Below are 114939 nucleotides of genomic sequence, written 5' to 3'. Positions count from 1 at the left end.
ACAGTCCTGCAGCCATGAAGTAGTAGTTTTAAAGCTAAAGGGATTTGAGAGGCATCATTCAAAAACAGAGTGGTGTGATCAGCCAGCTGGATAATAATAATTTGTCTATTGTTAAAAACTACCTACTTACTGCTTTGAGACAATGACCATTGTTAAAAGCGCTATATAAATAAAATTGAATTGGATTACTCCATGTGACAAAGTGAATCTTGGGAAGGTTATGAATTTTAATTGAATAGCACTATTTTTTATTTTTATATAGTGTCTTAATGGCTCTACAAAATGGTTCACCGAACCCAAATTTGGCAAGAACTTAAAAGATGAAGTTATGTTCTAGTGAATCAAAGGCTTTGTAGAAATCTAAAAAGAGCATGTAACTGTCATTAGAAATGAGATCGTCATAATCTATCAAATCTAGGACTAATCTTATATTATTTGTAATGTGTCGTTTTTCCATAAAACCTGATTGTGTTTCATCAATATTAGAGTTAAGGACATCTTAAATTATATTTGCCAAAAATTCAATTCAATTCAGTTCAATTCAACTTTATTAATATAGCGCTTTTAACAATAGTCATTGTCTCAAAGCAGCTTCACAAAAATGAAAGAAATTCATTAAAAAAATATAATAATAATAATAATAATAAATGGTGTATGTGTGAGAAAAATGTGTCTATATAATAATGAGATGAATGAATGAAATGTCTCTGTATATATAGTAAAATATATATATATATAAATTATTTTTAGACTCTTAATAGCATGTAGAATTTCTAGTTGAGATATGTTGCTATCACAAGCTACTCTATTATCTACTGAGATAATTTTATTAGAAATAATAGAATAAAAAAAAAGAGTTGGCTGAAGTTTTGCAAAATCTAGAGGTAAATTTAGGACTAAATAATGCGAGAGTTAGAGTTCTATCATTTGTACGAAGACGTTCAATGGAAGAATCCATAGAATTGGATTTTTCCAACCTGAAGAAACAAGCAAAATTTTGCTCTCCTTCTTCCAGCCGTTTTTTTCATTTTCATTTCTCTCCAGATAAGTCAACTAAGTCAAATTTATCCATAAATGCAGTAAGATATGAGTTTGGGGAAATTGCCTTCCTTAGCGGGTACCTTTTAAGCATGTTATTCATTGTGATGTTAAAGTCCTCGCCTAAAACCAAAAAGGCAGTAGGATATTTACCTACTGCATATGTGAGAGGCACGAAGTCTTTGGTCTATCCTGCTAAAGAAACTGCAGTTTTCTGCAACAGAGTTGTATCCATAGATGGTAATGATAATTAGTATATACTGATTGTACCATCAGCAGAAAGGGTCCTGAAGGATCAATATTTGTTTCCAGGATATTACCATTAAAATTATACTTCATAATCCCTATTCCAGCAGGATGTTCTGACCCATGCGATAACCATCTTTCACTGCCTCACTGTGACCTCCAAAATTTGGTATCCTTAGATGAAGAGTTACTCTCCTGAAAAAAACACAGATCTACATATATATATATATATATATGTGGCAACGCCGTGGTAGGGCAAAATGAATGTAAAATTTGGTAGACCCGATTACGCCACCCCGAAGTTAACCGGGGAAATAACACCCATAAGAAAGAGGTTCGCTAGGCTAATAAATGAGAGACAAGGGTACAAATGTACAAACTTTATTATAATTTACTATTTAAAAACAGTTTAAAGAAAACCAGCACTCCATAGCATGCAATGCCAAATATCACTCCATAGCATGCAATACCGAATATCCGGAGAATCGTCACGTACCATAAAACACGAACACGGCACTCTGTGTACACACACACACACACACACACACACAATAGAAATGAAAGAAAACACAAACAAGAACAATAAATTCGGGCACAGGCTTCGGGGCGGCCAAAGCCGACTAAAGGAGGCATCAACCTTAGAGGTGCACTTCATACATATCCACACCTTCACGCAAAGGAAAAACCGTGAACACCAGCTGCGCTGCACTTCAAACAGTTACACTACCCACCAGTATTTAGAAGCTAGCCTCCCAACCCAACCGTACCCAAAATAAACAGACACAAAATAATATATATATATATATAAACAAAAACAAATGCAACAGATAGACTATTCTGGTTGCCTTAAACACAAAGACAAACAGACAAAAAAAAACAACAACAACTATTACAATTTAACCAATAAAGGAAATAAAGAAAAACAAAACAGATATAAATTAACACAGTTCGGACAGCTCACCAAAATACCACGCAAAGGTCAGAGTTCTCCCAACGCTATATTATGGCATCTTCCACCGTGACTTCAGACCACCAGAGGGCAGCCCTGAACCATTACTGCTGTCACGGCGAATAAAATAACAAAAAGACAGCTCACAAAAACCATCGAAGAAGAAACACCGAAGACAAAACAACAAAGAAGAGACGACGAAGAAGAACCAACGGAGAAGAGACAGCAGCGCCGTCCTCAGTCAAGGCGGAAAGTTAATACCTCCGCTCTCACAAGGCGCATCAACACTCAAGTGTTCGTAGCTTACTAAAAGAAAAGAGACATAACCATCCCACATTTCTTATTATGAGCTAGAAGAAGCGAAACTCACTTACCCAGATGACCCGTTGTGCTGCGCGAGTTGTAACGCCGCCCACAGTTCGCAGTAAGCCATGCAGTGTAACGCCAGCACAAAAGAAACTCTGTGGCTAAATGGTAAACAAATACCGATTAGCACCACCCAACGGCCGAACATACAGCGCGTAAGGAGCATGTACCTACCTAGCAACAAGTGAACAGTCTGACTCTGCCGAGTGGCAATAATCCAATGGACACGCTAATGGAGAAGCTCGACCAGATGACACTTATCCCACAGACGCACTAATGGAAGAATAAACCCTCACATTAAAAGGTACAGGCCCATCTGTTCATTAGCCACCTAGCTACAAATGACACTCACCCACACCTTCGGTCCATACACACACCATGAGAGCGGTATCGTTTGTGACGTACGCCAGGTGGGACAAAAACCAGCCTTAAATACCATTGGGGACCATTTTGATTGGCTACCATTAATAACTAATCACCTACCTATGAACCAAAGGGGAAGACCCTACTGTCCACATTGCCACATATATAAAGATAATAAATAAAAATAAAGCTTTCCTTTTAACATTATTTTTTAACCCCCTGGCATTTAGAGAAAAAAGAGACAAAGACATAGAATAGAACAAGAATGCATAAAAAACAAATACAAGGTATGAAACTGAATAACTGAATAAATGCCACTAAAATTACACGAAAAAATGCAAACATAGCATGCAACATAGAACAATAAATCATAAAGACATGAGTAATAGTCTCTCATTTTCATTCATTCATTTCATTTCATTTCATATCATTCAGTCTTACAAGGGCCTCTGAATCCTGCTCTCTTCTCTTCCTTTCGTGCCTGTTCGACAAGTGGCCAGAGTTTGTTCATGGCGTCTTTGTCACGTAACTCCCAGTTTCCTTTTTTTACCACCCTTTTCTCCAAAGTGTTTACTTTGCTTGATACCTTTTCCAGGCGATTACTGATGAACCCATGCACCCCTTTTCAACATCTCTCTAAATGACTCCTCCTTCTGAACATCATCTCTCTCTAAATGCACAATTTGACCAAAACAGAACTTTGTTGCCAAGTTAAATTAAACTGTTGTGATTGTTTTAAGTGCAGTTTTGCTCCACTTCACTGTTTGTGAAGATTAGACAAATCTTGCCACTGTTGCTACTGACTTGTAGATACTGTTTTCTTTATATTATATATAAAATATAAAAATATAAAAGCTTCCCACACCCATCAGACTGCTGCTGAATTAACTGTTTAAACTCCACAGGTGACTTAACTGAATTTCATCCTTCTAAGTACATACAGTACGTGAGTGCTACAACAACAACAACAAGAACAATAATAACAATATTAGTAATAATAGTGAGTTAATTTGCATTTAATTGTGTCATATTATCATTGCAAAAAGAAACAAAGAAGCAGATAAACTCGCCAAACAAGCACTCAAAAGCAAAAATGTCCAAATAAAAATCCCAATAAGCAGAGCAGAAGTTAGGAAAATAATTGAAGAACACGCAAACAAAATATGGAAAGAAAGAGGAGATGAAGAAGATACAGGTAGACACATGCATAAAATTCAAAAACAGATCAAAAGAGGGAAAGTATGGGGCAGAAACAGAAAAGAGGAAATCATCATAACTAGGCTAAGAATAGGACACACAGGACTAAACCAAAGTCTTCACCCAGCTGGAGAATGTGAATTCTGTGGACAAATAGAGACAGTAACACAAATTCAAATTCAAATTCAAATTTTATTTGTCACATACACAGTCATACACAGTACAAAATGTAGTGAAATGCTTATACGACTGCCAGTGACCCTAAAAGAGAATTAAAGTTTACAAATAAGAAATAAATATGAATAAAAGAAATACGATAGAAAATTAAATAGAAGAATTAAATTAAACTAGGAAAAATAGAACTAAAAATAAAAATAGGAATATGCTAGGAAAAATAGAACTAAAAATAGTATAATATAAATAGTATAATATAAATAAAAATAGAAATATGATGTGCATAAAAATAGATATATACTGTACAAATTGAAATATACTGTACTGAGAAATATACTGTACAAATTGAAATATACTGTACTGGGTGTGCAAATATGCGTAGAACAAAGTGTCTTTGTGCAAAGGTTATTAAAGTGTCTTTGTGCACTGGTCCAGGATGTAAACGTAAACATGTAGTGTAGTTGTGAAGGTTCTGTAGGTGTGCGTGTAATTGTCCATAGTGTCCATGGAGTATATTACACATAATATACACATACAGTATATTAACAAACTGTAAAAGATACGACAAAGAAAGACAGGAACTCAGAGAAACCATGCGAGAGGAAGGAGCAGAAATGAGAACACAAAAAATACTAGGAACCTAGTAAACAGAATCTAAGAGAAGGAAGTTTAATCTTTTTTGTTTGTTTTTGTGTGCTGTCAATCTGACACTCCACACTCCAGTCCAGCAGGTGGCGGTAATGCACCTATAGAAACACAACAAAGAAGAAGAGCGGAAGAAGATTAAGAACTTCGGGACAGGAGTTTCACTCTCTCACACAACAGGACTGAACTTTTTGGAAAGGAGTTGGGTAATGACCATTGCGATAACTTTCTTTATTAAATAACATCTAATACCTTATAGAATAGGAAGTGAAGCACTGATATTATTAACTCACAGGCTTATTTATTATAATTTTTTCTTCTTATTCTTCCTCCGTACACAGTTCGTCGTAGACCCACGAATGACGTGCAAAGTCCAACTTGTCGCTAGCATGATGCTAACTGTATTTATTTGTTTTATTTATATACTTTCACAAAGTCTGTTTTGTTCTACCTGACTGTTCATATATTTAGGAAAGCTTCTTCTTTCTCCAGTACAGAGCTTAAATCACGTGTGTGTGTGTGTGTGTGTACTGTCCTCCCCAACTGTGAGAGAGGTCGGTTTCATTTCTTCTCAGTCATTTCATTTTCTTCTACAGTCTATATATGTACTTACTTGTGTTTGATAACCACCACCATGTTGTTTGTTGTGCATTAATGTAAAGAGGATGATGTTTAAACATATGTGTTATATATATATAAAATAAAATATAAAAAAATATATAAAAAAATATATTTAAAAAGTTCTGATAGTTTACACTAATACCTGCCATGTTGATTTGTATTATTATTATTATTATTGTATAAGTCAGACTGAGCAGATGATCTTAAGTGGAGGTTTTTTTGTGTCACTGTTCGACTCTCCTCTTATCAGTTCAGGGCATCGTGGGCCTGTAGAGACATTGCATAAGTTTATTGAAATTATGGCATTGTGAATATATACAAAATGTATTCACTAAATCAAATCATATCAAATAAACTGACATGGTGGTGTTCATTTTCTGATCATGTGGGGGGGGGGACGTCTTGTAGATTTAGTTTTGTACCTCTTTCTGGACATGTTGAAGGTAATGTAGGCCTGATTAAACTGTACAACAGCTCTGTAGTAGAGGTCTGACTCAGAGGCTCTATTTTACTACTGTTAGTGCAGGGCAGGTCATCGTAAAGTCTGCTAGATGTGATTATAAAGGTTTTCACCCTGACCTTGTAGAGCTTTGTTACGTGTATCCTTCAAGTGCTGCTTGAGGTCTTGTTTCAGTTTAGTGAGGTCACTATGTATGTTGATCTGTTCTGTATGAAGCATCAGCCGTATACCCCACTTTCATGAGGGTTAGAAAAAAAATCTATTGTCTCAAATTATTAGAATATTTCATTTGGAGTTTGAGTAAATCACTATTCATGCAGTATAAATACAGTGTGTATCTCTGTCTAGTTCAGTACATGCATGTGGAAGGTTTTGATAATTTTTTGGACAGTTATTAAGTCAGTAGTCTTTCACATGCATGTACTGAACTAGACCGAGATACCCACTGTATGTCCACTGTGTTGAACAGTAATTCTTATGAAAAGAATATTACTGTATGCACTCATTGGGGCTTTTATAGCATGAATTACTGCTGCATGTCATATAGAAGATTAGGTTCTTTAGAGCTTCTTTTTAGAAGTTGGACGTTTATGTATTGTAAATCCTTTTTTTAGTGATTAATATTCTAAGATACAGTGGAACCTTGGATTGTGAGTAAAATGGTCTGTGTGTGTTTTGCAAGACGAGCACAAAGTTTCTTCCATGCTAGGTCTCAGTGCGTGTGCAGTCATTCTTCACAATAACCCCCTCCTCCCATTCTTCTCTTTTTTTAAATAAAATAAAAGTGTTGAAATATTTTACTGTACATGTAATAAATCTAGAATATATGTTTCACTTTTTGAATTAAATGATAATTTAATCAAATTGAAATGGGTTAGGATTAAATGATTTATATCTTATAATCCAAGACATATGGAACTGTAAAGTGTGACACAATAGCACCACAGTCAGTTTAAAGTTAGTGCTGTTACTCGACTGAGCAGTGGGGAGGATAGTGCACATTTACCACATGACATAAAACCTGACAGTAAAGAAGAAAAAAAAAAAACAGGAACCCCAACATTTTAAGACGATGTCATGTACAGTTGTGATGATGTTGCAACACTGTTTATCAAAACACAATATTGGGTCACATTATTTTTGGAATTTAAGAAGGACTATAATACAATAATGCTGAGATCATGTTTAATAAATGAATGAATGAAAAAAAAATAAGTTGCAAATACAACCTCAAAACCAAAGAATATTAATCCTTCCTTAAAGTCTGCATACAAAAGCTTCCTGCGCAAACCTTGGGTGTCTCATGTCTCTGTTACACAAAGGGCTCACACATTGAATGTTGTAGCCTTTTTGTGGAAAACCAGTGAGTGGATTGAGGCATCCTGAGGTCGTACGGTGCAGCTACACTGCAGTATGACATAGAGCGTCACCATGTGATTTCAGATTACAGCACTTCTGTACTGTAATGCTTGTGTTCACACAATGTTCAAAATTCTTTCTTTAATGGAAGGCTGCCAACAAATTTATTCATGTGTGTTTCTGTAATGGTGCTCAGCGAGAGAGAAGACAATAAAAAAGAATAAAGGTTACAACACAGAAATGTTGCTCAGCTGTGTAGGATCCTATTGAGATCACTTACAGTTAACCGGCTGTCCTTTTCTGTTGCTGCATGTATGTATTTCACACCATCCTAAAGTGCCACCACAGTATTGGGGTATTGTCTATACCACTGGTTATCAGTGTCGGTGATTTCAGTTTTCTAAATCTTCTCCAATCTTTAGAACAGTTGAGTTTATGCTTTGTAGGAAAATGATAAGAAACATGACAGTGTGTCTTTTCTCTTTTTTCCTTGTGAAACTGGAGTGTCACTTACTTTATAGCAGTACGTGGCACTTCACTTCAAGTGGATTATATGTAACTTATTGTTTAAAATTTTTCATTTCAGATTAAGTATGGGAGGAGTTTCAAGTACTGTTACAGTTGATAATACAACTCCATACACGTGGACTGTCTGCATCCTTGGTTACTATCACAATAATGATCAAAAAGTAATGGAAATATTCAAATGACCAAATTCTATACATTTATGTTATGTGGAAACACAATAACAGTTCTATTCGATTTTCTGTTTACAATCATTTGTTCATGTGTGAACATATAAAACTCAAATTCACATCTGCTTCTGTGTTTGTTTAGTTCATAGTTAGACCCCAACGAAAACTGACTGAGACTACACAGTTCTACTGGAAATATCCTTTAGTCAAGTTGAAGTATGGAGAGTGCTCAGAGTCAGACTGTCGCAACAATCCACATTTGTTTTACTCATTTTATTACAAAGACAGCCCATGTTTCACTATTCGAGTGAGCGGAGACCGCCGTCGTATACATCTGGACTGCAATGTCAGGACTTATGAACTGAAGCAGACAACATGCCCAAATTATGGTATGTCATTTCTTTTGACACTTATGTTACTTATTATAAGTGCTTACTCACCACTTGTATTGTGTATGGCAATAGGAATTAGATGAAAAGGCCCTGAAGAGTAGAAAAAATAGAAATAAAAAAATGTGGTTGTGTTAAAAAAAAAAGGCTATCTCTGAAGGCCATTTTTCCACCTGTAAAACTCCTTACCTATTAGTTAAAGCTAGCCAGAGAGTAGCCAGCTAGTTGCTTATTTTGAATCCTTTAGCACTACCTCAAAATAAGCCTTTGTCAGGAGAGGATGACAGGTCTGTGGACAACATTATTTGTGGTCCTCATTCCAAAAACAGCAGCTCCTGCCTCCCTGAACAACTATAAAACACTAACCTCACATGTAATGAAGGTTATGGAGAGGCTGGTCTTAGAGTCAAAAGCAGAGAGGCAAACTGCCCTGGAATGCACTGTTTTAGGGTGGTGGTGGAGAGAACAGTACTACATGAACTGTTAGCATTTGTGAGACAACAGTCCTTTTCACTGGGGAAAAAACATAAATATAAGACCATGAGTCCGGGACCTCTATTCCAAAACACATCTGAGACTTCTCTTCTAAGAACATGACAAATTTCGTGTATGTGCATTTGCAAGGGTCTCGTCCAACTGTGACTATATATCATTTGCCTGCCACTAGACTGGTATTTCACCACACTGTTTACCGTGCCTCGCAGAAGTATTTATACCACTTGATTTTGTCACGGTATATCCACAAATGTACATGTATTTTATTGGGATTTTATGTCATAGACAAACACATAATTGTGAAGTAGAAGGATAATAATCAAAGATAAAATCCAGTGGAAGCAATCGTCTTCAGAATCCTTTTAATTAGTAAGCAGAGTCCATCTGTGTATAATTTAATCTCAGTCAAAACACAGCTGTTCTGTGAAGCCCTCAGAGGTTTGGTAGAGAACATTATTGAATAAACAGCATCATGAAGCCCAAGGAACACACCAGACAGGTCAGGGATAAAGTTGTGGAGAAGTTTATGAAAACATATACTGCTTTAAGCATCTCACAGTGCGCTGTTCAGTAGAACATCTGAACATGGAAAGAGTACGGCACAACTGCAAACCTACCAAGGCATGGCTGTCCACCTAAACTTACAGACCGGGCAAGGAGTGTGTTAATCAGAGAAGCAGCCCAGAGGCTTATTGTAACTGTGGAGTAGCTAAAGAGATCCACAGCTCAGGTGGGAGAATCTGTCTACTGCTTTTCATCAACAGGGACAGGAAAGATGGGTGGAGCCAAATACTGGGCAAACCTGCTAGTGTCTCCAAAAGAAGGTGGAGGTTCACCTTCCAGCAGGACAATTTTACACACGCACACACACACTCATTATCTATACCACGGGGACCTGGAGCCTATTCCAGGAGACTTTGGGGTACACCTTAGACAAGGTGCCAATCTATTGCAAGGCACACTTATTTACTATATAGAACTATATAGTAAACTTTATTTAAAAAAAGCCACTTTGTTGCTCTAGTCTCAACTAGATAATGCATTTTTGAAGCATTGGCTGGTTTGATGAAACCGAATTCATCACTAAAAACTTTGGCATTACTAAACAGTTGCCTTGTGAAAATATTATGAAATAGCAATTATTTAGTCGGTCTGGTGTGTTGTTAGTATAAAACTTTTTTTTTTAATTAATTTATTTTATTTGTTTGCTTGAGGTGAGTTGCTAGGAAATGAAGAGCGAGGCTGGGGGGAGTGGATTTTTGAACAGTTACTCAGAATCTTTCGCTAGCCACAGTGTCACTGAAGCATGAACAGAGCCTGAGAGGCCATGAGCTTCACCACCAAACATCGAAATTGAAAGAGATGAGGTGAGTTGAAACTTTTTAAAATTATGTATGTGTGTATATGGCACATCTCAATAAATTAGAATATCATTGAAAAGTTGGTTTATTTCAATAAATTAAAATTAAAATGTGAACCTCATATATATTTATTACGCACAGACTGATATAATACGTGTTTATTTCTTTTTATTTAGATGATTTTGGCTTATAGCTAATAAAAACCACAAATTTATTATCTCAGAAAATGTGAATATTTTTAAAAAAGTTAAATATTGGCGACTCATGGTGTCACACTCTAATCAGGTAATTAACTTAAAACACATACAAAGGTGAGCCTTAAAATGGTCTCACAATCGTGGACCCAATGATGGGGAAGCACATTAATAAAATTGTAAATGTTAATCATAATTTTACAGCTAAACTTACAAAGCAAAAATGACCCAAAAAAAAAAATACATTCTAACGGGTTGTCTCCAAGAAGGACAGGGATACCACAGAGAACCACAGTATGTTGAATTTTAACTTTAAGGCCTTATTGTTTATCATTCGCTACTTCTTGAAGGGACCATATTTAATTTTTAAAGGGGTAGCTCAGTGGTTAAGGCATTGGACTACGGTTCGGAAGATCCCAGGATCAAACCCCACAACCACCAAGTTGCCACTGTTGGGCCCTTGAGCAAGGCCCTTAACCCTCAACTGCTCAGATGTGTAATGAGATAAAAAAATGTAAGTCGCTCTGGATAAGAGCGTCGGCCAAATGACTAAATGTAAATTTTAATTTTTTTTTTATCTGCAAGTTAAAATATGACATTAAATCATATTTCATTGGACTGGTTTTCCTTTAACATTTATAAAGACATGAAGAACAGAACTTTAATTATTTTAAAGGGCTAATTTTCAATTCATTGTTCACTCACGCCTAATTATGCACCTTCTTTCTTCAGATAAACACAAAGAGTTTTATGAAAATTAATCATGAGTTTATCTATAAAATGGGCTGCTCGTTCGTTGTTTAAATAACACAATGTTCATGACAATAATTTATATGACCCAGGTGGATGAATCATAGTCTTTTAAAGCCTGAGCCAATGGTTTTTCTCTCCCACTGTGGGATTTTGGGTAATCGTATCCCATGCTTGGTCTTCTGCGCGTGCGTCATTGTATATATTTAACATCAGTGCGCGCGTGTACTGTTTACTATAACGCTGTGACCACTTGTGTGCACGTAAAGCATCTTTTATTTTGTGTTTGTGTATGTAGGACGACTTTATCGTTAGAGTCTATCGGTAAACTGGTGTGTGGGTGTGTGTATGTGTGTAAAAGTCTTCCTACACATAGCCCTCTTCCCCCCTTTCTCCTCTCCTCTCTCTAGTCTTAATCACTACAGCGATTAGTGTGTAATCTTAAACTTAGACTTATTAAGTGCAGGTTAATACGTTTTATGTTTACTTTATATTTTGTATTCATTATTTTTTAAGGTCTGACTGAAGGTTCCACTTTTAGACTGGAAAATCTCCATTAGACAGGGTTCTAATGAAGTTTACCAAAAAATTCACTCTGGAGATTCTTGCTAGCAATTCTGGTAAATTCTGCAAAAACCTACAAAATACAAAATTCTTCTAAAACATTACCACAGTATTTCCCAAGGACAGGCAAAATAGTGCACTTAAGCAGTGGGGTAGATAACAAAAATATTTGGTTGATTTGTTCTGTCACTTTATTCAAGTCTATGAAATGTAGACTACTGTTTGCGTCTTTAGAAAAAGTGAAGCAATGCAATGTTCTAGCTGGCTCTTAAGATCTTGTTGTTTTATGGAAAGTTATTCCGCACAGTTCCTCCACAAATGTGGCTTTACCTAGTGATGTGATTCACTACTTTGGGCTTAAATTGAATACTGTTCAGTGCTTTTGGTAAGGGGGGGAATCAGACTTTGTACAAGGTTGTAAAAACTCGTACAGTATGACTGTCAGTGAAACACTTTCTTTTTCACTTGCTTTACCAAAATCTGATGCATATCAAGTGGATAAATGCACTTTTAAGCATTACTTTTGAGCATTAAAAGATGTAAACATTGAAGAATTTGGGGCGAGATTCACAAGGAGTGGACAACATATGGATTCAGTGCTTCAAGAGCCACCATGGCCAGATGTATCCGTAAACTCTCTTATCTAGAGCAATTTACAAAAGTCCTTTGTAGTTTCCATCATTGGAACTGAAGAAACAGATGTCTTAAGTAGTCGTTTAAAGTTGAAGCTGGTTGAAGTCCAGTGTAAAGATTGCACAGTCAGTGGTGGTTTGGGGAGCCAAGTCATCTGCTGGTGTTAGTCCACTGTGTTTTATCAGGTCAAAGGTCTGCGCAGCTGTCTACCAGGAAGTTTTAGAGCATTTCATGCTTTCCTCAATTGACCAGCTTTATAAAGATACTGATTTTATTTTCCAACAGGACTTGGCACCTGCCCACACTGCCAAAAGTACTAATACCTGGTTTAAGGACCATGGTATCCCTGTGACTGATTGGCCAGCGCACTTACCCGACCTAGACCCCGAGAAGAACCTATGGTTTTTGGAATTTGTCTGAGAAATGCACTCGTCATCCAATGCACTCATGTATAAAAGTGAATTTTCCCATAAGAAATAATGGAAACTCAGATGATTTGTTCTACAAGCCAAAAATATTCATATAAAAATTAATAATACAAAATACAGAGTAAAAATGAAACAAATTAACCTGACTTTACCCTGTGAAAAGAATTGTGGCTGGTGTGAGGGAGACGAGAAAGAGGAGAGGAGGCGGAGGAGGGGGGTTATTGTGTTGGACGACTTTCTCACACGCACACTAACAGAATCACTGCTGTTTGTTGGCTCACTGGAATATTTTCTTTTTTGCATGACTTTAACAGTGAACCTCTCTGTCACTTGCGTTTTCTTCCTTTTGAGGATTTTGCCGAAATCTGACATTACATTGTCATTAAACAGATTTACATTTACATTTGGGCATTTGGCAGACGCTCTTATCCAGAGCGACTTACATTTTTATCTCATTACACATCTAAGCAGTTGAGGGTTAAGGGCCTTGCTCAAGGGCCCAACAGTGGCAACTTGGTGGTTGTGGGGTTTGAACCTGGGATCTTCCGAACCGTAGTCCAACCGTAGTCCAATGCCTTAACCACTGAGCTACCCCTGTCCCAGATTAATCTCCCGCACTGCTACTGGGTTTTTAAACGTTTTCTTCATGAGGGCCGTTGTTGCCAACGGTTATTAAAGAACAATCACTACACTTGGACACAAAATAAAAAGAAATATGCTTTCCGCACACACACTTGATCACAATGGTATAGTAAACAGTATACGCCCATACAGATGCTAAATTTGCTTCGTTTCAAGAAATGGATATAGGAGCATACAAACTGAGACCAAGCATGGGTGACGATTACCCACAATCCCACAGTAAAAGAGAGAAGAACCATTGCTCAGATGTGATCACGTGACACTCGGCAGACAAAGCTTATACATACTACTTGTATTGCAAGGCCATATAAGTTAAAATGTATTAAAAGTTTTTGTTTGTCTTGCAAAACACTTGCAGACTAAGTTAATCACAACAAAAAGTTTTACTGTATATCAGATCGGTGTGTGTATATAATGTGTGTAATGTTCTCTTTTCATACAGGAAGCAGAAATAAAGAGGAAAGTAACAAAACTTGTTAGAATGTCAGAACACTGAGGATGAAGACTCAGAGCAGACATTAACAGACAGAAAGAAAAAATACCTGTCCAGTGGCTGTGCATTTTCCTTTGACACTGCAGTTGGTTATGAGACTCTGCCTCTACACGATAGACTAACTCTAGTTGAGGCAGTAATGTGTTTAGTTCTTGAAGAGAATGAGGATGACCACACACAGACACATGACTAGGACTTCCTCTTGGATCTGCTTGGTCTGTTGCAGGAAGATCATCCATCACATCTTCAAAGTGATATGCAACTATCTACACAGAGTAAAGAAACTCTGTGTCAGAGTGCATTTAACAACACATGGATACTGGCAGAAATAACAGATTTGATGACGGAGGCTTTTGGCAAAGACAAGAACAAGTGCAGTCAGTACTTCACATTGCACAGACCTACAAGCTGGAGTATGAGAATGTCTTCCCTGCCTTGGATTCAGCTGATTCACTCATATTAATAAAAAGCTATGTCAACATAGAAAAAAATAAAATTGCTGATATTATTATTAGTGAAATGCGCAAAGCAAACTACCCTGAGAATGTTCTGACCGTACTGGAGGATGTTCTGGTGTATCTGGAAAAAGAGCTTCCTAAACACAACACATCTAATCAACAAGCTAATCTCAGTCGAGAAAAAAATCCCGGAAGATTTTGTTGAAATAGTAAAAATAATTGACTTTAAAAACCCAGACAGACAAGTTCTCAAAAGTGAATTGGTGGAAATGTCAGTGGCAGTAAAAATATGCCCAGCTGTCATAGTTCAAGAGGGTAAAAAGGAAACAGCAATTAAAGCATATCCTCCCAGATCAACTCGCAACACTGATTGTTTTCCTGCTTTCAAAATCACAAAACTATATGGGTTGTCTCCTTGAAATTGGCACAGGTAAAGGAATATCCTGTATCATAGCCATGCTTGCTACAATCCATACCATTCGGGGTGTAAAGATGGATCCTGTGACGAGCTCCCTGGTCCTCGCCTATTGTGATTTAGAGGAATGGAGAGAACTGTATGAAATGTTTGACTTAACATCATCTGCTGTTCCTCCGATGCTGAATGATGTCTCATCTGAGGAACTGACTCAAGAAGCATACAGACAACAAATCATTTACAGTACTGTTGGGACTTTTGCAGCAGATACACTGAAACAAGAGTTTGAGAAGAAAACAACTCAAGGAGACAGGAGGTTTGAGCTGGTAATTGTAGATGAGGTGGACTACATGACCTTGAATAATGGAGTTCAAATAACATTCCTGTCCCATGAATCCAGTGGCCTCCAGCATTTGGAGCAGGTCCTTGCAGGCATCTGGGCCATGATATCCACATGTCGATCAATTGAGGTAGAACAGCTTGGAGAGACCCTGTGGACAACAAGAGTCCAGAATTTTCACACAGCTGCTCTGATAGCAATGATTGGTCCAGATAAAAGTGATAGATTTTCACCACTAGAGATTCTGTTGCCAGGAATTTAATTTTTTAAATTTGGAGGTCTCTATTAGCAATGATGGAGAAAATTGAGACATTAATAATGATGCATGGAAAACCACCATGAGGAAAACTGGCATAGAACAACGGTATGACCTGCTCAGTGTTCTTGAGATGGGAATGGTGAACAAGCTGGCATTTAACTGTTACACATATCAGCCAGAAACTAGAAAATCCATTCAGTTCTGAGAGCAAAAGACAAAAACTGGCCAAAATATAAACCTACTGTTATTGGAAAATGGAAACTTGTGAAATATTGTCTGAAGATTTACTTGTTAAAGCCACCATTCATGAGTTGAAGTTCAAGATTAAATATTCTAAACAATGAAATTCCAAACAAGAAAAAAAAAACTATTGTAATCCCTTTTTTCTTAGAAAACACCTGGAAAATCAGCTGCCAGTGTTTGTGGAGAATGCACTGAAGGCCATTCAGATGACCAAAGGCAAAGAGTACATGATCGAGAGATGTCTTAGTGCTCAGGGAATAGACGTTAGTAAAGATCAACGCATATATCATGCAATAATCCCAGTGGACTTTCAGGCTAGTGGAATGTTGGAGAAAAGTAAACGGTGGGGTGATGGACTACAATCATTTCTGGAAATGAAGCATCAGTTATCTTCATTGCCATTAACAAATGTGACAAACTACATTTCAAATTCACATTTCTTTAAAAGATAGCTTGGTGAGAAAGGGATAAGGGTGTTTCTGGAACAGTTCGGAACACTTCAGAAGTTCAACAAGGAACAGATCATCATTATGACCAACCAACACATTTAAGAGCATTTTCTCACTGGGGTCCAGGAAACGTTTCCGAGCACACTTGGCCCCGGGACACAGTTGATTTTTGTCTGTGAGCATGCAATCGTTCCAAGTTTGGGAACCAATTTCTGGACCAATTGCAGATGTGGTCTCGGGAACGATTCATGCGTTCCCAAACACGGAAGGCGGGACATAAGATGCGCTCATGCTCAAAAGTGGAAGTGATGTAATTACTGTTTGAGCCCGTACATAAACAAACGTGGCTGCTAAGAAATCGAAGTACAGTATTTTCTGGAAATTCATACAGAACGAAATACCCAAAGATATTTAGACACTACACATAAAAAATCAGATATTTACGGAAGTATCCGCAAGTATTTACATGTGCCCGTGTACAGCAGCACTGAACGATGCTGTGCAGAGTTAGTGGAGCCTGGTCCAGCAGAGAGCCTGCGAGTGAACAGTAAGTTAATATTAAAAATTAACGTTATTAAGACTGTTAAAGAGAGTCCCATATTATCACATCTCCTGGTAATTGTCTGTGGATCTTGTGGTGACATTTAAAATGCATATAATTAGATATACAGGATAATCCTTTCACGTTAACTCACAACAAAGTTAACTTCAAATGCTCGTCATGTCTGCTTACTTTAACTCCTTATATCATTGCCCTGTTTAAAATATAAAAGAGTAGAATGTGATGAACTCAAGTGTTGTGCTGATGTAGCTGTTACAGAGTTTCAAGTTTTAAGTTTTTTTGTCATATACAGATAACAATGATGCATCATAACCGTAATGAAATTCTTGGACCCGTGTTCCCCAATTTTACATAAACATATAAATATAAAAATATAGAAGAGGAAAAAAAAAACCCATTATTTTAAAGGTATGTGTATGTGTAAGCTAAGATAATTTAGTATTTACATATACCAGTGCAAGATGCAATGAAGTATTTTGAATATATATTTAAAGTGGCATTGTTTAAAGTGATGTGAACATGTACTTTACTATTTACTCTATGTATAACCTTTATGTATATTCTCCAACACATCTGAGAGACACTTATAAAAATAGAGATGCTGATGATCCACATAAGCTCCACACATAATTTCAGGTTATCTGTGATTGCTCTGTGATTGCTGTGACACAAATTAATTGTTGGAAAAATTTAATTTGTACAAGCTGTTATGGTTGCAACTTTCAGCTAATTTCTTGCTTCTTGCAGACAGACACTAGAGAAAACACAGACTGAGACCTCTGACAGTTGCACAAGACGGGCTAACAACAGAAGAAAGAGGAAAAACCTGATGTGCAAGAACAGAAGACTCATGGTGCCTGGATGAAATCTCAAATTTAGATGGAGGAGCGCTGACCACAGATACAGAGGAAGGAACATCATAGTTTCATTAACATACACTTGCTATGCAAGTACAAGTAAATATAAAAATACGCTACATTTAAATGTTTACTTTTTTCTCCTATTTGACAGCTACTTTTGTTATAAAATATACTTGAATTATATTTTGATTGAATAATTTTTAATAAAACATTTTGCACTCTGTCCAGTATTTTGTCACTGTTCCAAACCCCCCACACTCATCTTGTATTTCACATTATACATTTATTTTTACATTTACAAAAATAAAATATAAACACAGTGCACAAAAATGTTAGGTTTCAAATTCAGTAGTTTCAGCACTTCAGCTAAGTTTGCAAACCTACACATAGCAAGGTAAGGAAAAAAAGAGCATAAGCATCTCTATTGTAGGAATCTTGTCTTGATAGGAGAATTTGGCAGCCATTCCTGGTCTCTCCAGGTCACAAGGACATGCTGCACACCAGACCTCCCTTAAAACCAGATGATCCTGGGGAGAACAGAAAATACATGATTACATATTTATTTTATGTATCTGTGCTATTCATTGAACTTTATTATAGCAGGCATTATATTTATTTGTAGCATAAAAGCATTTGCTACATTTATTTATTTATTGTTAACATCTGTATGATTACTTCACGGTGTACATAAACACTTTAATTTTGCGATAAAGTTTTTTAATAGAATAGAAAAAGTTCTAATTATTATTATTATTATTATTAATTTCTTTAAAAAAAATTTCCTTGTCTAAGCTATTTTTTTCCTTTCTTCCCGGTATATTAATCAAAGCAACTGTAACCAAGACAAAGCAATTTCCTTCTGGGATTAATAAAGTTCTTTGAATCTTGAATGAATAGTCCAGTTAATCCTGAGCCATGATCATCTAGCCATGGCCTACAGAGGTCATTCTATTGAAGTCATAAGGGGAACTTTTGAGGAATTTTGAGGTTAATTAATTAAAGACATGGAAAAAGAGAAACTTATTGAAATAAAGGAAGAGCTACATATTTTGTCCGTTTCTTAGTGACTTTGACAAGCATTACAGTACAGAAGTGAAGACAGACCTCTTTAAAGTAAAAGTAAAAGATCTCTCTTTACTTTGAGTCCAAACACAGTAAGATGGACTATAACCCAGCACTGAATGCTTTGAAGGAGTCATGGGGTATGTGGATGATGCTTTACACAGAACAGATTAACATGCATAATGACCTCAATAAACTGAAACAATATCTCAAGCAACACTTGCATGATGAAAGTGACAATCTTCTACAAGATCAATGTGAAAAATATCCAGCAGGCTTAAGGACGCATTGCCTTGCACTTTTAAAACAAAAACAAGTGTGGGTCAAGATTTTGAACCACACCAGCTGTAACTTCCAAATGCAGGCAAGAATGAACATATTTCACTCATGGAACACTTAACATGCTAAAATCAGACAAAGGAGACTTCAAAACTGTGGACTTGACTCTTTACAACTTATCAACTGGGGAGGATTTTGTGTCTTCTAGTGAACTTGGTCTCTTTCGTAATTAAGGCCTTGCAGTTGTGTTTGAGGTGGAGAAAAAGCCCAAGTTCTCATTTGATGCCTTGGTTTGTTTGTTTCTTGGTATGGTTCAGGTTGAAGCAGTTCTGGTTTGTGGCCTGACAGCTGATTCCATGTCCTCATTTTTTATTGTTTTGATCTCTGATGGTGTGTCTGAGATGATCAGTGGAGTCATGGCTATGATAAACTGCAGATTTAATTGGGCATCATGGGTGATATTTAAAGCGATTAGTATGGGAACTTCTTTGGTCTGTGGAGGGTTTAGTGTTCTCAAAAGAGCATTCTCCTCTGTAAAAAATGCTCTATGTAATGTTTTCAATGGCACCAGATCCCTAAAGAGTGTTGTGTGTAGTGCCCTACAATAAATTTATTTGTGTCATGTGTGTCATCAATAAGTGTAAAAAATATTACCTAAAGTGCAGGGAAACACAATTTAAATTATGCCAGTAAATATGCTGCTCAGGAATTGGCTATTAAAAGAGTAAACACTGCCTTGAACACAAGCATTGCTCTCCATAATTTATATATATATATATATATATAAAAAAACAAAAACATTTCAAGACATTTTCAAGGGTTATATCTCTTTAGCTTTACACCAGAACAAATAGTTTGTTCAAATACTCATAGATTTCATTAACTCCGGAATTCCAAAGGCTGCCTTGGATAAAAAAACAGAATCTTACAAGATCAGCGAAACCTTAAAGCAGGAAATGGAGGATCATGTGGTTTTATACATAAACATAAATGTCATGAATGCATGAATGATTTGTTGGTTAACTGTTAAGAAATGCATCTGATAATTAACATGCTATCAACAGTGTGGAACAAATTTAGCAGAGTTTATTGCATGTCGCTCTCATGCCTGTATCAGGGCAGTTCTGACTACTGCAGAGATTTCTACCTCCATTTGTGAAATGTGTTCCTCCATTCTCACCAAACAGACCATTTACAATAATTTTGTTCCTGCATTTTTGACGTCCATGAGCAAGAATCCATTATTTGACACATATAATAAGGATGAAAGGGACAAGCTGGATGTTGTGAAATGTTTTAAAGATGAACTCATTGATGTAGTGTCAGAAGGTCTTTCCAATGCCATGGTCGAGTTTTTCTGGCTTTGCCACATCAATTTTTACAAAAACATTCACTCAAAAAAGTAAACTCTGTCACTGGAAATAGAGTTGGTAATGGGCTGGGGAGGTTTCTTTGTGAATCAGCATCATTATGATCTGAAATCAGCCTCTAAATGTAAAGAAAGGTACTGTACAACTGGGATGACATGAGGCTGAGTAAATTATGAATCTAGTTTTAAAGACGTACAGTAGCAGTAAGAAATTAAGCCTCATTCAACAATCATATGAACAACATATGATTGTTACATTCTTACTCCAACATGAACAATCATACCTGATCTGATGATTGATTGGTGTTTCTTCTTGACAAAACTTGCTTCAGTAATTTTAATAAAGTCTGACTCAAGGTTCCATTTTTAGACTGAAAAATCTCCATTAGACAGGGTTCTAATGAAGTTTACTAAAGAATTTACTATGAAGGTTCTTGCTAGCAATTCTGGTGAATTCTGCAAAAACACAAAATTCTTCTGAAACATCACCACAATATTTCCCAAGTATGCTTTTCCTAGTGCGCTTTAGCAATGGCGGAGATACCATTGCTTCTTTCAAGGAGTCACTTCCTTCAAGTCTCTGAAACGTGGAGTATTGTTTGCATCTTTAGAAAAAGAGAAGCAATGCAATGTTCTAGCTGGCGCTCAAGATGTTCTTGTTTTACGGAAAGGTATTCCGCACAGTTCCTCCACAAATATGGGTTTACCTAGCAATGTGATGCCCTATTGTGGGCTTAAATTTACAATTCATGTCATGCTGCTTTGATCTATGAGCATTAAATGTTTAATAAACATTGCTTTTTAAATCATACTGGTTAATTGGACACACAACACTTTGCTGCAGTTTTACATGCTTTTGGTAAGTAAAAAAAAAATCAGCCTTTGTACAAGGTATCGTATCATATGACTGACAGTGAAACACTTCTTTTTCAGCACTTGCTTTTCCAAAATCTGATGCATGCCAAGTGGATAAATGCACTTTAGGAGCATTAATAGATGTAAATGAGCACAAGCATGGCACTGGCGATATATGAGTGTAATTTTCATGATTCTGTAGTGCTTCAGTGAAAGCTTTCTTCTGTCTGTGAGATATGAGCAATACTTACAAAGCCAAATAGACAGCATTTAATTCCAAAATGCTACCTGAAGTCACAGTTCCACTGGTTATTTTCCTCCGTTTGATTTTCTTCATTTTCTTCTGATGAACTGCTGACAGAAATGTCTAGGCGCTTACAAGCCCTATCTCCTAATCTTACTCTCTGTTTTTTTTTTTAAATGGGGCATTTCGAATCAACTTAATATGTGCATTTAGTTGCCGGTCGTTCTCGGCTAGCTCATCAGGGACAATCTTATCATTTTGATTCATACACATTCACGTTTCATACAAGCCTAAATAATTATTTTGATTGTGTCATTTGTGTCAATGTCAATTGTTAAAAGCATTATACAAATAAAATTTTATTTAATTCAGCCACGTATTGTTCTGGTGTATGACAAAGTTTAAAAATTACATTGTTTCTCTATATTATATAATGCCATTACTCTTAATGATATTTAAAATGCTTTTAAAATTAATCATTGTTTTGGTTTTGAATTATCTTCTGTGAATTGTAAACATTCATAACATGCATGATGGATTTCCTTTAAAAAAATACTCATTATTAAACAATATTTCTTTTACAATTATTACATTCATTTAGAACCTGTTATTCATGTTTTGCATTTTAAACAGATAATGAGTGAATTACACCTCTCTCTCGCTCATATATATACACTCACCTAAAGGATTATTAGAAACACCATACTAATACGGTGTATGACCCCCTTTCGCCTTCAGAACTGCCTTAATTCTATGTGGCATTAATTCAATAAGGTGCTGAAAGCATTCTTTTGAAATGTTGGCCCATATTGATAGGATAGCATCTTGCAGTTGATGGAGATTTGTGGGATGCAAATCCAGGGCACGAAGCTCCCGTTCCACCACATCCCAAAGATGCTCTATTGGGTTGAGATCTGGTGACTGTGGGGGCCATTTTAGTACAGTGAACTCATTGTCATGTTCAAGAAACCAATTTAAAATGATTTGAGCTTTGTGACATGGTGCATTATCCTGCTGGAAGTAGCCATCAGAGGATGGGTACATGGTGGTCATAAAGTGATGGACATGGTCAGAAACAATGCTCAGGTAGCCCGTGGCATTTAAACGATGCCCAATTGGCACTAAGGGGCCTAAAGTGTGCCAAGAAAACATCCCCCACACCATTACACCACCACCACCAGCCTGCACAGTGGTAACAAGGCATGATGGATCCATGTTCTCATTCTGCTTACACTAAATTCTGACTATACCATTTGAATGTCTCAACAGAAATCATGACTCATCAGACCAGGCAACATTTTTCCAGTCTTCAACTGTTCAATTTTGGTAAGCTTGTGCAAATTGTAGCCTCTTTTTCCTATTTGTAGTGGAGATGAGTGGTACCCGGTGGGGTCTTCTGCTGTTGTAGCCCATCCGCCTCAAGGTTGTGCGTGTTGTGGATCCACAAATGCTTTGCTGCATACCTCGGTTGTAACAAGTGGCAATTTCAGTCAAAGTTGCTCTTCTATCAGCTTGAATGAGTCGGCCGATTTTCCTCTGACCTCTAGCATCAACAAGGCATTTTCGCCCACAGGCCTGTCGCTTACTGGGTGTTTTTCTCTTTTCACACCATTCTTTGTAAACCCTAGAAATGGTTGTGTGTGAAAATCCCAGTAACTGAGCAGATTGTGAAATACTCAGACCGGCCCGTCTGGCACCAACAACCATGCCACGCTCAAAATTGCTTAAATCACCTTTCTTTCCCATTCTGACATTCAGTTTGGAGTTCAGGAGATTGTCTTGACCAGGACCACACCCCTAAATGCGTTGAAGCAACTGCCATGTGATTGGTTGATTAGATAATTGCATTAATGGGAAATTGAACAGGTGTTCCTAATAATCCTTTGAGTATATATATATATATATATATATATATATATATATACTGTTGCTTAGTGGCCCAAAGTCCTCTTTTCAATCAAGGTCCCAGAGTCTGGAGGAAGAGAGGAGAGGCACCGAATGCCAAACTGGTTGAAGTCCAGTGTAAAGTTTGCACAGTCAGTGGTGGTTTGGGGAGTCATGTCATCTGCTGGTGTTGGTCCACTGTCTTTTATCAGGTCCAAGGTCAGCACAGCATTTACCAGGAAGTTTTAAAACAATTCATGTTTTCCTCTGTTGACCAGCTTTATGGAAATACTGATTTCATTTTTCAACAGGACTTGGCATCTTTCCAGACTGCCAAAAATACTAATACCTGGTTTATACCATGGTAGCCCTGTGCTTGATTTGCCAGCAACCTTGCCCAACCTAAACCCCATAGAGAGCCTATGGTTTTTGGAATTCTTTCGAGAAATACACTTGTCATCCAATGCACTCATATATGAAAGTAAATTTTCCCATAAAAAATAATGGAAACTCAGATGATTCGTTCCACAACTCAAAAATATTCATATAAAAATGATTAATACAAAATATAGAGTAGAAATAAAACAAATTAACTTGACTTTACCCTGTGAAAAGAATTGTGGCTGGTGTGAGGGCAGTTGCAGTATAGTTACTAAAGAACAATCACTACACTTGGCTCAAAATAAAAAAATGCATTACGCACACACACGTGATAACTGTATAGTAAATAGGATACGCGCATACAGATGCTAAATATACTTCGTTTTAAGAAATGGATATAGAAGCATACGAACTGAGACCAAGCATGGATGACGATTACCCACAATCCCGCAGCAAGAGAGAGAGAGAGAGAAAAACCATTGCTCAGATGTGATCACGTGATACTCGGCAGACAAAGCACATACATACTACTCATATTGTAAGACCTTATAAGTTAAAATTTATTTTAACATTTATTTTTGCAGAGTTACACGCAACAAAAGGTTTTACTGTATATCGGATCGGTGTGTATATAATGTGTGTAATGTTCTTTTTTTCATACAGGAAGCAGAAATAAAGAAGAAATTAACAAAACTGTTGTTAGAATATCAGATCACTGAGGATGAAGACTCAGAGCTGACATTAACAGACAGAATGAAAACTCTGCAAAATGAGTTAATGGTTAAGTTTTGTAAGATACACAAACTGTCCAGTGTCTGTGTGTTTTCTTTCGACACTGCAGTTGGTTATGAGACTCTGCCTCTAGATGATAGACTGACTCTACTTGAGGCAGTAATGTGTTTAGTTCTTGAAGAGAACAAGGATGAGTGCACACAGACACATGACCAGGACTTCCTCTTGGATCTGCTTGATCTGTTGCAGGAAGATCATCCATCACTTGCGTTTAATCTGTTACAGAGCGTTCTTCAAACTGATATGCACCTGTCTACACAGAGTAAAGAAACTCTGTGTCAGATTGCATTTAACAACACATGGATACTGGAAGAAATAACAGATTTTATGAGGGATGCTTTTGGCAAAGACAAAAAACAAGTGCAGTCAATACTTCACATTGCACAGACCTACAAGCTGGAGTATGAGAATGTCTTCCCTGCTTGGGATTCACCTGATCCCCTCGAATGGATAAAAAGTTACAAAGAGAAAGACAAAAATGCTGACACTATTATTAGTGAAATGCGCAAAGCAAACTACCCTGAGAATGTTCTGACCGTACTGGAGGATGTTCTGGTGTATCTGGAAATGGAGCTTCCTAAACACAACACATCTAATCAACAAACTAATCTCAGTCAAGAAAAAATACCAAAAAATTTTGTTGAAATGGTAAAAAGAATGGACTTTAACAACCCAGACAGAGAAGTTCTCAAAAGTGTATTGGTGGAAATGTCCGAGGCAGTAAAAATATGCTCAGCTGTCATAGTTCAAGAGGGTAAAAAGAAAACAGTAATTGAAGGATATCTTCCCAGATTAACTCAACTAGCAACACTTATTGTTTTCTTGCTCTCAAAATCACAAAACAATATGGGTTGTCTCCTTGAAATTGGCACAGGTGAAGGGAAATCCTGTATCTTAGCCATGCTTGCTACAATCCATGCCATTCGGGGTGTAAAGGTGGACCTTGTGACGAGCTCCCCAGTCCTCGCCTATCGTGATTTAGAGGAATGGAGAGGACTGTATAAAATGTTTAACTTAACATCATCTGCTGTTCCTCCGATGCAGAATGATGTCTCATCTGAAAAACTAGAGAAACTGACTCAAAAAGCATACAGACAACAAATCGTTTACAGTACTGTTGGGACTTTTGCAGCAGATACACTGAAACAAGAGTTTGAGAAGAAAACAACTCGAGGAGACAGGAGGTTTGAGCTGGTAATTGTAGATGAGGTGGACTACATGACCTTGGATAGTGGAGTTCAAATAACATTCCTGTCCCATGAGTCCAGTGGCCTCCAGCATTTGGAGCAGGTCCTTGCAGGCATCTGGGCCATGATATCCACATGTCGACCAATTGAGGTAGAACAGACTGGAGAGACCATGTGGACAACAAAAGTCCAGAATTTTCACACAGCTGCTCTGATAGCAATGATTGGTTCAGATAAAACTAATGGATTTGCACCACTAGAGATTCTGTTGCCAGGAATTGAATTAGGCTTTTACTCAGATGAAGATTTTAAAAATTTGGAGGTTTCTATTAATTATGAAGGAGGAAAGGAGCATGAAACTATGGTAAATGAGGCATGGAAGACTATCATGGACAAAACAGGGATTGAACAACAGTATGACCTGCTCAGTGTTCTTGAGATGGGAATGGAGCACAAGGTGGCATTTAACTGTTATACATATCAGTCAGAAACTAGGAATGCTGTTCAGTTTGGAAAGCAAAAGAGAAAAACTGACCAAAACATCAACATGCTGTTATTGGAAAATGGAAAAGCTTGTGAGATCTTGTCTGAAGATTTGTTTGTTGAAGCCACCATTAGCGAGTTGAAGTCCAAGATTAAATATTCTAAACAATGGAATTCCGAAAAAGAAGAAGAAAAAGAAAAAAAAAAAGAAAAAGAAAAAGAAACTTTTATCATTATCCCTTCTTTCTTAGAAACATATATGGAAAATCAGCTACCAGTGTTTGTTGAGAATGCACTGAAGGCCATTCAGATGACCAAAGGCAGAGAGTACATGATCGAGAGATCTCTTAGTGTTCAGGGAATAGGCGTTAGTGAAGAAGATCAACACATGTACCATGCAATAGTCCCAGTGGATTTTCAGGCCAGTGGAATGTTGGAGAAAAGGAAACGGTGGGGTGAGGGACTACAACAATTTCTGGAGATGAAGCATCAGCTATCTTTATCGCCATTGTCAAATGTGACAAACTACATGTCAAATTCACATTTCTTTAAAAGTTATCTCAGTGGGAAAGGGATATTTGGTGTTTCTGGAACACTGGGGGGAGATGCAGACAAGGATTTCCTAGCTAGGCATTACAAAACTGACAGTTACATCATACCAGCTCATCAGCGTCAAAAGGTTACTGAGCTGCTTGCAGTCCAGGTGAGGGGAGGTACTAAACAATGGATCCGAACTCTTTGTGCCGCGGTCTTAAAAGTCTGTAACAGAGGACAAGTGGTATTAGTTGTGTGTGAGGACGTCAACACAGCAAATGAGCTCAATGACGAAATGAAAACCAAACATTCAGTTACCATGTACACGATGAGCGAGAGCCACAACATTGAGAACCAGAAGTTTAACAAGGGAGAGATCATCATTACGACCAACCTTGGAGGACGTGGGACAGACAATAAGGTAACTGAGGAAGTTAATTTCTGTGGTGGTCTCTTTGTGTTACTTACCTACTTCCCCAATAACCGAAGAGTCGAGAAACAGGTATTTGGACGAACAGGTCGAAAAGGCACACCAGGAATGGTCCAGTTAATCCTAAACCATGATCGTCTACCCATGGCCTATAGAGGTCATTCTATTGAAGTCATGAGGGAACTCAGGGAAGATTTTGAGGTTAATCGAATTAAAGACATGGAAAAGGAGAAACTTACTGAAATTGAAATGAAGGAGGAGCTTTTTTCCACATTTTGTCAGTTTCTTAGTGACTTTGACAATAATTACAGTACAAAAGAGAAGACAGACCTCTTTGAAGTGAAAGTAAAAAATGTTTCTTCTTACTTTGAGTCCATACACAGTAAGATGGACTATTACCCAGCACTGAATGCTTTGAAGGAGTCATGGAGTATGTGGATGATGCTTCATACAAAACAGATCAACGTGCATAATGACCTCAATAAACTGAAACAAGACCTCAAGCAACATTTGCATGATGAAAGTAACAAACTTCTACAAGGCCAATGTGAAAACTTTTATGATCACATCCAGCAGGCTTTAGGACGCACTGCCTTGCACTTTCAAAACAAAAACAAGTGTGACTATGGCGCAAAATCTTATTGGGAAAGAGCCTCTCAGTCAGACAGCTACTACAGAGCTGTTGCACTGTATAACCAGGCCTACATTACCATTAACATGGCTAAAAAGGACTACAAAAGTGAGGCATGTTCCTTACTCAAGGACGCAGAGAAAGCCTTAAATGTTTATCTGTCTGAAACAATCAACATATTGAGCTTCAATTCCTTGTCCGTGACTCGAGATTTTGAACCACACCACAGCGGCTACTGTAACTTCCAATTACAAATGCAGGCAAGGATGAACATATTTAACTCATGGAAGCAAAATATAAATAAAATACTTAAAATGCTAAAATCAGACAATGGAGACTTCAAAACCGTGGACTTGACTCTTTACAGCTTATCAACTGAAGAGGATTTTGTGTCTTCTAGTGAACTTAATCTCTTTCATAATTATGGCCTTGCAGTTGTGTTTGAGGTGGAGAAAAAGCCCAAGTTCTCATTTGATGCCCTGATTTGTTTGTTTCTTGGTATGGTTCAGGTGGTAGCAGGAGTTTTGGTATGTTCTCTGACGGCTGGTTTCATGTCCTCATTTGGTATTGGTTTAATCTCTGAAGGTGTGTCTGACATGATCAGTGGAGCCATTGGTTTAATAAAAGGCACATTTGATTGGGCATCATGGGCGATATCTAAAGCAATTAGTATAGGAACTTCTTTGGTCTGTGGAGGATTTAGTGTTGTCAAACGAGCATTCTCCTCTGTGAAAAATGCACTATGTAATGTTTTTAATGGCACCAGATCCCTAAAGAGTGTTGTGTCTAGTGCCCTCCAGTCAGGAAAAAAAATGTTCATTTCTGCAGGTACATCATTCAAATCATGTGTATTGCCGGGTGTAAGAAACCTCATGGTGACTGCAGGCAAACAAAATTTAAAAAATGCCTGTAGGTACGCTGTTCAGGAAGTATCTATTCAAGGAGCAAACGCTGCTATAAACATGGGCATCGATGCTCTCATCCAGGATTTAGTCCAAAAAGGACTCCAAATCACTTTCAAGGATTCTGTCTGTTCATCATTACGCCAGAATGAAGACTTTATTAAAGCGCTTCTAGATTTCATCAGCTCGGGTATTTCAAAGGCTGCTTTGGAGAAAAGACCTGGAACTTACAACATCAGTGAAGCCTTAAAGAAGGAAATTACGAATCATGTGGTTTCAAACACAAACCTTGTCATGAATGATTTGATTATAAACTGTAAAGAAATACATCTGGTAATTGATACAGTCTCACAAATATGGGCTAAATCAGCCATTGCACGTCATTCTTGTATCGGCAAAATTCTTACTGACGTTGCAGACGTTTCCACATCTGTGTATGAAATGTGTTCTTTCATTCCTACTAAACAGACCATTGACAAAAATTTTGTTCCTGCATTTTTAAAGTCCATGAACAACAATCCCTTATTTGACACATATGATAAAGATGGAAGGGACAAACTGGATGATGTAAAACATTTCAAAGATGAACTCATTGGTGTAGTGTCAGATGTTCTTTTTAATGCCATGGTGGAAAGAGTTTCTGGCTTTGCTACATCAATTCTTACAAAAACAATCAAACAAAAAGTAAACTCTTTAACTGGAAAAGCGGTTGGTAATGTGCTGGGGAGGCATGAAACCCAAAGTTTCTTTGTGGATCAGAAGCATAATAATGATCTGAAATCAGCCACTAAAGGTAAAGAAAGGTCTTTGACTGAAAAAGAACTAAATCATCTCAAGCTCTACGCTAATAATATAACTGATGAACAAAAACCAGCAACAGCTTTAGAAGTCCTTGTCCTTACAAAGAGTGACTTGTTGAAAGGTAAAGGAGTTTGTATAACTGTAGTGGATGCAAAAGGAAAACCTCTCACAGTGCAGAGTTATCCAGGAACTGACCCAACAGCTGGTATTATCGAACTGAGGCTGACAAAAACACCACAGACTTCTCCAGGGTGAGCTCAAATTTTATCTACATGGAATCTGTATATAAAAATTTTTTTAATGTCTCTTTGATTATTTGCACCCTTGTGAACATTACTTTATATTGTGTTTTACAGAGAAAGAGGAACATGGGATAAGGTGAAAGATAGGATTATGGGTAAAGACACACCACATACTGGACACATTGATATCATGTGCCCTGATGGCTCTCTGAAAACTGTGAACTCCTCAAATCAGAACTGTCTTTTTCATGCCATCGTCCAAGCAACAACTAACGAGCCAAATATTGTCGTCCAACAAAAAGCTGTAGAACTTCGCAACAAAGTCAGTGAGGAGGTAAGTAATTATTATATTTTATCTTTAATTATTTATATAGCACTTCTCATACATAAAATTGTAGCTCATAGTGTTTGATAATAAAATTAAATGAACATTTATATTTACTCAACTATAATAACAGATGACTATGTAGTATATGACTATGACTAATAGTAAACCCATCTCCTCACATGTACATGTGCAAACTTTAATCTGCCTAATTTATCAGAGCTTCATTTCTCACCTTGTAATTTTGTGCAAGCTTGTTAGATAACAGCTAACTTAGCCAAATGCTTTTGGGCATTTAGTGAAAAACCTTGCCTATGTTGTTTTACATATAGCTTATATTAATCAATGCATGTTTCTACATTCAAAAATGTTTGTCAAGAATGAGCGTCGTTCTGACAAAGTCCTCCTTTCGCTATTACGGACATGGAGTCATGCAGGTCCTGGTAAGCTGCAGTCAGTCACTCTCTCAGTAGGAGAAATAATACACTGCAGTCTGCTCATATCCTTGGCAGTGGAGGCAGTGATATCAGATGGTGATGGAATACATCAGGATAGAGTAGGTGTTAGTGTAGAAATTACACTACAACATTATTGAATGTGTCAGTTGAACTTGTTGAGCTGTCACAGTAAGTGCACCCTCTAAAATGCCATCTTTTTAGAGAGTTGAATGTTGCTCAGGAAGTGTGAGAACTACTTAATACATAATGGGATGGGCAGTCTGACTTCTACTAGACTGTTTTTTGGCCACTAAGCTGCAAGATGTTTTGATTGCACCAGCCCACCAGAAGGTAACCTCTATAGGTAGACATATAACCTCTAGGGATAAGGGTGGTGTCATTCATGATCCCTAGAGCTTAACAGACTGGAGGTGCAGCTGTTTGTGTACAGGATATAGAGTATTAGAGAAGGAACACATAATCATGAAGACATTTCTCTCTGTCAGAAAGTCTGTGATCCACTGCAGATGGAGTCTGGCATTTTCAGTTTGAAGAGGTTTTCCTGCAGCAGGGCTAAGATGATGGAATTAATTGTGGAGCTAAAGTTCTGGCTTAATTTTTTAGAGAGTCCTGGTACTGAAGGATAAAGTTTAAAGCCTCCTTTACAGATCTTTTGAGTGCTGGGTCCAGGAATGTGCCTATATATTTCTTTGGATAGGACAACAATTCTGTAGTCAACAAGTCCTTTGGCCCTTGATCTTTTGTGGACTGGAATGATATTGGACGATTTAAAGCTGGCTGGAATGGCATGTGAGCAGTAAGTTCTTAAAGTTGTTAGTGAACACTGGAGAAAGTTGGTCAGCACAGTGGTTCAAGGTCAAGGGAGAGACAAAATGTGATTTATCTGATTTGTATGGGTTTTGTCTATTAAACAACCTGTTAACATCCTCTCCTGAATGCATGCTTTTTTAACCAAAGCTGACCACATTTTCCCTATGAACCTGGATTAGGACCACAAATTTAAAATCTTGAACAAAAAAATCTATTGTATGTGACAACTAAGAATTTATGACTCTCAAACTCCTACTAAAAACTTGTCTCCTTACTGGTCAAGAGAACTATATACATATGCCTATATGTTAAATAGAAGACCCTGTGTATCAGGCTTTCATATTTTGGATGCTTAAAGTTGCAGATAGTAACAGTCCACATTAGATAGAAGTGGCGTTAGTGGCATTTTCACACTCACAGGTCCTGATTTAGTCTTTTCCTCCCTCTGGACTCGCTCAGTCTTCTTTCAGACAAAGTCAGACTTATTCCTCATCAATATTGGATTTTCTTTTATGACCCTTTCAGTGTAGATGCTCAGTCAGGTTCCAGACTTCATGTTTTTCTAACTCATTAGGAAAAATTCCCAGATTAGCTTAATCTCTCTCCATCATTTGAAGAAGGTAATTCCAACCCCTAAACTGGATTGCGTTTTCATAAAATTTTTTGCTTAAATTTTTTTTTGCTACATTCTTATCTTTTCTGTATGTCCCAACAAATGTCACATTCTAGTCCCCAGAGCACTCCAGGAAAGCTTTAAAGAATGTATTTCCTTGGTTGTTTTTTTAAATTACCAAGAATTAAATTATTCATTTTTACTAAATTTCAACCTCAAATTTCAAGTGTGCAATGTACTTTTTAATCGAAATGTTTACCACCTCATTCAACGACTACTGGATTTTTGAAAGTCCTAAAACGATAACTCAGATTATGTGGTTTAACCCATAAGTTTCATTATTTGAGTGTGTATGTGTGAGTGTGAATGTGTTTCATTGTCTATAGTATAAATTCATGTTAAAGTCTTAGTGTAGTTTGTAAGAAAATATGGGCATTAAACTGTCTATTCTTGTTAAACCTGAGCATATGACCTAATCAGAGTCTGTACCAATTTGTATTGGTCTTTACCAGTTCTCCCCATATCAGCTTAATTTTCCTCCCATTTGCATATCTCCATTTAAGTATGAATGTAATCCTAGCAAAATAATATATAATAAAAAAAAAAATCCTTTTTGAATTGACGTTTTTGCAGATTTATTAAAAAAGAAAAACTGAAATATCACACGGTCGAAGTATTTAGACCCTTAGCTTAGTATTTAGTAGAAGCACCCTTTTGATCTAATACAGCCAGGAGTATTTTGGGGAAAGATGGAACATGTTTTTCACACCTGGATTTGGGGATCCTCTGCCATTCCTCCTTGCAGATCTTCTCCAGTTCTGTCAGGTTGCATGGTTAACGTTGGTGGACAGCCATTTTTAGGTCTTTCCAGAGATGCTCAATTGGGTTTAAGTCAGGGCTCTGACTGGGCCATTCAAGAACATTCACAGAGTTGTTGTGAAGCAACTCCTTTGTTATTTTAGCTATTTTAGTGATTAGGGTCATTGTCTTGTTGGAAGGTAAACCTTTGGCCCAGTCTGAGGTCCTGAGCACTCTGGAGAAAGTTTTCATCCACTATCCCTGTAATTGGCTGCATTCATTTTTTGCCTCGATTGCAACCAGTCGTCCTGTCCCTGCAGCTGAAAAACACCCCCACAGCATGATGCTGCCACCACCATGCTTCACTGTTGGACAACTGGATTGGACAGGTGATGAGCAGTCCCTGGTTTTCTCCAAACATTCCACTTCTGTCTTTGAGCTCTTCAGGCAGTTCCTTTGACCTCATGATTCTCATTTGCTCTGACATCCATTGTAAACTGTAAGGTCTTATATAGACAGATGTGTGGCTTTCCTAATTAAGTCCAATCTAACACAGCTGGACTCAAATGAAGGTGTAGAACCATCTCAGGGATGATCAGAAGAAATGGACAGAACATTGAGTTAAACATATGAGTGTCACAGCAAAGGGTCTGAATACATAGGACCATGTGATATTTAAGTTTTTTCTTTTTTAATAAATCTGCAAAAATGTCAACCATTCTGTGCTTTTCTTTCAATATGGCGTGCTGTGTGCATATTAATAAGGGAAAAATGAATTTAGATGATTTTAGCAAATGGCTGCAATATAACAAAGAGTGAAAATTTTAAGGGGGTCTGAATACTTTCCGTACCCACTGTAATTAAGTGTTTCCAACAAAAACTCAAAAAAGCATTGCTTTTTATTTTAGGGACAATTACTTTTTCACTTAAAGGCAGGTAGGTTTGGATAGCTTTTTTCCCTCTTATTAAATAAAATCATCATTTAAAACTGCATATTTTTATTTACTTGTTTTATCTCTGTGTAATATTAAAATTTGTTTTAGTAACATTTAATGAGGAGGATGATGAGAGATTTTTTTTTAAGAAAAATGTAATTTTTTTATGAGTGACCAAAAGCACTGTAATGGGTCTGGCACATGAACAGAACACACAGGAAGCAGATCTCAACTTCTCAACAACAGTTATTTAATGGAAAACTTTGGTTTAGCAGCAAAGTATGCAGTTCAGTAAGAGAAAAATCATACACATTTATGGGAAAGATGTACAGCTTTATAGCTGTCTTGGTGAAGGTCATGAATGTTTGGGTCAATCCTCAGCAGGTGCGGTGTCAGCAGAGGCACACAGGTGGTCAGAGTCTAAGGTAACAGGAGCTACATGTAAGTTAGAGCTTATAGACATACTACTCACCGGGAACAGGCGAGGGAGCCACTTAAAAGGCCATTTGGACGCTGAGTGGTAATGGTGTTGATCTGCTTCCAGTCCATGTGAGTCGTAAAGGGTTAACCATATCACTGAATGAATGGTTTACCTGTATCTGTACCCAGGAATTAGGGTAGGTTCAAGCACAAGACACCGATGTTGAGCATGTCCCTTAACCCTGTTTGCTCCTGGGGCACTTTTTTATGACTTGTATGGCTGTATGGCTCACTTCATTAAATTTGCCAAGGACAGAATCCGACTTCTAGTATCAAGGTGGTGAGCTTGTATTGTCACTTGTGCATATCTGGTGGCATAGTCTGCTATAACCAAGATGTACTTGTTGCATGTATCGGATTTCCGCAGTGGACCGACTTGTGCATTCTAATGCACTTAAATGGGACAATGATAATAGAAAGTAGGATAAAGGGGTGGGGGCTGGCTTTCTGGGATCTGTCTTTTGGCATTCGGGGCGTTGCTGGCAGAAGTTTCGAACCTTAGCTTCCAATCCAGGCCAGTTAGAGCAGTCTAGGATTTTGTTTTTTTTTGCCACTGAGGTGGCTGGCAAGTGGTTGGGTATGAGCTAGTTGCATTACCATGGCCATTTTAATTGGTAATATCACTGGTAGGTCTTATTGCTCTCCTCTCCATAGAGCCACTAATCATTTGGATTTATGGTACTGGTGGGTGTAGAGTGAGTGAAGAGTGGTTCTGGTGGTAGTGGAGTACAGTTAGAATTGGGCCCTGACAGTCTAAAAAACAATATTGTCATCTTCCAAAAAAAAGGCCAGATCTCAGGAAAAGAAACGCATGTTCACTCATGGGAAACACCGTCCTGGACCATGCATTACACTATGATTACCTGGGACTGAAAATCAGCACCTCAGGAAACTTGAATCTGGGAGTGAATGCACTGAAAGGAAATGCACGAAGAGCTCTATAAGATATCAAGAAAATATTCTACAGAATAAACATCCCAATTAGAATCTGGTGTAAAATCTTTGATAGCATTATTGCGCCTAATGCGCTGTACGGATGTGAGGTTTGGGGTCCACTTAGTAAACATGACTACTCTCGCTAGGACAAACATCCCACAGAGTCCCTGCAGGCAGAATTCTGTAGAAATCTCCTCAAAGTTCAGTGAAAAACACAGATTCCCACTGATGATAGCCATACAAAAAGGAGCAGTATAATTCTATAAAAATCTTAAATTGAGTAAAAAAAACACCCTGCAATATAAAGTACTGAACACCCAAGAACTCTGCATTAAGCCCAGTCCCCTCTGTCAGGTAGTCCTGAGACTTACTAACACACTAACCCCTAACATACTGCCGTCTCAGAGCAGCACTGCTCACCACAGTCTAATCAGAGTCACACACTGTTTGGCTGTAGAGACGGGCCGACACAGGAAAACCTAAAGCACAGAGAGCAGTGACTGTGTGTGTGTGTGTGTGTGTGTGTGTGTGTGTGTGCATGCATGTGCATGCGTGTGTTTGGTCAGTGTACAAGCAGTGAGTTCGAGACAGAGCTGCACTTCAAAAATATAAAAATATGAGGAAGACCTTCAATGAAAACAAACAAAATCCCATTGAATAATTTTAGAAAAAGGCAGCACTGCTGCCCTCACTGCAAAATGTGTCAGTGTGAGAGCCTGAGAGACAGTGAGACACAACCTAACTAACTACAACTTAATATCACCATTGTTCAGATGGTTACCAGAAAGTTGTTGTTATTGTTGTTAATGTTTTTTAGAGGTTGTTGTTTTAGTTTTTTATTGTTTACCTACTATGATATTTTTTTCCTGTCTAATATGTTTATGATGTTTATATATTATTATATATTATTATTAGGGCCGGGACTCGATTAAAAAAATAATCTAACTAATTAGAGGCTTTGTAATTAATTAATCGAAATTAATCGCATATAAATATTTGACTTGAGAACAGTGAGAAGTAAGTTTTTTCACATGGGTTTTTAGTATACCATTGAATAATGACTCTTCAACTCTATATGTTTAGCATTGAGGTGATACTTGAGGCTCGATGTGCTGCGGTGATAAGCGAATTCCTTGTTGCATAACTTGCACAACCATGCTCTTATCAACGCTTCCATCCATTCGTTTTTTATAACAAAATTTCCCATTCACAGGGCCAACCAAAGCGGTCTCATCAGCTACTTTGTCCATGTTCACTGTGGTTTGTTTTTGTCTGAACGCTAGTTGGTGCTCCAGTATAATCGGTCCGCCGAAACGCATCCAGTGAGGAACGTTCCGCGGTGCAAAAATAAGTGCGATTAAAATGCGTTAAAAAAATGTAACGCTTTTTTTTGTGTAATTAATTAATCTAAATTAACACGTTAAAGTCCCGGGCCTAATTATTATATATTCAGACTGATGTTATTTATAATGTATTCAATGATTTATAATTGCTTTGTCAACAAATTTTCTGTTAAAATTCTATTCAATATAGCCCTTCTGAGTGAAAAGCAGTACTGGATGGAGTAGAGAGAGTGGTATAGTGGGTGTAGAGTTTGTGGAAACCAGTACTAGTACAGTAGATGTAGAGAAAGTGAAGAGTATTGGTGGGAGTACAGCTTTCTGCTCATTGTACATTAAATTGTATTATGATATATATAATGACATCTTAACAAGTATTAACCCAGGAAAATAGGCCAATCCATGCTTCACAATAATTTTTCATAACAGTCAACAATTTTGTACCTCAGCAACTTCATGTGTGCCTAATGTTTATACACACTTTCTCTTCTGCGTACCGAAGGGTCTAAATAGCTTTAGATTTTTTTGTATTATATGTAAATCATAAACACTTAAATAAAGAAAATTGAATTCAGCCGATTGAATTCAGTTAGGAAATGTAAACATCCTAGAATGTTTTTCATTCTGCAAACATTAAAAGCTTTTAACATCTGAGAGTTTAGAGATCTGCCCATACAGTATGTGTCTTTAGTTGCATTAGTTGTGAGACTAATTTGTGTTTGCAGTGTTTTGAAACTGGTGCACGTGTGTTTACTGGGCTTTAAGATTGATTTACAATGTTTTTACACAAATGCTTGTGCTCACGCTTTTTCACATACAACTTGTTAGTAATGTAAAACCATACATATTGCAATATGTGCAGCAGTGCGTGTCGATCGTGTCTCTGGGTGTGAATGATCCATTTTTCACATACACACATACTAATCTGTTTTTTTCACTTTCAAGAGTTCTTTCTCTGGTCTGGTCTGTAAACAACACAACCAGCCAACTCAATAGCAGCATCCAGAAGGTTACTGGTCAGCCAGGTCTCTGTGATGATTGACACACAATGTATTTCTCATTCTGATCTCAGTGTAGGGTTTCTGGAGGGATTGAGGCAGTAAAATATGAAGTCTGTAAGATTATCTCTGGAGAAAAATGATTGAAAACAGTCCAATGTTAATAAACTAAGAGAACTAAGATGTAGAAAGTTAAATAAACGTAAGAGAAGGACTGAGCCGAGCCACTGTGACCACATGCACCACCTTCCTGTTGGTTGTCTGATTAAATTTAATCATTAATATGCTTTTGTTGTTACAGATTCTTGCCAAACCACATAAATACGCAGAGGCTGTGAAGATCCAGGACATGTTCAACCGTACCAACAGTAGCAATAAATTTAAAATCGAAGCTGGAGGAGAAAGACCGAGGAAAGTAGGAAAAATGAAAAGTAAAAGAGAAAAGCAAGCGGATATTTTTAGTGACTATGTCAAATACAAGAACCCAGACACTATTATTAAAGAAAACAAGTTGGGGGAAGCTGGGACCTACAGGAGGTAACTTTTTAATTTCATTTATATTTTTAATAAATAAAAACCTTTACATTGTTTATTAGCCAATGTTCTAGAGGTGACGTAACTAAACCCAATTGATGTAGCTGCAGCTAAATTCTGTCAAAAAGCGATGATAAATAAACAACTGTGTTTGAGTTTTTCAACCAGTAATATACTTTGACACTGCTACTTCAGAACTCATAAAATGATTTATTCAAGTGTTTTTGTAGTTTTTAAACTTTTATTAAAGACATGAACTTATGAGATTAACAGCATACTTCTGTCTAAACTGATATGATGTGAAAGTGCGTTGTGCTATTATGTATAAATCTCTTTAAAACCCAATGCAGCAGAAGGGTTTGCCATACTGTCCTGTGTTTATAGTAATATTACATCATAATAAACATTAACAGATAATATTTCCCTTTTCTTTTTAATATTATGAAGCCTTAAAACAATAAAAAAAGCCACCAGAGGTGTGGTCGAGGCAGACCACATTCCAGCGAAGAATTGTATATTTAAACTTCGTGAAAGATTCAAAAGTAATCCAGAACTGGATAAGTCAACCAGAGAGAGGAATGAGGCATTTCATAATTTAGTGATGAGCACAGAAAATGACAGGACGGGAAATGGTCTGATTTCCATGAATGCCCTGCACTGGGACCATCAATCTGCCCTGACCACCGGCAGCAGTCATGAATCTAGAGCATGCAGGTCTCACCTTCTTCCTGAACCATCCCAATCTATTATCTAGTTAAATTTATTAATGTACATTATCAATATTAACCACCTTAATTTACATTTATGTTCCCCAGACATTTGCAGACAGAGACATTAGCAAGTGGAAATATGGAGAAAGCGCTGAAGCAGGCGTTTATATTGGCTAATCCAGAAACCTCGGACAGAATCAGGAGAAGCATGGGTAACTCTTGTTTGTCGTAATTTATTTCTAATTTATGTTTTAAATAAAACCAAGGTTGTCCAAAATTAAAGATGAAGCTGGTTTATATTTGACAGTAAAAAAAATCACAGTAAATTTATATTATAATCATTTTAACGCTGCATGTTTAAACAATGCTTAAAGCATATATTTAGCCTGATTTAAACAATGGACTTTTGTGACATGAAAACCCGTCTCCATAAAGGTTTTAAAACAAAATTACTAGCATTAAAATGTACATAATAATAATCATATATATATATATATATATATATATATATATATATATATATATATATACGTAAATATACACACGTGTATATAGCAACCTAAAGGCTGCATCCTTTCTCTGTTACTGGCCAAATAAAAAGAGCTATCTCTAGTCTATCTCTATCTGCAGGAATGTAGTGGAGTAGACATAGAGACAACCCACTAATAGAATCACTTCTTTGGGTTTGTACTACAGTTACCCCCACACTGAACAAACCTAAATTATTCTCTATTTTTATTTTATTGCAGATCACACCAGGCGTCCTACAGCCACAACGCTCTACAAGCGTATATACTACAAGCAAGGATACAAGAATGTAATAGAAGAATATTATAAGAATAAAGTGATCAGCGAGAGTGAAAAAAATAATCTGATGACATGGGTGAACAACGAGAGATTTTTGGATAGTAACACAGAGGAGTATCAGGAAATCATAAGTGCCCTAAGAAACAAGAAGTAATCAAAGTACCTGATGGTTTTTAATATTAGTATGTTAATAGTCTTTGTTTCAATCACACACAGTTAAGAAAAGGCAATGCAGGTGACAGGATTTTATTAAAAAGACTTTCAGCTATAGTGTGTTGAAAATAAGTCCCAGAAGATTCTCAGTCATCCAGGAGGAATTGTCTGGAAGTTGAGTCTTGCCACCAGGATGACTTCTTGTTGGTTTGAAATGTTTCACTACTCTTTCATGTAGCTTCTTTATTCAAAGAGAGTTTGGTTAGAGACCCCAAATGTGTCTTCCATGGGCTGTTTCTCACAAGAAATAGGTTCATTGATCAGCAGTGGAGAAGGTGAGAATGGGATGTAATACTCCCTTCTGACACTAAACGAGGATCCTTAGGTTTGGCCTCCCTTGTGGATGTGTGAAGCGTTCTTAATCCTTCCGGGCAGCATGGAAACTCCACCTCTGTTGAAGGAAGGGTTTTCTGCTTTTGTATAGATGGCTTTTTTCACTTCATTCTTAATCTACCTATTATCTCTGTCCAAAATGTGCACATTCTTGTCCTCAAACGCATGTGTCCTGAAACACTGTGCTGTTTTCTCTTTTCTATGATGCCATTTTGGGAAAAATACTATATGTGGGGTCCCTAACCAATCTTTCTTAGACTGAAAAAGCTACTTGGATGAGTAGTGAAACATTTTCAATTCAAATAAATTTTATTTGTATAGTGCTTTTAACAATTGTCATTGTGAACAAATTTCAATCCAAGAAAAAGATGAGCTGAAAAAAAAAATCAAAGATAAGCCATAACATTAACATCACATTAATGCCTTCAAACTGTCCAGAACCCAGTCCAATCGAGCACCCATGGGACATGCATAGACACCACGGTACACACCCAGAGATCTTGTGGAGCCACACCCAGAGCAGCCCCAGGGACAAAGGAGAAGCTACACAATACTGGGCTTAATGTATTGCAGTATAATTAACCTAGTTAACCCAGTGTAAGTATCTATCCAGTGATGTAAACTTTAAAGCACTTTTTGTAAGCCGTTCTGGATAAGAGCGTCTGCCAAATGCCTAAATGTATGTGTGTATATATATACACAGTGGAACCATTTATATGAATAAATAAATAATAAATGCTATTATAAGTTCTGATTTATTTAGATGTTGTTTTTAGGTTTTGCTCTTTTATTTGGGCACACTGGTCATGGTACTCATTTAGTTTTCCTTTTTTTTGCCTAGTTATCCATGTTTATCTTAAATTGCTTTATTTTGCTTAAGTTGTAACAGCTTTGCATATTAAAACAATAAAAGGACTACCTTCCATTGCGAGGCTAGTGCCACAAGTGCTGTGTTCCAGTACTGTTTTCTTAAAGATTGGGAGAGATGACTACAGGAGCTACACTCTCAAGGTCGTATTCTAAAGTTAGTGCTGAATCTATAAAGGCCTGATATTTTGAGTATTTGGTCATGTCCATGGTTCCCAGAGCTCAAGCAGTCATTTTCCAAGTATTAGACAATCCTTATGTTTGTAATAATGTTGTGTTTTTTATTGTTATTAGTGGTGCTTGTGAAGCGAGGCACTACTATCGTTATCTCACAGGCTTATATATTTTTTTCTTTTTCTTCTTCCTACAAAAATGTGCTTTTGTTGACGTAACTACAATAAGACTATTTTTGCAAAGGTTTATTACAACGGCTATGTTACAGTATTCATTAAGGAAGGGCAGTGGTTCAGAGAGAGGGGCTGATCAGTGAGAGGGGGTATTTAGAGGGACACATTTTTAGAGAGAAGATTCATTTAGAAAAAAAACCTGCTTAGAGAGAGAAGTAAAAAAAAAAAGTCTTCTAATACATGGTTCTGAGAGAGGAGACAGTCTGAAAAAGTCGATCCGGAGTCCTTTAGATAGAGAGAGAGAGAGAGAGAGAGGAGTTCTTCAGAGAGTCATATAGAAGAATCAGTTATTCAGAGGGAGAAATCATTCACCAAGAGGAGTCATTTACAGAAAAAAGAAAACAGTTTATATCCTTAAATGACCTCTCTCTCTCTGATCAACTCCAGATTGTATAAAACTCCTTTCTGCTTAACTTTTCATAATTATTTATTGTTATTATTATTATTATTATTATTATATGATATGACTGATATGCCTTATATACCTTGTATCATATAGTTCTTGTTCTTAGCACTGCATGAATACACCAGGACTGATCTGAAGTTGGACCTTCACTTGTGTACTCGCTGGACTCCGCCTTCATTTAACAGGAGCGAAAATAGCAGGTGTAGTTCCGGTCATCACCTGGGGTCCGTTCTTCGTACGTCGCTTGACACATCCGAGATGAACTGACACATCTAAGATGAGATCATCGTGCTAATTACGATCCGGCTAAGTTAGTTCTTCGAGCTCACCTGTTGTTGATGATTAGTGTAGCTGGATTGAGTTGTCTAGGATTATTGCGCGCTCGTGCGTTGGTTTAAAAGGCGATATGCATCGACAGTAGAAACACTGATCACAAGCCCTCCGATTGGTTGACGAAATGGAAAAAGAGCAGCTCAACTTTTTTTTGTAACACGTGTTATGCGCTGAAATGCCCCCCTGCCATGGATTGCCCCCCTACATAATCGCTATCAAATATTATATTAGAACATAAATTTATAGGTTAATGGTTTACAAATTACAAATTACATGAGACAATAAAATAAAATAAGCAATATGAAAATAAATATGTCGTACATGAAAAAATAGAAATATTATGTATACTTTTATATTGTTTATTTTATAATAAAATTAGTTTCGTCCAATTTATCATTATAAAATATTTATTTTTAATATATATAAATATTTATTCGCATATTTTTATGACAAGCCCCTGAAAAATAAATGTTACAAAATTAACATTATACAAGAATTTGTATTAATGGTCTTGACGGCTGTCTCGTGCCTAGGGTTTATTATAATAGTAATATCATATTTGATAACAATAAACCTATGAATTCATGTTCATATATAATATTTGATAGCGATTATGTGCGTGTGTGATTGAGAGTCCATGGCAGGGGGCATATACTTTTCTTTTTCCACGTGAGTCAGTCGTGCTCTTTAACCAATCAGATGTGACCTCGCCATTTCAACCAATCATACCCCGCCAGGAGCGCAGGCTAAATCCTGTTTACATGAAATAAAGCTGCTCCCGAGCAGGTTCAAGCTTACGGATATGTTGCTATGACAACAAATGCGAGAAGCGCATCGAAGAACGAAACAATCCAAGATCAGGACAAATCCACAACAATCAAATCCAGCTAACTAAGCTAGCGACGTACGAAGAACGGACCCCAGCAGATAAGATAAAAATATATATACAAACATGCGCAGACTAAACTTGTCCATTTCTCTTATTTTCTTGTAATTAGTGTCCTTTTTATTTATATATTTTTAAATAATTTAATATTAATTGAGAACAATGATGAAACATCACCCAAAATAAAAGCAATATAGACTTAATGTCAGAGGTAAAACACAAATCAAACTGGCAGTAGTGCCTGGTGGAAAACTCTAAACATGAATAAATAAATAAATAAATAAATAAATAAATAAATCACACTGCTTGAGAAAATATTCTATATTCAATATTGCTGACGAAGCCTGTATGTCTTTAGAGCTTCTGGATTTTCATCAAGTAAAAGTCCATGTAGTTACAAAACAACATAAAGCAAGGTTTTGTTTTTATAAATTTGCATTTCTGATTTGCCTTAAAGAATACGTTAGTTAATAAAAAATTGCATTTCTCCATGTAACTTTCTCTTACAATGACCACAAATACTAAAAACCAAATCATTGAACTTAAAATGAAAGTCAGATTTTAAAGTATTACAAATAAATCTGCTGATGTTTTTCCAAAAGGTTTGACAACAATCGAGTACAAAAGGATCAGCAAGAGACTTCAGCATTTTTTAAAATTACTTAATTAAATGTTTAGTTGAGTAACCCATGAATGATCTTAAACATCACCTCCTTTTTATTTTATATGGCATTTAGCCATCATTTGTTTTCCTGTGTTTTATAAACACATATATGGCTTAGGATGATGCAGTATTGAGTATTGACATATTCATTTTTTAGCACAAAAGGGCAATATGATGAACTGAATTCTATTCTGGACCAAGCTACCAGCCAGTGCGTATAAATAAGAAGATAGTTCGACAGGAATTTTAATACACCTGAGTTCACAAATGCATGGTTGGAAATAAAATTCCAATTAAAAGTTTTTTTTTTTTTTTTTAATCTTTTCATAACCGGCCAATCTTTAATGTATTATTATGAGAACAAAAATCTTGAGTTGAGTCAAAAGTTGAGTCCTCCTTTGTCACAACTGTTTACACCAGTATTACAACAGACCTCTCTATGTAATGTGTTTTATTTTTCAATGACTATTAAACAGAATACTATGACATTGCTGGAAAGGGGACAGTAGCGTTCTACCTTCAACTAAAAGATCTTATTGTAGTCACATGTTTAATGTTTCCTGTGTTTGTTTTTTTATTAGAGGTGTAAAGTTGTCACTGGATCTATAAATCTGATACGTGCAGGATATACAGTAACACAAACATGAAATTTCATTTTAACAACAAATCAATCTTATACTGCAGCTTTTTAAGAGGCAAAAGTTTACATCATTAGTATCTATTAGTATCTTCTTAGTATCTTCTGCTACCTGACTTATCACAGCCCGACAGGACAAAAGCTGTCGGTAACGGGTGTGCTGCGTGGGTTTTAGGGAAGGTGTATAGGCAGAGGTGATTATGGGGAAAAGTCTTTTAATAAGGCAAACCAAACATACACAGACATCTACTACACACCAACTAACCTAAACAAGAGTGACACTAAGACAGGGAGTGACACTAAGACAGGCTAAACATGAACTAAACGTAACAGGCTATGAGATAACATGACAAACTAGGATGACTAAACAAAACTAAAACAAGAGCTACACAAACCAGGAGCTAGGGAAGTGGCATGACACCAAGAACATTGAAACATAACACCCATTTAACTCAACTGAAGTTAACACAACAGATGCCAGACCCAGAGCAACTGAACAAAGGGCTATTTAACACAAACGTAATTAGCTACCCTTGGTTCAGGTGTGCTCCCATCACCTGACCGAGGTGCACTCTGGGAATTGAAGTTCAAATGAAAACCAAAGAAAACACAGAAAACACAAAAGAAAACAAAATGGAGTCCGGGAGCATGGCGCCCTCTGGTGGCGAACCGTGACACTGTCCAGCTAATCAAAATAAGTATACAGAGATTGGACAGGTTTGTCTTAGGCCCCAATTTATTTCAAACCTAGCCAACAAACTATTAGCCAGTTTTAGAATAAAGAGTTTCAATAAAATTTTCTCAGTGTGCCGGAGTCATGATAGGACTGCCTGCTTCACATCTGAAACACCTGGCACCCCAGAACCTGCTTTAACCATGTGAAAATGGCTTGGAGCGAGGTCGGGACTGTACGGGGGATGTGGCAGTAACTCTTAGCTGAGTTTCTGTAATGTTCAATGGTGTTGGTGAAAGATTGTGTGTACAGTTTACACAAACACATGAATCTCTTCTGCAAATTGGTGACAATTTATCTGTCAATTTTTCCACTCGCTGAATGTTCACAGGAACGACTGAAGTGAGCTCCAAGCCACCTCACCCGGGATTGTCATTCACGGACGTACAGGATCCTTTAAAACATTTTCACTGCTCCAAAGTTTTACTGCGGCTCAGAGTCTTATCAATGTACTGTGCTCGAAGTCGACTGTACATGCCAATCACCTGGTTTTATGCCTCCATTCATGTAAAATTTCATCACAAGTCCTGGTTTTAATCCCCTTGTATGTTATTAGCATAGCATGTGAGCTGATTTAGTTCTTCTTTTAGTCAGACACCTTTCCTCACATTCAGCAGCTGATTTCAGATCATAACCATGCCACTGATTCATAAAGAAATTGTGGGTTTTATGCCTCCCCTGCACATTAACAACCACTTTCCCAGTAACATAATTTGTCCCTTCCAGCATAATCATACTGTATGTTCCAAGTAATGGATCCTTGTTCACTCTTTCAAAAAATAATGCAAGAATTCAATTCAATGTTATTTGTATAGCGTTTTTTAACAATTGTCATTGTCGCAAAGCAGCTTTACACAATAAAAATAATTATTTAAGTTTGTATAGAATAAATCAAAATGATCAGATTGTCCCTGGTGAGCAAGCCAAAGGGCGACAGTGGCAAGGAAATACTCCCTGAGATGGTAATAGGAAGAAACCTTGAGAGGAACCAGACTCAACAGGGAACCCATCCTCATCTGGGTGATAACGGAGAGCAGGAATTAATCTACACTCATACTGTGTGTTAGGTGGCAGGAAGTTCAGCAATAACAGTTGATGTTAATTAATGTTAATATGGAGTCCAGGTAGACTTGTAGGAAATTCCAGTCCTGAACTATCGAACTGTCAAGTCCTCAGAGAAACAGCTGTCAACACTAGTCAAGGCCAGCAAGAATGAAATTCATGCACCCTAAAAATGCTGGGTTAAAAACAACGCTGCTGGGTAACTATTGGACTAACTACATGCTGGGTTAATTTAACCCAGCAAAATGGGTTATTTTTTTAACCCAGCAAAATGGGTTAAATATTCAACCCAAATGCTGGGTCATATTTAACTATAATGTTCTACCCAGATGTTGGTTCATTTTAACTGGAATGTTGAGTTAATTCTACCTCACAAAATAGGTTATTATTATTTTCATGTTTTACAGTGAATCAGTTAAAAAAAAAAAAAAAAAAAAACTACCCACGTCTATTAAACAGTTAAATTACTTTGATATACTGGTTTATTACAACAAAAAAGTTTTGCAAACCATACATATATGCAATAAACAACATCCTATTAAATGTTCATAGAAAAAACGTTTATTTTTTAAAAGCACAAGAACAGATAATCAACAGCGACATCATTACTCTACTATTACTCATAAGGGCAGAATGGAGTAATAACACAAATAGGCTGAGGCAGCTTCTACAGAGCAGGATCTCTTTGTGACATTAGATATCTTTTCTGCAGAACAAAACTATCCAGCCCTGGTTCCGTTTTAACATACAAACACTGTCTATGACTTTTCAAGTAGGCCTCGCTATTTCATAGCAACATTACAAAAAGTCCAGGAGCACACTAATTTGGAGTATATATAAATATAAAATGCCTTAAAGCACACATCAACCGCCCAAGTAGTGTGCATTGCTCCAGAGCCTGTCCCACCAGAGTGACGAAAGCCTGAGAGCAGCGCTGGTCATCATCTCCCAACGTCAGGATGTACAGTAGGGGTACGGCCTTGACCCTTCAGCCTGCTGGAGGTATTCCACCATGTTGGTGCCAACCTTAGAAAGAAATGAAAGAAAGTTAAAAATTTGTTGAATAACAAAGATTAAACTGAATAAGATTATCAATTTAATGTGTAATAGGATTTATACAAAAAAAAATTACAAACCTGAAACAAAAACATGGAGACAGCTACTACCAAAAATAAAATAAGCAAAATAAGCATGGCTTTTGGGATAAAGCTCATATATATATTAGTCAGACTAGTTGATCTTGTGGTCTGCGCTGATTTTAAGCTAATTACCGAGGAGATGCATTGTCATAGCTGGGGTCATACTGGCACATTATAATCACCCAAATATTAATACTTCCATCTAGTAGTTATCTGTACAGCTGACTGATAGTTAATTTAGTCTGAGTCACAAGCAACTTTGGTTAAAGAGGGCTACCTGGTTAGCTTACATGCAGCAGTCATATTTGCATACTACTTGCCAAAGGGGGAAAGGTGTAAAATATTGTTATAACTCGGGAGAAACGCGGGTGACTTTTGACCGCGGAGTAAATTACTAACTGGTGAAAAACGGGAGGTTAGCAGGTGTGTATATTTGTGAGAGGGTCAGTGTTTTGTAACACCCCAGCATTTTATTGTCTCAAACAGTGAGATTAATAAAGTTCTAATGTTAATGTGGTTGCTAACGCTAGCAACCTAACTAAATGCTAGCGTCATGCTAATACTACAGTTACAGTTTCGTCACCCTGCAAACATTCTACAGAGAAAGATAAAAAGCTCAGACATCTTATCCGTTTTTTTCACACACAGGTGGGGTTCTTTGGCTAACTATAGCAGCTATTGTCAGCTAAATTATCTTACCTCAGACCAGCCTGAAAGTTTAAGTGTAACCTTAACACGGTAACAGTAATAAATCTCACATATAGTAATAATTTTTCAGTCATATGTGACTTAGGTGAGTGAACATGTGTATACAGACCTTGTATTTAACGTCATTTTCCCTTAAATGAACCGTCATCAGCGGTGTGGGAGCTCAAGAGAGACACGAAGCTCTGACTGACAGCCGCTGAATCCACTGGTGAACTTTGGGGGAGGAGCCAATCAAACTTCAACCCAGCAGCTGGGTTACACAAAAACTACCCAACTCTCTGTAAATAACCCAGAAAAATGACCCAACAGAGGCAACCCAGCGTTTGGGAAGAAAAAACAACCCAGCGTTTTTTAGAGTGTGTCAATGGTCTGTTTAGTACATTTATATTGAGGCATTTGGCAGATGCTCTTATCCAGAGCGACTTACATTTTTATCTCATTACACATCTGAGCAGTTGAGGGTTAAGGGCCTTGCTCAAGGGCCCAACAGTGGCAACTTGGTGGTTGTGGGATCTTCCGAACCGTAGTCCAATGCCTTAACCACTGAGCTACCCCTGGCCCAGTAGTAGTGGAGTACCCAAAAGTGTCCTGATGCTGTTATAAGGTTTGTAAGTAACAAGCTCTCCTGGCACTTCCCACACAGTTAACATTGAGTTTTAATGGTATTATAGATTTGGTTCAAGTACATTGTAAGGCTGATGATGATAAATTTCTTCTTATGCAGGGCAATGTGGTTGATAATTTTCTTCTGATTCCTGATAAAATCTAAGCGCACTTGAACAGATTGTTTATTCTGTTACAGTGCTGTAGGTATAGATTTCTTGAGAGTAAGTTGGAATCCCTGTTTGAAAGTTTTTTAATCATAGCATCAATTTTTTTTTAAACCCCATGAACAGCCAATTGTTGAGGATCATACAGACTTGTTTTATTTTAAAAGCTTAGTGGAACCATACTAAATGTAATGGTCTTCAGGCGAACTGCAGATGCTGATGTTTGACTGTTGTACATTGAAAATGTTTCTCTCTGAACAGGGGACACTCCATCCAAAATCTTAATGATTTAGTTCCAGTAAATTTACAATTTGCTGTGTTTTTGCTGTATTTACAAAAGAGAATGATCTTTTTGTGTAGATATTGCTCACAACACCCAATAGAAATCATCATCCATCAAACCTGATCAGGTCAGACACAAAAAATCCAGCAGAGACGAGCATGATTTATATGCGGGTCTATGCTGGTTAATACTGGTTAGTGCTGGTCTGATGCTGGTTTAGCTGGTGAACCAGCATAACTCATGGACGAACAGCGTATATACGCTGATGAAATCTTACCACCAGCGTTGATCTTGCTGGTTAGTGCTGGTCTGGTGCTGGTTTAGCTGGTAAACCAGCATAACCAATGGAAGACCAGTATGTCTACTGAAAAATCCAGCATAGGCCAGCATGATTTATATGCTGGCCCACCAGCAAGGTTTTGGTAGTTAAAATTTATACTATTTTAGCTCATGATCTTGTATTTTAATAGTTAGTACTGAAAATAGTGTGTGATGTAAATCCATGGACTGTGTAGTGTTATTTTTAAATGCATTTACATACAAGAGACAAAAATAATCCATTTACCAAAAACATGTAACAACATAATTTTACATTTATTAAATCACTTAAAAATGAAAAAAAAAAAAAAACATAGACCATTAATAGCCGTCCACCAGCTTGACCAGCAATTATACTAGCATATGTTGTGTTTTGGTGCTCGTATACTGGGCACCAGCATCAGTAAGGTGAGCTGCATACTGTACCAGCACCAACATTACAGAATTATGATGCTGGTCACCAGCACCAGCAGGGTTACCAGCATCAGCAGGGTTACCAGCATACTGGAACCAGCATCATGGGGTCAGCTGTTCCGGCAGTGGGACCACTTGCTTTTTTAAGGTAACCGTGAAGAAACTTAAAATGCTCTATCATTTTGAATCATACACATAAGTTTAATACATCTTTATATGTTAATGTACACTCACATATCAATAAAACATTGTGCTTTTGTAAAATAAAAAAAAATAAACAGGGTGCGCTTTCTGTCTCCCCGAAAATCTATTTGAAAGGCATCAATAAAATGAACTGAAACTCACATATCCATATATCTATATATCTATACATATATATCTAAAGAAAGCTTAAAGTGTCTACTTTTAAATGAAGCAAGCTTATAACTCAGTTCATGTAATCCATATGAATCTAAGGAGAGATACAGTCTTTCTGCCACACTTCAATGACTGATAATGACCTGAGACAGGACACGCCCACACACTATTTGCAGGAAAACAATCAGGCTAATCTACATACAAGGGCACGCCCCTAAACACACACACACACACAGTAGATCCGATAAGTTTCCTGCGTGTGTGGAAGAAGTCACGTGCTGTACAGGTTTCTGAAGCTCTACAGAATGTTCTGGAGTTTAGATTTACCTCAGAACAACACTGAGACTCCACCAGAGAATGAAGGAGGAGAATCCAGCAAGCTGTTAGGGTACTATGGGTAAGTTATTAAATCTTATATAATCCTTATTCTGATCATATGAAATTCATATTTAATTTTTCCTCATTTTCTCACAAACTTTTGCCAGTTGATGTAAAACATTGTCATTTAATGTCATTTACATGGTTTGATTAGCGTTTAGATAACACTAAATCATGCTAACATACTGCCTTATAGCTTAGCACAAACAGGTTAGCTCACAGTGGCTAAGCTAATGTCTTACAGTATGTACAGTAGATTACAGATGGTTGTCAGTATCAGCTGTGGTGTAAATATTTATATTTCATTTCACCCTGTTTTGGTTAGCTTTATGTTATGCTAGCTATTTGGTTAGCTTATGACACTGCTGTCTATATGTTATTTAGTACAAACACTTTAGCTCCCGGTGCCTAAAATACTGCCTTATATAGCTTACCAATGTTTGTGATGGTAAAGTTTAAATGTCAGTCGTAATGCAAAAACTATTAATTGTTGTATAACATTACAAAAGCTTGTGTTCTCTTTATACATGGTCAACAGTTATTGATAATAGTATACAGTGATTTTATTGTTATCATGCTTATTTTTCTTTTTCCTTTTTTTATAAACAGTTGTGACATGAAAATGATGAGCCACCTGTTTTATAGAGACCAAATGCAAACAAGCAGGTAAGATACAGACAAACCGTCACTATATCATGGAAAACACAGACTCTGTGATTCCTGCCTGCATGTGAACCTGGAGCACGACTGGGGTCTGGATTCAGGACGGATCTTTTGTATTTATTAAGCAGTTGGCCACACGATAAGACTTCACCTGTGACTGCGCACAACCAGCACATGGACTGACCTCAGATGCCAGGAATGTTATCACTGCTGGTCACAGGGTCTGTGTGCATTGCAAATCAGTTTATGGTAAGCAGCAAAAAAACACCATGGAAATGCCAGCTACGCAATGTTCACTTGTGTCTTGAGTTGAAAAAAGAACTGCTTTTCAAGAGAGGCACAAAGATGTAGGAGGATTTGGGATTTTACAAACCTAACACCCCTTCTTCATAGTGCACTGTTCCTGTTTGCTTCTTTTTTACCCTGAATGTCTGTTTGCACGGCCATATTTACAGTATAGGCCATAAATGTGCCTTCTGTGTATAAGATCATCTGTGTCCCTCTTCCCTCAATCATGGACATTTACTTTGCACTAGGTGAAAGAGGTGACATTTATATGTTCATAAGTAAGAAAAATACACAAATGTCAGGACATGTCAGAACTACTTCAGGGCCCATAAACCTGCAGACTCCTAAATAATGAGTAAGGGCCAAGCTCACTCATTTACACTACTGTGGTGTGAAAGTAACTGTGTGAATGTCTCCCTGAAATGTTGGTCTCATGATTTGTTTTTTGTTATTAATTTTATCAATTAAAACTTGTTTGCTGTTCATTGTTAAATTATCATATTGTTACAAATGTGCATATTGTTTATATTGTTATATATTACACATTGCTACTACTGTTTGTATTGGCCAATAAAGCTTTTTTTTTTTTTTGTTATTGGACGACCATCTTGTAAAACTGGAATTTTGTCTTGTTACTAGGGAGTTACTAGCATACCTGAAGCAAAAGAAGCATACTGACTATACCATATCAACATTTGATGGGGTGGTGAACAGCCTACCATCAATATTGGTATGTCGGGATGTACCTTATGGGCTGCATATGTTGTGTTTTGGTGCTGGTATGCTGGTGACCAGCATCAGTAAAGTGACCAGCATACCAGCAAACCTGGTATGGGCTTTTGTTCAGGTTCTATCTATTCTATTCTAAAGTCATTAAATATGTTTTTATACTCCTTATAATATTTATGATTGTTTGTTTTTTCTTTTTACAGTAAACTGTGTGTAAATCATTAACTGCCTGTGTATCAGCTGATTTTTACACCAGCTTTACATCCTGGGCAGAAGGTGAGTGCTCAGAAGTATTTACCTTTTCTTAAAGGAACACCACTGAGCACATCTTAATCAGGGGACAGGGACACATTTCTCTTCATGGACATGATGTGTGTGTTAATGAATGGTGTAGATAGGGCCAAAGTGTGCAGCAATCCTTAATAACAAAACCCAATAATTGTACACTAAAACTTGCATTCTATGAAATGTATGAAATTGTGTGTGTCAAACTGCATAGTAACACCATGAAGTCTTTTTACTAGACACTTATATTAACATATCTTTATTTCTCCCCTGTTGTAGATTGTCGTGGAGAGGACGGAACCTTGATGCTCTGCCTTCTTGCACCACCAATACATACATGTATTTTATTAATTTGTAAATAAAGTATTTAATGTAATTTATAGTTGAGTATTCGTTTCTAGTTTGCTTATTCTTTAGCAAAACAGTTAAAGTGCATGTAAAGCATTGCTGCAAATGACATTAAATAGACTCAAAGTCCCTTTTACCAGACTCCGTACCATGGGGGACCGAGCCTTCTGCTCAGTTGCACCACAGCTCTGGAATCGCCTTCCTGTCCGTCTGAGAGCCACACAGAGCCTTGACTCATTTAAAGCTAACTTGAAGACTTTTTTATTCAAGAAAGCTTACAATTGTTAATGTGTTTTTATTTGAATTGTTTTATACTTTTTTCCCCTGATGTTAACGCTTTGAGATTTAATGAATGAAAAGTGCGTTACAAATAAAATGTATTATTATTATTATTATTATTATTATTATTGTTATTATTATTATAGATTTATTACACATAAAGCTCAAGGCCTTTTTGTTTTAATTTCAATGATTACTGCTTACACCTAAAAAAAAATAATAAATCCAGCATGTCAAAATATTAGAATATTTCTCTTCGAGTTTGATGGAATTATTATTCAATACTGTGTATCTCTTGGTCTAGTTCTTTACATATAACTATAATCATGGGGACTGCTTACCTAACAAGATGTCCAGAAGATGATCACCTATACCTTTCACGAGAACTGTAAGCCCCATAAGGAAATTTTAATCACTGTTGAATCTTTAGTTTTGAAATGTAAATACTACTGAATTTATTAAACTAAAATATTTTACTTTAAAAAGTAACATCTAAATTCATGTGCCCTAAATGTCACATGAAATTCTCATTAGTCCATTTCAAGCTGTGAAGTTTCAAAGACTTGATTTCAATCTACATTTAATTCAGTGTTGTTCAATTCAGATAGAATAAGTCATGCTTGGAAATTCAAGGAGTAAAATTCTATATAGGAAAAGCAATTGAGCCAGAACGAAATACATCCACCAGTCACGTGATTTGGGAAAGTGGATGTCTAGCTAGAAGACAGAACAAACCTGCAGGAGAAAGTGCTTCACCGGGATGGTGAAGGGGCAGTGGCCTGGTCAGGGTATAAAGGCCTGGTCAGGTAGAAAAAATATAAATTTATCAGGGAAAAGGAATCAAACTATCAAAACTACCTTTGAGAGCCACACGTTTAATAATCGCCTGTAAATAGCCATAAAAAGTGCTGGTAAATCACAGAGTGTAAACTCGGCCGTGATCACTTGACTGCTGCTTAATTAGAAGATCAGATTGATCTGGTCAAAGCTCTTTAACTTTTTTCTTTCTTCGTCCGATCGCCTTACAAAGGGGGATTTTAGCAAAGAAATTACAGAATTTCCTCTCATATTTAGCTCCTTCTACGTCAATCACTATTCAATACGTTAGCTAACAATTTGCTGAGCGTTAATAAGACTCGTTGAGAATGGTCCAATCAAAAAGCACAAATATTTAAAAAACAATATTGATTCGCTAAGAACAAAAGTGTGAGGGTTCAGGGCTGCGCAGAGCTCCGCCCCAGGATGATTTGTAAAAATCCAATTAGAGCTTAGCCTCAAGTCACATGATTTTCAAAAATTTACGTACCCACATAGACACTCGTTTGTCCGGCACCCCGTGTTAATGTTCCTTATTAAACATTAATGAACAAATGAGACTGTTAAATTCCCATTAGCATGACTTTTAAGCACACCATGGGCAAAAAAAACATGCAATGAACAAAACTGCCATTATATTCCCTGCTATTATACGCAGAAGAGTTTTTTTTTTTTTTTACTTATTCATGACTCAACTGGATTGATGGAGAGAAGGGGGGGGGGATTAAATGGAAAGTGCACTGAGAAAGGTGATTGGGTCACTTACAGCAAAATGACTCAATATACCTCATGACTATATATATCTCATATAGTTGGAATTACTGTAATACAAGTACAGGCTGTGTGTGTGTGTGTGTGTGTGTGTGTGTGTGTGTGTGTGTATACGTATATATATATATATATATATATATATATATATATATATATATACTGTATATACACACACACACACTACCGATCAAAAGTTTTAGAACACTTGCAAATTTCTTTGTTTTTGTTTAGTGATTTATTTTCTACATTCTACAACAATACTGGGGATTTTAAAACTATAAAATAACACATATGGAATTAGGTAATTACGTAACAACAAGAAAAACAACAGTTAGTTGTTATTTTAAGACGCAGAGGTCAGCCTTTCTGTAATAGTTCTTGCAAGAACAGTATTGTCAAGTGCATTTGCAAAATCCGTCAAGCACCATAATGAAACTGGCTCTCATGAAGGCCGTCCCAGGAGGGCGAGACCAAAACCTACCTCTGCCTCAGACGAGAAGTTCATTTAGAGTTATCAGCCTGAAAAATGACCAATTAACAGCACCTCAGATTAGAGGCGTTATGAAGTCTTTAATAAACTGAATTTTAGTTCATTTTAACCAAGCAAGAGAGGAGACCAAACCAACAAACCAACCAAATCGGGATTAAACCCAATTACACTATAATTAAATATATTATTTCTACTAATTACATCCTTGAGATTTTTATTCAGTTTGTTCATTTATTAACCTTTTGTTACTTTATATTTACATTATATTATATTATATCATATTATATTATATTATATTATATTATATTATATTATATTATATTATATTATTAGTATAATTCAACTCAGGAGTACATTTTACTGTATATGAAATGAAGTGTGTTTTGTATTGTGTGACTCAACTTGAATGACCTAGGGAGAGAGTGTAAGCATGTTATTGGGTCACATTATTTTAAACATATTTTATCATTTATATATATATATATACTCACATTGCTTAAACCTATAAATTAAGGTTTGCTATTAAAATTTTAACTTTATATGAGATGAAATGAAAGGCTAAGGAATGTAGGTGCTTTCTCGCATGAGATCATGGTGAGCAACACACTGGGCAGAGATTGGTCTTGTGCCAGATAAAAAATGCAGCTTACTCAGTGAGTGCTTTCCAGGGTGAAATGTGGTGGAGTGAGAGGATAGAGACGCAGGGCACTTTGTTATCTTTTATTATAAAGAGGATAATGCCACACAAACTCATGGCAAATGCAAAATACAGTTAAATCTGCAAAATGCAGTGAATAACATCGTTCTTTGGTTAACAGAATATAAGCAGTGTGTATTGGAATTAATTTCAGTCTACACTTTGTTCTGGAATTTCCTTCGGGATTAGTATGTATGTATGTATGTATGTATGTATGTATGTATGTATGTATGTATGTATGTATGTATGTATGTATGTATGTATGTATGTATGTATGTATGTATGTATGTATGTATGTATGTATGTATGTATGTATGTATGTATGTATGTATGTATGTATGTATGTATGTATGTATGTATGTATGTATGTATGTATGTATGTATGTATGTATGTATGTATGTATGTATGTATGTATGTATGTATGTATGTATGTATGTATGTATGTATGTATGTATGTATGTATGTATGTATGTATGTATGTATGTATGTATGTATGTATGTATGTATGTATGTATGTATGTATGTATGTATGTATGTATGTATGTATGTATGTATGTATGTATGTATGTATGTATGTATGTATGTATGTATGTATGTATGTATGTATGTATGTATGTATGTATGTATGTATGTATGTATGTATGTATGTATGTATGTATGTATGTATGTATGTATGTATGTATGTATGTATGTATGTATGTATGTATGTATGTATGTATGTATGTATGTATGTATGTATGTATGTATGTATGTATGTATGTATGTATGTATGTATGTATGTATGTATGTATGTATGTATGTATGTATGTATGTATGTATGTATGTATGTATGTATGTATGTATGTATGTATGTATGTATGTATGTATGTATGTATGTATGTATGTATGTATGTATGTATGTATGTATGTATGTATGTATGTATGTATGTATGTATGTATGTATGTATGTATGTATGTATGTATGTATGTATGTATGTATGTATGTATGTATGTATGTATGTATGTATGTATGTATGTATGTATGTATGTATGTATGTATGTATGTATGTATGTATGTATGTATGTATGTATGTATGTATGTATGTATGTATGTATGTATGTATGTATGTATGTATGTATGTATGTATGTATGTATGTATGTATGTATGTATGTATGTATGTATGTATGTATGTATGTATGTATGTATGTATGTATGTATGTATGTATGTATGTATGTATGTATGTATGTATGTATGTATGTATGTATGTATCTATCTATCTATCTATCTATCTATCTATCTATCTATCTATCTATCCTTTAACTAGCATTGTGGTGGCATAGAATATAAAACTATCCCATAAGAGAGAGAAAGAGAAAGAAAGATATTAAATGGATGGAAAGCCCCAACAATGTTGGATGGGTTTGGATCAATAAATCAATAGTGCTAAGCACTGAGTCACACTATGCCCGTCCTCCAGGATGTATTTAAGAGTTCGGACTGCATTTTCTACAAACGTCCATACAGGCTAGTGGAAACCTTAATGCGCACACATAAAAACATTCACAAATATTTTTCTAGGAAGCAAGATATTGGTCTACTAATCTGGTGGAGTTTGCTGAAGACGAAGGTAAGGTGACCCTAATTTTAAAAATAACATTGATATAGTTTGAATTTTTTAGCATGTTATGGGCTCTTCGGTGAAATAAATTATGTCTTTAATTTTTCTTTATATGATCGGAAGAAGACTTGAAAGCTTTTTGAAGTGCAGGAGGAGAGACTCCTGTAAAAATAGAACCAACGCCCTTCCCAGTCAAGGATATTTCTCCTCCACTGCTGCAAAGGGAAGTAAGTAACTTTATTTATGTTGATAAGAATAGCAATGATAAATTAAATGTTATGATAATAGTAATGAACAATATCAGGCTAAAGTTATTTTATTTTAGATTCAGCATGTTGATGATGAACAGACTGTATGTACAGTATTTTAAAATACATACAGTAACAGGGAACGATAATAGACATAATGAACCAGATCTTTTATCTCCCAATGTTTCTGTAAATAATATTTCTGTTATTTATTATCTAAAATTCCTTCCTGTCTTTTTACCTTTTAATATTATGGTCTTGTTGTCTTATTTTTATAATTATTTCAAATGCTATTTAAAATGCCTTGTAACTTATCCATACTAAATACTGTAAAAATAGATTGTTGTTGCTCTCATTATGTTTTAATAGAGACTTTCTCGTGGTTCACTCGTGATACATATAGTTAAACATCCCAGTGCTCTTATACTCTGTATCAGCACTCATGGAATGCCTCTTGTCCAATCAAATTACTTGGTCATAACTGACTGTCTTATGGTCACGTACAATACACACTATTAAATTTATACATAGTGCTACCTCGTCAGCGCACAAAGCATTTTTGGCATACGAGCTAGTTCATAACTTTTGATAGCGAGGTGTTTGATTTGATGTTAGATCATTTGATGGTGTCGAGTGTAGAGTGAATTTATAGATGCAATGTGAAGTAAATACTGTACCCACAAAATGCACATAAGACAGAGCAGCAAAATGTTTAAGCAATATCAATTCAACAAAGTGGTAAAGCATGGTTGTTGTTGCTGTTAAGAATTATTTATTTAATATTTTATTTCATTTACACTGGCCCTTATTTTAATTAATTGCAATTTTATTTAAAAGCTAGTGTTTATACTTGTGATTAATCTGTAAAGAGGTTTTAGAAATAATAATCTGACCAACTATATTGTAATTAGTGATATTATTTCAGGTTGAAGGCCAGCCACATGTCTGTCTGTCTAACAATCCATGTTTTATCTCATAGTGGCGCATCACATTCACACTTTAATTAGCACCACCATTTCGGAACATGTAAAACAAAATGGTTTGAAACTTTCTGCAGGAAAAATAAACATATAATGATCTGTCTATTCATCTTGGAAGATTACATTTTTTAAAGTTATATATCCTTTTTTTGGAGTAAGCCATACTGTGTTGTTCATTTGATTGTGTTTCATGAGAATTTGGGCACTTTGTAGGGGCATTTCTGTGTGTTCTGCATTCTCCATGTATTTGCTATAAACTATTGCATATAGCATTGGCTCTGTTGAGTTACATGTATAGCCACGCCCACTTTGAGGGCAAAAGCGCTGTATTTATATATAAAAAAAGCACTTGCTGCTGTGAGGTCATCTGGCACAAAATTGCTCAAAATATCCATTCTACTCAACATTAATTTAATTTTTGGTGCATATTAAACTTTCATTAAAATTCTGTCCAGCTAGTTTTGCTGTGATGAAATCTGCTGGACAAACATACAGACATACAGGCAGAACATTTTCTGAGACTGGTTTCTGGTCCTCCAATGTCTGAAACATACATATGTCATTGACAGAGCGAGTTCTGACCCAATGTACAGACAAAACATATATTTTATTTACTAGTCTTTGAGTTGAATGTAATCTGCACAATGCACTGAAATCACTTTAATTCAAGGGAGTTTGACTTATTGCAAATTGGATGTGAAATTACTCAAGAATTTAATCCTTAAAAATGAGAAAAGATTCTATATTTGATATTGGTACAAATTATTTACACCATGAGCCAATCACTACTTATGTTGGGTGTGATATAATTTCTTGATTAAAAGGGTCAGGTGATGAGGTTCAAAGCAAAGTAAACAAAAACGAGGGTCTAAAGTACCAAACAAACATAGAGAGAATATTTCAGAAAGGTAGCGTATGAAAAAGTTACTAGAATAAATAGGAGATTCTTCTATTTCGATTCAGATTCTATGTACAGAAGAAATAGTGATTATGGGTTATGTGCAGGGGCGGACTGGGACCAAAAATTGGCCCTGGACTTCCTGACCCACAGCAGCCCATATCATAGTACATTGGCTAATTAATGTAGGGATAAATTTAACACCAGTTACTAGTATAAAAATATAACACAATCAATGTAAATCAATGCTATTTAAACATATTATTTGAAGTATCACTGAACATATATTGGGTCATATTTGCAAAACGCAGAGGGGAATGCTCAAGAGCCTTTTAATAAGCAAACAAATCATGAATAAAGAAAATAAACAAAGAACTTAAACAGGCTCAGAACTCAAGCACAGTCTCGAAACTTACAGGTTTAGAGCTGAAACACTGGCTCGGAGCTTAAACAACACAGTTGGAGCTGAAACACTGGCTCGGAGCTTAACAAATTTGGAACTGAGCTAACCTGGGACGAGACAGACTAGGGACGAGACAGACTAGGGATGGGAGAGACTCGTGGCTGATCCAGTTAGTAGATAAGCTGGTTAGTCTCTAAACAGGTTATTGTCTAAACGGATGATCCAAACAAGTTAGTAGCTACACAGGTTAGTATCTAAACCTACGAGAGGCTAAACCTACCAGAGGCTAAACCAGTAAATAAAATCAGTAGCAGCATTAACTTGTGCTAGTAATTATATGCTAGTCTATATTAATTCAAAATAATGCTGAGAAACATTATTCAGAATTAATATTGACGTCCATAATAATTACTAGCATTTACATTTAGGCATTTGGCAGACGCTCTTATCCAGAGCGACTTACATTTTTATCTCATTACACATTTGAGCAGTTGAGGGTTAAGGGCCTTGCTCAAGGGCCCAACAGTGGCAACTTGGTGGTTGTGAGGTTTGAACCTGGGATCTTCCGAACCGTAGTCCAATGCCTTAACCACTGAGCTTGTACCCTGTTCAGTTGTACAGTATAGCCATTCTTTTTAAAACAGTTTGATTGCCATATTTTCACTTGGCTCTGGTAGATCAGGGGGTTGGTGTTGGTCATCATCAGCAGGCACTGGTTCATCATCACTGACCTGCTGCACTTACAGCTTACACTGATGAGTGGTGTATCTTACACTGATGATACCTGTAAAATGGTCATGATATCTCTCAAACAAAAGGGTAAATCTGTTTTTTCCTGATAAAGTGTTTAGGTAAAATTCCACCCATACACGTGTGACAAATATGCAAAGAAAACAAATCAGGAAAGGGCAAATACTTTTTGATGGCACTGCACATGTAGTCAGATTGTTCCACTGGGATTAAACTGTAGCAGGTGGAGTTATAGCACTTTCAAAATCATACTAACTTTACACTGATCTGAATAACTTTTAACACCCTTGTGACTCAATAAGAGACAATGCACAGAATATTTTCTAACAGCCTGTAAATGATGCATATTTGGCAGTTTTGTCTTGCATCTTTTGAAGTAAATAAATAAATAAATAAATAATCACAATACTGCTAAAATGTCTCATTTTGCTGTCAAATTGTTTATAAGCCTCCTGGGTCTCTTATGAGACTTGAGACTGGTGCTATTGGACAATGAAAATATTGTCTTTATATGTAGTTTTATATATTGTCTTATTGTTCTTTCCTTTGTTTCTTTGTTTTACAAATATGACCCAATATACAGTATGTTCAGTGATACTTTTTTTTACGTTTGTGTATTTTTATATTTTTATACTAGTAAATAGTTTTAAAAATTAATCTCCATTTTAATGAGCCAATGTATTATGATTCAATTAAATTCAATTTTATTTGTATAGCCCGTTTAACAATTGACATTGTCCCAAAGCAGCTTTACACAATCAAAATAATTATTCAAGTTTGTATGGAATTTGAATGTGTATAAATCAAAATGGTCAGATCGTCCCTGGTGAGCAAGCCGAGGGCGACAGTGGCAAGGAAAAACTCCCTGAGATGGTAATAGAAAGAAACCTTGAGAGGAACCAGACTCAACAGTGAACCCATCCTCATCTGGGTGATAACGGATAGCAGGAATTGATCTGCACTCATACTGTGTGTTAGTTGGCAGGCAGTTCAGCTATAATAGTTGATGTTAATTGATGTTAATATGTCCAGTTAGTTATTGAAAACTCAGGTAGACTTGTATAAAGTTCCAGTCCTGAACTATCGAACGGTCAAGTCCCCAGAGAAACAGCTGCCAACACTAGTCAAGGCCAGAACCATCTTCTAGATAAAGAGAATCATCCCCAGACACCAGACACATCCTAGAGAGACACACGGGGCATCCATGTGACGAGATCTTCAGTCAGAAGTGTTGCACCAGGATGGGTCAGACAGGTCCGGAGGGCAGAGGGAGTCTGGATCACTGGCAGCTCAGAAACGACATGTGTAGCTCGACAGAGAGAGAGAAAGAGTGAAAGGGGGAGAGAGGGAAGAGAAAGAGCAGGAGAGAGAGCAGAAGAGAAGAGATAAGTTAGGTGTGGTTACAGTCATATAATGTATAATGTAAATGTATATTTACTGTAGAGTGCAAGCAGGGACTCCGACAGGACTAACTATGACAGCATAACTAAAAGGGAGAGCCAGAAGGAAACACAGACATGAGGGGGAACTGAGATGTAAAGCAAACAATCACCTTACCGTCAACAAACCAATCAAGTGATCAATGAGAGTGGGGAGGACAGCATTTAAACATACCAGTTCACAATAATACTCTACGTCCATGAGTCCCCCAGATCTGCTCCTTTACCTATGGCTAATCTATTTATAAAAATGCTTGGCTAAATAAATAGGTTTTTAGCCTGGACTTAAACACTGAGACTGTGTCTGAGTCCCGAACACTATTTGGAAGACTATTACATAATTTTGGGGCTTTGTAAGAAAAAGCTCCGCCCCAGCTGTAGTTTTCATAATCTGCGGTACTGACAAGCAGCCTGCATCCTTTGATCGAAGTAGGTGTGGCGGATCGTAAGACACTAGCAGTTCACTCGAAAGCATTAAATGGCGCGAGACCATTTAATGCTTTATATGTCAAGAGTAGTATTTTAAAATTAATGCGAAATTTCACAGGGAGCCAATGCAGTGAAGATAAGATAGGTGTGATGTGCTCGGATCTTCTGGTTCTAGTGAGGACTCTCGCTGCTGCATTCTGGACTAGCTGAAGCTTGTTTATGCACCTAGTTGAACAACCAGACAGTAAGGCATTACAATAGTCCAACCTAGAGGTGATAAAAGCATGAACTAGTTTTTCTGCATTGTTTAGCGACAAGATATTTCTTATCTTGGCAATATTTCTGAGGTAAAAGAATGCTATCCTGGTAATATTATCTACATGAGCTTCAAATGAAAGGCTGGAATCTATAATCACACCGAGGTCTTTCACTGTTGAACTTGATAAAACAGAAAGGCCATCTAAAGTTACGGTGTGATCTAAAATTTTACTCCTAGCTGTATGCGGTCCTATGACTAAAACTTCTGTCTTATCCGGATTAAGCAGAAGGAAATTAATTAGCATCCAATTTCTTATGTCCTGCACACATTCCTCAACTTTAGTAAGCTGTTTTTTCCCATCAGGGTTTGCCGAGACATATAACTGTGTATCGTCAGCATAACAATAAAAACTAATACCATGCTTACGGATTATGTTGCCCAGAGGAAGCATGTAAAGGGAAAAAAGCAGTGGACCTAAAACTGAACCCTGCGGAACGCCAAACTCCACTAGAGAACATGCAGAATAATCACCATTTAAGTCTACATACTGATAACGATGGGTCAGATAGGATCTGAGCCAGGAGAGGGCTGTACCCTTAATTCCTACTACATTTTCTAATCTGTGAAGAAGAATAGCGTGATCAACGGTGTCAAAAGCTCCACTGAGGTCGAGTAATACAAGCATAGTTACACAACCCTGATCAGAGGCCAATAGGATGTCATTTACTACTTTAACGAGTGCTGTCTCTGTACTGTGATGAGGCCTAAATCCTGACTGATACAGTTCATGTATGCCATTTCTATGTAGATATGAGCATATCTGCTCCGCTACTATCTTTTCCAGAATCTTAGAGATAAAGGGGAGGTTTGATATCGGCCTGTAATTGGACAGCTGACAGGGGTCGAGGTCAGGTTTCTTAATTATTAAGTCTAACCTACAGTATATACCCTTATGGCTATGTCCCTGGTCATCAGTGTCAGAGTTTTGAGTTTTCTAAAATCTTTAGAACAGTTGAGTTTATTCTTTGTAAACCATGAAAAATTATAAGAAACATGACAAAGTGTATTTTCTTTTTTTGTCCTGTTAAATTTTAAAGAGGGGACAAAAAGGCAGTTGAAGGAATAACTGTTCATGACTGATATAAACTAAGTGACACTCTACTTCAGGTGGCTTATATGTTACTTATTGTTTTCAACCTTTTCATTTCAGATTAAGAATGGGAGCTCATCAGACTACTATAACAGTTGATAATCAAACTCCATACAAGTGGAACGTCTGCATCTCTGGTTACCGTTACAATACTCATCAAAAAGTAATGCAAATATTGAAATGACCAAATTTTATATATTTATATTATGTGGAAACTGATATTTAATTCTGTTTTTATAATTATTTGTTTATGTGTGTGTGTGTGTGTGTGTGTGTGTGTGTGTGTGTGAAATTCATATCATTCATATGTCAAATTTATTCATATGTTTCTGTGTATGTTAAGTTCACAGTTGAACCCCACCAAAAACTGACTGAGACTGATTTTTTCCTTTGGGACTATGTGTTAATCAAGTTGAAGTATGGAGAGTGCTTAGAGCAAGACTGTCGCGACAATCCACATTTGTTTTACTCATTTTATTACAAAGATGACCCATGTTTAACTATTCGAGAGAGTGGAGACCGCAGTGAAATACATTTGGACTGCAATGTCACGACTTATAAAGACAAGAAGCGAACATGCCCAAATTATGGTACGTCATTTCTTTTGCCACTTATTGTGTGACTTATTATAAGTGCTCTGACACTACTTGTATTGTGTATGGCAATAGGAATTAAATGTACAGGCACCGAATATTAAATAAGATGTGGTTGTGTTAAAAGAAAGTCACTCTCTGAAGGCCATCTTCCCACCTGTAAATCTCCTTTTATCAGTTATAGCTAGCTAGAGAGTAGTCATCTAATTGCTTATTTTGGACACCTCAAAATACAGTAAGCCTTCGTCAGGAGAGGGTGACAGTGCTGTGGACAACATTATTCAATTCAATTAAATTTTATTTGTATAGCGCTTTTAACAACTTTTATTGTCGCAAAGCAGCTTTACACAATCAGAAGAATTATTTAAGTTTGTATGAATTTTGTCTCATCATTTTGCATGAATCAAAATGATGAGATTGTCAACCAGAATTGAAATTCTACGCTTGCGGCATTAGGGTTTTGCGTTTGCTGGCTTTACGTAGACTGGGGCCTCAGGTCAGAGTTCATTCTCTCAAGCATTAATAAGCTGCAGCTCATCGACAGCTGCACATGATACTTTTGCATATAAATTTAAGCCGAACATTGTAATTAAACGAATGCATGATCACAGTACTAACATTACAGTACAAATTTAGAATTTTAATTAAATACAGTGGAACTTCGGATTACGAGTAACATGGTTTACGAGTGTTCCGCAAGACGAGCAAAGATTTTTAATAAATTTAACTTGAAAAACGAGCATTGTCTTGGTTTACGAGCACCGAGTATCATGTTTCACGCATGTGCTTCTTGTTTTGACGCCGAGCGTCACGTGATCACAACTGAGCCAACGGTTTTTCTCTTTCTTGCGCTGCGGAATCGTCTACCCTGCTGGGTCTTAGTGCTCGTCTCTTACTGGTATAATCAACATCTGTGCATGCGTGTACTGTTTACCATAACACTGTGACTACGTGTGTGTGAAACATATTTTATTTTGTGTTCGGAAGCGCGTGTGTACAGCGCGTGTACAGCGCGTGTACTGTTTCTTATAACACGTGTGTGCGCGCGAGTAAGGCAAAAGAAATACTCAATACAGAGGTTAAAAAAACTATTTTCTTCCTCATCGCGGTGTGTGTGTGTGTGTGCGCGCGCACGCACGCACGAGCGAACGTAATTAGACACTGTGCCGGCTGTGTGTGTGTGAAACTACCCATTCACAAAAACACACGCGCGCACAGAAATCAAGGCAAGACACACACACTCTGCTCCCTGAAGAAACTCTTCGCAAATCTTTTCAGAGGTAAGGTGCTGGGTCATTTGTTTGTTTGTTTCACTTTACAGCAGTGATTCTGTTAGTTTGCGCTCACACGAGTGTCATTAGCGATGTTTATTGCTAATTTTCTGATAAACAGTGTAGCGGGAGTGTAGTCACCTCAGAGCGCGCTGTCGCGTTGTGTTCAGTGAGTTACTATATATTTGTTTGTTGCATTTCTGGTGGAGTATGTCTACAGTTCTGTTAATAAATCTGCTCATATCTGTGCACACATTTATCAGCCTTTTGATTAACAGCACTCACTTTCACTTTGCAAAAGTCAGTGTTCATTGTTTACTGTGTATTTAAAGCGCATATACACACATTCATCATAAAAGATCTAATGTAAAACTAAAGCAAAATCATGTTTGCTCTAGCGTTGGAAACAATATTCTTTTAGGTTAACTTTATTAATAATTATTCACTTTTGTATTCTTTGTTCTACTTCGTCTTTTTGTACACACGCACAGACAATTTTTAATTTAAACAGAAAATAATAGTGCGCTGGTGGGCACGTTCTTTTTCATATAACTTAAACGGCTGAATTAATTTAAATGCACGCAATAAATTAATAATTACGTTTGCTTTAGACATGTGCATTAGTGTGTGAATAGCTTTTTCAAATTCAAATTCAAATTTTATTTGTCACATACACAGTTATACACAGTACGATATGCAGTGAAATGCTTATACGACTACCAGTGACCTTAAAATTTTTAAAAACAATTAACAAGAAATGAGAAAGAAAAATTAATAGCTGGACTATAAGAAATTAGAACATAATATATATATTTTTTTAATATATAAGAAACATAAAACCTATCTGTACAAAAGACTAAATAAATTTAAATGCAAATAAAAAGTGGGAATGAACGGAAATGTCCAGAAGAATAAATAGAAGAAGATGAATAATTATCTGAAACATGCAGCTTTACATGGCCACTTGCTCTAACATTACGTAGAAAAATGCTTATGTTGAAGTGTCTAAGCTGAATAGTAGTGCTCTCTCACTGCATTACAGGTGTGACGACAAAACGTTATGACTTAGTAAAACAATAAAAGTAAACCGGGTGCGCTATTCTGTACTGGTGTCTGTGAACTTGAGCGTGTGAAAAAATGGACCAAAACTGTGTATACTTAACTCACACGCATGAAAATTATATACTTATAAAAAGCAAAATGTCTCCTTTTACATAAACTAATGGAAAATGATTTTAAATTATGTAATTCGCATGAAACGTGAATATACTGGAGGCACATCATCTGCAGCAGAGATTTTATCCTTTTTGCAAAATGTGCCTTTTGCGCCACCTGGCGGTCATTTTAGGGATGATTTTAAAAGACGACTGATTTAAATCTCCCGTTGTCGTCTTGTTGCGGCAGTAAATGCGGCGGTAAAGCACATTCTGGCAGGACTAACTTTAACATTATAACTAAAAGAGAGAGCCAGAAGGAAACACACACATGCGGGGAAACCGGGATGATACTGTGGTGCAAAACCATTTAATGGCCAATAGTAGTATTATAAAATTTTATTTGTATTGTAATTTGTATTGTAATTTTATTGAATTATTTAAGTTTGCAGTTTTTTTGCATTGTTTAGTGACAATATATTTCTTCTCTTGGCAATATTTCTAAGGTGAAAGAATGCTATCCTGGTAATATTATTTACAGGAGCTTCAACGCATACACCGAGGTCTTTTACTGTTGCACTTTACTGTTGCACTTTAGACCATCTAAAGTTACGGTGTGATCTAAAATCTTACTTCTAGCTGTATGCGGTCCTATAACTAGAACTTGTGTCTTATCAGGATTAAGCAGAAGGAAACTAATTAACATCCAGTCAAATAGGATCTGAGCCGCATGAGGGCCGATCTCTTAATTCCTACTTCATTTTCTAATCTGTGAAGGAGAATACCATGATCAATAGTGTCAATAGCTGCACTGAGGTCGAGTAAGACAAGTATTATTTGTGGTCCATTTAATCTCAGTATAAACACAGCTGTTCTGTGAAGCCATCAGAGGTTTGTTACAGAACATTAGAGAACAAACAGCATCATGGAGCCCAAGTAACACATCAGCCAGGTCAGGGATAAAGTTGTGAAGTGGTTTGGAAAACATTGCTTTGAACATCTCACAGTGCGCTGTTCAGTGCATCAACTGAACATGGAAAGAGTACGGCACAACTGCAAACCTACCAAGGCATTGCCGTCCACCTAAACTTACAGACCGGACAAGGAGTGTGTTAATCAGAGAAGCAGCCCAGAGGCTTATTGTAACTGTGGAGTAGCTAAAGAGATCCACAGCTCAGGTGGGAGAATCTGTCTACTGCTTTTCATCAACAGGGACAGGGAAGATGGGTGGAGCCAAATACTGAACAAACCTGTTTGAGTCTCCAAAAGACTTGAGACTGGGATGGAGATTCACCTTCCAGCAGGACAATTACTGTACACACACACACACACTAACTCATTATCTATACCACGGGGACCTGGAGCCTATTCCAGGAGACTTTGGGGTACACCCTGGACAAGGTGCCAATCTATTGCAAGGTACATACACACACTCATTTACACACTACGAGCAATTTGAACAGTGGGAAGAAACCGGAGGACCTGGAGAAAACCCGGCAAGAGCAGGGTGAACATGAAACCTCCACACACAGACTGCAAGGTGGGAGTCGAACCCAACTCCAGTGAGGTTTAAACCTGTAGGTGCAATTCAGCAGTGCTAACCAATAAGCCACCGTGCTGCCTCAGTTACATACAGGTGGACTGTATTTGCTAATTAGGGGACATCTGAATTGCACTGGATCTTAGTTAGGGATATCAGCGTAAATAAGGATGAATACAAAGGCATGCCACACTTTTCATTAAAAAAAAAATTTAATTTAGTATTTTTCTTTCACTCCACAATTTATATGCCACTTTGGGACGGTCTATAAAAAACCTGACAAGCTGTTGAAAAAGAATACTGCTGCAACTTGTTGGTTGTTACAAGTTGGCTCCAAGTCCCCATTTCAGGCTGCTGTAATTAGGTGAGAACCCTAATGTAGGCAGGGTAACCTTAACTATTTTTGCATCTTTCACAGAGGCCTTCTGATCATTTTTAATATTATCTTATTTAAGTTTCACACACACATACTCACACACAACAGAAACACTGTTTTATCAGAAAAATAAACAAGAAATCTCTCTAATGACACTTGATTGAGTGCCACACTAACGGAATTACTGCTGTAAAGTAAAAATAAAACAAATTGAACTGCACTTTACTTTTAAAAAGAATCTCAACAAAGCAGTGTTTCTGTGTACAGCAGAGAGAAAGTGTGTGTGAAAGCGAAAGTAGGAGGGGCCTGTGCGTGTGTGTGTGTGTGTGCGTGTGCGTGTGTGTGTGTGTGTGTGTGCGAAGTCAAAGGGAGGATGGGAGGCACAGTGTCCAATGGCAGGTGCGCAGAGACACAAAGTAGAGGAGAGAGGGAGAGAAAATGGATCTTTAACCTCTCTAATGGGACCTCCTTTTGCTTTACACATGTACACACATGTGTTACAAGAAACAATACACACGCTGTACACACACATACAGACACAAAAGAAAATATGTTTTACACACAAACACACATGGTAACAGTGTTAGAGTAAACAGTACACGAGCGGAAGGATGTTGATTATACAGTACCAGTGAGAGACGAGCACTAAGACCCAGCAGGGGAGATGATTACCCACAATTCTGTAGCGCAAGAGAGAGAAAAACTGTTTGCTCAGTTGTGCTCACGTGACGCTCGGCGTCAAAACAAGAAGCGCATGCGTGATACATGATACTCGGTGCTCGTTAACCAAGACTTGTTCATTTTCCAAATCAAAGTTTATGAAAAATCTTTGTTCGTCTTGCGAAACACTTACAAACTGCATTACTCACAATCCAAGGTTTCACTGTATATATTAAACTTTATTTTAAAAAGGCCACTTTGCTGCTCTAGTCTCAACCAGATAATGCATGATTAAAGCATTGGCTGGCTTAATGAAACCATATTCAACACTAAAAAACTATGGCCTTGTGAAGATATTATAAAAAAGCTATTATTTAGTCGGTCTGATGTGTTGTTAGTATAAAACTTATACTTTAGATTTTTTGTATTTATGTGCTTGAGGTGAGTAAATGTAAATATTTTTTTCCAGGAAAAATTGATGATGACACGCGAGAGAAAGAGGAAAATTGTAGACGAAATGAAGAGCGGCGGCGCCGAGCCCAGCTGGAGCGGGAAAAAAGAATTGAGGAACAGATCAAAAGGGAAAGTGAGCTCGCTGCTAAGAAGCTTTCACAAGCCACAGAGTCGCTGAAGCAGGAACAGAGGCTGAGAGGCCATGAGTTTCATCACCAAACTCATATAATGCAACAGCCACCAAACATCGAAATTGAAAGAGATGAGGTGAGTTTAAACTTTTTTAAATTAGGTGTGTGTATATTAAAAAGTTGATTTATCTCAATAATTCAGTTTATTTTTTTTGAAAATCAGCTAATTAAAACACCTGCTGAGGTGAGCCTTGAAATGGTCTCACAATCGTGGACCCAATTGTGGGGGAAACACATTAATAAAATTGTAAATGTTAATCATAATTTTTACAGCTAAACTTACAAAGCAAAAATTCTAACGGGTTGTGCCCAAGAAGGACATATATATACCACGGAGAACCACAGTGCGTTAAATTGTAACTTCTGTTTCCTGAAAAAAACAGGAGCATTTATGAGTTTCCATGTTACTCAGACTGTGTAAAGAAGGCCTTATTGTTTATCGTTTGCTTCTCCTTGAAGGTATCATATTTCATTTTAATATTTTTTTATCTGCAAGTTAAAATATGACATTAAATCCTTTTTCAATGGACTGTTTTTTCTTTAACATATATAAAGACATGAACAGTACAATGATTTTAAAGGGATAATTTTTAGTTCTTTATTTACTCATACCCAATTATAGCTTCTTTTTTTAAATAAACATATTTTTATGAAAATAAAAAAGTGTTTGAGTTTATTTATAAAATGGGCAGCTCGTTAATGTTTAAACAACACAATGTTCATGACAATAATTTATATGACCCAAGTGAATGAATCATAGTCTTCTAAAAAAACCTAGGTGTGTGTAAGAAACAGTAATATTTGCAAAAGTTTAACTGTAAATCAATAATCAATCATGCAGAGGAAGTTCTGACCCCATGAGCTAAGTGTATTGTGGAGTTAGGGTTAGGTCAGTGGGTCAGTATGAGAAGTAATGTTGGATCTAGGAGAATCATCAAGTTTTATGTTTGCTTACATCACAATGTGTTCTTGGTGATTTTCCTAATAACATTATACTGAAAGCATTGTTTATCTGAAGACATGTAAAGTGGAAACTCAAAGTAACCCGGTTTGTAAGCGTTCCGCAAGACGAGCAAGTACCAAATATAATTAAGTATCATGTATCAGGCATGCGCTTCTTGTTTTGACACCAAGCGTCACATGATCACAACTGTGAGAGCTCCCACTGTGGGATTGTGGGTAACCGTCTCCCATGCTTCGTCTCAGTTTGTGTGCATCACTCGTATATTTAACATCTGTGCGCGCATGTACTTTTTACTATAACACTTTGACCACGTTCGTAAAACATCTTTTATTTTGTGTTTGTGTGTGTAGGACGACTTTATTGCTAGAGTCTATCGGTAAACCGGTGTGTGTGTGTGTGTCTGTGTGTAGCTCCTTCCCCCCTCACCTGTGTGCAGGTTAATAAGTTAAATTTTTATTTTTAATTTTCTATTAATTATTCTTATATAAATATTTTTGGGTTGTGGAACGAAACGTCATTATTTCCATTATTTCTTATGGGGTAAATCTGCTTTGGTATATGAGTGTTTTGATACACAAGCATGCTTCCGGAACTAATGAAGGTTTAACTGTACCATACATCTGGGATGACATGAGGCTTAGTAAATTATGAATCTAGTTTTAAAGACATACAGTAGCAGTAAAAAAGTAAGCCCCATTTACACATGAACAATCATACCTGATCTGATTTTTGATTGTTGTTTCTTTTTGACTTGCTTCAGTAATTTTAATAAGGTATGACCCAAGGTTCCACTTTTAGACTGGAAAATCTCCATTGGACAGGGTTTTAATGACGTTTACCAAAGATTTCACTCTAAAGTTCTTGCTGGCAACTTTGGTAAATTCTGCAAAAACCTACAAAGCACAAAATTCTTCTGAAACGTCACCACCATATTTCCCAAGTACGCTTTCCCTAGTGCGCTTTGACAGTGGGGTAGATAACAGAAATATCTTATTGATTTGCTCCGTCACTTCCTTCAAGTCCCTAAAATGTGGAGTATTGTTTACATCTTTAGAAAAAGAGAAGCAATGCAATGTTTTAGCTGGCCCTCAAGATCTTCTTGTTTTACGGAAAGGTATTCTGCACAGTTCCTCCACAAATATGGGTTTACCTAGCGATGTGCACTTTTAGTGTATTAATAGATGTAAATGTGCACAAGCATGGGACTGGCGATATACAAGTGTAATTTTCATGATTCTGTAGGGCTTCAGTAAAAGCATTTTTCTTTAATGAAGTAACTGTTGGCTCAGTTGTGATCATGTGATCAAAAAATATTGCTCGTCTTGCGGAACACTCGCAGACCGCATTACTAAAAATTATTAATACAAATATAGAGTAGAAATAAAACAAAATAACCTGACTTTACCCTATGAAAAAAATTGTGGCTGGTGTGAGGGAGACAAAGAGGAAAGGAGGGGGGTTATTGTGTAAGATGACTTTCTCACACACACACACACACACACTAATCACTGATTAATCACTGCTGTCTGTTGGCTCACTGAAATATTTTATTTTTTGCAGGACTTTAACAGTGAACCCCTCTGTCACTTGCTTTTGCCTCCTTTTGAGGATTTCGCGGAAATGTGCCGTTATATTGCCGTTAAACAGATTCATCTCTTGCACAACTACAGCCTTATAAACATTTTATTCATGAGGGCAGTTTTTGCAGTACAGTTACTAAAGAACAATCACTACACTTGGACGCAAAATAAAAAAAATGCATTACGCACACACGCGATAACAACGGTATAGTAAATAGTATACGCGCATACAGATGCTAAATATACTTCATTTCAAGAAATGGATATACAGTAGAAGCATACGAACTGAGACCAAAAATAGGTGACGATTACCCACATTCCTGCAGAGAAAAACCATTGCTCATATGTGATCACGTGATACTCGGCAGACAAAGCACATACATACTACTCGTATTGCAAGACCTTATATTTTTAAATTTATTTTCAAATTAATTTTTGCAAAGTTATACACAACAAAAGGTTTTACTGTATATCAGATGGGTGTGTATATAATGTGTGTAATGTTCTTTTTTCATACAGGAGGCAGAAATAGAGAAGAAATTATCAAAACTGTTGTTAGAATATCAGATCACTGAGGATGAAGACTCAGAAGAGCAGACATTAACGGACAGGATGAAAACTCTGCAAAATGAGTTAATGGTTGAGTTTTGTAAGAAACATAACCTGTCCAGTGGCTGTGTGTTTTCTTTTGACACTGCAGTTGGTTATGAGACTTTGCCTCTACACGATAGACTGACTATACTTGAGGCAGTAATGTGTTTAGTTCTTGAGGAGAATGAGGATGAGCGCACACAGACACATGACCAGGACTTCCTCATGGATCTGCTCGAACTGTTGCAGGAAGATCATCCATCACTTGCATTTAATCTGTTACAGAGCGTTCTTCAAACTGATATGCGACTGACTACACAGTGTAAAGAAACTCTGTGTCAGATTGCATTTAACAACACATGGATACTGGAAGAAATAACAGCTTTTATGAGGGAGGCTTTTGGCAAAGACAAAGAACAAGTGCAGTCAATACTTCACATTGCACAGACCTACAAGCTGGAGTATGAGAATGTCTTCTCTGCTTGGGATTCACCTGATCCCCTCAGATGGATAAAAAGTTATGTCAACAAAGAGAAAGACAAAAATGCTGACACTATTATTAGTGAAATGCGCAAAGCAAACTACCCTGAGAATATTATGACAGTACTAGAGGATGTTCTGGTGTATCTGGAAATGGAGCTTCCTAAACACAACACATCTAATCAACAAGCTAATCTCAGTCGAGAAAAAATAAAAGATTTTGTTGAAATGGTAAAAAGAATGGACTTTAACAACCCAGACATACAAGTTCTCAAAAGTGTATTGGTGGAAATGTCAGTGGCAGTAAAAATATGCTCAGCTGTCATAGTTCAAGAGGGTGAAAAGGAAACAGTAATTGAAGGATATCTCCCCAGATTAACTCAACTTGCAACAATGATTGTTTTTCTGCTCTCAAAATCACAAAACAATATGGGTTGTCTCCTTGAAATTGGCACAGAAGAAGGGAAATCCTGTATCTTAGCCATGCTTGCTACAATCCATGCCATTCGGGGTGTAAAGGTGGACCTTGTGACGAGCTCCCCGGTCCTCGCCTATCGTGATTTAGAGGAATGGAGAGGACTGTATGAAATGTTTGACCTAACAGCATCTGCTGTTCCTCCAATGTTAAATGATGTCTCATATGAAAAACTAGAGGAACTAACTTAAGAAGCGTATAGACAACAAATCATTTACAGTACTGTTGGGACTTTTGCAGCAGATACACTAAAGCAAGAGTTTGAGAAGAAAACAACTCGAGGAGACAGGAGGTTTGAGCTGGTAATTGTAGATGAGGTGGACTACATGACCTTGGATAATGGAGTTCAAATGACATTCCTGTCCCATGAGTCCAGTGGCCTCCAGCATTTGGAGCAGGTCCTTGCTGGCATCTGGGCCATGGTATCCACATGTCAACCAATTGAGGTAGAACAGACTGGAGAGACCATGTGGACAACAAGAGTGCAAAATTTTCACACAGCTGCTCTGATAGCAATGATTGGTTCAGATACAAGTGAGACATTTTCACCACTGGAAATTTTGTTGCCAGGAATTGAATTAGGCTTTTACTCAGATGAAGATTTTGAAAATTTGAAGGTCTCTATTAACAATGAAGAAGAAAATGGAGCCATTAATAATGATGCATGGAAAACCATCATGAGGAAAACTGGCATAGAACAACAGTATGACCTGCTCAGTGTTCTTGAGATGGGAATGGAGCACAAGGTGGCATTTAACTGTTGCACATATCAGCCAGAAACTAGAAAAGCCATTCAGTTTGGAGAGCAAAAGACAAAAACTGACCAAAATATCAACCTACTGTTACTTGAGAATGGAAAAGCTTGTGAGATCTTGTCTGAAGATTTACTTGTTAAAGCCACTATTAGTGAGTTGAAGTCCAAGATTAAATATTCTAAACAATGGAATTCCGAAAAAGAAGAAGAAAAAGGAAAAAAAAAAGACAAAAAAAAAGAAACTTTTATCATTATCCCTTCTTTCTTAGAAAAATATCTGGAAAATCAGCTGCCAGTGTTTGTTGAGAATGCACTGAGGGCCATTAAGATGACCAAAGGCAGAGAGTACATGATCGAGAGATCTCTTAGTGCTCAGGGAGTAGATGTTAGTGAAGAAGATCAACACATGTACCATGCAATAGTCCCGGTGGATTTTCAGGCCAGTGGAATGTTGGAGAAAAGGAAACGGTGGGGTGAGGGACTACAACAATTTCTAGAGATGAAGCATCAGTTATCTTTATCACCATTATCAAATGTGACAAACTACATGTCAAATTCACATTTCTTTAAAAGATATCTTAGTGGGAAAGGGATACTTGGTGTTTCTGGAACACTAGGGGGAGATGCAGACAAGGATTTCCTGGCTAGGCATTACAAAACTGACAGTTACATCATACCAGCTCATCAGCGTCAAAAGGTTACTGAGCTGCCTGCAGTCCAGGTGAGAGGAGGTACTAAAGAATGGACCCAAACTCTTTGTGCCATGGTCTCAAAGGTCTGTAACAGAGGACAGGTGGTATTAATTGTGTGTGAGGACGTCAACACAGCAAATGAGCTCAATGAGAAAATGGCAGCAGAAACCAAACATTCAGTTACCATGTACACGATGAGCGAGAGCCACAACATTGAGAACCAGAAGTTTAACAAGGGACAGATCATCATTACGACCAACCTTGGAGGACGTGGAACAGACATTAAGGTTACAGAAGAGGTTAATCACTGTGGTGGTCTCTTTGTGTTACTCACTTTCTTCCCCAATAACCGAAGAGTTGAGAAACAGGTATTTGGACGAACAGGTCGAAAGGGCACACCGGGAATGGTCCAGTTGATCCTGAACCATGATGGCCTATAGAGGTCATTCTATTGAAGTCATGAGGGAACTCAGGGAAAATTTTGAGGTTAATCGAATTAAAGACATGGAAAAGGAGAAACTTACTGAAATTAAAATGAAGGAGGAGCTGTTCACCACATTTTGTCAGTTTCTTAGTGACTTTGACAAGCATTACAGTACAGAAGAGAAGACGGACCTCTTTGAAGTAAACGTAAAAGATGTTTCTCCCTACTTTGAATCTATACACAGTAAGATGGACTATCACCCAGCTCTGAATGCTTTGAAGGAGTCATGGGGTATGTGGATGATGCTTCATACAGAACAGCTCAACATGCATAATGACCTCAATAAACTAAAACAATATCTCAAGCAACACTTGCATGATGAAAGTGACAAACTTCTACAAGGTCAAAGGGAAAACTTATATGATCACATCCAGCAGGCTTTAGGACGCACTGCCTTGCACTTTCAAAACAAAAACAAGTGTGACTATGGCGCAAAATCTTATTGGGAAAGAGCCTCTCAGTCAGACAGCTACTACAGAGCTGTTGCACTGTATAACCAGGCCTACATTACTATTAACATGGCTGGAGATGACTATAAACATGAGGCATGTTCTTTACTTAAGAAGGCACTTGAAGCCTTAGATGTTTATGTGTCTGAAACAATCAACATATTGAGCTTTAATTCCTTCTCCATGACTCAAGATTTTGAACCACACCACAGCGGCTGCTGTAACTTCCAATTACAAATGCAGGCAAGGATGAACATATTTAACTTATGGAAGCAAAATATAAATAAAATACTTAAAATGCTAAAATCAGACAATGGAGACTTCAAAACCGTGGACTTGACTCTTTACAGCTTATCAACTGAAGAGGATTTTGTGTCTTTTAGTGAACTTAGTCTCTTTCGTAATTATGGCCTTGCAGTTGTGTTTGAGGTGGAGAAAAAGCCAAAGTTCTCATTTGATGCCCTGATTTGTGTGTTTCTTGGTATGGTTCAGGTGGTAGCAGGAGTTTTGGTATGTGCCCTGACAGCTGGTTTTATGTCCTCATTTGGTCTTGGTTTGATCTCTGAAGGTGTGTCTGACATGATCAGTGGAGTCATGGGTATGATAAAAGGCACATTTGATTGGGCATCATGGGCGATATCTAAAGCAATTAGTATAGGAACTTCTTTGGTCTGTGGAGGATTCAGTGTTGTCAAACGAGCATTCTCCTCTGTAAAAAATGCTCTATGTAATGTTTTCAATGGCACCAGATCCCTAAAGAGTGTTGTGTCTAGTGCCCTCCAGTCAGGAAAAAAAATGTTCATTTCTGCAGGTACATCATTCAAATCATGTGTATCACCGGGTGTAAGAAACCTCATGGTGACTGCAGGCAAACAAAATTAAAAAAATGCCTGTATGTACGCTGTTCAGGAAGTATCTATTCAAGGAGCAAACGCTGCTATAAACATGGGCATAGATGCTCTCATCCAGGATTTAGTCCAAAAAAGACTCAGAGACACTTTCAAGGATTCTGTCTGTTCATCATTACGCCAGAATGAAGACTTTGTTAAAGCGCTTCTAGATTTTATCAGCTCGGGTATTTCAAAGGCTGCCTTGGAGAAAAGTCCTGGAACTTACAACATCAGTGAAGCCTTAAAGAAGGAAATTAAGAATCATGTGGTTTCAAACACAAACCTTGTCATGAATGATTTGATGATAAACTGTAAAGAAATACATTTGGTAATCGATACAGTCTCACAAATATGGGCTAAATCAGCCATTGCACATCATTCTTGTATCAGCAAAATTCTTACTGACGTTGCAGACGTTTCCACATCTGTGTATGAAATGTGTTCTTTCATTCCTACTAAACAGACCATTGACAAGAATTTTGTTCCTGCATTTTTAAAGTCCATGAACAACAATCCATTATTTGACACATATGATAAAGATGGAAGGGACAAACTGGATGATGTAAAACATTTCAAAGATGAACTCATTGGTGTAGTGTCAGATGTTCTTTTTAATGCCATGGTGGAAAGAGTTTCTGGCTTTGCTTCATCAATTCTTACAAAAACAATCAAACAAAAAGTAAACTCTTTAACTGGAAAAGTGGTTGGTAATGTGCTGGGGAGGCATGAAACCCAAAGTTTCTTTGTGGATAAGAAGCATAATAATGATCTGAAATCAGCCACTAAAGGTAAAGGAGGGGCTTTGACTGAAAAAGAACTAAATCATCTCAAGCTCTACGCTAATAACATAACTGATGAACAAAAACCAGCAACAGCTTTAGAAGTCCTTGTCCTTACCAAGAGTGACTTGTTGAAAGGTAAAGGAGTTTGTATAACTGTAGTAGATGCAAAAGGAAAACCTCTCACAGTGCAGAGTTATCCAGGAACTGACCCAACAGCTGGTATTATCGAACTGAGGCTGACAAAAACACCACAGACTTCTCCAGGGTGAGCTTAAACTTTATCTACATGGAATCTGTATATAAAACATTTTTAAATGTCTCTTTGATTTTTTGCACCCTTGTGAACATTACTTTATATTGTGTTTTACAGAGAAAGAGGAACATGGGATAAGGTGAAAGATAGGATTATGGGTAAAGATACACCACATACTGGACACATTGATATCATGTGCCCTGATGGCTCTCTGAAAACTGTGAACTCCTCAAATCAGAACTGTCTTTTTCATGCCATCGTCCAAGCAACAACTAACGAGCCAAATATTGTCGTCCAACAAAAAGCTGTAGAACTTCGTAACAAAGTCAGTGAGGAGGTAAGTAATTACTATATTTCATCTAATTATTTATATAGAACTTATTATACAGTACATAAAATTGTAGCTTACAGTGTTTGATAATGAAATTAAGTAAACATTCATATTTACGCAACTCTAATAACAGATGACTATGTCAGTAACTAATAGTAAAATCATCACCTTGCATGAACATATGCAAACTTTAATCTGCCTAATTTCCAGTGCTTAGTGTCTCATCTTGTAATTTTGTGCAAGCTTGTTAGATAACAGCTAACTTAGCCAAAAGCTTTTGGGCTTTTAATAAAAAAGCTTGGCTATGTCATTTTAAATATATCTTATATTAATTAATGCATGTTTCTTCATTCAAAATCTTTTTGTCGAGGATGAGCGTCATTCCGACTAAGTCTTCCTCTCCATTATCGACATGGAGTCATTCAGGTCCTGGTAAACTGCAGTCAGTCACTCTCTCAGTAGGAGAAATAATACACTGCAGTCTGCTCATATCCTTGGCAGTGGAGGCAGTGATATCAGATGGTGATGGAATACATCAGGATAGAGTAGGTGTTAGTGTAGAAATTACACTACAACATTATTTAATGTGCCAGTTGAACTTGTTGAGCTGTCACAATGATTGCACCCTCTGATGTGCCTTCTTTGTGCTCAGGAAGTGTGAGCCTTCTTTGTTGCTCAGGAAGTGTGAGAACTACTTAATACATAATGGGATGGGCAGGGTTCGTCTGACTTCTACTAGACTGTTTTTAGGCCACTGAGCTGCAAGATGTTTTAATTGCACCAGCCCACCAGAAGGTAACCTCTGTATGCAGACATATAACCTCTGGGGATAAGGGTGGTGTCATCCATGATCCCTAGAGCTTAACAGACTGGAGGTGCAGCTGTTTGTGTACATGATATAGAGTATTAAAGAAAAAATACATAATCGTGAAGACCTTTCTTTCTGTCTGTCAGAAAGTCTGTGATCCACTGCAGATGGAGTCTGGCATTTTCAGTTTGAAGAGGTTTTCCTGCTTTTCCATGATGGAATTAATTGTGGAGTGAAAGTTTTGGCTTAATTTTCTAGGGAGTCCTGGTACTGGAGGATAAAGTTTACAGCATCTTCTACAGACCTTTTGAGTGCTGGGCCCAGGAATGTGCCTATAATTTCTTTGGATAGGACAACAGTTCTGTAGTCAATAAGTCCTTTGGCCCTTGACCTTTTGCGAACTGGGATAATATTGGACGATTTAAAGCTGGCTGGAATGGCATGTGTCCAGTGAGATCTTAAAGTTGTTAGTGAACACTGGAGAAAGTTGGTCAGCACAGTGGTTCAAGGTCAAGGGAGAGACAAAATGTGATTTATCTGATTTGTACGGGTTTTGTCTATTAAACAACCTGTTACCATCCTCTCCTGAATGCATCCTTTTTTAACCAAAGCTGACCACATTTTCCCTATGAACCTGGGTTAGGACCACAAATTTAAAATCTTAAAAAAAAATAAATAAATAAAAAAAATCTATTGTATGTGACAACTAAGAATTTATGACTCTCAAACTCCTACTTAAAACTTGTCTCCTCACTGATCAAGAGAACCATTTAAATATGCCTATATGTAAATGAGAAGACCCTGTATATTAGGCTTTAGTATTTTGGATGCTCAAGGTTGCAGATAGTAACAGTCCACATTAGATACTGTAGGAGTGGCATTAGTGGCATTTTCACACTCACAGGTCCTGATTTAGTCAGTCTTTTGCTCCCTCTGGACTTGCTTAGTCTTCTCTCAGACAAAGTCAGACAGAGTTATTCCTCATCGATATTAGATTTTTTTTATGACCCTTTCGGTGTAGATGCTCAGTCAGATTCCAGAAAACTCCGAAAAATTTCCAGATTATCTTAATTAAAGAAGGTAATTCCAACCCCTAATCTGGATTGCATTTTCATTTAATTTGTTACTTTAATTTTTTCCCTACATTTTTATCTTTCTTTATGCCTCAACAAATGCCACATTCTAGTCCACAGAGCACTCCAGGAAAGCTCTAAAGAATGTATTTCCTTGGTTTACCTTCCAACAAGACAAGAGTAAAAAAATTAAGGGGAAAAAGCATTGCATTTTATTTTAGGGGCAATTACTTTTTTACTTAAGAGTAGGTAGGTTTGGATAGCTTTTTTTTCCCCGTATTAAATAAAATCATCATTTAAAAACTGCATTTTGTATTTACTTGGGTTATCTCTGTGTAATATTAAAATTAGTTTGACACCATCTCTATGCATGCCATAAAGTTCTAGGTTGTGTGCACATGTTATGATGCTTGTCCATACGGTGTCATATGGATGCATGGCAGTTTCTAAAAAAAAAAGTACATGGTAGACATGCTTTATAAGTAACATTTGATGAGGAGGATGACAAAAGAAATTTTTTAAAAAGTGAACAAAAGCACTGTAAATGGGTCTGGCACACAGACAGAACACACAAGAACAGTTATTTAATGGGAAGATTTGGTTTAGCAGCAAAGTATGCAGTTCAGTAAGAGTAAAAATCATATACATTTACTGGAAAAATCATACACATTTAAGGAAAACATGTACAACTTTACACCTGTCTTGGTGAATATCATGATTGTTTGGGTCGATCCTCAGCAGAGGCGCACAGGAGGGCAGAGTCTAAGGGAACAGGAGCTGCATGTAAGTTAGAGCGTATAGACATACTACTCACCGGGAACAGGCGAGGGAGCCACTTAAAAGGCCATTCGGACGCTGAGTGGTAATGGTGCTGATCTGCTTCCCGTCCATGTGAGTCGTGAAGGGTAACTAAATCACTGAATGAATGGTTTACCTGTATCTGTACCCAGGAATTAGGTGAACCATAACATGGTCAGATGCAGTGGGCAGGTTCAAGCCCAAGCTCCACCAGGATGCCAATGTTGGGCCATTGAGCATGTCCCTTAACCCTGTTTGCTCCTGGAGCACTGTATCATGACTTGTATGGCTAATCCTGAGCTTTGACCCCAGCTTCCTAACATTGTAGGGTAGGCAAATAAATAATTTTACAGTACTCCCTGGTTTCCCAGTGTAACATGGGGGATGGTGTGACAGGAATTGCTGACTTTAATGTAACAGTAATCCAATGTATTCTTCTCTTGTACATTTAATAATCGATCTGTATTTAGGAAAGTCACATCTTAACCCTCATACTATGTTTAGGGTAAATTTGACCCATTTCAGTTTTTTTTTTGTTGACCAAAGTACTATTTATCCTTATTTTATCTTCATGAAATTTCGTGAATTTTCCTCATCTGGGGTCATATAATGGTGTGTAAAATATGGATACACTGATGTGTCCTGGGTCTGTGCAGAGTTTGTATACAAAGATGATGTTGCGGGTCATTTTGACCCGGACACTTTCATGTGGGTAAAAAGCTGATCAGATCCAAAATAAATATGTCTCTCTGATGTACTTTGTTTTGAATAGCCTCTAAATAAACATTCAGACCCACAGACCCAGGTGTGTGTATGGGACAAGCTTTTTTTTCCCTTTGTCCTTGTCACTGTTCTCATGTGAGCTCCAGAAGGTTTACCACTGAAGAAGTTTTATCAGATATTTTTAACTGGGATAGTGATGAAGAAGAAGAGATTTCAGAGACAGAAGATTGTTCAGAGCTCGAGGACAATATTGTAGCGTTTTTACGCCGGGAAGAATGCTGGAGAGACGAGTGAGCTTATTTGCTACCCAATGCAATGGCTGGGAGTACTTTATTAAGCACACAGCATGTAAGGCATGAGCAGCACCTTCACTCAGGAGCCTACATCCAATTCAGCACTAGCTTGAACTGGAGCACATTTCACACGTCACACACCCCTCACACAAACAGGGCCGAAGCCACCAACCCAAACACCTTTCCCCAACATGGTGAACACACACCGACATCCCCGCAAGGCATGCTGGTCGTCAGCCGCCGCCCCGCCCACGCCACACTGCCCCCACCCGAGCTGTGACCGTCCCTGGTCACCATGAAGAACTCCGTTTCGGAGGCGTGGAGGCGGTCGGCGCTGGCGGTGGGAACGCCGGCGTCCTTTGGCAGGTGAGGGGTGAATGAGAATGTAGTCCTGAGGCGGTCCGGCCTCCAGAGTTCGAGGTCTTCCCGGCGTGCGGCTGGTGAGGCGCAAGACGGTCATGGTGGGGCAAAACTCGTGCCCGCCCTGCCAACCGCACCCGGTAGATGACATCGGAGAGCCGAGCTGGCTGTGAGTGTCCACGCCCATTCGCCCCATAGGTGCCCCCACCCAAAAGTCTTGCGGCGGTGCCCGCGAGCGCTGGGTGGGGCCCTTCTGCCTGGCAATGAGCGGTTCACAGTTTCACAACCAGTGGGAAACAGTGGAGCCGGTGTCCACGAGCGCCCGCAGTAAGACGCCGCCCGGCACCCAGTCAATGTAAAGCCCCGCGGGGCTCCCCAACCGTCCACCCGGCGCTAGTTTAGCGGCTGCTGGTGTACGCTGTCCCTCAGGCCTGAGAACGTTGAAGCGGTAGTCCGGCTGTCCCTCAGGCCTGAGAACGTTGCAGCGGTAGTCCGGCGGTCCCTGGCCTCGGCGTCGTCGCGGAATCTCGGAAGCGGTATCAAGGCCTAGCCGCGACGGGTAGCCCTGTCCCCGGCTAGGTTCACCTACCGAGCGCCACTGAGCTGCGGGCGGTCGCTCGGCTCTTTCGCCGTGATGTGCCGCCATTATGGGCTCAGCGCCTGACCTCGCGCAGCGCCTCCTTACGGTCACCCGCGCCGTCGCCTCGCCGTGAAGCGTCGGAGAGCTGCTCGTTGCCTAGCCGCGACGGGTAGCCCTGTCCCCGGCTAGGTTCACGAACCGAACGCCACTGAGCTGCGGGCGGTCGCTCGGCTCTTCCGCCGCGATGTGCCGCCGATATGGGCTCAGTGCGCTCGGCCTCGCGCAGCGGCATGTCGCTTTGCCGGCTAACAGCGCACGGAGCTGTATCTTGCTCCGGCTCTTGCGCAGCGCCAGTCTCCGCCCCGAGATCCAGCGCCGGGATTTTCTGCTTCCCGCTCCGCGTTGGTTGACGTGGTGTGCTCGCGCTAGCTCCGCCAGAAAAGCGCTTCTTCTGCGCGAGTAGTCGCTCCGCTACTCGGCGGCCCGCTTGGATTTTTAGAAGGTCTTCCTTTGTGCGCTCGAACCCGTTATTCTCCATCCCACTTCTGACACCAATGTAGCGTTTTTACGCCGGGAAGGATTGTGGAGAGACGAGTGAGCTTCCTAGCTGCCCAATGCAAATGGCTGGGAGGACTTTATTGAGCACCAACACAACCAGCACATTCCACAGTCACTAAAACAGACATCAAACACACACACACAACCTGGCCGAAGCCACCAACCCAAACACCTTTCCCCAACATGGTGAACACACACCGACATCCCCGCAAGGCATGCTGGTCGTCAGCCGCCGCCCCGCCCACGCCACAATATTATTGATGATCCTGACTGTCAATTGTCCTACAATGAGGAGGATTCAGAGGATTCAGAGGAGGAGTCTGCTGCCGTCTCTACATCAGATGAAAACCAAGTACTGCAGCAATCATCACCCACGTAGGGCACATGTTAGCTGAAGTATACAGGTCAAAGGGAAAAGCAACTGCAAGTCTGTGGAATGGAAGTCTGTGGAATGGAAGGCCAATCTTTCGTGCAACCATGTCTCTGGAAACGTTTCACATGATATCTTGTGTGATCCGATTTGACAACCGTGACACCAGAGCTGGTCGACGTGAAAGAGACAAACTGGCTGCAATCAGGGATGTCTGGGATAAATGGGTTTAAGTCCTTCCTTTGATGTACAACCCTGGCCTTCATGTTACTGAAGGAACGCAGTCTATTTAAGGACGCTTATTTTGACTGGTGGTGACGTGTTTGTGGTGTCTGGGTCCTCTTCAACCTGGCGTGTCCCTTTTTTGGTCCTGGTTGTCAAGGTAGGCTTGGACTCTGTTGACTGTGTAGCTAGGTGAATAGCTTAATGCTAATCATTCCTTTATACAGTTTAACTCTAGTGGCGGTGGCGGCATGGACGTGTGGGTTATTCTCGGCGGAGCGCGCTTTTAGGTATGCCGGTATTCATAATAAATGATCACTTTGGCAGTAAGCATATTTAATGTATTTTTATAGTGTCAGTGGATGAGAATGCCGGTGCTGTGTCGAAGTTGGTTCCCCCATCAGCGTTTTTTTTTTAGCCCCACAGCCGAGGTTCATCATTCTAAATATGTCCAAGATAACAAGGGAAACACATCCTAATGGCTAGAGTTCGTCAGGGGATTGAAAAACACTAACTGTCCTTTTTGGCCTTTGCACGCTCCGTAAAAACTCAGTGGTCCGCGCATAACCCTTCGCGGGCGAGCCTTCTCCTACTGTAAATGCGCGTTCCCTGTGCCGATTTCACTGGGGTGGGGCTAAAAAAACGCATCCTGATGGGGGAAACAACTTCGACACAGCAGGTGTGCATGCTGATTAAGTTTCTTTTTGTTTTCCTTTTTTTATTTTTTAATTGTCTGTTATTCTTGTTTTGTGTGGATGGAATTGTGTTTTTTTGGCTGATTGTTTTACATGTCTGTTTTGTTTATTCTGTTGTGACGGCGAGCGAATGTTTGTGTTGTTGTTGTCCTTTTTGTTATGTTAATTTGGTGCGTTTAGGCACCGGACTCGGTCTTATATGGGACTGGGAGACGTCTTGGTGCCTTGCTCCATATACTATTGAGCATGTGAACTTGTTTGTTTATATATTTTTTGTCTTATGTAAAATGTGATTCATGTGCAGTTGGAATTGTGTTGACTTTACACAATTGTGTTAGTTCTGTGTGTGTGTGTGTGTGTAGTTGTGTTCTTTTTCTTTCCTTATTGTTTTGATCAGGAGCCATGCACTGTGCAGGACAGAGGAAGCTGGCTGCATGCATTTGTGGTGTGTGCTTCACCGATTGCAAGTGTATCAACACAATCCTTCTTTGTAGTGAGTGCATGGCATTTAATTTGATGTGAATTTGGGTGGGTTTTGGACGATTTTCTGAGCTGCAGCCGGCCTGCTTTGTCCTGTCAGTCTCTGTTCACTTTTCCCCTCCCTGAGGAGTGTGGAGTATTAATCCCTGTAGTAGTATCCCTGAGGAGTGTTTTTATTAATTAATTTTTAATTGCTTCTGTGTCCCTTGGGAGCAAATTGATATTTGATTGTTCTTAAATAAAACATCCCTTTTGTACTGCTACCCACGTCTCAGTTATTCTTTATTCTTGCCTTTGATAGGCGGAGCTTACCTATGTGTCTTTATTGGGAGTATTTTCCTGGCATCCCACCAGGGTGGCGTAGTCGGATTAAGTTAATTTAGCAAATTCCCGCCTTTCAGGATATTACGGTTGCCACATATGCATGATCCATTTTTCACATACACACATACGCGTCTGTTTTTGCACTTTCAAGAGTTCTTTCTCTGGTCTGGTCTGTGAACAACACTACCAGCCAACTCAATTGCAGCATCCACAAGGTTAGCCAGGTCTCTGTGATGATTGACACACAAAGTATTTCTCATTCTGATCTCAGTGTAGGGTTTCTGGAGGGATGGAGGCAGTAAAATATGAAGTCTGTAAGATTATCTCTGGAGAAAAATGATTGAAAACAGTCCAATGTTAATAAACTAAGAGAACTAAGATGTAAAAAGTTAAACGAAAGAGAAGGAGTGAGCCGAGCCAATGTGACCACAAGCACCACATTCCTGTTGGTTGTCTGGTTAAATTTAATCATTAATATGCTTTTGTTGTTACAGATTCTTGCCAAACCATATAAATACGCAGAGGCTGTGAAGATCCAGGACATGTTCAACCGTACCAACAGTAGCAATAAATTTAAAATTGAAGCTGGAGGAGAAAGACCGAGGAAAGTAGAAAAAATGAAAAGTAAAAGAGAAAAGCAAGCGGATATTTTTAGTAATTATTTCAAAAACAAGGACCCAGAAACTATTATTAAAGAAAACAAGTTGGGGGAAGCTGGGACCTACAGGAGGTAACTTTTTAATTTCATTTATATTTTTAATAAATAAGAACCTTTAAATTGTTTATTAGCCAATGTTCTAGAGGTGACGTAACTAAACCCACTTGATCTTGCTGCAGATAAATTCTGTTAAAAAGCGATGATAAATAAACAACTGTGTTTTAAGTTTTTCAACCAGTAATATACTTTGACACTGCTACTTTAGCACTCATAAAATGATTTATTCAAGTTAATTTATATCCATCTAGAGTGAGTGTTTTTTTAGAGTTTAATAAAGTTTTATTAAAGACATGAACTTATGAGATTAACAGCATACTTCTGTCTAAACTGATATGATGTGAAAGTGCTTTGTGCTATTATGTATAAATCTCTTTAAAACCCAATGCAGCAGAAGGGTTTGCCATACTGTCCTGTGTTTATAGTAATATAACATCATAATAAACATTAACACATTCTCTTTTCTTTCTAATATTATGAAGCCTTAAAACAATAAAAAAAGCCACCAAAGGTGTGGTCGAGGCAGACCACATTCCAGCGAAGGATTGTATATTTAAACTCCGTGCAAGATTCAAAAGTGATCCAGAACTGGATAAGTCAACCAGAGAGAGGAATGAGGCATTTCATAATTTAGTAATGAGCACAGAAAATGACAAGACGGGAAATGGTCTGATTTCTATAAATGTCCTGCACTGGGACCATCAATCTGCCCTGACCACCGGCAACAGTCATGAATCCAAAGCATGCAGGTCTCACCTCCTACCTGAACCATCCCAATCTATATATAATCAAATTAAATTTATTTATTTACATTATCAACATTATCTGCCGTGATTTACATTTATGTTCCCCAGACATTTGCAGACAGAGACGTTAGCAAGTGGAAATATGGAGAAAGCGCTGAAGCAAGCGTTTATATTGGCTAATCCAGAAACCTCGGACAGAATCAGGAGAAGCATGGGTAACTCTTGTTTGTCGTAATTTATTTCTAATTTATGTTTTGAATGAAACCAAGGTTGTCCAAAATTAAAGATGAATCTGGTTTATATTTGACGTCAAAAAAATTACAGTAAATTTATATTCTAATAATTTTAAATGCTGCAGGTTTAAACAATGCTTAAAGCATGAATTTAGCCTGATTTAAATGATGGACTTTTGTGGCATAATCCCCCAACCCGCCTCCATAAAGGTTTTTTTACTAGCATTAAAATGTACATAATAGCTTAGTGGTTAAGGCATTGGACTAATGCTTGGAAGGTCAGAGGTTCAAACCCTGAGCTGGTTTGAGCTGCCACTTTTGGCCCCCTGATCAAGGCCCTTAACCTCCAACTGCTTTAGATATATAATGACATAAAAATGTATGTCGCTCTGGATTAGCACATCTGGTATTGCTTTGTATGCTTACAGTCCCATAAAGCATTTTGTGTATTTCATAAAAATTGGAGGGTAAAATAATTTAAATCTGGACACTAAACTTTCTTACTGTTAGAAAAAAATCAAATCATAGACTAAACTAACAGTTTAATTCATGTGAATGCTAAATCAGCATCATTTTTTTTTTCTTCACATTCTACAACAATTTTTTGAAAGCCAGAAACTTTACAGATGGGGCTAAACAGAACCATGTCCAACTATTTATTTATTTATTTATTATTTGTACTTAGTATCTTAAGTAATTGATTTAAATAAGTCTCGGTTCTGATGACGCAGCATTTTGGGTTATTTATTGTGAGCTATAGATGCTCGAGGGGCTGCATCCTTTCTCTGTTACTGGCCAAATGAAAAGAGCAATGTGGTTGTAAAGTCTTTTGTTTGTACTACAGTTACCCCACACACCTAAACAAACCTAAAGTAAATTATTCTCTGTTTTATTTTATTGCAGATGACACCAGGCGTCCTACAGGCACAACGCTCTACAAGCGTATATACTACGTGCAAGGATACAAGAATGAAATAGAAGAATATTATAAGAAAAAAGTGATTAGCGAGAGTGAAAGAGATAATCTGATGACATGGGTGAACAACGAGAGATTTTTGGATACTAACACAGAGGAGTATCAGGAAATCATAAGCACCCTAAGAAACAAGAAGTAATCAAAGTACCTGATGGTTTTTAATATTCGTTTCCTTATAGTCTGTGTTTCAAACACTCACAATTAAGAAAATGCAATACAGGTGACGAGATTTTCATAATTGTTTTTTTTTGTGTTGGAACATCTATGCATGCAAATGAGTCTTCATCTAATTAAATATACCTATACTGTATGTATTTACAAAGTCAAAAAATCAGAGCGTTTTGAACAGTGTTCGAATTAAAATGTTTCTTTTACTGTGGTTCAAAAGAGAAAGACTTTCAGCTATAGTGTGTTGAAAATAAGTCCAAGAAGATTCTCAGTCATCCAGGAGGAATTGTCTGGAAGTTGAGTCATGCCACCAGGATGACTTCTTGTTGGTTTAAAATGTTTCACTACTCTTTCATGTAGCTTCTTTATTCTGATAGAGGTTGGTTTCACAAGAATAGGTTCATTAATCGACAGCAGAGAAGGTGAGAATGGGATGTAATACTCCCTTCTGACACTAAACGAGGATCCTTAGGTTTGGCCTCCCTTGTGGATGTGTGAAGCGTTCTTAATCTTCCCGGGCAGCATGGAATTTCCACCTCTGTTGAAGGAAGCTTTTTCTGCTTTTGTATAGATGGCTTCTTTCACTTCATTCTTAATCTACCTATTATCTCTGTCCAAAATGTGCACATTCTTGTCCTCAAACGTATGTGTCCTGAAACACAGTGCTTATTTCCTATTTTCTATCATGCCATTTTGGGAACAATACTACTGTATATCTGGCGTCCTTAACCAATCTTTCTTAGACTGAAGAAGCTACTTGAATGAGTAGTGAAACATTTTCAATTCAATTAAATTGTATTTGTATAGTGCTTTTAACAGTTGTCTTATTCGGGAATGGGGGGCTCGACATGACTTCACAATTCTCATTAGCATGCTGTTAGCATGATTCTAACACAATTAGCATGTTGCTAGCATTATGCTAACAATATTAGAGACACGGGGGAGGGCCCATTTACCACATTCAACCAATCAGTCTTTCGCATTTATCATTATGCTCTTAAGCCACGCCCCATAGCAACCTCATTAGCATGCAGTTATTGTTAGCATGTTTCTAGCACGATGCTAACAATATTAGCATGTTTATATATATATATATATATATATATATATATATATATATATATATATATATATGTATAAAAGAAGTCATTAGGAAAGAGTGATTTAGAAAGAAGTCATCAGGAGAGGAGGATTTGTTTAGAGTGGAGTCATGAATCTGAATTGTTTAGAGAGAAGTCATCAATAAGAATTGTCTAGAGATGAGTCATTTAGAGAAGATTCATTAGTAAAGAATTGTATACAGACGATCCATTAGGGTCAAATGCTTCCAACATTGTTACAGTACCGCGGTTCTGCACATCTTACTATAGTAACACGCTTTTGCACACGTTATTATGGTAAAAAAGTTATTACATTAATAGTTATTAAAGTAACATGCTGTTGCAAAATGTCTCATGCTTTTGTTTATGCAACCACAATAAGACTATTTTTGCAAAGGTTAAATACAACAACTATGTTACAGTATTCATTTAGGAAGGGCAGTGGTTCAGAGAGAGGGGCTGTTTAGTGAGAGGGGGTATTTAGAGGAACACGTTTAATTTAGAAAAAAACCTGCTCAGAGAGAGGAGTTATTCAGAGGGAGGAGTCATTTAAAACACTACACGATGGGTCAGAGTGGCGCAGTGGTAAAGTTCTCGCCCTATCATCCGGAGATCGCTGGTTCGATTCCCAGGTAATGCTGTAACCTCTCGCAGCCGGAGGTCAAGAGAGAGCTGATTTGCCGAGCTCTCTCAAAGGGGAGGGATGAGAGGTACTTTGTGCTCCCACATTAATCACGGCTCTACAATCAATCAGGGGCATCTGTAAGCTCACGCAAGTGGGAGGAGCGGATAGCGTTGTCCTCAGAGTGTGTTAAGCTGCTCCCAACAGTGTGTGAGCGAACAGTTTGAAAAAAAAAAACAGTTCATATCCTTGAATGACCTCTCTCTGATCAACTCCAAATTGTAAAAAAATTCCTTTCCGCTTAACTTTTTATAATAATTTATTATTATTATTATTATATGATATGACTGGTATGCCTTGTATCGTATGCCAGCACGTAAAGCTGCTGGACCAGACAACATCCCAGGCAGAGTGCTCAGAGAATGTGCTGAACAGCTGGCAGATGTTCTCACCGACATCTTTAACATCTCTCTGAGCAGCGCCGTCGTTCCCACGTGCTTCAAGGCCACCACCATCGTCCCCGTGCCCAAGAAGTCTACTGTGTCCTGTCTCAATGACTACCGTCCCGTTGCACTCACACCCACCATCATGAAGTGCTTTGAGCGGCTCGACATGAGACACATCAAGACCCTGCTGCCCTCCTCACTGGACCCACTGCAGTTTGCGTATCGTCCTAACCGCTCAACGGACGATGCCATCTCCACTACACTACATCTTGCCCTCACACACTTGGACAAGAAAGACACATATGTTCGAATGCTGTACATAGATTTCAGCTCAGTATTCAACACTATCATCCCCCAACAACTGATTGGGAAGCTGAACCTGTTGGGCCTGAACACCTCCCTCTGCAACTGGATCCTGGACTTTCTGACCGGTAGGCCTCAGTCAGTACGGATCGGAAACTGCACCTCCAGCACCACCACACTGAGCACTGGGGCCCCACAAGGCTGCGTGCTCAGTCCCCTGCTGTTCACACTGCTGACTCACGACTGTGTAGCAACACACAGTTCAAACCACATCATTAAGTTCGCTGATGACACGACCGTGGTGGGTCTCATTAGCAAGAACGACGAGTCAGCGTACAGAGAGGAAGTGCAGAGGCTAACGGACTGGTGTAAAGACAACAACCTGTCTCTAAATGTTGACAAGACAAAGGAGATGGTTGTTGACTTTAGGAGGACACGAGGCGACCATTCTCCACTGAGCATCAACGGCTCCTATGTGGGAATCGTCGAAAACATCAAATTCCTGGGTGTCCACCTAGAGAAGGACCTCAGCTGGTCCCTCAACACCAGCTCCCTACACAAGAAAGCCCAACAGCGTCTCTTCTTTCTGAGAAGACTGAGAAAGGCCCAGCTTCCACCACCGATCCTGACCACCTTCTATAGAGGAACTATCGAGAGCATTCTGAGCGGCTGCATCACTGTCTGGTTTGGGAATTGTGCCATATCGGATCGCAAAAACCCTACAGCGGATAGTGAGGACAGCGGAGAAGATCATCGGGGTCTCTCTCCCCTCTATTTAAGACATCTACACCACACGCTGCATCCGCAAAGCCACCAGCATTGTGGCTGATCAGACACACCCCTCTCACACACACTTCACACTCCTGCCATCTGGAAAAAGGTACCGAAGCATTCGGGCACACACATCCAGACTGTGCAACAGCTTTTTTCCACAAGCCATCCGTCTCCTCAACAAAAAGGGACTGGACTGATAAACACACACACACACACACACACACACAGACACACTAACACAAACATTATCACACAGCTTAACTCAACTACCTCAAAATATTGGGACTGGACTGACTAATCAACACAAGTGCAGACACACTGACCTACACCACCAAATTATCGTACACACCAACCTGTAAATGCTTCACTGTTTATCTTTTTGCACAATGATCATTACTGGACTAATTTTTGCACTAATTCCTCAATTCTTGCTGCTGTTTTTAAAGAATGTTTACGTTTACCCACTACCTCAACACCATATTTTATGTTCTGTAACTGTTACGTTTACGTTTACCCACTACCTCAACACCATATTTTATGTTCTGTTATGTCGTGGTTGCGCACTGTCACTTTGCTGTTTCTCTTGTTTGCACATTTGCACGTGCACTTTATGTTGTCTGTTAAGATAGTTATACTTAGCTAGTTAGTTTTTGTTAATTTATGTTGTAATTTATGTTAGGTCTCTCTGTCATGTCTCTGCAAGCCAGTTAACTAGGCCCCTTGGTTAGCTAGTTTAGTGTCTCTGTTAATTTATGTTGTAAATTTATGTTGCATGTAGCACCTTGGTCCTGGAGGAACGTTGTTTCGTTTCACTGTGTACTAACTGTATATGGTTGTAATGACAATAAAGCCTACTTGAACTTGAACTTGAGTATAGTTCTTGTTCTTAGCACTGCATGAATACACCAGGGGCCTGATGTATAAACGTTGCGTACGCCCAAAATGGGCATAGAAATATGCGTACGCATTTTTCCACGTACATATCGGGATTTATAAAAAATAAACTTGGCGTAAATAAGTGCGCACCGTAAGGATGCTCTTGACCGTGCGTACGCACTCTTTTAGAAGAGTATGTGTTTTGGCGACTCCAACTGGCCCAAATAGCAATAACTATTTAAAATAGTCATCAACCAATTAATCAAACTGCATCAACCTGAATTATCATTATCGGCATTCTTAACCAGGTGCAAATACTTTGAATTAACTTTTTTTTTTTTTATGAATGGGCTATAAAAAGGTATGTGCGTATATAACATATCATTATAATGGATGCACTAGCGCTGTTAGAAAACCTTGCTAATGACGCTTTACAGAGGGAGCGTGTTTTCAGAGACCGTGAAGATTTCCTTGCTCATGATGATGATTGGCTCATGAGCTGATTTCAATTCCCAAGAGCCATTCTCTTGGAATTGTGTTCTGAATTACGGCCAGTTTTAAAAAGACCCTCGCGGAGAAACCATGCGCTGTGTGTTCAAGTACAAGTATTGACCACATTAGGCCACTTGGCCACTGGTACTTTCCAGCGAGAGTTGGCAGACCGATCGGGTATGTCGCAGTCATCCCTGAGCCGTGTCATGCCATATGTATCTGATGCCATAGTGGGGATGGCACCCCAATACATCCGTTTTCCTTACACGCAAGCTGAACAGGCCAACATCAAAATGCAATTTGCAGCACTCGCCGGTTTTCCCAATGTAATCGGTGCTATTGACTGCACTCATGTTGCAATAAAGGCACCATCTGAGAATAAATTTGCTTTTGTTAACCGAAAATATTTTCATTCTTTAAACGTGCAGATCATATGTGATGCGCATATGTCTCTGACAAATGTAGTTGCGAGATGGCCTGGGTCAACTCATGATTCCTAAATTTTGTCCAACAGCAGTGTAGGGAACAGACTGCAAACAGGAGCTGTGCGTGATGGATGGCTTCTTGGTAAGTCGGCAGGAATGCGCATGTAATTGTAATTGAGTAATAATGCAAATGTGTTTAAAGCATACCTTTTAAAATGTTTTTTCTTTTAGGTATAATTATAATCTCCAATGATAAACAACCCCACACTTATTTTAATATTTTTAATGCAAAATTTCACATCAATGCAAATTTTCAGGAAACAAAACATGTTTCATAGCATTTAAAAATTAAGTAAAATGTTATATTGAATCAATATTGCCCTGGAAAAAACAAAAAGCTATCTGGAGGCTATTACAAGCATGTACTTTCTTTAAAGTATTTTTATAATATTGTTTCTAATTGTTACCTCTGCCTAGCACTTAAAATGTTATATTAATTGTCCCATTGTATTTACATTAATTGTTTTGTTATATTTCCTTTAAAAAAATTGTAAATGTTTTACCTCCCAGGAGACGTCTCGGGTTACTTTGCTGTAACTCTGTTCCCTGAAAAGGCGGGAACAAGATGCTGCGTGAAAACGCTATGGAAACATCTTTTTGTGTTGCCGGTTGTGAAGCATGTGTGTGCCAAACACGGCAAATTTTTGGCATATATAACCTCGGTCAGGTGACGTCATCTGATAAAGTGCACCTGCAGGTTATAAATAGGAGTGAACCGGAAACATTCCTCAGATCAATTTTGTCTGAAAAGGACGTCCAGTCACGCTGGCAGTGCGGCATTGGAGTGCAGCATCTCGTTCCCGCCTTTTCAGGGAACAGGGTTACAGCAAAGTAACCCGAGACGTTCCCTTTCAAAGGCTACACTCGATGCTGCGTGAAAACGCTATGGGAACGAGAATACAAACGCCGCCGCACTGCAAGTGTCTGGACCCAAAGGTTGTGAAGCGTGTGCGCACAAAGGCGGAGGTCTCAGAACAATCTCTGGGAGGCTGACTCAAGGACCTGTGGGCCCGGAGTAGCATGAACATCCAGAATCTCACAAATGTGTGCGGAAAGGAGCAACCTGCCGCGTGACACACTTGCTGCAGGGGAAACCCTCTTGCCAGCGCAATAGATGAGGCAATCCCCCTGATTGGATGAGCCCTGATTCCTCGAGGCGAAGTGAGTCCACGCGCCTCGTAGGCTAGGGCAATAGCATCTTTCCCTGATGTGAATAGTTCGGATGAGGATGCTGAATAGTTCTGACTGGCCCGGGGGCAAAGTCTAGGCAGGAAGGAAAGCCTGCAGATCTCCCAAAGTGATTATAAGGAAAACCATCTTGAGGGTCAGAAGCCAGACAGGCGCTGACTCTAGTGGTTTGGGAGGGGTGTCAGCCAGTCCCCATCCATCAGAACATAACAAGCCGAAATAGCGGCTACGTACATTCCGAGGGTACTAGGGCATAAGCCCGAGTAACTTCTTGCAAACCTCCAGCACTGAAACAATTCGGCAGTGGACTGGGTCTACATGTTACGCCATGCACCACTTTCCAATACCCTCTCCTTGAGGGCATACGTTCTTCTAGTGCGTTGAAGGTACCAGGGCTCCCAACTCCATATGCCCTGAAGCCCAAACCGCCTTGAGGGCCAGAAACTCATCCTGTGCCCAAGCAGAAACTGGTGCGCTAACTTATTAAAGCAGGGCAGCACAGTGCGCTTTGGCGATCATGGGCCAAAATGTACAGTACATCGCCTTGAGGGCCAGAAATTCATCCTGTGCCCAAAGCAGAACTGGTGCGCTAGCTTATTCAAGCGGCGCGAGCACAGTTTGCCCCGGCGATTATGTACGAGACTACCCTAGTGTCGTCCACTCGCACTAGGGCATGATAGCCTCTTAACTGCTGGAGGAGGTGTTTCAGGGCCAAAATAAAGCCATCAGTTCGGGACAATTTATGTGTCACGCGAGAAGATGGCCTCTCCAGCTTCCTTGGGCTGGACGGCCATCCAGGACCGCACCCCAGCCCGTGAGAGAAGCGTCTGTCGTTAGCATCTGCAACAACAAAAGGACGCACGTAGAGTGGGACCCAAAGTCAGAAACCGGGGTCTGAACCACATAGAAAGGGTATGAAGCCACCTGGCGCTTAACCCATATTTGCCTCCGGGGATTGACCCTTGAGTAATCCCCTGGCTTTTAGCTATAATGTACATCGCCCTGCGGGACAGGAACTTGTCCTGTGCCCAAAGCAGAACTGGTGCGCTAGCTTATTCAAGCGGCGCGAGCACAGTTTGCCCTGGCGATTATGTACGAGACTACCGTAGTGTTGTCCATCCACACTAGGACATGGTAGCCTCAACTGCTGGAGGAGGTGTTTCAGGGCAAAATAAAGCCATCAGTCGGGGCAATTAATGTGCCACGCGAGAAGATGGCCTCTCCAGCTCCGTTCGGGCTGGACGGTCATTCAAGACTGAAACCCAGCCCGTGAGGGAAACGTCTGTCGTTAGCATTTGCGACGACAAAAAGACGCACATAGAGTGGGACCCAAAGTCAAAAACCGGGGTCTGAATCACATAGAAAGGGTACGAAGCCCTTGGCGCGTACCCCTTATTTGCCTCGGGGGTATGGCCCTGAGTACAATCCCCTTGCTTTTAGCCACAACTGAAACAATCTCATGTGCAGAGGCCCAAAGGTTTCACCGTGGACACAGCTGCCATGAGACCTACAATATCTGAAAGTGATGAACAGTCACTTTCTGACCTAGCTTGGTTTCCTTCAGGGTGTTGGAATGGATTTGACACGCGCAGGAGACCCCTGTGCCCGCATTGCGATCGCATCCTAGGTGACACCCAAAATGTTGTGTTCTGAGCAGGAAAGAGAACGCTTTTATGGCGTTGAGTCTCAATCCAGGAACAGAGATGAGCTAGGACGACATCCCGATGTCGAAGCGCTTGCTCCTGAGACTGAGCCAGCATAGCTAGTCATCTAATGTGTGGGTTAGCTAGACCAAATGGAAGGACCTGATACTGGTGAGCTTTGTCTCTCCGAAAGCGAACCTCAGTAACTTCCTGTGTTGTGGCAATATTTCCGTGTGAAATATATGCGTCCTTCAGATCGATTGTCACAACCAATCCCTTGGTTGGATTGAGAGCAATCACTTTAACAGTCAACATTTTGAACCTGTCTTATTTTGGATAGCGGTTCAGCCCGCAAAGATCCAAAATCCTCAACTGCTGGAGGAGGTGTTTCAGGGCAAAATAAAGCCATCAGTCGGGGCAATTAATGTGCCACGCGAGAAGATGGCCTCTCCAGCTCCCTTCGGGCTGGACGGTCATTCAAGACTGCAACCCAGCCCGTGAGGGAAACGTCTGTCGTTAGCATCTGCGACGACAAAAAGACGCACGTAGAGTGGGACCCAAAGTCAAAAACCGGGGTCTGAATCACATAGAAAGGGTACGAAGCCCTTGGCGCGTACCCCTTATTTGCCTCGGGGGTATGGCCCTGAGTACAATCCCCTTGCTTTTAGCCACAACTGAAACAATCTCATGTGCAGAGGCCCAAAGGTTTCACCGTGGACACAGCTGCCATGAGACCTACAATATCTGAAAGTGATGAACAGTCACTTTCTGACCTAGCTTGGTTTCCTTCAGGGTGTTGGAATGGATTTGACACGCGCAGGAGACCCCTGTGCCCGCATTGCGATCGCATCCTAGGTGACACCCAAAATGTTGTGTTCTGAGCAGGAAAGAGAACGCTTTTATGGCGTTGAGTCTCAATCCAGGAACAGAGATGAGCTAGGACGACATCCCGATGTCGAAGCGCTTGCTCCTGAGACTGAGCCAGCATAGCTAGTCATCTAATGTGCGGGTTAGCTAGACCAAATGGAAGGACCCGATACTGGTGAGCTTTGTCCCCGAAAGCGAACCTCAGTAACTTCCTGTGTTGTGGCAATATTTCCGTGTGAAATATATGCGTCCTTCAGATCGATTGTCACAACCAATCCCTTGGTTGGATTGAGAGCAATCACTTTAACAGTCAACATTTTGAACCTGTCTTATTTTGGATAGCGGTTCAGCCCGCAAAGATCCAAAATCGGACGCGCCCTCCCCCCCAAAAGAATGGTACACCTGTTCCATCGAACGCCCATACTGAAGATAATGAACCCGACCCTATTCTATTGCAGTGCATAATGCTATGGCAATGCAGCGGCGTATTAATGTAATAAATGCAATGTAAAAAGGCAAGTGAATTCAAACTGTTTATTTTTTCACTTAAAGAATAAGTGAACCACTTATTTCTGACAAAATTGTTTTTATTTCTTTCAGTTCGGAACACACTGCATTAACAGCATGAACCATGTGACGTTGGGTCTGCATGACTTCTTCCGTCAGTACACGGCTTGAGTTACCAGCGCTCGGTGGTGGCACAAAGGATGATGATGATGATGATGCACTGGATTGCGCACAGGATGCGCTACATCCCTTGTCTACCCCACTTGGACCACTCACCGGGCTTGAAGGCATTTCAGGATTAACTTTTCCTTTAATCATTAAAAAAACATTTAATTAAAGGTTGTATTGCATATCTGTAAATATGTGAAATAAAATGTGCACTTGATGACTTGCTTTTGTCTATTTAAGTTAAATTTTTTGCATATGAATAAACAGGAAAATCGACTGTTTTAATAAACGTATATCTTAAATACAGCTGCATCTATTGCTAGATTTGTCACTTGGATATTTTAGGACTTTCTGCAGAATTTGAATTGGTTGATTTAAATTATGCACAATAAAAAAGCAGAATTTTAAACAAACAAAAACGTATATAATGTGTAGATAAATCAATTACTATCAATTACTCGTCACCGCAAATCACATCCGTATCACCTTGGAATTCTGGAAGAACTCCACTTAATCTTGTTCCCCCTATAATCGCGCACACCCTTGCATCAAAGGCTGAGAGGTCAGTGATTCCTTGACCACCACCAGTTGTTACAACACTGCGCCTGTGTGCACATATTCTTTTTTAATGACTACTTTCCATTTCAGACTTCAGACCATTTTTTTTTGTCTCTTGGACTGTGCGAGGCACCGAGGTAACAGCATTGACTACTTCTGTTACTTGCTCCCATTCTAACATCTTTCTTTTATTTGAAATGCCCACAGAGAGCCCACCAAATAAAACTTTTTTTCGGCCCTCCACCTCAGACAGCAGTACCTCCATCTCGCAGTCGATGAAGTTTCTTTTTTTTGCTTTACGTTTCTGTTCTTCCATTTTTAGCCAAACAGATCAATGACAATTATCAGTCGTATTAATATGCAGGGAGATCATACATATTCAAAATAGGTGGTCTTAACCTCCAAATATGGTTATTTTGGGAGGAGACTGGGGTAAGCTATAAGCACGTGCACCTGCGCACAATATTCAGATAATTGTAATTTATAAAGCGAACCTTGCGCAGGTTCTGGCGTATGTACGGTTTTATAAATCTGAAAACTTTTGTGCGTACGCAAATTCTGCCTTATGTGCATACGCACACTTTAAGGATGAAATCTACGCAAAGTTTTATACATGAGGCCCCAGGACTGACCTGAAGTTGGACCTTCACTTGTGTACTCGCTGGACTCCGCCTTCATTTAACAGGAGCGAAAATAGCAGGTGTAGTTCCGGTCATGACCAGCAGAGGGACGGAAGATAAGATAAATATATACTATATATATATATATATTATATATATACTTTTTTTGTTGTTTTTATAAATTTGCATTTCTGAAGAAAGGATTTGCCTTAGAGAATACAAAAGTTGATCAAAAATTACAATGACCATGAATACTAAAAACCAAATCAATAAACTTAAAATGAAAGTCAGATTTTAAAGTATTACAAATAAATCTGCTGATGTTTTTCCAAAAGGTTTGAAAACAATCGAGTGAATACAAAAGGATCAGCAAGAGACTTCAGCATTTTTTAAATTTCTTAATTAAATGTTTAGTTGAGTGACACCCATAAATGATCTCAAATATCACCTCCTTGACTTTATTTAACAGGTGGACACTACAGACTTTGGACGTGTTAATGCCCTGTACATATCTACACCATTAATTACTCATATTGGGAAAAGACGATTTTCCCTTAAAACAAGGTTCTTATTGTCTTATTATTCCTTTGATTTTCAACTAAACAATCCAGTGGCTGAGAAAATGGAGGGGAGTTTGGACAGTGAGGCCTCTAAACAACATCAACATGCCAGAGGGAACAGCACCAATGATACAAAATATAGTCATTATTTAGCCATTATTTGTTTTGCTGTGTTTATATGTATATATATATATATATATATATATATATATATATATAGAGAGAGAGAGAGAGAGAGAGAACAAAAATATAAATGCAACACTTTTGTTTTTGCTCCCATTTTTAATGAGATGAACTCAGAAATCTGAAACGTTTTCTACATAAATAAAATAACCATATCTCTCAAATATTGTTCACAAATCTGTTAAAATCCGTTACGATGAAGAACTGGAGTCAAGTCGAGACCCCAATAAGGACGACGAGCATGCAGATAAGCTTCCCTGAGACTGTTTCTAACGGGTTTGTGCAAAAATTCTTTGGTTATGCACTCCAAATGTTTCAGCAGCTTTCCGAGTGGCTGGTCTCAGACGATCATGGAGGTGAACATGCTAAATGTGGAGGACCTGGGCTGGTGTGGTTACACGTGGTCTGCGGTTGTGAGGCTGGTTGGATGTACTGCCAAATCCTTTGAAACACCTTTGGAGATGGCTTATGGTAGAGAAATGAACATTCAATTCACGAGCAACAGCTCTGGTGGACATTCCTGCTGTCAGCATGCCAATTGCACGCTCCCTCAAAACTTGCGACATCTGTGGCATTGTGCTGTGTGATTCAACTGAACCTTTCAAAGTGGCCTTTTACAGGTGACCAGTCTAAGGCACACCTGTGCAATAATCATGCTGTCTAATCAGCATCTTGATATGGCACACCTGTGAGGTGGGATGGATTATCTCGGCAAAGGAGAAGTGCTCACTATCGCAGATTTAGACTGATTTGTGAACAATATTTGAAAGATATGGTTATTTTGTGTATGTAGAAAATGTTTCAAATCTTTGAGTTCATCTCATAAAAAATAGGAGCAAAAACAAAAGTGTTGCGTTTATATTTTTGTTCAGTATATATATATATATATATATATATATATATATATATATATATATAAACAAATACATGGCTTAGGATGGTGTAGTTTAATTCAATTCAATTCAATTTTATTTATATAGCGCTTTTAACAATGGTCATTGCCTCAAAGCAGCTTCACAAAATATAAAATAATTTTTTTTTTTTTTTTTAGAAAAGAAAAGAAAATATTTGGAAGTGTGTATGTGTAAGAAACATGTGTCTAGATAATAATTAGATGAATGAATGATGAATTAAATGTCTCTGATGAGCAAGCCAAGGGTGACGGCGACGGTGGCAAGAAAAAACTCCCTGAGATGGCAAATAGGAAGAAACCTTGAGAGGAACCAGACTCAACAGGGAACCCATCCTCATTTGGGTGATAACAGATAGAGATGATATAACACCATGTGTGTTATGCAGCTGAGAGTACAATATAACAGAAATTCTTTAAATTAACATGAAGTCCAGTTCAGCACAGGGAGTCAGTAGGTGCAGAGAGCAGATGGGGTCTGGGTCACTGGAAGCACAGGAGCAGGATGTGTAGCTCCAACCATCATAAAGCAGAATCCAGCTGGAGCTGGTCCTTCTCTGGATGCCTCAGGATCGCTAGGCTACAGTAGGCTACATCCCCCGGCGCTCTGCGCATAACACCGGTCCAACGCAGCCTTGTAAAGAATTTCTAAACGTGGGCTATTGTTGTTTACTTACAATATTTGTTAATTTAATTTGGTGGCGGTTGGCAGAGTGGCAGAACGGAGCACCCGCGTGCTCCGTTCTGCCACTCTGCCAACCGCCACCAAATTAAATTAACAAATATTGTAAGTATTGTAAGAAATTGTAATTGTAAGTATTGTAAGAAATATTGTAAGAAAGGCAGCGCGCCTGCACGGAGTGAAGGCGCCGCGAGAGCGCGAGGATCGAAGGGCGGACTTCCAGTGTCCTGTTTGAAGTCCCTGGATCGCGTCACATTGCCCCGCTCGCATGCCACTCTGTCCTGCTCCACCGCATCACGTACTTCCCGGACTCAACTCCGTGCCTTGCCTTTATAATGTGGAGCCTGAGATCTTAACGTTAATTATCGCCAACCGGCCCGAATAGGCGGCTCCGTCCCTTTACATACCTGCCGCCTATCTAGGGAGCCTACGGAGTCTTTAACTTCGTAATCTAATCAGCGCTCAGCTGCAGGCATAAAGTTAAAAAAATGCGTTGGGGGAAAAACAGCAAGGGGACTCACCCTGACCATTTTAATAATTCACGTATACACAGAGTTTCGGTTAATTTTCTAACACGCTAAACGTGGGCCATTGTTGTTTATCTCCTCCTCTCGCACGCATAAAGTTTTCCCGAGCGCGGAGGAATTTCGTTGTAATATTTAATAATATCTATGCCGTTTAATCAGGGGCTCTTATTCCTACTTGTCCTGGGATGTTAGTGTTACTGTGTGTGCTTAACAGTGGCAGGCAACGTTCAAATGCAAATTATTCACCCTCCCCAGGTGTGAATCAGCTGTTCTCACCTATGAGACCTGGATTTTGAAGACCTGCAGTGATTCAGGCCTCTTTTTAAATTTCTGCAAATTTTATCTTCTGGATTTTAGATTCTAAAATTGACATTATTACTGTTTTACTGGAATAGAAGAAATGGAGATTTTCTTTATCATAACATAAATCGTATTGGTTGTAATCACTCTATACACAATCATTTTCGTCATTGTGAGCGCACCTAAATAAAATTAGAGTCTTATAAAGGCTATGTAGCTTATATAGTTTTACTATATAGTTTTTGCACATTAATCTGACAATGTTTTAATTTTATGGTCGTTTATTTTCATTTATTTCAGTTAATAAATCTACGACAAATTTAAAAAACACAAAATAAAAGATGACGCAAGACCCTACACGTGTAGCTTTCCTAATTACACATAAAATCTAAAGGCTCAGTTAATATTTTATAGAAAATGAAAATAACAAAAAATATTCCATTTGTATTTCCCATCTCTAAAATAGCATAAAAATCACGGTTTGTGTATAGAGTGATTAAAAACAATACAAGGCATGTTATGATGAGGAAACTTTCTATCTCTTCCATTCCAGCGATTAAAAAACGGTAAAAATGTCAATTTTAGAATCTGCAGGAGCTGAGTGGTCTGAGCACAACATCTCGCAGGGGCGCTTTTCTCTGAATACGCTGTGTTCACGGTGGTGGGGCTAAGAAACACCCATCTCGGTTTATTCATTTTACCTCATTATTACCTTTTACATTTAGGCATTTGGTAGACGCTCTTATCCAGAGCCACTTAGATTTTTATTTGGGGTAAAGTGACTGATGTGCCTAACGTTTTTCAGCAGAGCCTACAGTATGTTTCAGTGAATAATCCACGACTTTTCATGAGTATGTAAGACCTCTCGACACCTCTCTCTCTCTCTTTCTCTCTCTCTCTCTCTCACACACACACACAGCAGACACATTCAAATGCAAACAAATCACCCTCCCCAGGTGTGAATCAGCTGTTCTCACCTTTACACATTTGGAGAAACTATATATAAAACAATACAAGGCGTGTTATGATAAGAAAACTTTCTATCTCTTCCATTCCAGTGATTAAAAAACGGTAAAAATGTCAATTTTGGAATCCACAGGCGCTTAGTGGCAAAAGCACATAATAATAATAATAATCAAAAGAATAATATTGTTCTTTTTGCTGTTTATGTCCACTATTTAATAATTATTTAATTATCAATAATTAAAGCTACTTACATCGCGCGCGCTTTCACTTAAAAAAATGCAGTGTTTAATCAGCAAGTATACTGTATATCGCATTTCTTTATGATAGAGGAAAATTATAACTGAAACAAATCTGCTCGTGTCGGCTCCTATCGGGAGCATTTTGATCAAAGGGGAGATTAGAAAGGGACAAGTTAAAGTGTACAAACAACATAGCACAATGGATGTGTGTGAATGGCTGAAATGTGGTTGTGAATAAACCTTTTAGTGAATGTAAAATGTTCGCGTGAACCCGCGGCGTGCGTGTGCGCTCTTTCACTCTTTTGCATCGGTATGAGAGATTTATAAGAGATTTTTAGAAATATAACAAACACACATTTATACGTGTTAAATAAGCGCTATCTTTGCGGAGCTGTGCGAAACGCATGCCGATGTGAGACGCTTTATTATATATTAACATATGTTTTTGCTGTGTACTGGACCGCGCACAACCTCTCGCTGTCGAGCCTCTGAATACACCGTTTTAACGGGGTGGGGATAAGAAACACCGCACCGGCAGAACTAGACTAATGATTATGAATGCGTCGGGAAACAGCAAGGAAACTGACTGGACATTTTAATAATTCATTGATAAGTTGACACACACACACACACACACACAGCAGACCAAATCGTCATTAGCACGTCCCTCCCCAAACAGCACAGCAATGAGATACATACATTTAAACAATTTATTCATACAGACGTACTTGTATGTGTATGTATGTGTGTGTGTATGTATGTGTGTGTATGTATGTGTGTGTGTGTATGTATGTGTGTGTATGTATGTGTGTGTGTGTATGTATGTGTATGTGATCCTGCATCAGCGTGCGTAAAGTTTTCCAGAGCGCACCGGCAGAAGTAGAGCAATGATTATGAATGCTTCGGAAAAAAAACAGCAATGAACCTCACTCTGACCATTTAAATAAATTAATTAATAAATTAGTGATTTCTTTAGTTTCGGCTGTGCTGATGGTGATAATGTCATCTTGTCGTCTGCGCACAAGTAAACGTGCCTACAATTCACTTTTCATACGAATTACATAATCTAATAAGTTGTTTTTCATTAGTTTATATAAAAGCAGACATTTCGGTTTCTATAACTATATATTTTTCACGTCTGTGAGGCGAGTATACACGGAGTCTCGGCTCATTTTCTGACGCGCTCAAGTTCACTGAAAACAATACAGAATAGCGCACCCTGTTTACTTTCTTTATTTAACAAAATCATAATTTTTTCGTCATTGTGAGCGCACCTTAATAAAATTAGAGTCTTATAAAGGCTGTGTAGCTTATATAGTTTTACTATATAGTTTTTGCACATTAATCTGACAGTGTTTTTAATTTTATGGTCGTTTAGTTTAATTTATTTCAGTTAATAAATTTACTACAAATTTAAAGAACACAAAAGATGACGCAAGACCCTACACGTGTAGCTTTTCTAATTACACATAAAATTTAAAGGCTCAGTGTGTTAACGTTTACGTTGCTTAAATTCGATCCTAAAAATATTTAAATTAATTTTAAATTTGTACTGTAATGTTAATACTGTGATTATGAATTTGTTTAATTACAATGTTTTACTTGATCTGCAACTACATGCGACTATAGCCGAGCTGCGACTCATAAATCCTGGAGAGAATGAACTAAGGCCTGAGGAGTCAGTCTGTAGTTATAGAGCGCCACTCAGCGGTAAAAGCCAGCAAACGCACAAAGCCAAATGCAGTTGCCGTGCGCGCGATGGTAAAAGTCACATACCGCTTGTCCACCTACTGTATATCTTCGTTTCAGAGAATTTATCACAAGTCCCACTTTGACTTGAACATCACTTGTAGATCAGTGTGATGATGTATATTAGTCCAAGAAGTATGTATTTAAATGAAAGTACTATTTTACCAGTCTGCTAGGCTTTACAGTAACATTGGTACTTACTTGTATAGCCTACTACTGTTCCTTTTTTGGGTGGCAGCTTATGGGATGGGGGTGTAAGCTCTGCACATTTGTCGCATCATTAAAAGAAATTTTGATCATTATCGAGTGAAGCATGGTACTGTTGGTCATGGATATTTAGTGTCCTGTCTTCATTTAAACTGTCATTGCTTCATTAAGACCTAAGAAGTTCTGCACACACATTTGTTTGGATCCCACAGTTTGCATTAAACTGAAGAGTGTGAAGGTGTGCAGTCTTTCAGATGTCAATTGTGTGATTTATTAGATTTTAATACAAAAGACTACTTTTCACATATTAACTATATAATGTTTGTGGCAGATGTATTGTTTGTAAACCTGTTAACTAATAAGATCAGGTTTAAAGATGGCGCCGGTGAGGTCGGCTGCCGTCACGACTGCTCCGACCACCTTCTCTTTGTTTTTGTTATTTAAGTTAGTTTTCAGCATTTTAAAACCAGACAAATTACCACCATGGAGTACATTAGTTATAATAGAGACACTCTTGTTTCTATTGGTGTACAATGTACTCACAATTTGACGTTTTTAACTCTGGATCCAAGCTGGCCGAGTGAGATCCTGAAGGAGAACAATGGACGTCACGTGACGCAAAGCGGCGGCCCCTAGGAAAACGAGCCGGCATCAGGAACAGGCTGAGAGCCCGTGCACACCGCACACCTTTGCCTAGCATCCTGCTCGCCAACGTCCAGTCACTGTAAAACAAGCTCGATGACCTCAGGGCCAGGATAAAGTTCCAGAGAGACATTCGGAACTGCAACCTCCTCTGCTTCACAGAGACATGGCTGAACCCAGCGGTGCCGGACCGAGTTCTTCTCGGTTCACCGCATGGACAGGACGCGGGACTTGGGGAAGTCAAGGGGAGGCGGCGTGTGTTTAATGGTGAACAGCTGGTGCAACAGCGCGAGCGTTGTTCCTCTTACATGCTCCTGCACACCAAACCTGGAACTACTCTCCATCATGTGTCGTCCTTTTTATCTACCTTCATAAATTTTGCGTAGTAAAAGTACCCTAGCATTTACATTTAGCAGACACTCTTATCCAGAGCAACTTACATTTTTTGTTTAAATCTCATTTTTTACATCTGAGCAGTTGAGGGCCTTGCTCTATATATAACAGAATTCACTGGTTTTAATAATATACTGTATATAGTAGTTATTCAGTTAACGATTTTTCTACTGACTTTATTTGACATACTGACTTTATTTACTGTGTTCAAATATATAGAGTTAGTGCATTATGTTTCAAGACATCCTTAATTTACATTTTTCTTCTAATTATATGTCCACAAATACCAGAAAACATACACTTATCAACTTATCAACATACACTCAAGAATGTGCATTTCATATGAATGTCCATATAAATGTCAAATATGAGACACACAAACTTCCTCAATGCATACACATGAGAAGCGCGCGTGGACACACACAAACTCCTTGTGCACGCACACACAATCTCTCCACGTGCAAACAACGCGAGTAGCCTATATACAGTACATGTATTTGTCTTTCGTGCATTTCTGGTCAAGAATGTCTGCATTTTTATCGTTAAATCAAAACGCTGCCTTTTGTAAAGTGAAAAAACGAGCCAGGAGTTTCCACACGGCGACGAACAGCTTTATTTTAGTCATAAATTTACAATCACAATCCAGCTCTAGTTCTCAGCCGTGAGTCAAATAATGGATAATATAATTATTCAATGCTGGACACAAACAGCAAAAAAAAAGGTTGAAAAGCCCGAACACTTCATGTTCATAATATGATAAGATATATATATAGCACAACACATTTATTTAAATTCCCAAATGTTTCTTTCAGCAAGTCGTGCCACGCCGCGCACCAAATTGAGGCATCTCATGTGAAAACGCGCATTCTTAATGGCCACATCTGTAGGAGACACAGAGGTCTTACTTCTCCTGACGTCTACCACAAGCTTCTTTGTTTTCCTGATGTTGAGTTGTGGGGTGATTATGCTTACACAAGAAAACAAAAACATCCACCACAGACTGGTATTCAGAGATGTCACCATCCCTAATACATTTAATGACAACAGGTCATCAGAAAACTTCTGCAGATGGCAGGACTCTATATTAAAATCAAAGTTGAATGTATGAAGGGTGAAATGAAATGGAGACAGTACAGTCCCCTGAGAAGCACCAGTGCTGCAGAACACTGTCTCTAACACACAGTTTTGTAATCGGACATACTGGGGTCAGAAGGTAATCCAGGAAACCAAGGGAGTGTCTATGTGCATGTTTTTTAGTCCCCCCCACCCCACAGAACTGTGGTCAAATGATGTTGAAGAAAATAATCCTAACAGTTGTTAGGATTGTCGGGGTGGAAGTAGGGTCAGTGGAGCGGTGTGTTATGGTGTCTTCTACTCCCAATTTGGCTCATAGCAAAAGTGAAGAGGGTCAAGGGAGGACTTCACCTAGGGATGAAGTGTATCTAGGATCAGTCTCTCAAACACTATCATAATATGTGATGTCAGGTGACATCAGTGACCGGCCTTTAGTCATTCTAAGCACTGGTTCGAGGTATTTTAGGGACTTACAGTTAATGTAGACATTTTATTGTGTACACAATGCTCAACGCATCCTTCACCATTAATATGTAATGTTCAGCTCTGGGTCAGAGTTGTGTCAAATTTTTAACGATTCGGGTTAATTTGATTAACTGAAACAAAATTTATAATGTACACTTTATTGACTACCCGTCCAGCATTTAGCACAATTTAATGTATCTTACTAGTTTTGCTTATTACGTGGCCAACAAATAAAACAAAATCTAGTATTTATCAATTATCAGCAAGGTAACAAGATCTGGGCAAATGTTTAGACTTTAAAATACATGACCAAGACAACAGTTCTTTATAGAACATATTCTTTATTAAGAAACGAGAATTTATTTGACTAATCCACGATACATAAAACTATGCTACTTAAACGCATACACACACACACACGCACGCACACACATACAAACAGTCTGGAAGGTGTAAATGAATGAAGTTATTCTAGTACTGTTTACTAGATCAAGGAAAGTCACAAGAGCAGAGTCTTGGGTTTAATCTTACGGTTCAGTTATGAAACGAGCACCAACTTCAGCAAGATATGCAGCTTCGTTTCACAGACGACCCTTTATGATCGAGCATCAGATAAGATTATCGGGATGGCGACATGCAGGCGGGAGAGTGGGTTCTGGAATGTGATCCATTGACTTTCTCTCTCTTTGGGAGCCCTGTTTATCGCTACATATCCCCCTTTTGCTCGGAGAGGTTCCTGTTGTGAATGTCAGCAGGCACTGGAAGAAGAAGCAGAGAGAGAGAGAACCGGCACACACACAAGACACAAACAACAACTCCATAACCAACTGAATCATGGTACATAACTCATACGGTCGGGTTAAGAACACTTAAAACGGCGTAGGGGTGCTTTTCTAGGCTTTATCTAGGGTTGGGTTGTTTCGCCTGATTGACAACGGCTTTTTACCAAGATTTAGATTTACTGTTGTGGAAAGGAGTCAACCTAATTTTGAAGCTGGACTTAAGCTCGTTTAAGGTAGTTCCCTGATAAAAGAGTGAGAAAAGGGGAACACAGAAGAAAAGAAAAAGACAAAGGAAATTAGCCACAAGGACACAAAGAGGTTAAGATGACTAAACTAGTGTCACATGTGTGGAGCAACTCCTCTCTACTAGAGGTTAGTCTTAGCAGTGCAGCCAGAGGAGGGTGATTGGGTGTTTGTTTACCAAAGTAAATAAAATAACTGTATATATCTTCCTAGAAGGACCGAACTATGTTAGTAAAAGGTATAGGACAGTTGATCTGTGTCAGTGGTCTGCTCTTCCCCCTTTTCCTATCAGTTTGAATAAAACCTTTAAATCATCCTTCTCATTGGTTCTTTGACTCATTTGTATCTTAGGCTTGAGCTGCATTGGAGTTACTTCGTCAAATCCTTTGGCTGGTTGCTCCAAAATATGTTTGTCTTTGAAGGTTTCACTGGATTCCCACAAGCTTTTCCGTTTTATGTTTGGCCAATTCCATGATTCCTTTTACTGACTTTCATGAGGCCTGGAGGAGTTATATCGTCCGTGCAATCCATCCCAGTGGCAGCCCTGCTGTTTAGGTCAGGTACCAGCATAGGTGTCTCATTTTTTTATTTTTTTGCTGGACGAGGGTGCATTCCACTCTTTGGGTGGCGGCTTGGCATTTGTCTTGATGTTGGGCACCCTCCACAGCCAGCCCTGACTCTCTGAGTCTATCTTTTGTTTTCTGTAGGCTCGTAGGTATGCGGGAATGCCAAGGTGGTGGTTTACTCCAGGATGGAGGTTTCATAGAAAAAGAGTTTTCAGTTCAGGTTTTCTTTCATGTCTGTTTCATTCCGAGTGCAGAAGTAGCCTTGTCTGAGTCAATTGTAGTGGGCTTGCTAAGGTTCATGACAATCTTGTCTCATTTTCAGAGCAGCCACTAATCCTTGTTCTGACTCAGGGTCAGCAAATTCTTTGATGAGAGCTTCTCTGAGCAGATGGTAGTCAGTCTTTGTGTGAGCAGGCTGCCAGGTACCTTGGTCAGTGATGTGGGGTCTCTTTTCTAGATGGAAATCACTATTTCGTACATAAGCTTGGAAATCTTGCCTGCCTGGCATATGCGGCATGAATTTATCAATGCTATCATTTAGGCGATGCTCTGTGGCTGGAGGGAGCAGGGGTTTTGCCTTGAGGTAGGGTTCTTTGGAGGGAGCTGAGGGATGCGTCGACCGTGTCTCATTACTTCTTCCACTGCGTGATCCTGCTTAACAGGGTTGAGATGCATGCACTTCGTTACCTTGACGGATTGGGGCACCAATTACAGGCGTGCTTGAGGTTGCTACGGTCCAGCTGTCGCATCTCGTTCCTTGCCTTGTCCAGGTGAGTTTTGAGACCTTTAATTCTGCCATTTTTCTCCCCAGACTTGGCCTTTTCTAGTAGCTCTTCTGCATACTGCAGCCTGTCGGAGAGATCAGCATAGTTTACTTTCCCTTTCATGTGTAGTATGAAACCAGGGTTTTCATGCAGCACGGTGATTTCCACTTGCCTGTTGCTCAGCTTGATGGCGACGATGAGTGTGTGATGTAAGGAGCCGGTGATGTTGGACAGTTCATTGGGACTGTAGCACTGACTTGAGTCTTGTCTCATACGGCTTGTTAAGTTGTCATCCAGCTGGTCCTGCGTCTGGTACTTTAGTGTTTTGGCGGCCTTAGGTCGGAGGCTGTCGGTTTCAACACTTGGTCATGTCTTCAGATCTTTTCAGCGACTGACAGGACTTTGGTGCGAGACATGTTTTGATGGGGTTCTAGAACCATGACTGACTCAGATTTAAGAGGAAGAAACAAACGAGGAAAAACAAGAACCAAAACAAAACACAAACACAGCAAACAGATGTGTAAGTGTGCTGATGCTGAGTGTGGTTCTCGGTGACTGTGGTCCTCTGGTGGGCGTGCTATTAACTGGGAGTCTCTGTGGGAAGAGCTAGTAAACACACAGTTGACACCGCTAGAGAACAGATGTAGAAAAGAAGAACAACACACAGAGCAAGGGATAAAGTAGTAATGGTAAGCTTACACTTTAATATAAGAGGAGGTTCTTCTTTTTTTTTGTAAAGAAAGGTTAACGCTAATGTTAACAAACGGAATTCGCGTTTATGTGACAGAATAAGTTCAATACCAAATCCCCCCCCCCTTTGTTTTTAGTTAGAAGTGTACTCCTAAATAAAGGGGTTTTTTTGTTACCAGTACTGTGATTGATATTTAAAAATTTCTCTAGGTGGAAGAAAACAATAACAATGACAGTATTAATTTACTCAACACTCGGGTTGACAACCATACACAAATTAAAATGCTTTTAGATGCGTCTTTAAATTATTATTTTTTTTTAATTTTTTGGACAGTTTCCTAGTTGACCTGCTTTAACCTTGGCTTGGTAGGATCCCAGCACGAAAAGGGAAGGTACGATGAGAGTCGGTCGCCTTTGAACTTAAGAATTCGCGTTTCATCTCACGTGGTTCCTTCTTTTGTGCATAAATTAGTCCAGTGGTTTGGCTGTCACGTGGGGCCCATCCAGGTGGAGTTTTTAATACCTTTTATTAAGTAATTTTGCATGAGCTCGATTCATGCTACCAATTTCCCGTGTTCACCAACATTCTTAGAATGAAGCCAGCTTTAGATTGACATCAAACATTACATATTTTACCCACTCATTCCTTCCTTTATCTAATAAAAGGGGTTTGTAAATGCTGATTACACCTTTAAAGTTATAAAGAATAATAAAACATACACACAGGAATAAAACATACTAAGTAAATATATGTATATGCGTTTTGCGCTACTGGCACACTTTAAAGATGTTTAAAATAGTGTTGATGCCGTATGCCTTTGTTCATTGAAAGCGATGTGCTCCGGAGGTCAGAAGAATGTCCAGGTGTAACTCCTCCCAGCTCGGGGTGAAGCTGTAAAACTGTCTGCTTTGTTTACCGGATCGCCGATTTACAACCTTGTTTTTTGGGTTTATTTCGGGGCGCCTTATAAAGTTTCCTGTGGCTTCGTTTCACAGATGCGCCTGATAATCTTATCTGATGCACATCAGATAAGATTATCAGAATGGCGACATGCAGGCGGGAAAGGGGGTTCTGGAATGTGATCCCTTAACTCTCTCTCTCTTTGGGAGTCCTGTTCATCGCTCCACAGCAGCTAAAAGAATTCGCCTGCGCCGCACGGTCGTTCCCAGCGCCGGTAGAGTAAACCTTCGTGCAGTGCGAGGTGAGTAAACTGAAAGTGGACAGCTTTTACCTCTAGCCCCAGATGCGTGACTGCGGGATAATCAGGCACGCTTTAACCCAACCTAGCACCTCATGCAGGACCAGATCATTCTCCTGCTCGGCAATAAGTAAACTACGCAACGGTTACGAGGGATATCTGCAGGTACTTTCTCCATCAGCCATTCAAAAGTGGCTGGAGCGTTACATAGGCCGAAAGGCATATGCCGAAAGTGCCATAGCCCTTGCCCGATCGAGAATAAGGTTTTAGGTTGTGCCTCCGGGGCGAGCTTTACCTGCCAGTACCTGCTACACAGATCCAGTGAGCTAAACCAAAATGAGCCTGCAAGCATCTAAAGCATCATTAATCCGCGGCAACGGATAAGAGTCTTTACGCGTTACCTTGTTTAAGTGCTGGTAATCGCTTACTGAACTACCATGAATCGTCCTTCTTTCGCATTAGCCAACCGGTGCCATAGCCCTTGCCCGATCGAGAATAAGGTTTTAGGTTGTGCCTCCGGGGCGAGCTTTACCTGCCAGTACCTGCTACACAGATCCAGTGAGCTAAACCAAAATAAGCCCGCAAGCATCTAAAGCATCATTAATCCGCGGCAACGGATAAGAGTCTTTACGCGTTACCTTGTTTAAGCGCTGGTAATCGCTTACTGAACTACCATGAATCGTCCTTCTTTCGCATTAGCCAACCGGTGAAGACCACGGTCCGGACGCCAGCTCAATGACGCCTGAGTCTGCCATCTGGGTGGATTTCCACCCATTCCGCCATTATGGGTTCAGCGCGCTCCGTCTTGTGTAGCGCCTCGGTAAGGGAAGGTGGTGCCGCTAACCTGATGTGCTCGCGAAGCCGTGGCGGTCAGAGTCCTCGGAGGAATGTGCAACGAGCTAGCTCTTCCTGCTTATCGTCCTTAAATTCTGGATAGCTTGGCGCGAGAGGCAGCTTAAGTCCTTGGCGAATGCGCCCAGTTGCTCAGAAGTGCGCCGCTCACGGACCGCCAGCTCCTCTTTACGGTCACCAGTGCCGAACTGGAACTGGAGTGATTCTCGTAGTTTTGACCAGTCCTTCCCCTTGCCGGCCCTAAGGTCTTCCAGCGCCTGGAGCGCTTTGTCTTTAAGTGAGAGTGCTACTCTGACTGCAGTTTCCGCAGGGGACCACCCCACTAAGTCGGTGGCTAGCTCTACTTGCGCAAAGAATGCATAGGGTTCGACGGCGCCATTGCAGAAGGGAAGGCTGCTGCAGCTCGCTTTGCCGGCTGACGGCGCACAGAGCTGTAGCGTGCTCCGGCGCTGGCCTCTCGATGAGTCGGTTTCAGAATCCGCTTTCGTTCCTTGTCTACGTTGGGCCCCGCCCCAAGATCCAGTGCCGGGATCTTCATCTTGCCGCTCCGCTTCGATTGTTCTGCTTTGCTCGTGCTGGCTCTGTCTGGAAGATGGTCTTTCTTCTTCCGTAGTTGCTCTGCTACTCGGCAGCCCCCTTGGATCTTTCATAGGTCCTTGATAGTGCGCTCGAACTCGATGATCCCCATCCCACTTCCGACACCAGTGCAGTATACTTCCGCTGGAAGGATCTTGGAGACGCACAAGGCCCAATGGTTGTCAGCCGCTGCCCCGCCTACGCCACAATATTAATAAGAGGGCTTCAGAGGGGGTGAATGAAACAGGAGTTTGTGAGAGTGCTTATGATACACACGGGAAGACCATCCTGTTTAAAGATGGTGTGGGATAATTAATTAGAAACTTAAAAGGAAATAAAAGAAAACTGAAAACACAAAATAAACAGAGCTCCGCCATCAATGTAAGAATGGACGGGGCTCTAGAAATTCTAAATATAACTTAAGATCCTCTCAGGGCCTTAGCCCTTACGGAGGATTTATACTTAGAAAAGTTTTGTTTGTGCTTTGACTATTAAACTGATCGCGCACGCTGGACAGATGCATGCTGCACACTTTCTCTCTCTCGCCGGCATCTAAAACAGACAGAGACTCTGCCTCTGTTTCTAAACAGCGCACTTCGTCTGTCTGTCTGTCTTTTCAGACCTCCCAGTCTGTGGCCTCAAAATAATCATGTAGTGCAGCAATTGAATCTTCTGACCAAACTCTCACATTTCTCTCTGTAGTAGGTTTTCTAGGCACATAATGTACATTACAGACA

General features: G+C 38.7%; 1 protein-coding gene and 1 long non-coding RNA gene across 2 annotated transcripts; both read left to right on the top strand.

Moving 5' to 3' along the window:
• Positions 1–10233: 10233 nt before the first annotated feature.
• LOC128537925 (uncharacterized) lies at positions 10234–17873 on the top strand. Its single transcript, XR_008363329.1, has 3 exons — positions 10234–10364; positions 14012–16773; positions 17536–17873. It is a non-coding gene; the product is annotated as an uncharacterized LOC128537925 (long non-coding RNA).
• A 9164-nt stretch (positions 17874–27037) lies between these two features.
• On the top strand, positions 27038–88955 carry LOC128535075 (uncharacterized). The gene is made up of 7 exons (XM_053509156.1): positions 27038–27139; positions 29441–29733; positions 29839–30058; positions 37719–37954; positions 38399–38665; positions 38767–38873; positions 88744–88955. The coding sequence occupies exons 1-7, from the start codon at positions 27038–27040 to the stop codon at positions 88953–88955; spliced, it is 1437 nt and encodes a 478-aa protein (XP_053365131.1).
• Positions 88956–114939: the final 25984 nt, after the last annotated feature.

The sequence above is a fragment of the Clarias gariepinus genome, chromosome 1, assembly GCF_024256425.1.
Source record: "Clarias gariepinus isolate MV-2021 ecotype Netherlands chromosome 1, CGAR_prim_01v2, whole genome shotgun sequence".
NCBI lineage: Eukaryota > Metazoa > Chordata > Actinopteri > Siluriformes > Clariidae > Clarias > Clarias gariepinus.
Note: the sequence above shows the minus strand (reverse complement) of the source record. Positions and strands in the feature narration are given on the sequence as shown.

What these genes read in the sequence shown, in the direction of transcription:
- LOC128535075 (XM_053509156.1), top strand. Translation starts at nt 27,038, where the DNA reads ATGTACACGATGAGCGAGAGCCACAACATTGAGAACCAGAAGTTTAAC. An exon ending in ACACCACAGACTTCTCCAGG is followed by an intron (nt 29,734 to 29,838) that starts GTGAGCTCAAAT and finishes TGTGTTTTACAG; the next exon opens with AGAAAGAGGAACATGGGATA. An exon ending in CATGAATCTAGAGCATGCAG is followed by an intron (nt 38,666 to 38,766) that starts GTCTCACCTTCT and finishes TATGTTCCCCAG; the next exon opens with ACATTTGCAGACAGAGACAT.